Source organism: Arvicola amphibius, chromosome 11, assembly GCF_903992535.2.
Source record: "Arvicola amphibius chromosome 11, mArvAmp1.2, whole genome shotgun sequence".
Classification (NCBI taxonomy): Eukaryota; Metazoa; Chordata; class Mammalia; order Rodentia; family Cricetidae; genus Arvicola; species Arvicola amphibius.
This window is the reverse complement of record NC_052057.2, coordinates 63698972-63829928: the sequence shown is the minus strand read 5'-3', so window position 1 is coordinate 63829928 and position 130957 is coordinate 63698972. Positions and strand designations below refer to the sequence as shown.

The 130957-nt window shown below is 37.5% G+C and overlaps 2 protein-coding genes and 1 long non-coding RNA gene across 9 annotated transcripts in view; 2 read left to right on the top strand and 1 right to left on the bottom strand.

Annotated features, from left to right (window-relative positions):
- Positions 1 to 1468, top strand: part of Zc2hc1a (zinc finger C2HC-type containing 1A) — a 38653-nt gene extending 37185 nt beyond the window's left edge. For both annotated transcript variants that reach the window (XM_038347567.1, XM_038347568.1), the window contains one exon: positions 1 to 1468. This exon is cut by the window's left edge and continues 1021 nt beyond it. The gene's annotated coding sequence lies outside the window, so the exon portion shown is untranslated.
- Positions 1469 to 10173: 8705 nt separating this feature from the next.
- Positions 10174 to 52005, bottom strand: Il7 (interleukin 7). Of its 2 annotated transcripts, none has more exons than XM_038348060.1 (5): positions 51401 to 52005; positions 44932 to 45065; positions 14025 to 14105; positions 12892 to 13023; positions 10174 to 11076 (listed from the first exon to the last, which is right to left on the bottom strand). In XM_038348060.1, exons 1-5 carry the CDS (start codon positions 51408 to 51410, stop codon positions 10969 to 10971), a joined length of 465 nt encoding a protein of 154 aa, XP_038203988.1. In that variant the 5' UTR covers positions 51411 to 52005; the 3' UTR covers positions 10174 to 10968. The 2 variants fall into 2 exon arrangements, with proteins under 2 accessions (XP_038203988.1, XP_038203989.1); XM_038348061.1 differs by having other exon boundaries at positions 44976 to 45065.
- LOC119826637 lies at positions 13167 to 85350 on the top strand. Of its 5 annotated transcripts, none has more exons than XR_005287457.2 (7): positions 13167 to 13360; positions 44172 to 44325; positions 46606 to 46683; positions 78620 to 78755; positions 80185 to 80382; positions 82654 to 82908; positions 83516 to 85350. It is a non-coding gene; the product is annotated as an uncharacterized LOC119826637 (long non-coding RNA). The 5 variants fall into 5 exon arrangements; XR_005287456.2 differs by having other exon boundaries at positions 80185 to 80393; XR_005287460.2 differs by lacking the exon at positions 46606 to 46683 and having other exon boundaries at positions 80185 to 80393.
- The last annotated feature ends 45607 nt before the right edge of the window (positions 85351 to 130957 follow it).

Sequence of the window (130957 nt, the reverse complement as noted above, 5' to 3'; positions counted from 1 at the left end):
CAGTATTACACATAATTATATTACATATAATTATTTAAGGTACAGTTTTTTCTGTAAAATTTTGTTTGAAAATTTTATCTCTGTGTATGTGTGTTTGTAGGAAATTAATACATTTTAAAACAAAGCACCCTGCTCAACCAATAATAATTGTGGTACTCATTAATTCTGAGCATGCAGGCGAAGCTGATTTTTAGTTTTTTAGTCCCTCATGGTTCATATAGTTACAAGTATTAAAAGAATACCTGGTTTTTCCTGTTCACATGTTCTTTAGTGCTTACTTTTGGAATTCCACATATATTACAGAGAAAATGCACTGAAATGTTTTAAAGAGCTGACTTCCACAAGCACAGCTACAGTGTAGACTATAGCAGTACTGACTGGCAGGCCGCTTTGGCAGTGTGTTCCCATAGTCCTGCAGAATGACTCTGCAGTCTGAACTTTGCCCTACAAAGGGACCCGTAATTTTTTGTATTGATGGGCTTCCTACTTTCTTCTTTGTTGTTTCTGATTAAGGATGGATGTAGAAATTCATTGCTTCAAATTTCATTTCTGAAATTTATTTACTTCTTTTTTCTATTTTAATTTCTGAAGGGATTTTAAACTTGTAATGAGTTGTCATTTCATTCACCTTATTCTTTCATGTTATTAGATTTTCCCTCTTGTTTGTTCCTTGGTCATATTGATAAATTCAAAACTAAGTAGCTTGAATTAATAGTAATGAATTTAGAAGTCTAAGACAATCTGGATTTTCATCTTAGTAATTCCTTTTTGTGAAATCGGTTGCAAATATATGAAGAACTTTTAATTCGTTAATTCATCTTTAGGAATGAGCACTATTTCTTTCAGGTGTGTTTTTAATTCTACTTTTATTCTACTTAAGGAATGGGTGTGTTTGTTTGTTTTTGTTTTTAGAGACAGGGTTTCTCTATGTAACAGTCCTGGCTGTCCAGGAATTTTAGGCCAGGCTGGCCTCGAACTCACTGAGATCCACCTGCCTCTGCCTCCGGATGCATAACCACCTCCCAGCAATCATTTTTAAATAAGCAGACAAGTTTGTCATTGATTGCTACAGTAGCAAATGTTAAAAAGCATACTACCTAGAAATAAGCAGTTCCAAAGCCCAGAGATCACTACAGACAGTAAGTTGCTGAAATACGCATTTGAAACACGGTACAATTTTAACAGGTTTCTGTGGTCCATTCTTACTCTCATGTTGATGTGTTGTGCAATAGTTTTTACGGTCTCCCTATGCACCATTCATTTTTATTTATTTGCACAATTATTTGCGAGTATGATAGAATGAAAAGTAATTGTAAGGTTAAATTAAAATGGAATATTGTTTATAGATTATTCTGAAAGTTATTCACTTAAAAAAATAAGACCTTTGTGACTGCTGTTGTCTCTTATTCACAGTTTTTAAAATTATAAGTGATATATTCATTTTGAATCAATAAAGACACAAATAAATTATTCGTTGTTATATTTATTGATATCTTTGAGAATGATAGGAACAAACTAGAGTATAAATAAAATATTAAAAATGCCTTTTGTTTTTTATGTCATAGTTTTTAATTTGCCATTTTTATGGCTTTAAAAAACATGTTACAAGGTTTTTTTTTCCTATCCTTTTATTGATTCTATGTGGATTTCACATGATGCATCCCAATCCCATTCATCTACCTGTCCCCTCGTTTCCACCCTCTTCTCTTGCAACTTCCCCCACAAACAAGAAATAAAAGTAAAAACCAAACACAAAACAAAATCTCAGCATGGAAGCTGTAGTGTGACCCAGTGAGTCACACAGTACACCCTTTAGTCCGTGCATCTGTACTTGTGTTCATTGCAGTGAGTCATTGGTCTGGTTTGAGGCCTCGGGCTTCCGCTACACCCTCAATTCTGGGGCCTCAGTGATATCCTCTGGGATATCTTATTGCTGTCTAGTGTCCCAGAGATCTACACCTTCATTGCTCCAGCATTTATTAGAAGAGTGGGTGTTGCAGTGGGCTGCCCCATCCTGGTCGGGCCTGGGAGGTAGCTGGGTGTCAGTGTACCAGCTGATCTCATTGTCACCACCCAGGTGACCTTTACAGCGCTGCTCCTGCTCGCTGAAGGACTGTAGCAGACAGGAAGGAGCAGGCCAGTCCTGCTCTTCACACCCTCAGATTTCAGGGCCCACTCTCTGGGTTCTCCCTTCTGTTCCAGGTAGCACACGGTACGAGGGAGGGGCGCTCTACTGCTCTTAGGCCAGCAGGCCCTGCTCACCTACGCCTGTCAACAGGGTCAGCTCTGGGTGCTGCCCAGTCAAGGTATCCTACTGTAGCAATGCTTTTCTTTGGTCTTCCAGCTCAGACATAACGACAGGAAGACTTCTTATTAATTATGAAAGCTCAGCATGTAGCTTAGACACGTTCCTAACCAGCTCTTATAACTTAAATTAGCCTGTTTATATTAATCTGCGTCCTATCATGTGGCGTTACCTCTCTTCTGTCCTGTGCCTCCTGTTTCATTTCGGTGTCTCCTAGAATCTCCTGTACATCTAGATTCCTCATTTTCCTTTCCATCCTTGCAAGTTCCGCCTGGCTATTGACGGTTCAGCTTTTTAAAACACCATGATAGCAGTACAACTTCACACAGTGCCCAAATATCCCAGCTGCAGCTGGCGAGGTGCAGGGACATTTCCACTCTGGTGGCCCCAGGGCCAGCTCTCTGACCTGCCGCAGGTGGCAGGGCACGAGGGGAGGGAGAGCATTTTTCTTCTTACACAATTTTAAGGTATAGAAAACCTTTTTATATCCAACAAAACTTTAAAATTGAACACAGTAATATTTATAGATGAATACTATATAATTTAATGGAAAATATTTATAGTGAATACTTTGTTCACATTCTAAATTTTAAGAAAAGTGCCGCATCTAATGAAAATGTGGCTATTAGACACATCTCATTCGTTTTCAGTTTTTTCCTGAGCTAAAGACGGATGCTTTTTTTACTAGGAGTAGAAGCTCAAGCAGTAAAATTCTAATAGAAAAAAAAAATACAGACTTTGTTACGCTTGGGTATTCACTTAGATTGAACGTACATGTTATTTTATATGGTAAATATATTTTTAGGACTGAAGTCAGATGATTTTTGAAATGAATTGTGTTATTGAGTATATCTGAAAAAAAACATTAGTTAGAAGTAGCACCCTCATTTTTACTTAGGAACATTTTGATTAAATATCGAAATGCTCATTATTGAAATACTCTCTCTTCCATGTGAATTGCTCTTGATGCCACTAGAGGGTGCTTTTGTATAATTTACTCTTCTTAGCCCCAGTGATAAAGGTTTCTCAGTTTTGATTTTGAAAGGTGAAATTTAGAGATTTATGAGCTATTTTTTTGGGTGCTTCTGTTAGTTTTAGAGATTCCTAGATTGATATCTTAAAAAGCTAGTGTAAGCCATTTGGAGCACCACCATGGGAGTAAGTTAAAACAATAATTATATCTATTGCCTTTCAATGATTTTTAGCAAAATACCATTCTAGAATATCGCCTGCTGACTGTTGCTTTAACGTTTCACCTTAGTTATATGAACATGATGGCTGAAGGTAGCAAATTTATATTCAGTTGCTAAGAAAAATTCTTTTAAATTGTGCACAAAATACTCCAATTATGTTAAAACTACAAATAAAAGGCGTGAAACTTTTTTTCTATATTTTGCTTGCTTCTACTACAAGACTATTTGGTGAATTCTATTTATATTTCATTTAAATTGTGGACTTTATAAATGAATGTAGTATGTGGATACGCTATGAAGCAAATAAAAAGGATTACAGTTTTGACAATATCTTATCTAAAACTCCTATTGAATTCAAGCGTCGGTAGGGATAAGTGATACCTTTATGATCTGGTTAAGCTACTTAATTTTTGCAGTGACTTACTGTGAAAAATGCAACTAAACCTAAGTCAGATTTTAATGGAATGAAGAAATTTTTCTGAATTTGATTCAGACTGCTAAGCAATCTGTTTCGTTTTGGTGCACCCTTTTTTTCCAGTGACTTTTACTCTACTTGAAAAAGAATTAAACTTAGCTCCAGCAGGTAGTAGGTGTTGCTCTTGCTTCTTTTGACCAGATTGCTGTGCAGCATTGAAATATTTCTAATATGTTTTGTCTTCCAATTATTTCTGTCAAGAAATGTACTTTAGAAAGTAGGAGGATATTTTGTTTAGTAGTCTCCCCAAATTTACACTGCCTTTAGGGAAATATCATGTCGACTTCACAAGAAAGGAGATTTAAATTTCATTTTAAATGCTAATTTCTCAAGTCTTAGTAATGATGCCATTTAATTAGTTTTTCAAAATAATGAAGCAATTTTAGGATACATTGTGCCTCTTAAGTGAGCGTGACACTTTTGCCATTCTGACACTCCAGTGCATTCTGTAAACCCTGCCATAGTTCTCTGTGTCTGTAGAATAACGGACTCTCCCTGATACTGTTGCCAGCGAGCTCTTTACCATATATAAAAACTTAGACTCGCTTCGCCAGTGTTCAGTAGAAGATGAAGCAATAGAAGAAATTAGGCACTGCCTAAGTGATATTTAAAGGTGAAAAAGTTAGAGCCAGGCTCAAAAGTTTGAGTGGTGGCACATGCTTTTAATCTCAGCACTTGGGAGGCAGAGGCAAGCGGATCACTGTGAGTTCGAGGTCAGCCTGGTCTACAAGAGTTAGTTTCAGGACAGGCTCCATGGGACCACCTACGCCAACTAGTCTAGTCAGCATGAAAAATACTGTGACACCTAAATTTGCTGTTTCTGAATGGACAACTTCCAAACATGTCTGTCTGGCTTTCCTAAAGATTCTTTTAATTTATTAATGTCTTTTAGTAAATGATTGTGTTTAACAAAACTGGTGTCTGCTTTTTTGTGTGTGAAAACTTTAGCCAATGGGGTCTTAGTTCACAGTTAGCTTCTGCAATGTGTGTGGCTCTGAAACTACTACTTAAGTCCATACTGTTTAGTAGGAACTCTAAAATACACTGAATTTAGATACCTTCCCCAACTTAAGGCTTGTGTTAGATAATCACAAATTGAATTTTAAAAACTGCACCTTGACTATACTTCTATTGTTAGCATAGGAATAATTTATAGATGAATATTAGTATTACATATAAAAATGTTGCCAAGATGTATGATGCTAAACAAGCTCTTTGGTGTAGGAGGTTCTTCTGTCTATGTGTCGCTTTCATTGGTTGAATAAAGAAACTGCCTTGGCCTTTTGATAGGGCAGCACTTAGGTAGGCAGAGAAGACAGAACTGAATGCTGGGAAGAAGGGCAGACGGAGAGCCGCTATGGAGCTGACAGGTCAGACATGCTGAATCTTTCCCGGTAAGCCATGACCTCGTGGTGAAACACAGATTAATAAAAATGGGTTAAATCAAGATGTGAGAGTTAGCCAATAAGAGGCTAGAGATAATGGGCCAGGCAGTGTTTAAATGAATACAGTTTCTGTGGGATTATTTTGGGTATAAGCTAGCTGGGCAGGAGGGAACAAGGGGCCCCCCTCCTCTCTCAACACTCTTAGTACATTATATAATTGATTATATGTGAACATTATATAGTGACCTGTTTAAATACCTTAGGTACAATGAACAAGGAAGTAAATTGTGAACTTTGGAAATTCTAATGGAGGAAGATTGAAAATACAGATGAATATATAGTTTATAATAGGTTTTGAAGCTGCTGTGGAGAAAACCCAGGTATGGGAGTGATTAAGACAGAAGACAGAAAGGGAAGTGAAGGTGAGTTGCATTTTGGTAGGACATTTAGGGATGATTTCATTGAGAAAGCAATATTTGAACACAAGCCTTAAAACAGACAGGGTGACCTAGTTTTTTATGCACTTGTTTATTTAGCTTAATTTATAATTGCTTCTATTGATGATTATTCAATATGCTTGAAGCCTGTGGAAAATGGTACTTCCATAATGAGATGAACATTGGCAGAAAAGAGATAATTGGTCATAGGAATGTAGCTTAGTCATAGAGTGCTCACCTAGTCCACAGAAAGCCTTGGGTCCATTCCTCCCAACAGCATGAAATGAGCTTCAGTGACACATTCCTGTATTCCTAGCACTTGGGAGGTAAAGTCAGTAGGATCAAGAACCCAAGGTTATATTTAAGCTTGTCTAAAGAGGAAATAAACAGAATGGAAAGCCAGACTGAGTGACGTCAGGTATGCTGGGAATAAAGATGGCATGATCTGAGCGAGACGTGTGCTTGGGTATCTAGGTGATGAGAAGCCGAAATCGTCCTCTTCGCTGACAGCTGGCTGTGCCACTCTGTAGTGCTCGATTTTAGACAAGTAAAGCTTTCCTTACCACACAGTGCTTCCCTCGGCCCACTAATCTCTCATCCTCTAAGCACTGTCATTAAAATAAAACACTATTTACTCGTGGTTCAAATATTTTCTCTAATTGTGGAGGCAAAGTTTAGTCATTGATTATGCTTCTATGTTCTAAATGTCCACAAATGAGCACTCCTTTCTTGTCTCATTAACTCTAAGGCAGTTTTAAAGGACTTTCACATGGAATAGACAGAGAGCCCTCCAATCTGTTATCTTGAGAAAAGAGTTTACAACAATTACATATGGGTTAGAAATACTGTGATCCTCTTAGTTCCAGTGTCTGTCCTTCAGCAATATTTTTGCTTCCCAATGTCCAGGGTAACTTTATAACTATTTCATATTCATTAGTGCAAGTTCCTGTTGGAGCTGGACTCAGATTGGCATGCAGCAGGTCCATCAGTATGCTCTCTACACAGTAGCATAAACTACAAATAATTAGACTTACCATATTGTTCATAATAACTTCAAAATCCAGGACTCAAGTAATCCTCCTGCCTCAGCCTCCTACAAATGTACATCACTATTCCCAGCTGTTTTTATGTATGGGTACTGGATGGCAGTTGTCAGTGATTAGTGCACCTACCTGTTTTGTTGTCTTGTGATACAGTAGCTTCATAGGTTCTATTATTGGCTGAAAATCGTCACAGAAGTAATAGTTAGACCTCAAAATACCATGGAGATTTTTATGAGCAGAAAACTCTGGATCTAGTCATGTTATCTTACTTTTGTTACAGAATCATAGCATATCCATCTTTAGCAAATTGTGTTTCATTATAGAATATTTTACATAATTACTTAAATGAATTTTAGTAAGATATTGGCAGAATGCATTTCAACTGTTTATCCATTAAACTCATTTTTTTTGTTTTTGTTTTGTTTTTTTTTTTTTTGTTTTTTCGAGACAGGGTTTCTCTGTAGGTTTGGTGCCTGTCTTGGAACTAGCACTTGTAGACCAGGCTGGACTCGAACTCACAGAGATCTGCCCACCTCTGCTGGGATTAAAGGCCTGCATACCATTGCCCAGCTGTTAGCCTCCTTTGCCCATAAGGTGCTTAATTGACAGCAGAGATGATACATTCTTTCAGGGGTTATAAAACATTTTAAGCAATTAGGTGATAATTGTTTTTAAAATAAAGTACTAAGATTGATTTTGTCAACTCATAATGTATATTCCTTAAAATAAAGTCCTAAGAGCAACTAAAGGAACGTTTAGTTAGGACTAACAGAGCCAGTAGCAGTTAAGGATACAGGAAGTCAGTGCTGCTTACAATTTCAGAAGGGTCTGTGTAGAAAATTTCAATGTAAGAATTTAAACTCATAAAGGCTCCACTAGTACAAAGTATGATAAAGCCAACTGGATTTAAAGAGAGGTGTGTTTTCGGGAAATCCTTAGGGTCAGAACTACCTGTACGTGAAAGTAGGGCCTAGGAGAAAGATTTCCAGTTCAGGGTTACCATAACTGAGCTTTACAGGGATTATCAGGATGAAGAAAGGTTGGTCATCGAGGACTAAGGAACAGTTAGGAAGGAGAGACGTTAAGTACTAAGGTACAGTTAGGAAGGACAAACTGGTGTTTGTTACTCAGCATGGTGACTAGACAGTACTTTGCATCTCAAAAAAACTAGCAGAATTTTGAATTTTTTTCACATAAAAAAATAGGAATAATTATCTGAGGAACTAGGCATGCCTTCCTTGATTTGAACATTGCACAATGTATATACACATTAAAACAGCACGTGGTGTTGTGATTGTGGTATTGTACAATCGTTTGTGTCCTCTAAAATATAATTGTCCCGTGCCAGAGTGATGGCTTGGCCAGTGGAAGTGCTTGGCGCACAAGCATGACATGGATGCCTGGAGCGCACCTGAAAACCCAGAGGTACACATCTGTAAACTGCTGGTCTCCTGAGGAGAGATGGGAGGCAGAAACAGGAACACTTCAAAAACTCACCGACCAGCTGTCCTGAAGTAAGCACACAGACAAGAGAGAGCCTCCCTCAGGAACACGGTAGGAGAGGATTCACCCCTTAAAGTTGGCTTCTGACATCCACATCATGTGTACACATTTGAGCACAAAAAAATCATTTCAAGATTAAAGAAAACAATCGCCTTAATTCTAAGGAATATGTCATTTATATATTCCTTGAAGACTTTTAAAAAATATTTACTTGCAAAATTTTATAATATAGTGCTATTATTTTGATCTTTTATCAGTCGTGTTGACCTTATATTGTGCTAGTGGCTTTTATTTAAAAAATGGCATTCGATAATCAAATAGCTTTTTGAAAATGATGAATTAATGTAAAACTTTAAAGTTGTATCAAGAGAGTATTTAAATACATTTTTATAAATTGTAAACCTCCAGTTTATCACAGAAAAAGTTTATCCAGCACATAGAATCTTATTTGTTTTATTTACTTTATTTATTTAAAATAAAATTTTCATTGATGTTATTTTGCTTTTTTCCCTCTGTAGCAGAAAATGCTCATTTAAAACATTTACATTCATATTTGATTAAAACATTCATAGAGACAATCCTATAATTGTGGACTTAGAATAAAAATATACTCACAATGCTCAGTGGCCAAACTCCTTTCCCAATCTCTACTTTGCTAGTAGCTGGGAAACACTGAGGGAAACACAACATAAAAGTGTGGATTCCTTCTAAAGCACTTAGCACACACATTGAATGAACTGTTGGGGCAAAAGTTTTGCCCACAGTTCAAGTCATTTATGAATAAATAGTAAAAACCAAGGAAGAAATTTGAATGACTTTTAAGTATTTAAAATATTGTCCTTTATTTTGCCATAATTCAGAATATTTTTAGTACTGTTAGGGATCATTACAGACATCTTGCAGGTTTAGAGTTTGCCTTTAGATGCAAATGTCCTCAGTTCCTTAGCTAATGGCTTACTCATTCTACCACTTCTTCAAGGTAGAGGACAGCCACTTAGTAGATCCTATTTTATCATGGAAACAACCCACTTAGCCAAGTCCAATAAAGAAATTAAATTTCTTAAAGTATCATTTGTTCCTGACAACTTGTGAGAACTGTTTTTTGGGCAAACAGTGATTATGAAACAAACTTTAAACAATCAGTTCTTCTCTCAAAACTGTGTTAATGCCAGCTACCTGTACCATGGAGGATGAACTCCATGTGGGTTGGAGGAAGAGGAAGAGCAAGAAGGCATGGCCACCACATGGAACGTCAATGGAACATGTGTAGATCATATACAAACATCCAGCACATGGTTACATGCTGCAGTTGCTGGACAGAGCAAAACAAACTGAGTTCAGCACAAGCAGACTGCCCTCTCTTTCAGAGATGAGACCTCTGCAGTGTGGTGCTCCTCACCCTACAACTGAAGAGAGACTGCAGGCCATCAAAAGATGGAAACAGGTATATACATAGGATATACACGGATGTCCTGTAAAAGACAGAAATTTATGTAACAAAAGTAGTGTTCCTAGCTGGGCATATTGGCTCATGTCTGCAATCCTAGCACTTGGGAAACTGAGGCAGGAGCATCATAAATTCAAAGTCAGCCTGAGGTACAAATGAGACACTATTACAAAACAAGAAATTGGTATTTCTTCTGTTAGCATAATTGTAGATTCTTAGTTTCAGGCTATTCTTAGTACTGGTGTGTTAAAAGATAAGTGTTGAATGAAAGTAGCATCAAGTGGCAATGCAGCAGTGAAAAACTCCTTTGGGATTAAGTGAGCCTGACAGTGTTAACATGGGTTATTTATTTTAAAAGGAGAAACTATTCAAAATAGGCAATTGGTAGTATTGTATGAAAATATTTTATATAGAGATGTCAAAATTAAATATATACATTCATTAAACGTCTAACATATATTATTATCTTGAAAATATACTTCCCAAGTTGAAAACTCAGTATATAAGCTTTGGTATACATAAAGGACAAAAGTGACTGAATACTAAGGTTCAGTATCTTTGGAATAAGTGCATTTCTATCTTTAAAAGTTCTTTTATTTAAAAAAGATGTGCTATGTTCTTTACTGAAGGCATGTGTTATACATTCATGTTTAACTACAATTTTTGATATCTGTCTTAAGTGCCTTAAGCTTTTTTTTTTTTGCCGCTGCTGTTTTATGCTGTGACTGTCTTGTTTCCATGAGCAGTATTCATCACTGTGAGCCCTCCAGCATCTCCAGCTTACAAGGCAACAGTTCCACTCTTCAGATGGGTTCTGATGCGCAGTGGGCCATCACATCATTCTGATGAGAAAACAGTGGGGACTTTGAATCCTTGTAGGCTTTATTTTTGTAGATAGGATGTCTTCAGAAATATTTGGGAAACTTTAAAAAGTATTGCAGATGACATGATTGCTTTACGACATCAGCCCAGCTGATCTCTGTCCATATGTATATTCTGACTGCAGCAACTGCTTGTATTGTTTGTGTCTTCTAGTACCTTACTGTGGATTTCCCAGGTGTTCTGGTCGTTTGGCCAGGAGACATTCAGCAACTTCTGGGGGGGGGGGGAACTCCAGCTCTTCCAAATGTATAAACTGGTAGATTCTTGGAGGTTGCAGCTCCATCTCCATGTCTGATGTTTATATGCTGCCTTTCAAGATTTTATTCCAGCAAGTCTTTATCTCTCTCAGCAGTCTCTTCAGGAAACATGGGTCATTCTTTTTCTGCTCCTTTGGATTCTTTTCTTCCTAAAGAAATAAATCCATAAAATTTAATTTACTACTTTAATAAAATGTTTCTCAAAATATTTGCTTTTCATTTTTCATCATATTAGAGTATCCCTAACATTTCGTATATTAGGATGACAACTCTTGCCTGACATCTTAAAACTATGACCTATGATGGCTACGATTTCTGACGAACAGGAAAGGCCAGTCTACTCGTGCTCAGCATTTCATTTGTCGCTTTCACCCTGGGTCAGTGTACACAAGAGTCGAAACATTCATAAAAGATAGTTTTTACATGATTTAATTGAACATGTAAAAAATTTTAGTGAAAGGATTCAACACCAAAAATAATTAGATTAATAAAAATTTGTCTGATTCAACTGGTACCTGAGAGACTGCTACAAAATCGTAGTGCTTCCTGAAGTAGGACTGCCATCTGCCTCACAAGTCGGTTTTCTCACCTCATTAAGAAGTTTTAAATGCTGTTGGTACAGTGTAGAGAAGAGGGGTCCGCATACAGCAGATTCTGGAGGGCTGTGGCCATACTTCCTCTGAGCCGTGTGGCATGGTATAATGAATGATTCCTCATTTAGTGAAGAACCAGCTATTGAATATTTTCTAGGGCAGATATCACTCTCAGCACTCCACGTATTTTACTTTATTCTCTTTACTTGATAACCCTACGACCTTGATGATTTCACCTCTGTCCAGAAGTGAGGCTACTAAGTCACAAAGAGGGAAGAGCCAGTGGTGACGCAGTAGAAATGGCTACATCTTGAACTCATCTCTTTTTAATTTAGTCACAATTTCATATCTCTACTAGTTATGCTAAAGTAACACCAGCATGTAGCTTTTAAGTAACTCAAAGAGTAGATGACAGATTTTGAAGATAGATAGGGGGAAACTTTTCATTAATTTTCTCAGTGGGGACAACAGAACATTCTTAAAGTACCGATGGAAGTACACTTAACTAACTGGCTATACTTGGATAGGAGAAATTCAATTGGTAGTTCATGGTATTAGTGTTGGTATAGTACACAACCATAGGTTTTCCATCCTGGAAAACACTGCAATTTAAATATGCTTGAAGACTGTAAGGGGACGGCACTGAACATGAGTGCACTCTTTCTTGTCATTGTTCTTCAAACTGCATGCAAATCATAACTAAATATTCTAAATACTTATTATTTACTTTCCTGTCGGCATTTTAAGAAGTCTGCATGCAATTTAGAACATATAGGAGAATATGTGTAGGTTATATACAGAAATTCCATCATTTTCTAAAAGGAATGTAAGCATTGGCTGAATATTGTGTGTGAGATTTCCCCATCATTCACCATGAATGGTCGTGTACAATACATAACAAGGGAAAAGTTAGCAGAAAAAAAAAACAAAAAAACTTGCTTTTATCTCTGAGATTATGCAGATTAAAATATTCTAAACTGGTGTAGGAGGTTCTTTTTCAAATTCTTAGTCCAAGGCTCTTTGCATATTTATCTTGCTTCTGTCTCACATATTTGTGTACTTTAAATTTTACAATTCAAGTTGAAATACCTAGGACTTCCTAATGCCCAGTGTATGCAAACTCACCTACTGTCAATGCTCCCATGTGTGTGTTGATCAAAACAACAGTAATGGAAATGTAAGAAAGAATCCATCACCCACAAGCCAGCATGCTCATTGTTCAATGTCCCAGACTGGTTAGGCTTTTCAAGCAGATTCAAATGGGCTTTCTGACTTTGTAGCCAGGGCAAGAGAGCTTCCCTATGAAAGGAAATGACATCATCCTAACAGGGATGGTGGATATTTGGCTCACAGTAAACAATCCACGCTTACCTTGCTTGTACAGTTCACTAGTGTCTGTGTGCCTTGGGAAACTGTTAGTAAGTGGATATTGAATTCTTCACTGATATTCATTTTAAGAAACTGATTCAACTTGCGAGCAGCACGATTTAGAAAAGCAGCTTCCTATCAGAAAAGAAATCAAAAGGGCTGTGTAAGAATTTTAGTTTGTCAGTTAACATAAAGCTAGAGCCCTGTCCCTTAGTAAAACCCCACCTCCACCCCAGCTTTCTATTCTGGTTAATCACGTGACTGCCAAGTAACAGGAATGAAACTGCTTGGCTCTGTGGAATCAGAACATGAAGTGCCTACACTTCGGTTTAATGATTATCTGGCTTTTAAATAGTCGTTTCTCCACTACGTACATGTGTCTTTATCGTTTGTGGGTGAGCACATTGCAAGACTATATACTTTTAACAGGATAACCAAAGAAGAAGGCTGCTGGAGACATGAGCGAGGAAAGGTATGTGTGGGTTGTCTTGCTACCATTTTAGAGTTCTGGAAGAATGGCTGGTAGTAATATACAAAAAAGAAAGAAAAAGAAAAGCCATGTAGCCTAAGCCATAGGCTTTTCGGATAAATTAGTTTAAAAAAAAAAGAATTGATGGTTTTGTGATACTGTGGTGTTAATAGCTATGTTTGTAGGAAGAATATTAAAAAGCATCTCTTTTTCTTTGGGGGAAAATTACAAACTTAAAAGGTTTTTTCCCATTGTAATTGACCAACTAGAGTTGATTTGGGCATAAACTTCCGCAAATACTAAAACAAAATTTCAAGTTGTCTAATACTAGTGACTTGGTGTGTGTGTGTTTGTGTGTGTCAATGTGTGCATTGCAATCACTTTAACAAGACGTTCATACATTTTTTTTTGGGAGGGGAGACATTTGTGCCTTAATATTCAGAGTTTTTAGTATTTTCAAGGTAAAAAACAGGAAAGTAGAAGAACAAATTATCTACTTTTTAATCTATCATGGACAGAATATTGGTAAAATTAACATACAATAGACCACAGTATAATATTACAGATGAATAATAATCCTGTCATTAAGATAAAAGATTATGGCATTTATTATCTAACAAGTTTGTATAAAATCAAGCTCATATGATAAATTCCAAATTATCATTACCTTTGCATCATCACATGGATGTTTTTTAAAAAAGTTTGGTTCTTTATTTGGGCAATTGTTACCATTTCCTGTCATTTTGTCCTGTAATAAATAATATAAAACAATATGGTTAACACTGAGGATGTCCCTAGAATAGTTGCAAAATGACATTTTAATATCTGGTATTAATATGAATGCTTTATGGAAGGTAAATTTGCCTGATTCTACTAACAAGGCATCAAGAATAGTGTTCTTTACATGAAAAATAAGAAAACATGTACAGGATCACCTCAAATAAGATTCAGAAACTTTTAAGAACAAGTTGAACTAGCTCTGTCCAACAAACTAGCAATACCAGGCTCTTGTACTTCTCCAAGACTCCAGACGGTTTTAGTTGGGTTGATATTGTGGGAACAGTAAACAGAGCAAGGGTGAGATTAGTAAAGGGCTTGCGATGTTCGTCTGCCACTCAGGAAAGTGTAGATTGTTCTTATGGCTCACACAAAAGATGAGAGCTTTGCTGGCTTCAAAATATGTTTTACTGTTTTACCCATAAAAAGTTGTGCCTGAACACATAATTGTTTAAAGATTCCACACTTACTGATAGCCTTTGTTCAAAGTTTTCTGCACACTCTGAATTGAAGCTAATTAGGGAATAGTGACCTTGTTTCCTGTGGTATTTGGTGCATGGGTCACTGCCTTCTTCGAGCATGGAAATGTCTCACCGTTAGAAAAGCATGCTTTGAAGATGTGTCTGTGCCAGCCATGCAGTATGTAGTTCATGCTCTAAACATGACAGTTGCAAGACATGTAATTCCTAAAACTATCCTCGAATTATAGATAAACAAAGTAAGAAATTATTTGTCTAAGTCATTTTTCTATCACCTTTTATTTAATCACAAGAATAACATCAAATTAAATATACAGTTTTCTTTGGTTACACATACAAAATCTCATATGAAATATGTCACCCAGTTAAATTCTTGAAACATTCTAGCAAATTTCGTAACAGTATTTTAAAACCTTTTTGGTTAGGCCAATGCTCTGAAAACTAATACAGTTCAGCTTTGTATGTCTGCAAAAGAGGGTGCTGTACTGACTGACTTGCTAGCCACAAGTTTGACCAAGAACTGTGATGGCACTATACAGAACTATGATGGCACTATACAGAACTATGATGGCACTATACAGAACTATGATGGCACTATACAGAACTATGATGGCACTATACTTTTAACATGGGCATATAAGACGTCAGAGCTGCCTTCTAAAGCTGTTATTCAAGGCCATCAAGAGTTTTAGTATTCAGGCATCTGTACTGGCCTGCCCTTGGGGTCCTGCAGGTCACATCCTCAGCTGTAGCCACTAAGAGTACCTCCTGTGTACATTCGTTATGTTTCTTTTGTTGTTGTTTTGTTTTGTTTTGTTTTGATTTTTTTGGTTTCTTTTTTTTTCTTGTGTATCCTTTGCTGTCCTGGAACTAGCTCTTGTAGACCAGGCCTCGAACTCACAGAGATCCGCCTGCCTCTGCCTCCCAAGTTCTGGGTTTAAAGGTGGGCCACCACTGCCTGGCTCATTATGTTCCCTTTTCAAAGGTAGACCTTAATCCTGTCTGGAAAAAAATGGGGGGATGGACCTTGCCCAAATCTCTCTTCTCTCTCTCTCTGTCCACCCCCACCTCCGTCTCTTCCCTTATCTCGTATCCACAGAGGTTGGTCTCCCCTCTCCCCTTCCCCCTTTTCCCATTCACTTTCCCCCATTAAAAAAATCCTTCCAGGTGAGCTCTGTCCTGTGACATCTTTCTCTATCCCACCGCGTTTTTAAATAAACAACAAATAGCAGTTCTGAGTATGAATCCATAGCAAAAGAAAACAGTTCCTTTCTCGTGATTTAGCAAGTACCAACATAATAGATTCTTGTAGGCATTTTGGTTCATTTCAACATTATTCCAAGTTTATTTTAAATTTGGAAAACCCATAACAGAAGTGCCAAAACATTGTGAGCTATCGTTTGAATTTATTCTTAGAAAAGGTCTTTGATTTCATTAGGTTGTACCTTTCAGTTTTATTTCTATTACTTGTTTAACCCTCTTGTCTTAATTACTCTTTGTTGTTGTGACGAGACACCAGGATCAATGCAGCTGATTTAAAAGACAGTATTTAAGTGAGGGGCTTGGTACAGTTTCAGAGATTTAGTCTATGACTGTTATGGCAGGAAGCAGACAGACAGGGCACTGGAGTAGTGACTGGGAGCCTTACATCCTCATCCGCAGGCAGCAGGAAGAGACTAGGCCTGGCATGGTACTTGAAACCTCAAAGCCCTCCCTCACCTTTCCAACAAAGCCACAGCTTCTAATTTTTCCAAAATTATTCCACCAACTGGGAACTAAATATTCAAAAATAAGCCCATGGGCTGGTCTCATTTAAACCACCATATTCCACTCCCCAGTCCCCATAGGCTTGCAGCCACCTCATAATGTTAAGTGCATCCAATCCAACTTCAAAAGTCTCCATCGTCTATGAGCCTCAGGACTTTTAACATTCAAAGTCCTGAGTCTCTTTGAGACTTAAGGCAATTTCTTAATTGTAAAACCCTGTAAAGGCAAAAATCAAAATACTGATCACATACTTCCAACATATAGCAGCACAAAATATACATAACCAGAGCACAAGGGAGGAACAGGAACATATTAATGAACCACTGGACCAAAGAAGGTCTGAAACCCACGGGGCAAACTCCAAATTCTGTATCTCTCTGCCCAATGTCAAAGGGCTGAACAGATAGCTCTTCCTATCTCCAACTTCCAGCTCTGCTGACTGAAAACACCCTTATCTTTCCTGGGCTGGTTCCACAGACTGTGTTGCTTCTCCTCATGACACGTACCCCAGGCCATAGCTGCTCCAGCATTTCCTGGGCTGGTTCCACAGACTGTGTTGCTTCTCCTCATGACACGTACCCCAGGCCATAGATGCTCCAGCATTTTGGCATCTCATCACAACCCAAGCTTCACCTCCACGGCTTTATGCAATGACTTCCCTGGACCTCTGTGCAAGGACGCCCTTGCCACATGCCTCACCTGAATGGCTTTTCTAAACCACGGAGGCAGATTCCACAACCCCTTTCCTGTATTTTTCTTGACTCTAAAGCCAGAAGAACTACTGTTTGCTGGGGTTGGAATCTGACTGTAAAGCCAGAATTTCTCCTACTTGCTGGCGTTGGAACCTGGCTCCTCCTCGAATTATATTTGCATAAACCTTCCATTATTGTTCAGCCACGGAAATCCTTCAGACCTTTCCTTTCAAGTGTTTGCAGGATTAGCTGGGAGGGGTCTTGCCTGGAGGTTACCACTCTCTTTATTCCTTTCAGCATCAGGCCTTTAAGCTTCTCATCTGCTTGAGCCCCAATACTAAATTTCTTGGATCCTTTTTCCTTCTCAAACTGTGCATTTTGTATTTCTCTTTGCAGTGTTTTATTCTCTTTGCTGTAGATATGCGTGAGTGATCACTTGGCAGTGTCGGTGCTACGCCATCTTGAAATCTCCTCTGCCAATGCTATTAATTCAAAATTCTTCAGTTTAGCCTCCGGTGGATTTTTTTGACAAGGGCAGAAAGCATCTACAGTCTTTGCCAAAATATCACAAGAATGGTCTTTAGTGCAGCTGGTGTTCACTGAAATTCCTTGAGCAATGCCCGCATAGTTCAAATTGTCTCAGTACTACTGTCTTCCATGTTTTTACTACAATGGCATATTAAACCCCACTCAAACATTTAACTGATATTTTTTTGGTCCAAAGTGTCACTGTTATTGATATTCTTCCGAACAACAGCATGGTCAGGCCTGGTATACCTTTATTTACAAACACTGATCATAGAATATACCCTCTATATAATTTTTAAAGTATATTTATTCTTTAATTACTTTGCTTTATGTGCGCTTTTCTACAAAATATTACATATGATTATTTAATGAGGCTCTAATTTCCAATTTATGTTTTAGTCTTTATTTTCCCCTGAAAATCTAAGGAGCTCAACATTCTTCCGATTTTTGCTTCTCTAATAAATATTGTATTTATCTGGGCTCCTTTTATGTTAGTTTCTTAAAGAATGTTAAGAACAACTTTAGCATTTTCTACTGCTTTTCTGGGTAATATATTTGTTCAATGTGTGCATGTAAGAGAGTACATTTGTGTGCTCAGAACAGCATGCATCTGGAAGATAGAGGAGCACTCTTGGGAGTTCTTTCCTATCACCCGTGAGACCCAGAGACTGAACTCATGTCTGTAGGCCTACACAGAAGTACCTTCACATACTAAGACATCTCATTGGCCCTAATCTTTTTACTTAAATTCTTCCAGTCTACTTTGCTTATGTATTGTATTTGTTCTTCATTTTTGGAAGAATCAATAAATAGTACTTCTGACTTTCTATGTGGAAGCTAAAGCTGATTAGATCATTTTTTCAGCTAATACTTAGAAGTGCCTCCCACTTCATGGGGGAATGGGCCCACTTCCTGTGGCTGCTCTAGCAAATTACCAGAAGCATGTTGGTTCAAAAAAATAGAAATGCATGCTGTCACATTCCTAGAAATAAGAAATTTAAAATCAAAGTATTGGCTGAAGGTTCTAAGGGAGGATCCATACTCTGGCTCTTCTATCTACTGCTGGCTACCAGCATCCCTCGTATTCCTGCCTTATATTTGTGTCTGTCTTTGGTGTCTCAGGTTTCTGTTTTATAAGGACATGTATTATAAGAACATAGCAGAGTTCCTCTGATTTGTCCAGTATAATTTCTCCATGTCAAATCTTTGATTTAATTATATTTTCAAGGACTCCTTTACCATAAATTTCCAGGGACTAGAATTTGATATGTTTGAGTGACATAATTTATTGCAGAGAAATAAATTTTTTTGCTCATAAATATTGGATTTGACCTAAAGACTGAATCTTCAGTTGTAGACATAAACAGATTAGACCAGAGAACACTTCATTCTTGAAATTGGCCTCTTCCAATTTTTCTGTATGGGGACAAGCAACAGGAAGCAGCTGGTTCATGATCTATCACTTCATAATAAATTTTAGTATAGGTAGTATAAATAATAAAAGTTTTGTGATTTCTGAAGGTTAGAATTTGGGAGAGCCTTCTGGATCTACATCTGCCTTGAGACAGTTAAGATGTTGGCCTTACCTGTAATCATCAGGTTTTGATTAAAACTTGAGTATTTATTCTCAAGGTGCCTCGCTAGTTTATTTATAATAGGAGCTCTCAGGGTTTTACCACAGGAGCCTTTCTTCAGGCCTTCTTGAGTGCTTAACATGGTGTCTGGCTTTCCTTTAGTGTTCAACATCCAAAAGAAAGATGTTTTTACCCTTTCTGATTCAGTTTTAGAAATTACACACTGTCTTTTTCCACCTTATTTCATTGGCTCAAATGGAATCATTAATTCTATTCTACATTCAGGAGGAAGGAATTGAACTCTATTTCAAAGATTTTGTAGCCATGTGTGAAGACAACCATATTCTTCTATGTCATGACTCAGAATGAATTATTTGAAAATAATGGATCACAGAGTATATCTCTGAGTCTCAGCAATGATTGGTATGTGTCTTTGTTAAGTAGTAAAAGCTACTGTTAGACATCAGTTAACTGACCAAAACCAAAGGGAGTGAAGAGAAAGGTTGTCAGCAGGCCAGATGCTTTGTTAGCCAATTGTATTTTCTAGCGCAGACTAGTTCTTTTGTTTCTTCTTTCTAGGAGAGAATTGCAGTAGTGATTCCACCGATTCCTCATGGCCACATGCACTCTGAACACATTTGTATGCATCTGTTGCCTTCGTTGCTTCTAGTCAGTACTTAAGGGCCTGTTTGCTGCTTCCTTGTGTTCGCTTTCTAAGACTGGTCTTCGGGATACAATGTATTTACAAAGAAATGGAAGACTCAATATTAAGCTTGTTTCTAGTTTTTGGAAATTTGTTTTCTATACAAATATTCTTAATTTCTGATTACCATCATCACAACCTAACCATGGAAAAATCTTAGTCCATCAAAAGTCTTATGGGAAGGAACCTATAAAATGTTGAGCTTCTGTTCCCTGTGTGAAATTTGTAAAGTTGAATGTTGTTTGCAGAATCCTGTTCCAGTTGGTACAAAATTTTTAGCTTAGCAGACTATATTTTGAATTGGCACCTAGTTGATAATTTAAAGGAAAAGTCACTTGTCCCTAATCAAATACTTGTTGTGCACCTACCATGCGCCATTTAGTAATAGAAATACAACTATAATAAAAATTATGTTTTCTCCTTTCAATGTATTATTGTGTGGTGGTAGAAACAGACATGAATCTGATAGCCACCAATAATTTCCAACTTTGTAATTATAAAGATATGAAAAATGGTATTGCCCTAGTTGGTTTTGTCATTGCTAACATGACACAAAATAGAGTTAGCTGAGACGTGAAACCTAAATAGAGAATTGAGAAATGTCTCCTTTATATTGTCTACAGGACTTGTATCTAGGGCATTTTAACGATTAATGTTTGATGTGGAACGGCCTAGCTCAATCTGGGTGGTTCCATCCGTGGGCAGGAGATCTTTGCATTTATAGAAAAGCAAACTGAACAAGTCACAGGCAGAAAGCCAGAAAGAAGCATTTCTCTATGGTCTCTGCTTCAGTTCCTGTTTTCAAGTTCCTATCTTGAGTTCCTGCCCTAATTTCCTTTTCTTGATAAACTAAAACTGTAAACTGAAACAATTTTTTCTGCCCCAAGTTGCTTTTAGTCATGGAATTTATCATAGCAATAGACAAGTGCCATGAGCACCTACAGACCAGTTGTACTTAGGAACCCCATTGAGGCTTGTCTAGGACTGAGCACTCAACCAAGTGCCATAACACAAGTAGCCTAGGGGCAGAGGGATGCAAAACCTAGAAAACAATTATTACAATCAGCTCCCTCTGGAGTGAAAGTGACATAGCAATAGATGGCTGAATAAAAACAAATCAAAAGAAGGGAACATATCTGGTAGATAAGAGATACAGCATTCTAAAATGAATAGTTGTAGAAAAAGTCAAATTGTTCGATCTGAAGAACATGTTCAATCCAAAGGTTTCTTAAGAAACCTTTTCTAAGTCCTACAAGTAAAAGTCAACTGTCGACTATATATATATATATATATATATATATATATACATATATATATATATATGTATATATATTATACACACACACACCGATTTGGATTGAAGAGGTCAAGTATGTATTTGAGTGAGTACAGATTTTATTTGTCATCTGTTATTGAATAATGTCTTACAGGTATCTTTGCTACAGTTTTAATTGCTGTAATTAAACACTATGACCAAAACCAACTTGGGATAATGTCAAACAGAAGAACAGTTGTCAAACAGATAGGTACATATTAAAGATAGTGAGTTAAAAGTAAAGCTAAGGAAATAGGTTGTTCTGATGATGCATCCCATAATGTAAATGCCAAATGAAAGGTCATGTAGGCTTGTACATATTTATCCACAGAAGGAAAACTAAGCTAATAGGGGGAGGAGAATGCTAAAAATAATCATGGAATAAATAAAAATATAATGTGCATTATAATCAACCTCAGATTTAGAATGAGAAAACTGACCATAAAGTAAATTAAACCCAAAGTATCTAAGGAAACAAATTTTAGAGAACCAAAAGAATAAAATCAACTAAAGAAGCAAAGGCAATATAATACAATATAATATTTCAACAAATCATTTGGTGACAAGTAGATACCCTTCTCTCTAAAACAAAAGCTCAATCAACAAACCGCTAGCCATATTAAGAAATAAAAAGAATATGCAAATTATTAATAACAGATTGAAAAGGCTACATTCCTTAGAGCCAATTGGCATTAAAACTGTCATGAACAATTCTATGTCTACATATTAACAGTTTAAATGAGATAAACAAGTAATTTGGATAAAATAATTTTGCAACACATATACAAAAGAGAGATTTGAATAAACTTTAGTTAATCTAAATATTATATAATTAAATAATATTCTATAATATACTATGCTCAAGTTTTACTGACTATTCTTCCAAATCTTAAAGGAAAAAATTCCATTAGTGGCCAGCCATGTCTCCTACGTGAAAGAAGGAGTGGAATCTTTTCTAGCTCATCAAACGATTAGCATTACCATGCAAATGGAGACTGCTTTCATTTTCTGGCTGCCCAGATCTGAATAATTACACAAAATCTTTATTAATTACAACACTGTTTTGCCAAAGGTACAGGCATATTTCTAGCTAGATCTTACATCTTAAATTAATGCATTTCTGTTAATCTCTGAATTGCCATGAGGCTGTGGCTTACCGGTAAGGTTCTAGTGTCTTTCTCCTGCAGTAGCTACAAGGCATCTCCGTGATTCGTCCTACTCTATCTCTCTGTCTTTGCTCCGATTCCCCACCTGACTTTACTCTGCTAAGCTGTTGACCAAAACAGCTTTATTCATTAACCAATATAAGCAACACATACATAGAAGGACATCCCACATCATTACCATGATACAAAAATTAGACAAAGACACTACAAGAAAACTATAGACTAGAATGTCTCATGAATCTAGATGCATACTTCTCAAAAAACGCTGACATACTAAATCCTATCATGTACAAAAATATATGCCTATTCAAGTAATATTTATCCTAACCAAGCAAAGATGATTTAGCATTCAAATACCAATTAATGTAATTGATCATATCAACAGATTAATGAAAAATTTCATGATTGCGTTAACATATACAAAATAAGTTTTTGTTTATATAAAGTCCATTAAAAACTAAAAAACTAGGGCTGGGAGAAATTTTCTCATTTTATGTGAGAGACATGAATATCTATGACTTTTGGTATCTGAACTATTCTAACACCAACACCCTATGTGACAAATGACTGTACTAGCAAAAACCAGTCAAATATGACATAAATATATTCATCATTTTATTGTAACATCCCTCAAATGAGATATTATGGCCTATATCTTAAAAAGAAAATTTATATCTAGAAAATTGTTTTTAAAACTCAGAAGATATGAAAAGAATAGTGAAGAGAAAGACATCTCATGTTCATAATGGAAAGACTGCTCAAAGTTCAAACTACTTTACAAAGCCAATATAATCTAAGTTAAAATGCCAATGAATCCTTTTGAGAATTAAAAAAAACCTGATTCTAATGTTTATGTTGAGAAGAAGGACTCTTCATAGCAAACAATATTGAAGAACAAAGTTCAAGAGCAGACACTGCCTCATCTGGAGACACACTAGAAAAATAATCATCATAATTCTGTGGCACAGATGAAAGAGTAACAAGAAGGTCAATGGGACACTCAACACTTTTTAAGTAGACCTATTTGAAAATAGTGAGCTGATCTGTGGTAGTAAAGCAAAGGTAATAAACACAACATCACATTCCAACAAGTGGTTTGGGGTGACATTCTTACATCAAAAGAAGGGAGACACAAATATACCTTTTATAAAATCAAGTGAACCATAATGTGATAGAAAACACTAAAGTCCTTCTAGACTATGAATAGGGGAAACCTAGATGACCATTTCCATGCTGATATTTTAAGATGCAATAATTTAAAAATATGATCCTTTAAGAGTATGAAAGAAATAGTTGAAAGTGAAAACTCACTCAACTTTGTAATTTTGTGTTGCAAAAAATGAAGTGTCATGAGAATGTGAAGATATACTGCAGACTAGGGAAAAGTTTCACAAGAATCAGCAAATAAAGTATATTTTTAAATTTTTAAATAGAAGTCTTAAAACAACAGTAAGATAAAGAAAAACCATTCAAAAAGGTAAGAAACTTGAGTCCTGAGCACACACCTCACTACGGAAGATAGCAGATGACAACGTATAGGAAGAGATGTTCAGCATCGCATGTCACCAGGGAAAGGAAAAGAAAACAATGGAATACCACATCCCTCTCATGACTTTTGCAATACCTAAAATCTAAAACAGACCACACCAAACACTGGACAGGGTATGGAGCAATAAGAATTCTCAATTATTGCCTGTGGGAATCCAAAATGGCACTTCCATTTGGAAGGCAGTTTTGTTGTTTATCTTATAAAATGAAGCAAACTTTTCTTTAACTCAGCAATCCTTAATATTTACCCAAAGGATTTGAAAGCATGCTCACACAAATACTGCAAACAGAGATTTAAAGTGGCTTTGTTATTTTCTCAGTTGTGAAGCAATAAAAACATCTCTCAGCAGGTAAACGAATAACCTATGGCACTTCCAGATAATGAGGTATTTTTTACTGAAGAAAAATGGTGTCAAACTGTAAGAAGACCTGAGAGAAATTTTACATCCATTTTGCTAGTGAAAGAAGCATTTAAGAAAATTATAGATACAATAAACTATCCATGGTTAGGGCAAGGGTTAGAATTAGGGTTAGGGTTAGGATAATAAGCTGCTCAGAATCCTAGATTTTAGCAAATACATCACTATAATAATGTGTGTTGTCTTCAACAATTGGGCCTTACCTATTAGTCTGTGGTGAGCACACAATAAATAACTTTGGTAATAACCAGTGATGTTTTGGAGTTTTCATGGTCCCCTTTGTCCCATGACTCAACAAGATATTACCTATTCCTGACACTGGAAATTTCACCTGGTGGTGTAAGACATCTGGCTGGGACACTGTCTCTCTATTATTTGGTGATTCCAATTAGATTTCTTTCATATTTGCATACATTTTAGAAAGCCTCCACAGTAGTTTTCTACATGGTTATTCAAGTGACCTTTAGTTAGTTGTCCCTACCCATTATTGCTCCTTTATCATTTTCTTCCACTCCTCCCTATTTAATCCTAGTTTAGTTTCAGCCTTTCTCTCTGTAACAATATATTCCATTTCTACTTTCTTAAAAGATTCACTCCTACTCCCTAATCTCTTACTAAATACCTGACCTCAGTGGTTATTGCTATTGTAGCATGCATAGCTATGTCTTTTTTGTTTGTTTGTTTCTTTGTTTTTCTAGACAGGGTTCCTGTCTTGCTTTGGAGCCTGTCCTGGAAGTAGCTCTTGTAGACCAAAATGGCCCTAAACTCAAAGAGATCCACCTGCCTCTGCTGCCCAAGTGCTGGGATTAAAGGTGTGTGTGACCACCACCCGACACACAGATATGTCTTAATAGCTAACATCCACACATAAGGTAGCTTACAATGCTTATATGTTATTCACTATGCTGTCTTTGTATACATGAACTTGATTCAAAAGTTTTAGCTAAATTAATGGAGTTGTAAAGATAAATTTTATCAAAAATGCATATAAATCTTAACCCTCTTCCATATATTGATGATGCTTTTTATTTATTTAACAATGCATACATTTACTTTAAAATATTTTATGTAATGTAAATTAATAATTTGCAGTAAGACATGTCTTCATAGTAATCAAGGTAAATAGTTTTTAAAAAGATTAAATTTTGACAAATTTTTGAAAGCGCTTAAGCCTAGATGTTTCCTACATTTCAATATATGACTAATAGGGAAAGAGAACAGTGGAGAAGGAACTCCAGAATGAGAAAACGGAGGGAAGGCAATATGGGTCCAAAAATGCATAGCTTGTTTGGGAAATAGTAAGCAATCCTATTTAATTATACTGTTAGAAAGGTAACTGTCTATATAGGGTGAAAATTAGGGTAAGCAAACTGCAAAGAATAGTTTCCAGATAAGGAATTAGTCTTGTGTTCTGGAACAACTAGTGGGAAGTTACTGCACCAGGCTGTGACATGGTCTCAGCCCTGCTTTGTAATGATAAGCACTTGTTTAGGAAATACTCAGAAAGACTTATTTTGCCTGAGAAGCAGGTTCAGTGATGGGTAGACATGAATCATGAGAGGAATAGAGTAAGAGGCAGGACAAATGCAGAATGAGGAGAAAGCTTGCTTGCAATAATTCTGCCTTGCTGGAAGCTTGTACCTGGGATGGTTGACTGAAGGCTCTGGCTGCAACCTGGCAATGTCTTACTAAATAGAGAGGCACGGTTCAGTGTAAATTAAATTACAATCACTCCCAAATTGTTTTGTTTTCTGCCAAAAGGATATGGGGAAAATTGTGGGCTGAACCATGTTTAATATATTAATATTTCGGATAACTCTTTACAAGTTCTCATCAATAAACAACTTTTGCTAAGGTAACAAATAACAGGCATTTGTAACAGCTCAGACAATTCCTATAAAATTCTATGACACAAGTCTCTTCTTTAGTTACCCTATGCTTCTAAGGTAATGAAGACAGCTGTCTGAGAACATAAACTGCAATCTTCCTGTTTATTATATCATTATTATGAACATGAATAGTATTTTTCTGACATTCAAGAAACAAAATAGACTTAATACACTGATTAAATATCCAGAAAATGTATTCTACTAAAATATGTAGAAATTTTAATGTGTATTACACTGTAGTAAATAACAAAATATTTAATTAAACCAAAGTGTAATATTGTTAATCTCCCACTCTTGTGGCCAAGAGTAAGTAGGTCAAGGGAAGCTCAAGACACCTGTAGTTGCTATTCTGCTTATTTAGTTTATTCTCCTAAGTCAACACGTTTTATTCTCTGTGTGTTTATTGTAGTTAAAACAGTAGCAGAAATAGAAAAATAAATGTTTTAACAATTAGATTATATGGACATTTATTGTGGAGAATTTCAAAGGGAAAAATACAAAGACCTCTCCTCCAAAAAGAACCTTTACAATGTTGTTTCTCAAAGTAGTGTTTCAGAATATCATCTTGAAGCTGTCCCACCAAATACTTAAATAACAAACATTAATATAGCTAAATTTTTGCTTATGACAATACTTGTATACAACTTGTTTTATGGTAGAGTATAAAAAGTCAGTTGGTAAAACTGACTAGGAATATTAACATTAAATGCAAAATAAAGGAAGATCTCAAAAAAGCAACTCATAAAACTGGTTATTAAGCTATTTTACAAAATTGTATCTATACTAGATCCCTTTTTCAGTAGGTGAATATGTATTCTATACTGGGGGGCGGGGTGCCTTCACAGTCCTACTACTGAGTCAACTTCAATATACAATGTGTTGTTTTATTACTTTGTGCTTGTTAAGTTGTAGTTATGTAAGACTGATGATAAGAAAGGCTGTTGCAGGAATGCTATGAGTCAACATTTGGCAGGTTTCCTTGGATAACAGTGTTCATGTCAAATGCAGACACACTGCATAGTTGTTGGAAACCTGGCAACACAGCCACCTGAACTTGATGCCGTGCCACAGACCGTAAAGTGTGTATACACTGCTCTGAGTATGTAGATTGGAATTGTAAGGTTTTTCTCCTTTGATAGCTCTCTCAAGAACTTCAGAGTAGACTGTCATTCTACATCAATGAAGCAGAAATGCCTGTAGACCTATGATGGTATTGAAATTAAATAATGTTATAATAAGAATAGACAGCAGACTTTATGCAAATCAAAAGTCTAATTATGAATGAATAATCAAAGTCGAATGGACAATGACAAAGCAGGGTCTCTGATTCAAATGTTTTTACCTCCAGTCCGGTGTTCCTCTACTAAGGTTGGGGTGATGAGAGGGAGCTTAAGTTTGAACATCTTGTGCAAAATGAAGAGGCTTGCTTAGAGCAATGGCTTTCCCCCACCCTAGTCCATGAAGTTTGGGGTTCCACATGTTAACTCAAGGCTCACCTAGAAGTGGACATTCCACAATGGAGGCCAGCTATAGCTTAGAACCTCACTGGAGTTCTGGGTAGTATTTTATTAAAGGAAATAGGTGACTAATAAAAATTTGAAGACAGAAGTTAATAAAGACAAGTTTGTGGATTTGCATCTATAAAATGCAAAATCATTTTATATGTTTGTTAATAGAAATTTATTTGCTTGGACCAAGCAAATTAGAGCCATTTTGAATGCGACAGGATTTTTATTCTCATCTCTTCTTAGGGATGGATGTAGGACAACAAATTTGGAAAGCATTGTTGCATGCATTTTCTTTCTATACTGAGTATATGCTATGACTGATAAACTCTTACCAAACTCAAGGCATTGTTCCATCAGTCTTTGTCTATTAAATCATTTAATACTTATACCAATTCAATGAAGTATAGATGCTGATTTTATCTTCATTTTAGAAATAAAGAAATTTGTCAGGAAAGATTAACTTATTTGTTCATTATGACATGACTAGCAAGTGTTCTGTATGTTGATGTGGTATCCATTGTACCATGACATATGATATACATGGCATTTCTCTCTGTAATCACCATGGTGTACAGAAAGTTTTCTTCTCTGTAAATTTTGTTTCTCTGTCACAGCCCATAATACCAGTGATGACCACTGAATTAGTTGACTGGCACAAATAACATGTATTGATAGAAAAACAATTAGAGCACAGATATTATCAGTATGTGGTTAAAATGTTATGTAATAACCAGTTTTCTGGCTGAGATTCAACTTTCTAATCATATAGAAAAAAGACTGAAACAGCAAACAATGTTTAAGGTGGGTTTAAAACTAGTAAAATTAATATAAATTTGATAAAGTCGCTCTTAAAGCACAAGTATATTAGCTATGTCAGACTCATCAAAGGACTGGCAGTGGGACACCTACAGGCCAAGAATAAAGCAAATGAGTCTTGCCAATAAAGGAGACTGAGGCAAAAGATGTTAGAGGAGACCTCTCTTGTGAGCTAGACTTGGTCAATGCTGGGATGTCCTTTCTGTAGGTTCAAATGTCAATGCTGGCACATCCTTTCTATAGGTTCTCCCTGGGCGTGTCCTCTCAAGTGCACAGCTAACTCTGCAGTTAAAATGCTCAACTCTGCATCACTTGGTCTTACAAAATCCAGTTCACTTCCTCAGTCTGGAACATTTCTGTGTCTACATTTTCTGATCTTACTCAGATTTCCATCTGAGTTCTTGCCACAGGAGCCATTCACGTTTAGGTATAAGTACTAAGCAGCCAGGTCAAATTAGCTGGTTCCTTCAACATTTTAAGCCATAATCATCCCATCATTTTGTAATTATTTCTTCAAGAGTCAGAGTCTTATCTCTCCTTCAAAATTGTTTACTTCACAGGTCTCAGACTGAGGATGACAGACAGTTCTTTTGCATAGTTGCACACATTATTTAAGAGTTTATGTACAATCCATAAGTATTTTATAAAAACATAACAAAAACTTCATTGCATGTCTGGGATTTCAGCCTTGACTGGAGTAGTCCTATCTGATATAAGAAAACAGCCTCTTTACTATCTATTCATTCTTCAGTGTCCTATTAAAATTGAAATACCCTCTTTAGTTACTAAAGTCCATTAAATGTAGAATGCATCATTCATCTTTCCACTGGCAGATTACAATTAGTAAATGCTGTTTTATGAAATATTTAATTAAATGAACCATTAAGGAACATAAGATTTTCAAGAGGTCTGGAAAACCTGATTGAGACCCTGTTTTTTGCACTGTAGGAGATGATAATCACTGATCAGCCTTAAGGTTAACATGCTGTAATAGCTGCATACTACATTAAAGTGGCAACCAAATCAGAAACACAGAATATGTAAACTGTGAATTTTTAATCATTACTGCTTATATGCTTTACTTTATGACTGTTTATAACCTACATGGGCTTTTATATTGATTTCAACTCTATCCCATTGCGTGTGTGTCTGTGTCTCTGTCGTGCAAGCTTGTGTGTGTGTTTTGCAAAGTGATAAGTTTAAGATCTTTTATACCTTAGCACTATGCTCTACCAATGGTCTTTTTTCCTTGTGGCATCCTGGGTTTATTTTAGGGACACAAAGTGTACCAGTACCAGGTTCAATATATTCAAAGACTCTGGAAAGCAGAAGTGAGGTGGTCACCAGAAGATCAAATATTTCTACAAAGAGTTGCCAAGTGGAGCAACACAATCAAGTTCTGCAGACTAAGCTGTCACTCAGAAGGAGAAAGGAGTGCTTAATGCTAAAGCTCAGTCCAGCTACAGTAAGCAGCCTACTAGTCAGACCGCAAGGGCAGGCACAAGTCCACAGTTATGCTAATTATTATATTCAATTCATATAAAGAACATGTGAAGCCGGGCGGTGGTGGCACACGCCTTTAATCCCAGCACTCGGGAGGCAGAGGCAGGCGGATCTCTGAGTTCGAGGCCAGCCTGGTCTACAAGAGCTAGTTCCGGGACAGGCTCTAGAAACTACAGGGAAACCCTGTCTCGAAAAAAAAAAAAAAAAAAAAAAGAACATGTGAAGAGTGTTAGTTGTATAATTATTAGTATTATTTTGGTTTATTTTACATTGTTGCTGTTATGGACTAAAGCTTGCATAAACCCAGACTCAGTTGTTGAAATCTTAATTCTCAGTGTGATGAGGTTGGGCCTCTGGAAGCAATTATGTCTAATGATGGAGATGTCATGAATAGAGTTCGTGTTCTTATGAAAGAGACTGCAGAAAGCTCTCTTGTGCTCCTTCTACACTGTGAGGCTATGCAAAGTGCACAGTGGGCAACCATGCTGCTACCATTGTCTCCTTCCTATTGTTTTGTTACTTTGTTACTTTGATATGATCATGAGAAAAGACAGCCACTTGCCACTCAGGCATGCCAAAATCTTTGCCATGTAATTTTTAAAATTTTATATACATTAGTGTACTATAATAAGGTATATTCAGTGATTAGCTTATTTATATAGTCAATGGCGAAACTGTAGTGACTAACATGGCAGAATCTGCAGTCAGAATAAAGTTATTCTAGACTGTAAAAAAAAGAAGTTAAAAAGTCAATAAAGTAAATAAAATAATATTCATTCATTGGAAGCAGCTCTAAGATTCAACATAGCTCCCTAAACATCCATGTTTGTGAGTGGAAGACTCCTCAGACCACTTTCATCATATTAAAATTTGCTATTTAGCTTTATCATCCCTAAAAGAAAACATTCTTTGACATGACAGGTACTACATAACTCTCCACAAAAAATATACATGAAATTAATGGTGGGTTTTCACCATAACTCGCTAATAATCTAATTTATTTTTTAATCTCTGTGAAATGTCATATCATTGCCAGGTTCCAAGAAATATCAAACATTTCATTCACTTATCTCAGTAAAAATATTTATATCTGCCGAAGGATTCTTTCACAATTTATGTTACCAGATCTATTTTCAAGCCCCCCCCCCCCAAAATCACTACTTCCTTTGTAACAAACAGGTATCATCTGTGCACAGATCTCAAGGTGCTCTCCATATGTCAATCCATGGGATGTCTTTAATATTTACACACATGAAAACAGGTCAAAATGACTTTGTCACATTTCCTAGTGAAGAAAGCGGTACAAGTTATTCTTTTGCATCATCTGAATAAATGCATAAATAATCATACTTTAAAATGCTTCTGAATACAAATACTTAATTTCTATATATATATATAATTTCTAAATGCAAATATTTAACATATGTCTTTATATATGATTAGGTTCTTTAAGTATCTTACTTCTTAGTAAAGAAATTGTTATAACAAAAAAGAAACAAATTTTACCTTTGTTAGTGACAAATGCTAAAAGATACTATGGAAGTAGCAGAAGAACAATGAGACAGACATTCATCTAGTGCAAGAACTCTGAAAGCTTTGAAGAAGGCACCTGCTCAAAAGCCCTGCCAAAAATGGAGACTCTCAAGGAATGTCTGGGCCACAACCACATTGACACAGAATGCTTTTCACAAATTCTCGACTTTGTGCTAATGTTCTTTTAGTTCTGCCTGGATTTCCTGGCTTAGTTTCCAAACCAGAAGACAGGACATTGTCTTGGAATGTTTAGAGTGTGATTCCTCCAGTGTTTTTCTTATCTTCATTCTCTTCATCTGAGATCATTTGGGTCTTAAATCTGTAAAGGTTTTTTTTTTCTTAAAATTTACATGTATATGTACCCATAAACATAAACAAAGTAAAAAATTAAAATAAGAGTCATGAGAAAAGTAAATTAATTGGCAGCAAAGCAGAGAGGGAAATTTCTGGTAGAAATAAGTGAATCAGACTAGGTGTGCTGGCATACTCCTTTAATATTGGCATTTGTGAGTTGGAGGCTAGCCTGATCTACAAAATGAGTTCCGGAGCAACCAGGAAAAAAACCCTGTCTTCAAAAAAAAATAAAAGAAGGAAGGAAGAAAGGAAGGAAGATAGATTAGAAAGGAAGGAAGGAAGGAAGAAGGAAGGAAGGAAGGAAAGGAAGGAAAGGAAGAAAAAGAAAGAAAGGAAGGAAGGAAGGAAGGAAGGAAGGAAGGAAATAAAGAAGGAAATAAGGAAGGAAAGAAAGGAAGGAAGGAACGAAATAAGGAAGGAAGGAAGGAAATAAGGAAGAAAGGAAGGAAAGAAAGAAAGGGAGGGAGGGAGGGAGGGAGGGAGGGAGGGAGGGAGGGAAAAGAAAAAAGAAAAGAGTGAGCCAAGTGACTGCTACGGCAACCAGATGTGCTGCACTGTACTGTATTTCATTTTCTCTCGTTTTATTGGATTTTGTGAGCACTCTCTTGTGCTGTTTCTCACCTTCTCACTTTTTTTTCACTCTCCTCTCTCAGTTATCTTACAGAAAAATGGAAAGAAAGTGCCCCAGAACAGCTATCCCCATCATCAAGCCTGTGCTCCTGTCTAAGCGAGTCATGAGGTGTGGTGAATGGACTCCCGTGATGAGGTGTGCTGTGGGTGGGCTTTAAGCTCATTCCCAAATGAGAATGTTCTTAAAACCCTCTGCCCATCGTGCTACTCATGGAGTGGAAATTATTTCCTCCCTTGAAATTAGCTGTGTTCCAAAAGAGCTGAGACTTAGAGAACTCGGGTAAATACTGCCAGCTTTTATTTGAAGTATGAAACTGTATTTACTTTAAAATTTTAGACATTAATAAAATATTTTAACTTTCTAGGAAAACTAAGATTCACATATACTCCTTCCCTTTGTCAGCCTAATTTTCCCAATTGTGAATGTCTTACATTAGTGAAGCATCGGCAGTCTAATTCATGAGCCAGTGCTGAGTCATCTATATCCACTTCCTTCACCCTCTGGGCTGTAAAGTTCTGTGAGTTTTCAAATGTGTCTAAAGGTCAAAATTTAATGAAGACCTATTTATCATCCTTTTCTTGAACAGCGTATACTATTTAAAATTGTATCCAAAAACTTATCAAATCCAATAAAGCCCACATATTTTCTCCTTGATTATTTTCTGTGTCTTTTATGGTGTGCTTATGGCATTCCTTGTACAATCTGTCTTTGCTAACTTTAAGGGAGAATGTATGATCTATTTAATTTTGTTCATTGTTTCAGTGAATATTCAGTTTTCAGAATATACTGTTTTCATTCCTTTAGCCTTATACTGAATCTTGAATTTATATAGTGTCAATTTACTGAGTTTATTTTGATTCTGTACTATGCTGGTATTTTGATTCTGTACTATAGAGGAGAGCAGAGAAAAGTGTATAGCTCAATAAAATCAGTTAAAAAAAGAAAATAAAAATTTGGTATTTTATAAACTTTAACTCCAATTACAGGGAATGGAGGTGAGACTCAGCAATTGAGTGCTTACTGCTTCTGCAGATGATCCAAGTTCGGTTCCATCACCCATGTCAGATGGTGCAAAACCAACTGTAACTCCAGGTACAGGGGCCACGACACCCTCTTCTTATTAGACACCAGCATATATGAAGTACACTTTGTCTCACATACACATACACACTCAAATGCACATAAATAAAAATTAATCTTTCTTGATAATTCAATTTCAGGTGTTACAAACTAACCTGACTGATTTCGTTTAGAACTGTTTTAATTTCAGAGGCCAGGAAGAGACTTATCAGTTATGAGTCTTCTTACTCATGATGAGCATTATTTCCTCTTTGCAATTTACACTCCAATTATTAGTAGTATTTCTTTTTCCAAGTAATTTTTGATTTTTTTCTTTCTATTCTTTTAAGCTGGGAACAGATTTTCTATTTTTCATCTTTCTTAATGTATGTAATCAATTATTTAAACACTCACACTGTGACCCACCATTAGTTCAATGAAAATATTCATTTCACTTGGTTCAAAAAATTTTAATTAATACTGAGAGGTCGTGATTGACATACATTATCTGAAGATATGTTGTTTAATCTCCTTTTGTTTGCCATCTGTCTTTCTCATTTTGTTAATTTTCAGCTTTTATGTTTTGATTTCAGAGTATATTTTACATGGCTTTCACTTAAAGAAAAACGTATTTTATCTCCCCAAATATGGTCAGTTTTGATGACTATCCCAACGTGATTTTGTGAAAAAAATGTTTTATGCTCTTGTATTCTGACGTATGTTATAAATGCAATTGGATTAAGGTGATTTTTAATGCCTTTTATCTCAATGATACACTTCTGATATTGATTTTTCTTTTGGCTAATCTATCAATTGACAATAAGAAATTATTAAAGTATTTTAATAGTGAATTTATAAATTTTTTCATTCAATTTATTATTCTTTTACGTTTGTCTTATTACCATTTACTGAAATACAATGGCTTATAAAATTCCCAATTATTTCTGGGGAAAGTACAGGGATATTCTGTTGGGTTATAATTCAAAGTGTCATATGGATGAAATCTAGGGGCTGACAAGTCTAAAATATTATCTGGAGACTGCTTATAAATTAATCCCATTTGTTAGCTCATTCACCTTATTCTGACATGAAGGTTGAGGCTCAGGAAAGGACCCAGAATAATTCTATTGGTTATCTTCCTCACATCATTTTAGCTGGAAGTCAAGGTTGAGGCTTGGGGAAGAATCTACTTTCATGATGTTATACTTGTAATCCTGTCCACTTGCTTAATTCTTTAGACTGGGGTCTCCATTCTCCTGTGATAACAATCAGGAAACTCTCTGGTTCTGGGAATGCCAGCATCCATACTAATGTAGCCTTTTTTAATCTAGCACTGTTTCTTCAAGTCCTTTCTTTGTTCAAAAATCGCTGACCTTCTCTTCTTTCACCAGCTAGACAAAGTGTTCTACTCTTAAGTCCTCAGGTGATTATATCACACCTATGTGAATAATATCTCTATCATAAGACTCAAATGTATAGCTCAAATGATACGGGACTTGCCTTTCATACATGAAGCCGTAAATCCAATACTTAACACAACATATGCTTGAGTTAACAATATCTCTGTATTAAGGTTAAATAATCATGGAGATTATAATGCACCAAATTTATAGGTTATGAGGTCAAATAGAATATATTGAGTTGGCAATTGAAAAATTCTTTATGCCAAATTATTCAACTATTTTTAACCTTTTTTACCATCTGTAATCATTACCACATTGATATCTATGATTATTTAGAATTTTTCCTGTCTTCTTGTGTCCTACTTTTATTTCTAATAAAAGATAGGAAACTCTTTAGTACAAAAATAATATACTTATTAACTGTTGGGCACCAGCTTAGAAGCAATGGACACAGGATGCATAGGCCTATCAAGAAAGAGTCTAATGGAACAGTATTGTAGAATGTAGAACCTTTGAAGGTTGTAAAAGAAGGATCCTGCTAATCTAATGAGATGGACAATGGATTCCAAACTGTATTTAACAAACACTTCTTATTTTAGTGAAGGGGAAAACTAGTTCTTTTAGTTTTGAAGCATTGCAATTTATTATTCTCAACACCAGATTTTGATGTCTTTAAAAGACACGTGCTCATTAAAGATTATTGTTCCTTCCAGAACAATGGACATATTATTATTATATAATGGCAGTTTTTATCCCTGACAATCATCATTTCACCTTTATCATTCTCCATCCCTCTACTTTGACTCTATGAATTTGTTTACTTTAAAAGTAAATTTCTTGTAGGCAACACATTGTTGAATCTTTCAGAAAATATACACAGAATTTTTAAAGGTTTGTGATATTTTTATTCCCCCTGTTTCTCTTTGGGGGCATTGTTTATGCGAGTGCAGGTACCAACAGGCACTGGAAAAGAGCATCACCTTTCATGGAGCTGAAATTGAAGGGATTTGTGAGACACATAGCATTGCTGTTGAAAATCAAGCTTGTGTCCTCTGCAGAAGCAGTATGTGCTTTTAACTACTGGCCATCTCTTCAACATGATTTTGTCTTTTAATTTTTATTTTTGTCTTTTTAAAATAATGAATTATAAAGCAAAAAATATTTAGCCCTTAAAAGACAACTTGCTTCCTTAAATTATACTGCATTCATTCACATTCTTTAAATAAATTTTATTTATGTGTATTAGTGTTTTGCCTGCATGAGGGTGTTGGGTACCATGGAACTGGAGTTACAAACAGCTGTGAGCTTTCATGTGAATTAAACCTAGGTCCTGTGGAAGAAAACCCAGTGTTCTTAACCACTGAGTCATCTCCCCAGCCTCTCATTTATGTTCTTATGTTTACATATAGGAAATATTTTATAGTCCTGCCTAGTTGGATATAATTTAATATCTATTTTGGTCAATTTAATTTTTTTGTTATTTGTAAACATTTAAACAGTATGTTCATAATTGTACTTTTTTCCAAATTTATATTTTTTATGCGTGTAGGTATATAATGGATCAAGGCCAGAGGACACCTTTGTACAATTGGCTTTCTTCAACCTTTATGTGAATCTCAGAAACTGAACTCAAGTCTTTAGGCTACTTTTTAAATTGTTGAATAATTTTATTCATTCCTCTGAGTGTCTTGCCATCCCTATTTAGACATATTTTAAAGTAACAATTTATGATAATTTTATCTTTTTCATTCATCACTTCTGCTAGCAAATCAATCAAATGCAAAGTTGAAGCCCACAACTTGAAAGAGTTGTTAAGTACAATAGAATATCATTCTTATGGTAGAAATTTAAGAAAAATAACTCAAGGGTCAGAAAGAGAATAAATGCACACCTAGAGATTGGGAAATGAGGCGGGGCCATGCTATGGAAGCAGTCTCAGGGAGATCAGGAGATGGCCTGTCTTGACCATTTATATGGGAAGTCAACAGCATGAATAGGACTATACAAATGGTGCAGAAATGTATTAAGTGGTAAGGAATTTAGTGATGAGTGAGATGAAGAAGAGGGGGCTGTTAAGGGTGGTTCAGGAGGTCAGGATTCAATGATAAGTCAAATGCTAATGAATTAAGTAAACAAGCAGAACAGGCTAAAGGTGATACATAATTAGTTCACTAATATATATAGTATAGATGGCTAGATATTTCTATTGATATTTGAATTAAATGCTTTCTGAAGTTCATAGAAAAAGTATGGATCAATAGCCATTTGAAAGCTATAAGTGCAAAGATAGAGATTCAATCTGTGAAGAACCCCAGAAAAGAAATAGACACAAAGATATAAGAAGTTACAAACCTGTTATTCATTAGAACCTAATTTATAACACTATGGCAACTTTTAATTGACAATAATTAGACTGGGCCATTTTCAGACACTGCACATTTCTAGCAATGATGCTGTTTTGAAATATAGAGAGAAATCTGTACTTAAACAGTGCAGCCATACAATTGAGGGTTAAACAACGTGGTTTATAAAACACTTATAAAAGCACTCAAACTTACTCATATCAGAAAGTTCCAGATACTTGTTGAAAATATTATATTCAACAAACTTAAAGTTATTTTTGTATTAAGTAGAGACAGAGCATTTCCTCCAAATTCGAGAATGAGGTGAGGATGCCTACTCTCCCTCTGTTAATTAATACAGTGCTTGGAAACCTAGTGGATGCTATGAGAGCCTATGACTCAATCAGGAACTGTAGTTTCTGTTGCTTGTCACAAGACAAATATCAGGTCCCTTAGCATTTTACAGTTACAGAGTCCTACATGGCCCATATACTACTAATACTTGATTTGAAGGAAACTGGGACAATCTCATCCATATCTTGCTGTTCAAGAACTGTGACAATCCAGTCTACAAACCGTGTCACACTTTTATACAACCTGTAAATGTATCAAAGTTCTTTTCTTCAATAGATGGCCTAAATTAGAAGCTAATATCACCCATGTTATTCAGGTGGAACTGGGCAAGGGTGTGGGTGTGGATGCTGTACTTCAAGAACATCTCAGATGTTCCAGCATCACTGATACCTGCTATGCTAGACCTAAAGAATATCAAATAAATGTCTGGAAGCTCCAGAACTCTAGCCACCAGGATCATACCTTGTAGTAACATTTACACTTGTCCCCATGAAAACTAAAGATGATCCACAGGCCATGGATCTTGACCAAAGCCAATGGTGAAAAAATCACTGGTATCATTGTGCTTGTCTCACATGTTTTATAAAAGGATCTCTTCTTGGCTTGTAACCCAGAAACTGTACTTTTCTGTATGACAGGAACTGGAGAAGACAATTCTCTGTTTTCTTCAAAATAGCTTCAGAATGATGGGTATTTAGCAACTGTCACCACCCATTCCTGTCTTGTGGTACGTGGAGACAGTTTACAGATTGTGTATCAGCATAACCATGACTGCTGCCATCACATATCCAAGTGCCACAAGTGCTTGGTCTGTAGAGCTTAGGGGCATACACATTTAGAAGTCCACATAATCTTAAACAAAGGACTACTACATTTATGAGTCACTTCAATCTAGACCATTAAGGCACTCATAGGCTCTTTGTCATTGGTTACACCTAAAGATATCACATGAACATTAACTTTTTAAGTTATCCGGAATCAGACAAAGGATTGACTGATACCTTACATCTTATTTATATGAAAAATTGTCCTCATATAATAGATACTCAATAAATTAAAAGAAGTGTTTCATTATATGTGCATAAATTTATTTCAGGGAAACTAAGATTCATGAAAAGCCAAGGAACTGTGATACCTCCAGTGAGGTACAGATTGATTCTCCAGGAATAGATCACAATTGGAATGAAATCCATAAAACGCATGAAAAAAAGAATCAAAATAAGGAAGCTAAAGAAACACAAGAGGATGTGGATAGGTGACACAATTAAATGAGAAAAACAAAACCAAAAGCAAACAAGTAAAAAAAAAAAACATGAGCAGGAGAGTAAACATAGAAATTATATCAAGTCATCAGGAATCTTAGAGGTGTGTATTTCCATCTTAAATTTCAAGAAATAGAGACAAGAAACATAAAAACAAATTTCTAAACTTGGAAGATAGAATAAATAAAGGAAACAACAGAAAAATGAAGGAATAGAACAATTAATATATAGAAATGTTAAAATAGTACATAGAAATATTAAAATATTTAAGACACCATTAAGAGAACAGTTATTTGTATTACAGAAATTCTAAAAAAAACACACATACAGAAAGCACTGAGACATTTAATGGAATGAAAGTTAAAGAGTCCCCACATCTTCAAATTTGGGCACAGATAACCAGATCCAAGGAGCTCCCAGGATCCTGACTGCACTCATTCAAACAAGACCTTCTCCAGAATAATTTCATATTCAAAATATGAAAGTACAAGACATATAGAACTCTAGAACCATTGCAAGAAAAATGTCACATATAAATGAAACTTCATTAGAATGACAGCAGATTTATCCACAAAATTCATATATGCCAGAAAGGAATGGAATGATACATTAAAACTCTGATTTAAAAAATAAACTGCCAATGGTGTAGGAGGGTCTTCTTTTTATGTTGTTTTTATTGCTTAAATAAAGAGACTATCTTGTGTTGGAGGACTCTCATTGGTTAATAAAGAAACTGCCTTAGCTTTTTGATAGGGCAGAATTTAGATAGGTGGAGTAGACAGAACAGAATGCTGGGAAGAAGGGAAGTTAGTCAATCGTCATGCCTCTCCTCTCTGAGACAGTCGCCATGAAGCCAGCTACCAGACATGCTGAATCCTTCCCGGAAAGACACCTTATGGTGCTACACAGATTATTAGAAATGGGTTAATCAGGATGTGAAAGTTAGCCAATAATAGACTGAAACTAATGGGCCAGGCAGTGTTTAAATGAATACAGTTTGTGTGTTGTTATTTCGGGGCATAAGCTAGTCAGGTGACCAGGAGCCAGGCAGGAATGCAGCCTGCCACTCCCTTCACTACAGTCTTGGCCTTTTGATAGAACAGCAGCTTAGATAGGCGGAGTATACAAAACAGAATGCTGGAAGAAAGAAAGCAGAGTCAGGTAGACACCATGACTCTCCTCTCCGAGACAGATGCTGGTTAAACTCATGCCGGTAAGCCACAGTCAAGTGGCAATACAGATTATTAGAAATGGGTTGAATCAATATGTGAGCGTTAGCCAATAAGAGGCTAGAACTAATGGGCCAGGCAGTGTTTAAGTGGATACAGTTTCCATGTAATTATTTTGGGTAAAGCTAGCCGGGCGGCCAGAAGCCAGGCGGGATGAAAAGCAGCCCTCTCCTTTTTACTACATGCCAATCAGACTAATATAAATGAAGAAGAAATAAGTCTTTTCTAGAAAAGCAAAAACTGACAGAATTCACCACCACAGGACCAGAGTCCTTCACTGGAAATAAGGATGCTAACTATTATTCTGAATATACTACTGTACAAATTCATAGACAAAAAAGTCACAAAAGAAAAAGGAATTAAGTCTTGAAGAAATGGAGAAGCACTAAACTACAAGATAATTATTTGGTATGGAAAGAAATATTGAACAAACAAGACAATAATGCAACAGTAAACTGGTTTGGCATGATAGCTCACACCTATAATCTCAGTACTTGAAAAGCAGTATCTAAAGGATTATCCATTTACTGCCAACCTGGGCTATATAGAGATATATCTTATAAAACAGAAAAAGAAAACAACAAAATGACTAAAGGAAGCTTACATTTATAGATGATAACCTTGAATATACATGCATGTAGGTTATCAATCAAAAGACACAGACAGATTCAATGAATGCATAACAACAGAATAAGTGAGACCTAATTATACAGCTATATATTGGAAACCCTAATTATACAGCTATATATTGGAAACCCATTCTACTGGCAAAGACGAGCACAAGTTTAAAGTGTTGAAGATAGACAATGCAAAGAAAAATAAAGTGATATGGGTTATAATATGCTAATAAAGAAATAAATGAGCAGAATATGTATTAATTATAAATACCTAAGCACCCAACACTAGACTACCCAATACATAAAGCAGATACTCATAGAACTAAGAGTAGAGATTCACTGCAATGCTAGTTAGTTGGATACTTTAGCATCTGATTTTCACAGTAAGAAAATAGTTCAAACAGAAAACCAGCAAGTAAGAATTAGGGTTGAATCATACTATAGAATAAAAGGACCTAATAGGTATTTAGAAAACATTTCAACCAACAACACTAGAATATACATTTTCTTTCTTGAGACACAGAATATTCTCCAGAATAGATCATATGTTAGGTTACAAATAAATACCAATAGTTTTTTTTTTAAAGAAAAGTCATATCATGTGTTTTTGCAGGCACAGTAAAATCAATGAAAAGTGAGAAACCACAACAGGAGCCACGTTGTGATTAAGGATCCATATTATCTTATATCACTATTCAGTCTCCACATCTTACAAGAATAACTTTCAGTTTCCTGAACCTAATGTATGCTGTAAACCACACTTTTTACCCTGTGCTGAACTTGTGACCCCATGTACACATGATGTCCAGCTACCACTTTGCCTGATACACTCCTAAACCTGTGATAGATGACTGCCCTTTTGCCTTATGAAAACGTGTCTTCCCAGACACCTTGATGACCCTCCATCCACAGGATGCATTCTTGCACTTATTTTTGTTACCTCCTTTCTAACAGTCAATTAAATCCACAGCTGTTTCCTATCAACCCTTCCCTTTCCTCATAAAAGGAACCCCAAAAGCCAGTGAAGGTTGCTCTCGAAGACTTCAGTGTAAGGTGAAGCAGCTGTCAGGCCAGTCTCTTGTGTGCCTCTGCATGAAGTTTGCTTAATGAAGCAGTCATGGAAATGTTCTTTCCCCCCTTGGGTCTAACATAGATCATATGTTAGGTTACAAAATAAATATCAATAAAACTTTTAAAAAAGGAATCATATCATTTGTCTTTGCAGAGCACAATGAATTAAACTAGAAATTATTAAAAGAACAGCAATAGGTATCATAATCTATAAAATACATCTTGCTTATTGTTTATTATGATAAATGAATACATTAAAAGTAAATAGAAAAATTCCAAATAAACACACTAACAATACACTTCCAAGATTCTAAACTACAAAATAAAGATAAAATTCATAGAAAATAAACTTCAGAGAAAAATAAATGAAATCATAAACCAAAATAGATCAAGTAAATGTATTAATATTTTGAAAATATGAACAAAATTGGCAAATGTTTAGTTAGAGAAAAAGGGGGAACTAAACCAGTAAAACCAGAAATATAAAAGGAGACCCTAACTGATGCACAGAACTGTGAAGAATATACTGTGAACAACTGTTACAAATAACTGGCACAGCTAAAGAAATGTTCTGAAAGGGAACAATCTATCATCTATATCATCTATCTATCTATTTGTCTGGCTATCTATCTATCTATCTATCTATCTATCATCTATTTATCATCTATCTGTCTATTTATCTATCTATTCTATCTTCTATCTATACCTATCTGTCTGTCTGTCTGTCTGTCCGTCCGTCCGTCCGTCCGTCTATCTATCTGTCTATCTGTCTGTCTATCTATCTATCATCTATCTATCAATCATCTATCTATCATCTATCTATCTATCTATCTGTCTGTCTGTCTGTCTGTCTATCTGTTATCTATCCATCATCTATCTATCTATCTATCTATCTATCTATCTATCTATCTATCTATCATCTATCTATCTCTATCTGTCTATTTATCTATCTATCATCTGTCTATCTACTATCTATCTATCTATCTATCTATCTATCTATCTAATCATCTATCTAATTTTGAGAAAGTTTTCTCTGTGTAGCTCTGGCTATCCTGGAATATACTCTATAGATAAGGCTAGGCTCAAACTCAGAGATTCACCTGCCTCTGCCTCCTGAATGCTACAATCCTGGAGAACTAGAATTACAGATAGTTGCTAGCCTTGTGAGTGCTGGGAATCAAACCAGAGGCCTTCTGGAAGAGCAGCCAGTGTTCTGAACCCTTAAGTCATCTCTCTACACTCCCTCACCAATAATAATTTAAACATACAAAAATTTTTTTGTAACTAGCAATTGAAGAAATGTGAAGTAAAATAAATAGCTCAACAGTGAAGAATACTGCCTGATCTTTAGAGGACTGAAATTTGTGTGTCTTACGGTCACCTCTAACTCCAGCTTCAGGAGACAAAATGCCCCATCTGATCTCTGTAGGCACTCAGAGGCACTTACTCCATTCTCATACAGACACATACAGATAAATATTACCAAAAAGAAATGGGATAAGAGCATCTTTCTTTTTTGAGCATTCTAAACATTAAGTGATTTTGCTGAGGAAGAACACCAGATCACAGCAAGCATTTTATATACTCTAGCACTGTTGAGGTCTCCCTCAGAAGAAAATCTACTAAGGTCTGTCAAGCCTTTAGCATGCTCTCAGTGACTAAATCTGCTCTGCAGTCTGTTCTGTTGGTAGTAGCAATTCGTGGTGACTTTCTCTTCTCTTTTCCTCATATGAACAAAAACATCTTCAGGACCACACCGCCATGCCATTACTTAGTTGGACTACTGAGATTTCCCCCATGCCTTTCAGTCCATCTTCATAAGAGTAGCCATGCCTTGCCACCAGGAGTAACATCATTGCTGTTGCTCTGGTTTCTGGCTGAATGTGTTGAGATAACCTACTCTAAATTTTCAGGAAAAGGTGTGCCATGCCTTGGTTAAATAAACCTCCTCTGTTAAATTTACAACAATCTTTTCCCTCATTCCCCTCTCTCTACATTTTTTGCATATACACCTTTACTTGTTGACTGCTATTGAAATAATACTATTTATTTCTGTGCACAGGTAATACAATTGAATCAGACGTATATTATCTTAGTGAAAAAGATCAATTTAGAAGCAACATTTAAAGTACTCAATTTCCCAATATCACGAAATAGAAAACGTAGAAAGTACTGTGTGGTGGGTGTGCTTTCACTTCCTGTCAGTTGGCAAACAACATAGAATTTTATGTCCCAGTTTTCATTAACCACTTTGCATTTTCTCTGCCTCTTCCAGAGGCAAAACACTTTTACCAGGTACCAGTGCACTTCAGCGTATGCAGCAGGGATATTGAAGAAGAAGAAAAGAAGACCTTCAACAATGTCTTCTGTCTTATGAACATTAGGGAAGGCTTTTGCTTGCCACATAGGACTTCAGTCTGACTAAAAAGGTAAGTCTACTGATTAAATCAACCTTACATGATAACTTTTACTTTGTTGTCTATGTGAAAACCACAAAGAAATGCCATCAGCAACAAACTCCTGCAAAAGAGTAGTAATTTTAAAAAGATTTCAAGACACAAGGTTAACTTACAAAAACCAAAAGTCTGTATATATACCAGCAATAAATACATGCAATTTGAAATGAAAGCCAGCATTATTTAGAATCCTGCTATAGTATGGAATATATCCATATAAGTTTACTAATTATGGATATGATTTGTATGGAGAAGAGTACAAACTCTGATAAAAGAAACCAAAGAAATACACAGTCGGGTGGTGTGACATCTTATGTTAATGTATAAAAGATTCTGTCTTAGCGATGGGAATTCATAAGCCTCGCCAAATAAAATATGTAGATGACACTAGGCTTCTTATACATTACAAGGAAGAATTTGACTCACACTTCTAAGAAAAACAATCAAGTTTGAAAGGCTGAAATATGGGCATGATTGTGTCAAGAATCACAGGAGATCTCTGATTATAGGACTAAATACCAAAAGCATATTCACATTTCCCAGAAGGTGAGAATGCAAGGAAACAAAACAAGCACGTACCAATTCATCGATGCTGACCATCAGCACACTCTCATATGCTTTACCTTCTTTATCTTGAATGTGGCAGTCAGATGATGTGACAGGCAACAGAACAAGGATCAGGGGAGGAATTCCAAAGATATATCTAAAAGAAACTGCACCCAACAGTTAATGAGCCCAAGGTAGATGCTACAACATGTTACACGAGGTTGTGTTTTATAGTTGTAATGAACACCTATATCTAATAATTTTAAATATACATCTCAATTCTGGCATAGCACAGAAAGATCTATAAAAATGAAACAGAGACAGCTAACCTGAGCTAGCAGAAGCTCACGGACCCTGTACCAACAGCTGGGGATCCTGCATGGGACCATACTAGGCCCTATTAATGCGGGTGACAGTTATATGGCTTGGTTTGTTGTAGGGCCGGAGGGGGGGACCCTGATTGTGGGACCAGGACTTATCCCAGGTTCATGAACTGCCTTTTTGGAGCCTATTCCCTGTGGTGAGATACCTTGCTCAGCCTTGATGCAGGAGGGAGGAACTTGGGTCTGCCCCAACTTGGTATGACAGACTTTGTTGAGTCCCCAAGGGAAGCCTTATCCCCTCTGAGGAGGGGATGTAGGGTGGGATGGTGAGAAAGTACGGGCAGAAGAAGCAAAGGGATGGGAAAATGGGGTTGGTATGTAAAATGAAAAATTTTTTACATAAATATCTCCCCTCTCCCTCCTTCCCTCCCTTCCTCCTTCCCTCCCTCCCCCCTCTCTCTCTATATATATATGAAATGAAATTTTCAGACAAGGGAAATCAAAGACTTCTGAAAGATATTCAGTAGGGGAGAGTGTGACAGTTTTGTCAGTTGGATTTGTAGCAAACATTGCTGAAAGAAAACATATTTATAAGAAAAGAGGTACTCTACAATTTCTTAAAGTCACACATTATTTAAAATATATGAAAGATGTCATATGAGTGCTTATTTATACAGAACTATAGCCCTCATGAAGGCAAATCCAGTTCTTTTCTGGAGGAAGTGATGTGGGGAGTACCTCTTTGGTTCTGCACTACGGTGGTTCATTATTTGTAATGATGAATCTTAGAGAGTTATACCTTTCCCAAACTCTGATCTTCTCCATATTTTATAATTTTACACATATATTTTTACAAAGACTTAGATTCTGTTCAATAATGCTCTCTCTTAATTCTTTTCATGGTAGGAATATCTCAAGCAATAAAGTCATGCCTTCTCAGCTGATGGTTTATGATTGCTTTTTGTAAGACTTGACAATTACAGTCAATTGTCCAATCAAAAGGAATGAAATTTTAAATCACCTGTGGTAAATAATTAAGATGCAAACCAAGTAGTACTTAGAAACATTAAAACCAACCTATTTATTCACGAGTCTGCACATCTTGCTTTCATATTTCCATGAATTTCGTTTTGTTAATGACATAGTTACCATGCAAAATCAAATTATCATTATAGTATGTAGTGCTCAGCATTTTATGTGTATCTTCTCTGTCTAAACAGTGTTTCTCTAAGCCCAAGGAACTAACATTGACAGCAGCCTAAACACTGTAAAGTATACCATAAATATGTCATAAATTATACTATTAAAAGTCAGAAGTGTTTACCATAAATTACAATCTAAGTGACTCTTTTTTTTTTTTTTTTTTTTTTTTTTTTTTTTAAAGATCGAGAAAATGGGCTTGGTAGAAGTTCTGGTAACTCATAGAACCTCAAACATAGACAAAGAACTACAGGCAACTAAAGTATGCTAAGTACAGTCAGGAGCCCACACCCCTGAATTGGTTATCCATTACAAAGTCATTCGCCCTGAAAGCTTATATATACAAGTGACATTATACAGAATGAGCAGGTTGTATTTACATATTTATAAATATCTCTCTCCTCCATCTCCCTGTCTCTCCTCCTTCCCCCCATATGTGTGTATGTGAATTAAATAACAAAGAAAATAAGGCCATGAATTTGAAGTAGCATAATGAGGGTAAATAGGAGAGATTGAAGGGTGGAAAGGGAAGAAGGGAAATGATGTAATCATATTTTAATTTCAAAACCCTATAACTCATAGCTTCCCATATTTCTATAAAACTAATACTTGATATGCTCAAAAAATAATCCAGGAATGAGCCGGGCGGTGTTGCCGCACGCCTTTAATCCCAGCACTCGGGAGGCAGAGGCAGGCGGGTCTCTGAGTTTGAGACCAGCCTGGTCTACAAGAGCTAGATCCAGGACAGGCTCTAGAAACTACAGGGAAACCCTGTCTCGAAAAACCAAAAAAAAAAAAAAAAAATAATAATAATCCAGGAATAGACATGAAATCTATTTAAAATTCTCCACTAAATAATTCATTTCAGATCAAAGAGTATGATCCTAGGTGCTTTTTATTGGACTACTGAGCCAGGGGCTGTTAGGTAAATCTATTATCTGTCTGTCTATCTATTTATCATCTACCTTCTTATGTATCTATCACAGATGATAATCTATTTATATATCTATAGATATAAGTATATGCTACATATTTTATTATCTATAACAAAAGAGAGACCTTCAAGTTAGCCTACTTTTTGTAGCACACAAACAACAGTTACTAAGATTAGATGTTAACCTGAGTCTTCCACTTCATGGGGATTTGATTTTAAAATGCCCACAGTCACTTGATAGCATATTATCACACTGGTATTCTGATTGAAAGCCACTTCCCCACAGTATCAAACATCTACTCTTCTCCTATTACCTTTTGCCAGCCAGAATACACACTGATCAATTATTAACACATTTTATCATATCTATGTAAGTTTTTGGAGCAACATGCTGTTTATTTTATCCTTGGCCTTATAAGCTTCCAATACTTAAGCTTTGGGAGGAATAGATAGAGGAAAGGGATGGGGATCTCACTTAAACTCAAAGAAGAGTGTGATGATGTTATTAATAAAGAAATTAATTTGCATCTATACTTAAATCTTATTTCAAAGGTCCATTTTCTGTGCTTTAGTAAGTTACTTTGTTTTACTTTATAAGATTACAGGTTTTCTTCTTCATGCCAGTTTTCAATAGTACTGTACTTCATATGAACTTACAGTTTACTTGAGAGCATTTTTGTCAATGCTCTACAGTGTTGGTTTGGTGAAATACTTTTTGCACATGTGTGCTACATGAAAATTTCAATTATAAAGCTATTCTTAAAATACAATTCATCTCCTGTAGATTCTAACAATTAAACAAGATAGCTATTCACAGACCATGGAGATTTTAAAATATAGGTAATTGGGGGTTTTGTCTTGATTTGACAATGGACTAAATGACTGACTAAATAGCTGAAATGCATTTAAACATCCTATACATAATCTCAAACTTTCAATGATCTCTTAATGTATCTTCTCTCTCATCTCTCAAACACTTTAACTTTTCAGATTCTATTTTATAATCCAAATAGAGAAACCCTTCACGTTTAAATTGCCCCAGGCATAATTCCATAAACAAAAGGGCCTAAGATGCCTATCTCATAGGTTCCTGGCCCTATCATCAATAGTGTGCACTTTCTTCTGGAATTCCAGTTGTTTCTTCCAAATACATGCACAATCACAAATTAAGATTTTTCTGAGTGGAGGGTGTTTCTAACATGGTTGTCTTAATGGGAAAGGAATTCAATATTTGCCATATCTTGTTTCTTTTTGTTTCATAGCACACTTCTAAGCCTGAACTTCTCATTAGGTCACAGATAAGACAAACTGGAGCAACAAGACAAGACATGCATTGGCTTGTAGGATTGTCTTTACATCTCCCAAAGGGTTTGAAACTGGAGAATTTGTTTTCAGTAGGGAATTTGGTTAAACCAGAATGATAGCTGTCGAAAAATTCTTGTTGGTTTTTAATGTAAGCCAAATAATACATTCGATCTCCAGCTGCTTAAGTTATGAGGTCAAAGTGAACATAAATAAATTGGCTTCTTCAGTCCATCATAGCCAGTCATTTATCAGTTTCCTTAATTGTTACTTTTATTTTTTGAGATTGCAAAATAATTTTATTTCTCCCATCCATTTCCTACCCCAAACCTTTCTATATACCCTTCCTTACTCTATTTCAAATTCACGACTTCTTTCCTTATTGTTGGTATCTATGTTTCTATACATATATATGTATACATATATATTCCTAAAAACATAAACACTACCTGCTCTGTCTCTATAATCTTACTTGTGCGTATGTTTTCCAGGCTGACCATTGGGATAAACTGTTGGCATGTTTTTCCCTGGGGAAGACAATTTCACCCACACTCAGCATATTCTGGATGCCTGCAATCCTTTGTCTAGGGTTGAGGCCTTGGGGGCTTTTCCCATCCACTTTAAGGATTGTCCATTGAATGTTCTTTTGTAAGTCTATTTAAACAGAGAATTCAGTTCTACAGCCACTTTGTGGTGTTCATGCATTCAGATCATTCACATTTTACAGTGGAGAATCTGTAGCCCAGAGATCAATTCTCCAAGATAGTGTTCCTAGGAGAAACCAGGATTCACATTTGACATGCTCAGGTTGACTTGTCTGGGAATCCAGCTTTCAGCTACTCAGTGAACTTCCTATAATGGTAACTGCATGTACAGATAGTCAAAAGAAGTAAAAAAAAGTATTCTCTTCTGAATGAACATCACCAAGGTACTTCCCGATGAAGCTCTGAAACTATAGCATCTGGTCCCATTTCAAGGAAAACAGTAATTATTTGGACATAGAATAAAGTTATTTGCCAAGAGTCACGATAAAAACACTTCATACCTGTGGGCCATGCACATCGGTTCTATGAAATAACTTTCCATTTTTATTTTAGATGTATACACAGTGATGTGAAATTTCTAATTCTCCTTTAGAGCTCTTGAAGCTTCCTAATCATTCTGTGTTTCTCATGATTGTACTTTATTAGCAAATAATATGTGTAATAAAATTTTTAAGTGAGGCAGCAAAACTGCTGGTCAAATAGTGAATCTTCATTTACTTACTGCCCCCAAAAGCAGGGTAGAAACAAAGAACAGCACAGCACACAGCCTAAATGAAGCCTCAGCTCCTTCCTAGTGGATGCATTTTGAAACAAAAATGAAGAAAGCCACTCACTTTAACTCAAGAATTAAATATTTTTAGATCCTGTTTACTCACACCTTATGATGCTTTACTAATGCGGACAGGAAATTAAGCCTCCACATTTAAATTATACACCTTTGCTTTCTTTTGTCCTTTTATCTCCCCATGTCATACGTTAGTCAAGGGTTAAAGTCAGGAGTGAAAAGAAGCAATTTCAGAACCACGGGCATTGTAAAGGAAACAGGGACCTCTTTCTGATTGTAATTAAGCTCCTGGAGGGCACGCTCACAAAAAGTACTTCCCTGCTTCCTTGCTCTCCGGTCTCCACACCTTTACTTGGTTTCTGACAACTACTCCATTATGCCCAGTTCCTGGTTCTCTAATACCTAAAGGATGGAAAAAAATAGGACCCAAAGGAGTGGCCTGGAAAGAAACAACCAGAGCTTCGGAAGGAAGAGCACTGGGCAGGCTCCCTGCTCCGGCACCCTAGCAGGTTCTAGGAAGTATTTACTGGAAAACATTTCCTTGAGTAGATCCTCTCTCCTCACATTCCCTTCTGTTCTCATCTATGCTTTCCCCCCCATTTGTTTGTTTATTTTAGTTCTTGCTACAAATGGATTCCAGCCACTGTCAATTCTTCTTTTCTCCTTTTTAAATCCTTACTTATTTCAAGCAAATGCAAACCTGTTAGGCTGATCAAGGTGCTAAGAACTTGTACTCATAGATACTTATAGTCCTAGCTCCCTTTTGTAGCAAATATGTGGAAGGGGGGAAATCTGGCTTTTTACAATTCCCAGCCGCAGGACTTGTGTTCCCAGCAAAGAACGCAACATAAAGCCTGGGTCGGAAACTCCCAGAATTACTGAGGGGAGAAGAGGGGGTTTTCCAGTGATCTGTCCTTTAGGGTTTAAAAGCGCATCCTCGGGAGCGACTCTTTCATTCTGCATGAAGTTGTGAGCTACCAGAGCCCAGCGACTCCCTGAACATAGGCAGCCCGTGAGTAACTTTGTGCTGTCAGGAAACGGGGAAGGGTTGCTTGGGCATGTCTCTGACTAGGGACAGAGTGTGACTGTTAGCCACTGATTACTGAGACCTGATGCAGGCGGCCACCGCGGGGCGACTCCTGCTCTGAGTCTCTGGGTCCGGGGATCGAAAGCCGGCGTCAGGAAGGGCTCCTCCCCGCCTGCGCCGGGCTGTACGCCCAGGTGCCAATGTCTCTGGGCCACCGAGCTCAGCGCGGGTAGTAGTTGACCATGGGAGAGGCCGTGCTCCCAGCCGGTCCAAAGTGCAAGGCCGGGCTATTCCCGGACGTGCGGGGGCGGGTTGCGCGTCCCGGAGTGTCCCAGAGTCCCCGGCGCGCGAGGCGCACCTACGTGCGCACCGGAGAGCAGCGCTTACCATGGAACATGGTCTGCGGGAGGTGGGTGTAGTCATGATGACTGGGACTGCAGCAGGAGCGAGCTCTCAACACCCATAATCACGCCCTGGACCCCGGTCATCCGCCGAGTGGCCGCACGCCGGTACTGGGCAGGACAGTCTCGGCAGCTGGCTCCTCTCACCCACGCCGCGCCTAGTCCATCCATCCCAGGAGAGGCCGCATGCATCACCCGCTGGCCAGGCGCTCTGACTTTGCCATAACTTCCGTAGGCACTGCCGGCAGAGTAGGCAGGGTACTTTCAGTTTCTACTTTGCGCTGGGTCTTCAGGTTCAATGTTTGGGTTTTATACCCTTAGCGTCTTCCCCATGCACCTGGACCAGGATCAGTGGTCGCTGCGAATTTCGAAAGTACCTCAGGAGAAGCCAGCTGGCCTTCTGGATCAGAGAGATTCGGCTAACAGGCTTTCCAAATGACTTCTAACCGCTTTGGCAAGCCTGGGAGACTGGGAGCTAAAACCACCGGTTGATAATATGTCCACAGAAGCCGCAAGTGTGCAGCAGTGTGAAGGCTCGCAATTGCAAGTCAGTTCCACTGAGGAGGCGTCGCTGCTTCTGCCGCTGATGTGGCTGACGTTGCCAAGTCATCTTAAAAAAAAAAAAAAGGAAGTGAAGAACGATTAAGAGGGTCACGCCCTCTGCCCCTCCAAGCTCTCTAACTAGTTTCTTTCCTTCTTGTCTTCTGTGCAATGCACCTGCTCAGGTGGGACTTTAAGGAAAAATAATTCTTGTGAGCTCACCTAGTATAGTTGGTCAGTGGTATTTTAGAAAATTAAAACTTGTTAGGTAGGGGACGTAGAAGTTACTCATAGTGATTGCTAACTAACCCCACAGGTGCGTTTACCTGACATGACTAATGAACTATCTATCTTGATTACTTTATTGAAAAAAAAAATTTGTAGTAGGTGTGAGTCACCGAAGTGAATCCTAACTTACGGCTGTTTCTCATAAGCAGCAGGGACCTTGCTCAGGTGAAGGTGGGTAGAGCAAACCAACAGCAGATAAGACCAGAGATCGCGCTGATGGTTCCCATTTATCTAGCATCTGCTCTAGGCCACTACTGTGGTGAGCATTTTACATGTGCTGTGGCATCAGAAGCTTTCTGTGAGGCATACCATTTTCTTATCTGCAGTTCAAAGACAGATGTGGGAACAGAGGCTTTCTTGAACAGAGCTAAGTTAACACAATTGGCCTGATTAGGACAAAAATCCTCCTGCAGACTGGCTTCAAAGTCTGCTTCCATCCTCCCCTGTGTAAGAAAATTTTATGAATCCTGCAGTGTAGACACTAGGATACTTAGAAGGAAGGTGACTTTGGAGTGGTGGGTATGCCCTTGAGTCTCTAAGGAGTCTTGGGAAGGTTTCTGGAGTTTGTGGTTCCTAAACTGACATCTATCTGAACAAGATCAGACTCGGAGCTGGTACAGAAAGAGCTTCAAAACTCTCTGTGGTGTAACAGTAAAAAGAAGCAAAGGGGAAGGAGTGAGAAGGGACCGGCTCTGTGCTCGAGTGTGAAATGAAGAGTTTCAAACCTAGCTCTTGGCTGTGCATTCTGCTGGTACTATTATTGTTCACATTCAATCTGTAAACCCGTGCTGTTAGTGCTCTTCCCGAATAAATTTACCAGGTGACTACAGAGGCTGATTAAGGAGGTTTCCACAGTCTCTCTTGCCTACAACAACCCTTTCATCCTTCTCATAGCATCGGGGAATTTGAGTGCAGGTATCATTTGATTACTTGGAAATTTCACATAATAAACCCTGATCACTCTTCCTTGTCGCTGCTCCCTGTTTCTGTGTTCCTTCATGAGTTGGGCCCTGTTCTCTTGGGTCCTGACTCATCTTCACTGCAGCCACTGGCCTTTCCCCCCTGTTCCCCAGACAGCTCCCCTCCACTGAGAGGGATATGACTAGAATCCAGTATTGCCGTGGGACAAGAACTATGGCGGTGAGAAAATGATTCAAGGAAGGACAATAAAGATATGCACAAAAGCAGGCAGAGAAATCAAGGAAAACAGGGGAGAGGCGGCAAATGAAGTCAGGAAACCAGGCCGAGTGGGAAAACCCACGCACTTCCAAAAATGTCACCGAAATTTAGGAAGTAGAAAAAGAAGAGGTTGCAGCGACTGTTAAAAATTAATTCCATAAACATGCCTAGGTCTGTGATAAAAATACGAAACTCCCTGGCCTTGGGGTTGAAGCAGTAACAAGCTGCTCTTGTTCTGAGCTTTCTTTTCCCCCTTTATACTGTCGGGCTTTTGGGGGTAGAGTCAAAGAATGTCTATCAACAAAGAACCAAAGGGGAAATTGTTTCCTTCCTGGTGCAGTCACCATAAAGACGGACAGAACGAGACTGGTGCATAGGCAAACCCTGAGAAGCAGGGGAAAACAGAGGGCTGGAAGAGGAAAATCACTTTTTTTATAGGACTCTGTCTGTTCCTAAGTATTAAGAGTGTCTTCTAAAGAAAATATTTTGAAAGCATTTGGAATTTTAAAGGTCATTTTTAAATGAACACTATTGAACCATATCATATTATGGGAGGATTCTGAGAAAATTAGTGTCATTTCAAAAGAATCAATAGAGATTCCTAAGTCTGTTGTTTGCTTTGTAGTATAGACTGAACATACTGGTGGACAAGGATAAGTGTTTTATGAAATTTTAGAATGCTGATGGTGGAGTAAGTGAAGTAAGAAGCCAGGCCTGGTGATGCAGACCTGCAATTCCAGCTATTCAAGAGTCAAAGACAGAAGTAAATTTTCAGTTCCTGCTTTGTAAAATTAGTGAGACCATGTCTTTAAAATAACAGAGTAAAAAGATATAGCTCCAATATTGAGAGCTTGTTTAATTTGCATGAACCCATAGGCTCCATCCCCAGTATCATAAGAAGAAGAAGGAGAAGAAGAAAAGAAATAAGACAGTTATAAAAAATGATTAACACTGAATAATAGGAAATACTAAAATAAATGATAGGATGCTGATTTAAGAGAGAAAATTATTAAGGTTAGCAAATGTCTTTTTAACTTTTACACTTTACAATCATTAATCAAATAGTCAATTATTAATCTCTTTGTTGCCCAGGCCTGCCTTGAACGGGCACTCTGTATTTAAGCCTCCTGACTATTGAGATTCTATGCATATACCAACTTCCACAATGAAAATTTACTTTTTGACTAATTATCTATACTCATTTTATTATTTTATTTTTCCTGACCAAATAGGACATCTATCTATCTATCTATCTATCTATCTATCTATCTATCTATCTATCTATCTATCTATCGATCGATCGATCTATCTACATATCTGTGCTCTCTGAGATCTAAACTTTTATGTTGTTCAAGGGCATTTGCTGAAGTTTCTATGACTTAATATTTGAGGTAAAAAGATTAAAATAGTAAATATTTCAAACACACAGAGATGCATAGCTTCTGGGACCTATGGTTTTTTTGGTTGTTGTTTGTTTGTTTGTTTTTTCGAGACAGGATTTCTCTGTGTAGCTTTGGTGCCTGTCCTGGAACTAGGTCTTGTAGATCAGGCTGGCCTCAAACTCAGTGAGATCCACATGGCTGTTCTGCTTCCTGATTGCTGGGAATAAAGGTCGGCATCACCACTGCTTAACTGGACCTATGTTTTGAGAGATCCATTCTTGGCCTACTGTTATGGCCATAGATAATTCAAACTATATTTGGACAAGGAGACTCTTCACTTTTTCTTGAGCTTCATGAATTTAAAGGTTGAGTTGACGATGCATGCTCACACGAATAGTAATACATGTATTTAAGGTGGCTTTATATGGGAAAAATGATTTCAAATGTGTCATTTAAAAACTCAGTGTGTTATGAGAAAGAAAATGTGAGACACTATTTTAACCAGGGAGTAAAAGGATTCTAAGACCATTTTATTAAGAAATGAGTATACAAGGGTATTAATCTACCCTTTCAAGAGGAAAACTGCAATAATTTCCTGACCTATAATTTCAAATAAGATATGAGTTTTATTTATTTTCACAGAATTAATTTTGGACATTAGTAAATGATATTTGAGCCTCTATTTATGTGTCATAATTTTTTTCTTGTTACATTCCTGAATAAATCATAAATTGACAATGCTACTACATTTATATTTGATAATATTCAGCTTGGAATTTCTAATTATACTCATAACCAGGACATATTTTTCTTTACATCACTTGTGAGATTCAGCTAATTTTGTCAGATTTTACCAGTTTCACAAAAGGAGCTGAAAACTATGTTTTCTAAAACTCTGTAAAAATGTCCCATGAAACTATTCATTTTTTGGAAGACATGCTGGAGTTCGAGAATAAACATATTCAGTTAAATGGAATGAAGTCCAAGGATAGGGCCAAATCCACAGAGTGTGAGAAAGAGGGGGGCTGGAGCACATGTCCCCTTGTTCTGCTTTGTCCTGAAGACAGCCACACAAATGGAGCAGGTAGGTCTACCTGGAGGGCATGGAAGTGAGGGAATAGAGTGGGGAAATTTTCAGAGATGTTTGGTTATGATGAAAACAGTGGCCCCAGATTTCAGAAACGGACACATAGGAAGTTTTCAGTTTTGAGACGTGTCGAAGCATATCTGCATTTTAAATGGCAAAATTAGGTTCTGCAATAGTGGGAAGAATAGACTCAAGAAACTGAACTTACCCAATACTTTTCCTACCCTCCAGCTTAATTTCAGGCTTTTATAATTTTCAGCAACCAGAGTCTGCTATGTAACAGTAGTTTTACAACACTTTGAGATATCCCCTGAAGACTCAGACACTGTAGGCACAGGTATTGCTTGGTCAAGTATTGCTTATGTTACCTTTTAGAAGGCGCAGCTGCAGAGTAAGAAGTTTGCTTTACTTAGTTCGTTTGTGTGCTAATGAATATGTGGTTGAGAGCTGGGGCTTTTACAATAACTTTAGATCTGGGAAGGGATTGTGCCTTAAATCTCTGCCTTTATAAAAGGCTAGTCAATGAAATTGTACCTAAAACATTTTTTCCTTGGAAGGAGTTTGGAGAATATAGAAAATGTTTTGCTGAAAGCACTCAGTGATGTCCTTCTGCGCTGCCCAGCTACTGTTTGAAGATATGGTGCTGTTGTGCACTCTCGGACAGCCGCTGCGATACCATTCAGTCTAGAGCCTTTTGAGTCAGTAGATTGCTTCCAGAATCACATGCTATACCCACTTATGTCTGTGGGTAGATGGAGACCTCAGGTGAACAAGTCTTGACCTGCTTTGATCACAGAGATCAGAACTCTGAGTGAAGTTATGCTAATATCTAGGAATGTTAGAATCCCAACTACTGACTGGCAATTATATGCCTAAGATTCTGGTGCAAGTCAGTCCTCACACTTAGCAGAAATTTAAATATTCTCTGTTATGGAAAGCTATCTCATTTAAATACTTCTATTGTCACATTAGAGAGAGGTCAGCTTGATTTTCTTCTCTCTTCATTAAACCAGGTTTATTCCAAAAAGTGTGTCATTACTTTAGATTCTTGGGATAATCACAACCTCTTATATATGATGTGGATGACAATAATGACATTAGTAAAGCAGTCTAGAGAGATATTGTACCTCCATGAGTTCTTAGGTACTGCCATCACACCATGATATGTGTCAGTTATCTGGCACCCTAACTGCCATGAATGTAAGAACCCAAAACAAACTAAATTTTCAAGAGACAGAAATACTAAGTGACTGAACCTTTGGTGACAGAAAATGATTTCTATATACAGAGAGTGGGGCATGACATAATGCTGGAATATTATGTCCTCTGAAGAGGTAGTTGTTTACTTTGATTTCCTGTGTCTTCAATTAAATTAGTTATTATCTTGATATTTAACTAGAAGTTTTCTAGTCATGTCTCTCCCATTATATTTGTTGTGGTGTGTGTGTGTGTGTGTGTGTGTGTGTGATTTGCTTCCTTTAAAGTGTTAACATGTATACCTTTCATTCTCTAAACCCTTAATTGAAATCTAGGGCTGCAGGAATGGCCATTAGGTAAATTCTTGATGTGAAAGTATGAGACCCTGAGCTAGGGTTCATAGACAATGGTGGTGGCCTGTGTCCAGTGCTTCTGTCATGAGAAGGGAAACAGAGACAGGAGAATCCCTTGGAAGCTTATGAGCCAGCTAGCCTGGCTGTGTACATAAGGAGACAGCAAGAGAGTGTCTCAGAAAAGGAGGGAGCCAGGTACTGACTGCTCAGGGCCTCTGGTCTGCACAAGCGCTGTCACATAGCATACCCTCAGACACACACACATACACACACCAACACTTACACACACACAAACATACATAGACACAAACACACACACACAAAGGTAAATTTTAAATAATTTGTTTGTTAAAAGTGAGGTCTCAACTTGGTTGGGCAGTCTGGGCACAGGATGCAGGTTGGGGGCAGGACTAAAAAGAAGAAAAGAAATTAATATTATTATTAAAAAAGAAGAAAAAACATCTTTTTGATGATAATTGTAAGCTAAACCAGATTACTAAATTTCTAAAACAAATTTTATGAAAATTTGAAGCCATTTACCAAAAACAAATTTTTGCTTTCTTCATAATCATCTACTTGATTTATGTGAGCTTTTATATATTTATCTTCTGCTTTATTTACATGCCTGTATGTACTAAAATTAGACTAAAACACTTAAAGGCCCAATAAATCAAACATTATTGTATGCACTGGTTTATTGAACAGGCAAGAATAAAGCAATGCCCACAACTATAGGGATTTGCCAGCATTTGCTAGTGCTAGCGCTTTTTTAAACCAATGATTCTGAAAATAAAGCCTAAATGTAACCAAACCAAATAAAAAAAAAAAAACAAAATAGAGGATTATTAAGAACTTAAAAAGAAAAAAAGCTAAAAAAATAGTTCTTAGTATCTACGAAACAGTTGAATTCTGGTTAAATTCTCAGTTTTGAAGCTGGTATTTCAATCTGGGCAGGAGCTACAGCGTTCTTTTATGACTTTATTATTCCCATGATTATTTTAAAAATCTTTTGTCTTACTGGCCTGGATTAGATTTGGTACAATTATTTCTTTATTATTATTATTTTAAAATGAGATCGTCGTTGAATTTCAACTTGCCAAAAAAGATAAACTCCATCTTACTTAGAATAACATCTTTTACCTCTAAACCCCTTCATTAGCAGTATATTTTTTTTCATTTTTTTTTATCCTAGGCCTGACTCTTTTTTTTTTTATTTTTACTTTTTTTTTCCACTTCACATTTTTCTCGCCCCATCCCCCCTCCCCCCTCCCCCCATCCCACCCCACCCCTATGTTCCCATTTTTTGTCCGGCAAAATTTTACAAACCATGCTGGATATGATGCTGTTAATCTAAACCAGTCTTTTGTTTTCAGTGTCTGGAAACAAAATTAGTGATGTCATGACAGTGAAGACAGTTCAAGGTCTCTCTCTCTTTGTATGGAAGAGACCAAAAACTTCAACTCTGTATATATATAAAAAATATATTCTAAGTCTTCATGTTGGTATTTCCTCTTCAGGATATTATAAATGGAGAGCCCTTGGGGAGATATATAATTCATAAGCAATAAAGAGAAAAGGAAAACAGCAAAAAAAAAAAAAAAAAAGATAAACTCCATGACGAACCCGTTCTTGAAAGCAAACCTTTTCAGTGTCTGTCTTCTAGTTATTTCCCTTCTTGGGGCACAGCTAATTCAATGCAGCCTATCAGCAGATGGAATTAACTGGAACTTTGCTCCCCTGTGGAATTAAACAGCAACTTAAACACTAATGCATTTCTGAGGGACCCTCTTGCCCAGGCTCTGGTCTCTCCTACTTCCACTGAGATGCAGAAACAACCTCTCTGGACTCTTCTTGTGCAGATAGTGCATAGCAATAAAGACCATACAGCAAAGACACACACTGTCGATGTGACACCTTTCATTGGCCTGTGAATTCCTTGACAACTCTAAATATACCGTAACTATACAAGGGACTTCCATCATCTTGTGTTTCATTTATCAGGTTCATTTCTCTCTTTGGGAATAAAGATGGACTATCATTTGCCTGTCCGTTCTGGCCCTTTGAATTCAGCACAGCTAACCGAATAACACTATGTGCCATGCAATATTCCAGTTGAGCAACTACTTCAGTGTACAATAAAGAAAAACAAATTCTGCTTGATTATATTCATTTAAGGGTTAAATATGGCAACAAAATTTAACCACAGAATCAAAATGTAGTTCCCGTTTAGCTATAATTTATAGATTAAGTAATATTAAAGGCCCAAAATGTCAAAGTGCTCACAAAATTTCTGTGAATTCCCTATGATTTAGATTTTCAGGTTGCACTTTTTAAATTTTCACTATTTAAAACGTAAAACTATTACCTTGATTGTAACAAACATTCTGATACCATATTGCACATCACCCCCATAAAAATATATATTAACCCAAAAAAGATCACATTCCATATAATGGTTTCACAGTCTGCTGTGTTTGGCCATCAGTCTCCAGATTGCTGCTTCATGTTGTTTTATAGTCTTATTTGAAGGAATCCACATAATAAAAGTGGATCTCAGGATGCTCATTACATTAGACTTCAGTTTTTGTTACTAGACTCTTCTGTCATATACTGTTTTTTTTTCACTTAATTTTTATGAAGTCATAACTTTCTTCCTCTGAAAATATTGACTTTATCTCAATTATATTCTGTTGTACATAATCACTTATTTTAACTCTTGATCCTTATGCAGCTCTTATAGATTATAAATACAAATAGTATTTCAAACTATAACTTCTAAGGGAAGTTGAAATTATGTTTAACGTTTTTATTTTTTTCTTGTAGCATCCTCCAAAAGACATATGTAATATGAAAATGCTTTATTCTAAAGTGACTTAAATGACAATATTTCCTCTGATGGTTATTTAATCAGTTGCATGATTGGGCTCATTTGTTTTAAAAATACTTATTTAAAATGGGAGTTACACAGAAATGCAGGCAGCAGAATTTTTGTGTGGAAAGTTCCTTCTGTTTTGCATTTTTGAGCCCAATTTGCAAATACTTTCCCATATGTGAAAATGTCTTTTTTGTGACTTGTAGAGAACCAATAATTTTTAAACTAAAACTTTATTACAGATCAGTTAGTTTGGATACAGTCTTTTAAATTGTCTTTGATGCTTTTTTTACATGATTTTACTCAACATGAATGAAGCATGTTATACCCTTCATTTCCATTAATGTCACATTCCTAAACTATTCCAATTTTATACTTCTATTTTTTTATTTCTTTATGTTTTTCTGTCTGCCTATGCACTATGATGTTTCCATTCGGCAGGGCTGCTTTTAACACCATACTTGAATGATGCTCTTTCTATGTCACATGATCCACCCTGATGTCTTTAACCACAGCCTTAGATGTAAGCTACCTTCTGCATTTCCAGATTAGTCATCCATGGGTGGTTCCAACAAGCTAGGGTGTGCTATGCCTAGACATCCCAGAGAGTTCCGAAGCTCAACATATACAAACATGCACTCTGCTGACCTCCTTCTCCAGACTCTACGCCCTCCCCTAGTATGTAGTTCAGCTCCAGTTATCACCCTGGTTCTAAGCATGGAAACAGTGAAAGGAACTCCTCTAGCCTCTGATAGCCGCTGTTTGGTGGTATCATCCTTTCTCATTAACTGTTGCTGCTTTGGGCTAGGCTTTCATCTAGCTATCTAAATATAAAACTTATAATTTTCTGAGAAATCACCATACAGATATCCAAAGGGGCTTTATCAGTTTGCACTCTCACCAGCAATGCAGGAGTGTTCCCTTTACCCCACATCTTCTCCAGCATAAGTTTTCATCAATGCTTTTGATTTTAGCCATTATGACAAGTGTAAGATGGAATCTCAGAGGTGTTTTGATTTGGATTTTTTCTGATGGCTAAGGATGTTGAGCATTTCCTTAGGTGTCTTTCAACCTTTTGAGATTCGTCTGTTGAGAGCTCTCTGTTTAGGTCTGTACTTAATTTTTTCCTGGATTATTTGTTCTTGTTATTGATGTCAAGTTTCTTGAGTTCTTTGCATATTTTGGATCAATCCTCTGCCTTATATGGGGTTGGTGAAGATATTTTCCCATTCTTTAGGCTACTGTGCTACCTCAAGAGCCAGCAATACCACTTTGGGTTACATACCCAAATGAAGCTCATTCATACCACAAGGACATGTGCTCAACTATGTTCATAGCAACATTACATGTAATAGCCACAACCTGGAAACAACCTACATGTAACCAGAGACCGCTCTTTCATTCCTGGCCACTCAGACCTGAATAATCATACAGAAATTATATTAATTACAATGCTGCTGGTGTGGGAGGTCCTTCTGTCTATGTGTTGCTTTTATTGGTTAATCAATAAAGAACTGACTTGGCCTATAGCATGGAAAGAGGAGAACAGAGTCAGAGAGACACCATGGAGCTGCCAGAGTCAGACATGCTGAAAGCTGGTAGGCCACTGCCATGTGGTGATACACAGATTAATAGAGATGGGTTAAATTAAATTGTAAGAGCAAAGGACATTGGCGCTGGGCTCTGATTCTTCTGCATGGACGGGCTCTGTGGGAGCCTTCTCAGCTTGGTCGATCACCTTCCTGGACCTGGGGGGAGTTGGGAGGACCTTGGACTTAGCATAGAGTGGGGAACCCTGATGGCTCCTTGGCCTTGAGAGGGAGGGAGGGGAGGTATGGGTGGAGGGAAGGGGAGGGAAGGGGGAGAAGGAGGGGAGGGAAGGGGGAGGAGGAGCGGAGGGAGGGGGTAGGAGGAGGGAAGGAGATGGAAATTTTTAAATATAAAAAAAATAAACCATGAGAAAAAAAAAAGGAAAAAAAAATAAAAAAAATAAAAAAAAATAAAAATGGAAAAAAAAAGAGTTAGCCAATAAAAAGTTAGAGCTAAGGGGCCAAGCAGTGTTTTAATCAATATAGTTTCTCTGTGGTTACTTTGGTTCTGGGCAGAGGAAGAACAAGTGGCCCCTCCTCCAACACACTGCTTTGCCAATAGCATAGGCATACTCCTGGCTAACTCTTATATTTTAAATTAACTCATTTCTATTAATCTATGTATTTCCGTGAGCCTGTGGCCTAATTTTAAGGTTTTCTGGCATCTTTCTCCTTTAGCAGCCACATGGCATCTCCTTGACTCTGCTTATTTCTCTTTCTATCTCTGTTTGGATTTCTCACTTAGCTACTAAGCCATTGGCTGAAACAGCTTTATGCATTATCCAATAAAAGCAACACATATGCAGAAGGACATACCACATCACCTAGATACTCCTCAAGCAAAGAATGGATAAATAAAATGTGGTACATTTACACAATGCAGTACTACACAGCAGAAAAAATTAATGACATCTTGAAATTTGCGAGAAAATGGATAGATCTAGAAAACATCATGTTGAGTGAGGTAACCCAGACCCAGAAAGACAAATATCAAATATACTCACCCATAAGTGGCTTTTGGACATAAAGCAAAGGAAAACCAGCTTACAATTCACAATCCCAGAGAACCTAGACAACAATGAAAACCCTAAGAGACACATACATGGATTTAAATAGAAAGGAGAAAAAGACAAAAATCTCTTGAGTAAATTGGGAGTATGGGGGTCACGGGAGATGGTAGAAAGGGCGGGGTAAGGAAGTGAGGGGAGCAAAGAAAAATGTGTAACATTAAAAACAATAGAAAAGAAAAGAAAAATAGCAACACACACACAAACCTTTCTAACTAAATTGTTTAAGAAAACACTGTTGTCACTTTTACAGGGCTTCCAGGTTCTAGTTTGTGCTTCTTGAACTGCATGGCACACAATATGTTTCATGGCTTATGACCTCTCCTGTCACTGGGATACTAAATCTTCATAAAAGTCTTTTAGTCAACAGGTCTATTCCATTTATCCTTAAAATTAAACTTAAGTTTTGCTCCCTTGGGTGCAATCTGTTTATGGTCATCCATATGTAACAGGTCATTTTTTCCTATCAAGTTCTTATCAGTTATATTCTGATTGTTTTGACAATTTTCCACACTGTAATATACTCAGAGAACTAGCCCTCTCATTTGCTTGTGATATATATATTGAGTGTTTGTCTTGCATTATGTATTTAATACATATCTGTTGACTAGATAGATGATTTTTGTTGCTGTGCAAGCCATATTATTAGACTTTCACAGTTCTCAAAATAAGACAGCCATCTTGTCTGTGGTTGTACACTCAATGTTTAGCATAGTACTTGAATACCCTAGGGCTCAATAAGAGTATCACATATCACATGAGAGGTGGATGCAATCATTCACTCTGGCATTATCACCTGGAAAGTAGAGTATAAATTAGGTGGACCATCCCACTTCTTGTTAATCTAAAATGTGAATTGACTCCACCTTTAAAAGACATTGAATTTGTCATATATTTGAAAGACAAATTCACTATTATATCATATTTATCTGATACCAAAGTGTTAACTAACATATAAAACTATGTTCAAAACATAGCTCTTAGGCAAGGGAAAATTGGTACCTTGTCTTTAATAACTATAAATATTTAAAAACTGTAATATATAATGATAAGACTTTCTTATAAACATTGTGTGCAGGTAGTCCTAAAATCAACTCTCTCTCTGCATGCGCGTGTGTATATAAGTTGTGTGTTCTGTAATAAAAAGATGAACTACTATAAGCCTAATAATAGAAAGACAATTAAACATGAAAAAGCTTCCTACACATAACATTCAAATGTTGCCTTTCAATACTACTACCACTACTACTACTACTACTACTACTAGTACAACTACTACTACTAGTATTACCATTAGACCATTAACTAGAATGTTTTCATTTTCACTGTAAGGGTAGCTTTGCCTTTCATGTCCCCACTCTTTCTGAAGAATAAAGAAGTCATGTCTTGGGGAGGCGATCACATCTAGAAAGCACTTCAGCTTGGCCCGGTTTTATTTGGAACACTGATTTATGGCAGCTCTTTGGTTTCAGCAGTATTTATGGTGACTGCCAGTGGTTTCTAGGTGGCCCTGTAAATACAATTTTGTAACTGCCTTGGCAGATGGAAGGTTGTATTGCAAAAACTGTGTCTATAAAACATGCTTTATAAACTATTTTAAGTGTTGTTTTGATGGTGGTTTGGAGTTTGTGTTGGAAATTATAAATTAAAATATTCCCTCAACTTGAATCACATGCATGTTAAGTTGATCACTGTCAAGATACATTCATTGATTAATAGACATTTGTATTTAGTTCTAATAATCTTCTTAAATAGCCGCATATTTTAAATACTTTGAAAGTATCTCATGCCACTCATATTTCAGTCAGGCTGTCAGGATAGAATGACCACAGGAAAAACCTTCTCTAAAACTGACCATTTATATTGTGACACAATGAATGGACAATGATGAGTCTCTGTGCGTCTCAGCCATTAATGTAGATGCTAAAATATGTTGCCACATGCATTTGAAGAAAATGAATTTTCTACAAAATTTCCTCCTGAATGTGTATACCTATTTAATACTCAAGATGTTTTTTGATGCTCAGTAAGATAGGACTGTGAATGAAGGTGCTTGCTGTCCAATCTGGCAACGTGATTTCAATACCTGTGACCCCCATAGTAAAAAGAGAGAATCAACTCTTCCAAACTGTTCTCTGACCCACACATGTGTGCTAGTTATGGCATTCACACACATACAGATTAATAAACAGATAAATATAATACAATTAGAACTAAGTATTTGAAAACAGCTCATAAAGTAGGTTTCAGATGTCAATATGTTGTTATTTTTTAGATTCTTTTTATTTAATAATGGGCACATTCTTCTCTGTTTGGAAGACTCACAGTTCAAAAGAGCACAGCAGTCAGGCAGGTGAGCTGAAGTGAGGCTCCAGCCTCCTGGGGACCATCGTGGCCACAGGGCTTGGATTTGGGCTGAGGTGGGCTGGGATGCAAACTGGCATCACTGGGTTTTCTTGTCTTGCAGGTTAGGCTGATGGTTTGCATTGCTTACTAGAACTTGCCAGTGTTTAAATGCTGTCTCAGTTTTTCTGAGGACTTGGTTTTATAGTCTTGGTTTTATAGGTTATAGCAATAGCCTTCTTTAGCATTTTTACTCCTTGGAAGCTCCACTCCAGCCTTTCATAAACTGAAATTCCTTTATCTCAAGGATTTCCCTCACCAATTTATTTACACTGTGACACAAAGAGTGAACATGATGGAGAATATCATGTGCTTTACACACAGTCTCCTCCCTACACAGCAGATCACTCATTTATGGGTATTTTCATTTTCTTATCAGTATAGCACAAACGGTATGAGATTTTTATTTTCCGCAGATGGAGCCTCACCTTCTAGAAAAAGAAATAAGAATAAGCTCTTGAAATTTAGTCAAACAAATAGATGCTCCACAGATGACCAACGATGGAGTGAATGGCTGAAGAATTACACATATTTAACCTTGAAAAGAAAAGGCTTAAGAATAATGAATTGTTGTGTAACAGTTTGTTCTTCCCAACAAGACATGAGTGTGTGCATATGTTCTTAAAATTTTGTTCTCAAAAATGTCACATTGTTTTCTTAAAGCCAGCCACTGTGTGATTAATTCCACTCTCCCAAACCAGCAAAATGATACAAATATCCTATAACTTATGAGCACATCCCTGTGTGGAAGGTGTGAGACACTGGCCAAGGGAAGAAACCTGTAGGTTTTGAAATAGCCAGTCACACAGAATGCATTTACTCTACATTAGAGTTCCTATTCTGAGATTATGCACTGTAAAATCTTACAGGCAGAATTATTTTAGTCCCATAATATAGTGAGTCTTTGAAAATGATTTGTTCTGTTCCTGTGGCTGCTTTCTGAGATTCTTTCTAATACCATTGGTTTCCGAAGTGTTTCATTAGTGTGCTGTGGCACAAATTTATTTTTTAATTTACTGTTTCGTATTTATAAATCTTGAGCCTACAGTTCAGTGTGTTTTAGAGTTTATAAATTTAGCTACCACTTCTTCAGTTTCATTCTCCACTATATGCTGACACCTATTTCTGATATGTTATGTTTTATCACTGTTCTCGCAGAGTCTCCGATGTTCTTCACCATATTTTCCATTTTTTTGTTTTTTCATGCTTCATACTGGTGTCCTTTAGTCACTTTACTAATTGTTTTTAGTGTGTATTTGTTCATGTGTGTACATTTTATTGACTAGGCATTCTTCATATAAATGTAAACTCTATTTGTAGTGAGATATAAAGTATTTGTGGGTGTATTTATTTTTGGTTAATTTCTCATGGTTGTTTGTTTATTTATGGTCTGGTAGTAAATATAATCACAATGTGAGATAGATAGAGACCTTAAACCTAGTTTTTAAGAATAATTGGAGTTATACTATGATAAATACTTTTTGAAATGTATAGTGATTACAGACTTTCATGTTGATAATATTTTTCCTTTAGGTTTTGTTAAGGTATTCTCCGCCATTTTCTAGCATGCATTCAATATTACAGAGAAGTCAGTCCCACAGCAGGATTCGAAAGAGAATAAGCAGGAGCACTCAGGCTATGGCTTATGTGTTTAACTGGACAAAGTGATTCACAGCACAAGTTCAAGTTTGAGTAGGTAGTGATTTGACTCAGAATAGAAGTAAAGAAATAATACTGCTTCCACAGCTTTTCGCACTGATGTATGTTATTGTTATTCTTATTTCAGAAGAAACAGAGATATGGAGACACTAAGTAATATATTAACGACAGGTCTGTCTCAGTGGGGAAACTCAGGTAATTTGCTTTTAGGCTGAGCTCTAAACTACTACCTACACTTATTCATGGAGGATGCTGAATCAACTGAATAAATGAAAGAAGAAAGACAAAAGATAATAAAAGGGGTTTGAAGCAACTATAAAAGACAGAGAGGGGAGGGAGGGAGGAAAAAAGAAAAGAAAGGGAGAGTTTACTCTGTGATAATGCTGATAGTCCTTTTGCAAAATCAGACAAAGTTGATATGAACCCTGTAGATATTTGAAAAAGAGGGATATACTTCTGAAGATGCTTGGTTTATAGCCAACTTCAGCTGTTAGAACCCACTTCTCAAAGTAAACTGGAAGAGACACACAATATCAAATAAAATAACATTATAAAGGGCTACAGAATTTATCTGTTTGTTTAATATGAGAGACAATTAAGAATAATTGGTGTTAACAATATTGGACCTTGCTTTGTGAATTCTCTAGTGCTTTAACAACTGGAAGAGGGTAAAAATAACTCCACATGTGCAAATAATGTTCTTGTTTGAAAAATGAGTGTTCCAGATATCATCAGGGTCACAGATCTAAATTTCTGAAGTCAAAATGTCAAGTATGGTTATAGATCTCTAATCTTCAGCTATATTGTATGTATCTATAAATGTCTTCAAATATTTTCTATAAATCTTCTATATATCTCTGTATCTCCAAAGGTTATGTATTGCCTAACTATTATATGCTATGTATAATTTTAGACAGTGGGAACATGGTATTGGGGGAAAAGAAAATCTCTGCATATTTATGAAGCTTTTATTCTGGTATGGGATAAATAAAAAAATAAAAAGGCTAATAATTAAGTTGCATGATGACAACAAATGCCATATGTACAAATAGCAAAATATATGGTTGGTAAATGCCTTGACAGTTGAAGCCTTCAGTTGTGGTTTGTTCCTTTATACAGTGACTTGTGAGCTAAGTGTGAGCCTTAGTTCTATTTTGACAAAAAATGAAGTTTGGAACAAATGGGAGGTACTGTCACTTGTTTGCAGAATTGATGAAGGATAGAGAATAACTACTGCAGACCCAAGGTAGAGAGTTTGCTTGCTACTGGAACTGTGAGGCCAGATGCACAGGGCTTTGTAAATAACCCAGAGAATCTAATGTTAATAGAAGATGAGGATCTTTTTGTTTCAAGTCTACGCATCTTAAAAAGCTACCTTTTTTGCCTTGTTGAGAGCAGACTGGGTTGGGTTAGGTTCAAAGTAGAGAAACCAGTTTGCAGAATGTTGTAATCATCCAAGTGGAAGAAGTTAGTCTTAGGCTAGGAAGGTAACAAGGCAGGTCTTAGGGAGAGGTGAGAACCTGTATAAAGTTGGGAGACAGAGTCATCAAAATATGTTAGAAGATCTGATATAGGTTATGGAGAGAAATGCCAGGGGAAACTGGAAGGTTCTTTTTTGAGCACCTGAGTGGAACCTTAAATCCTTAAGTGGCATGGAGAAGAGACTAACATTTGGAAAGATGGAAAGCCCCACCCATGACATGTTAATCAAAATGTGTCATGTCAGCCGGGCGGTGATGGCGCACGCCTTTAATCCCAGCACTCAGGAGGCAGAGGCAGGCGGATCTCTGAGTTCGAGGCCAGCCTGGTCTACAAGAGCTAGTTCCAGGACAGGCTCTAAAGCTGCAGGGAAACCCTGTCTCGAAAAACCAAAAAAAAAAAAAAAAATGTGTCATGTCTAGCCTTCACATATATGGCATTGGAATTCAAATGATAATAGTGAGCAACAAATAGGTTTGAAAGTAGACCAAGATTTTTAAAGTAGACCAAGATTTTTAAGTAGACCGTGATATTTAAAGTCACGTTCTATAGCAATCTTTCCATTGAATGTAAAAGGAGTTTTGGAGGATTGGGCAATGAAGAACTTGAGCACTGAAAGATGTTGGAGAGCAGAATACACAGTTCTTGTAATCCTAGGACTTGGAAGGAGGGTAGCAAATTTAAGAGTGACATTGGCAACAGAACAAGACCTTGTGTGAAGAAACCAAATTATTTTTTATAAAAGAAAAACAAAACAAACAACTGGTAAAAAAAAAATAGACTGTCAAAAGAAACTATAATTGAAGAATTGATTACTGAGTAGAGTAATCAATGAAGAAATCAGGAGTGCACGTTAAGGCCAAGTGAATAATCAGTCAAGCTTCTCATTGATGAAATGAGATTAAAAGGCCAGCAGGAAAGGGCTTGACAAGATGGAGGTCACTGGAGACATCTGTTTAAGACCTAAGCATGACTCAGGAAAAGCAAAGTCAAGAGAAGAAAAGGAACCAGGGTGGGCAAAGGCAGATTTGAAGAGAGAGATGGGTCAAAGAGTTTGGATGTGTGTGCTCTTTAAGAAAGAAATAGGGGAGGCAGAGGGAGGGAGGGATGGAGGGAGGAAGGAGGAAGGAAGGAAGGGAGGAAGGCAAAAAAGGAAGGAAAAAAAGGAAGGAAAAAAGGAAGGAAGAGAGAAAGGAAGGGAGGGAAGAAGGGAGGAAGGAAACAATATAAGTGAGATAGCATCATATTTATGAACTAATTAAAACCGTGAAGGACAGAGGGAAAAGGGCAACTGTAGGGGGAAGGCAGAGCTAGATAGGTTGAAAGCAACCTAGCACAATGGTTGGCTGCAGATAAGATTGTAGGGAAATTAACAAGGTAGGAACCACAGAAGAAACAGAGAGAGGAAGATGGGGAGGGGTTAGAGACATGAGGAGAAAGAGAGGTGTTTCTGAAAAGTGCCATCTAGGAGGATGGACAAATTATTCATCATGCAGAAGGAATGCTGAGTGGGCGTAAATGCAGGTGTCTTTCTAGCAATGTCAAGTCCAGGGTACTCAGCAATCTAGGACTAGTGAAAACTCACTATATCTCTAAGGTCTTTGCTTTCCTCCTCTCTGCCTCTGTTTCTTGAAAACTCCAAGTTGAATTATTGCCCCTTTCACCAGCTAAACTGCACTGCTTGCACTTTTGTGATTTCTGCACTATTTACTTTGTTTGCACGTCATAAATTAGTTCCTCATTGCATCAATAGTTAATGTTGATGGTGGAAACCATGTTGAGCTAAGCTTGGATTTATAAATAAACTAAGTTTTTTATTTTTATTTTAAGGATCTATTGTTTCTGAATCGAATTTGTGGACTGGGTTATAGAAACATGGTTATGATTTAGTGTAACTTTTGCATTAATGAAGTAATATTTAGGAGGTAAAATCTTTTATTCAGAGCAGTTTTATGAATGAATAAAAACATGCATGTTTAAGGCTTTAGAAGGAATGTCCTTTTTTAGTAGTTTTTGATTTTATATGGACAGAAAGGAAAAACCAAAACTAGAGGGAGGAATTATTTTACTCTTGGTATATCAAGTTAGCAGAACTATTTGTTTGTGTCAGGACTTTCTGTATTGTATGAGAACAATACATATGAGGATTTCCCAGCCACAGCATAGGGAGTCTGGATATCTCCACTGACAGATGTTTCTCCAAGTTTAAAGTGTTAGAATGAGGTTGAATGCTTTATTGATACTCTAAGATAAACCTAGCAAAGCCCAGAAATAGCTAAGGTTATTATTAGTGTGATGAAGAATAAAATGGATAAGAAAGTTTAGAGAGAAATGAAAGAAATGTAGATTCAAAACTAGAAATCTAAAACAAAATAGAAAATAAAAAAGAAGTAAGCAGTCCTGAGTCTTGGTCCTGACAACTTTATCATTGACTGGAAACCTTGCACAAATCCTTGCACTTGTGAGACTAGCCTTCACATCGGAAATTAGCCAAGTCTTATATAGACTCCTTTAGTACTAAAGAATGAATGGTTCTACAAATTATTTAAACCATGTCATCTATTAAAATTTAATGGCAAAATTTATTGATTCTCATTTCCCAACAGCTAACGACAATGAGCCTCCAGTTTCGTAGCTTCTTTGAAAATAAGATAGTAACAGAAACATGGAAATCAGTACATTTAGCCTCATTTCTCACTAATAATATTTGCTGTTTATGAGGTTGTTGGGCAAATTGCTTTACTGTATTTGTTTTATAATGATATAGGAAAGCTCTCTTTTTACTTTATGAATTTGCTGAGTGTTTTGTTTTTAAAATATATTGAATTAATGCCTTATTTTATCAATGGAGAAAATGTTTATCTACAAATAAATATTTGATAGATTCTCAATCTCTGTTAATATGACAGCTTCTTCCACCAAACTATCCCTCCTATTCTTAGGAAACATTTTTCAATGACTTCTTCAATATTTATTGAGCAATTTAGTGTTATTGCTGAGTTAAGTTTTTCTGGCTTCATAATCATGGATTTAAAATCTCATGGATCTTTTTTGGAAGGCATCTTAACCAACTTTCTAGCATCAAGACATTGTTTCATCCTAAGAGTTGGTTATGTTACAGAATTTCAGTACAGTCATGGATGGCAAATCTTCACATTTTATTCCTTGTTTTTGATATTAAAGGTATGATCAGGTGAACTTAGGGCTCTGAATTTTTTCTATGTTGTTTTGGTTATGTTTTGCTTTGGACTTACACTGACTTAATCAAATATGTGCTCCTTGCCTCCATGCTTAATGAAACAATTTGAAGTCTGAAAGAATTCTTCTCTAACAGTATTGTTAAATAGCAGCTTTGTCCATAGTTTTCTTTATTGTTGATTTGTTTTGTGACAGTTTAAAACATATTAAATAAATTTTCAAACATATAAGCATGGAAAGGGAAAATGCCTTATAGGAAGAAAATAACCTTACTAGCAAACAAAGATGAGTGGATTTCATGCTCATCGCCGTTGTCCTTGGTTTCTCAGTCCTCCTCCACCGTCAGCCACATTCAGAGAGTCCGGTTTGGTCCCCTGTTCCATCAGTCCCATTCCAACTGGACTTGGTGGTCTCCCGTTAGATCTGTCCCACCGTCTCAATGGGTACACGCACTCCTCACGGTCCTGACTTCCTTGCTCATGATCTCCCTCCTTTTGCTCCTTGTTCAGGACCTTGGGAGCTCAATCCGGTGCTTCGGTGATGAGCATGAAATCTACAGCATGGACGGGCTCACTGTGAGCCTTGTCAATTTGGTTGCTCACCTTCCTGGACTTAGGGGGAGCTGGGAGGACCTTGGACTTAACATAGTGAAGGGAACCCTGATGGCTCTTTGGCTTGGATAGGGGCAGAGTGGGGGTATGGGTGGAAGAGAGGGGAGGGAAAGGGGAGGAGGAGGGGAGGAGATGGAAATTTTTAATAAAAAATGAGAAAAAAAAGATGAGTGGAATTCCTGGTAAATAATAGTTTATAGCTTGTATTTATACTTCTCTTAGCACTATGGTTTTTCTTAATTTTCTTCCTTTCCCTGCAGATTTTTTTCATAAAATATGTTAAATATGTTTTCTATATTGTGGTTTCTGACATGAAAAGTTTTTAAATGAACTTTTACTCCTCTTAGAATAAAGACTGTGGAAAAGTACATTTTATTCCCTAGTAGCATAAATAGGTTGTTTATGAATTCCTCAAAAATAAATATAAATTCAATTATGGTGTACCTGAGGAAAGTATGGAGGAGGGGAGCTGTAGCCATGACAAGCTTTAGTTTTGCCTCTTTCTTCTCCCGTATGTGTATGTGAGAAAGAAAATGCAGCATTTGTCAGTTCTAATGTGTTGTGTGAGTTCTAAGATGAGTAAGTTGGCAGGGTGTGGGAAGATTGTTTGTTTGTCTTGGATTGATCCTGGATTATTCACCTACATCAGCTGAAGAGCTGAAAAGCCGGACTGAACTAATGCCTGGGAACTAGGTCTCTTGGTCTGGTGACCAGGGTTCTCTCCTACTGGAACTTGTGCATCAAGGGTGTGTGCATTTGTGAGATTTTCTCAGCCTAGACTATGACAATACCTTTGCCTCTGTCATGTGAGAGAAAATCTGTAGCTTTAAAGAAATATGGATCTATGTGTGTTGATAGAGACTAGTCATCCTAGCACTGAGGCAGGAGGATCCACAGCTCTAGGCCAAATTGGGTTATATAGAGTGTCCCTGTTTTATCGACAAAAGACCTTGTCTCAGAAAAGACAGAGATAGAGGGGAAAGGAGAGAGAGGGAGAGAGACAGAAATAGGGAGAGTCATAGACACAGAGAGAAGAAACGGTGAGGGGCAAAGGAAAAAAGAAGGGAGAAGCTCTGTAGAGAAATATATCAGTTTGATATATAAAATTAATATGCATTAATAATTATATTTAAAAAGAAGATCTATTGAACGAAAACTGACAACAAACTAAAGAGTTCCAAAGAAAGTCTTCCACATCTTCGTGTTTACTTACCCTGGGGCAGAGATAGTCCATCACAGAGTTCCATTTTTCTCAAGGCTGCCTTTCTACCCTGTTCCCCAGTGACCTACCTGTTTTGAGAACTGGAAGACCTTTTTTCACCTCCTTGGTAACTGAGTATTTTTAGGAAAGGAAGTTATACATTTTTAAAAAAATATTTCACAATTTTCTCTATTTATTATATTTGATAATAACTCATACCAAAATTTGCAATATATTGTTGGCAGTGTTTATTAGCTTCAGAACTGACAAACATTTTCTTTCTCAATTGCATTTCTTCTGGGTTTTATCTATCACCCTTGTCTTAGTCTCTGAGAAGACATGATAGGTGGTTTTCACAAGAAGTCACTGCTTTTTTCTTTCATATGAACCCCAATGATTGAAACATCTGTGACCACTTGTTGTCTGAATGACAAGTTGACCTCTCTCTCATGAAGAATTTCTCAAAGTAAGTCACCCAGAGCAGAGTTACATCAGGATTATTTACTGGAGGACTTTCAACATCACTAACGTACAAAAAAAAACATTGCATTGGGATCCTTGAGAAGATAATAAGAAGAACCTCCACCTGACGATAGATGAAGAAAATGACAGAGCCCCACCTTGGAGCACCGGACTGAGCTCCCAAGGTCCTGATGAGGAGCAGAAGGAGAGAGAACATGAGAAAGAAAGTCAGGACCGTGAGGGAACCTCCAGCTGGCGACAGATGGGGAAGGTGACTGAGCCCCACATTGGAGCACTGGACTGAGCTCCCAAGGTCCCGATGAGGAGCAGAAGGAGCGAGAACATGAGGGAGAAAGTCAGGAACGAGAGGGGTGCGTTCACTCATGGAGACGGTGGGACAGAACTAATGGGAGATCACCAACTCCAGTTGGAATGGGACTGATGGATCATGCGACCAAACCCGTCTCTCTGAGTGTGGCCAACAGCGGGGGCTGACTGAGAAGCAAAGGACAATGGCTCTGGGCTCTGATTGTTCTTCATGGACGGGCTCTGTGGGAGCCTTCTCAGCTTGGTCGATCACCTTCCTGGACCTGGGGGGAGTTGGGAGGACCTTGGTCTTAGCATAGAGTGGGGAACCCTGATGGCTCCTTGGCCTTGAGAGGGAGGGAGGGGAGGTATGGGTGGAGGGGAGGGGAGGGAAGGGGGAGAAGGAGGGGAGAGAAAGGGGAGAAGGAGGGGAGAGAAAGGGGAGAAGGAGGGGAGGGAGGGGGGAGGAGGAGGGAAGGAGATGGAAATTTTTAAATATAAAAAAAATAAACCATGAGAAAAAAAAATAAAAAAAATAAAAAAATAAAAAGACAGTATAATCATGATGTGTAATATTTCGTGGGTCATTTTGAATCCAATACCTTTAGTGCTTTCTATGAAGCACTAAAGCAGGTGAAAAATAAGTTATCAGAATAGACTTTTAAAAATATTGATTTGACAGCATCCTTTTGCCTAACTATAGGTAAGGCAATTAGAAGGAATGAATAGGTCTTTTGCACATTAATTAGCCTTGTAGAAGTAATCATGAAAGCAATCCCTCCCCATTTTCCTTCTCCTTTTTTTCTTTGTTCCCTAGCAAACACTTATGCCTCGCATGGTGTATGGAAGGATTTGTTTGATTCATCATCCTCCCCTCGTACAGAAGGAACACTGAGTGGAAGAAACACATTTACCTGTATTTTACAAAAACCATGAGATAACTGCATGAATGCATTAAGGGATTGGGAGTGCAGACATGAGCCCAGTAATTGGGAAGCAGAAGCATACAGATCTCTCTGAGTTTGAGTCCAGCCTAGTATATATAGTGAGTTCCAGGTCAGCCAGGGCTACATAGTGAGACCCTGTTTCAAAACAAAGCAAAATAAAACAAAACAAACAACAAAACAAAACAAAAAAATGAATTAAAAGCACTGTTAAAAATATCTCATTGTCCTACAAGCAAACTCCTAGACCAGCAGTTTTGAAGGATGCTCTTGTAACATAAAGATCCATTGAGAATCATGGTATGATGCTGTAATTTCCTAAGATTGCCAAATTTACTGTCAGTTGCTTATTTATTTAGATATTAAAGACTTATTTTATTTTTACACCCCAGCTGCAGTTTCCCCTCTCTTCTCTCCTTCCAGTCCCTCCACACCCACCTCTGCTCTGTTCACAACCACCAATCCACTCCTCCTCAATCTCTGTTTAGAAAAGGACATGTCTCCAATGAGTCTCAACAAAACATGGGATGTCAAGTTGCAGTAAGACTAAGCACCTCACCATATATTAAGGCTTGGCAGGGCTATCCGGTATGTGTAGTAGGGTCTCAAAAGCCAGTAAAAGAATCAGAGACAGCCTCTGCTTCCAATGATAGGTGTCCCAGAAGAGGATCAAGCATCATAGCTATAACATACATGCAGAGGGCCTAGGTCAGTCTCATGCAGACTTCCTGGTTGTCGGATTAGTCTCTGTGAGCCAACTAAGAGCACAGGTTAATTAATTCTGTCAGTTTTCTTGTGGTATATCCTGGACCCATCTGGCTCCTACAATCCTTTCTTCCCCTCTTCTTCATGATTCCCTAAGCTCTGCCTAATGTTTGTCTGTGGATCTGCATGTGTTTCTGTTTCCATCAGTCTCTGATGACAATTGGGCTAAGTACCCATCTGGTCACAGAAGATGGTCAATTGAGGCTACTTATCTGCTATTGCTAGGAGTCTTAGCTGGGGTCATCCTTGGTGCCTGTGAGATTCCCTTGCATCAGGTTTTTACCTGACTCTGAGTTGCCACCCCCCATTTCTAGTAGTCTCTTCCATTACTTTTCTCTAACTGCCCCCCAACCTGAGTGCTCATTGTCCCATCGTAGTGCACCTTCAGTTCACTCACAAAATCTCTTCCCCTTCCCCTTCCCAGGGAGATCCAGGCATTTGCTCCTGAACCTTCCTTGTCGCCTAGTCTCCCTGGGTCTGTGGATTGTGGCATTATTACCCTTTACTTTACAACTAATATCCACTTAAGAGTGAGTACATACCATGTGTGTCTTTATTGGTCTGGGTTACGTCATTGAGGATTTCTTTTCCTAGTTCCATCTATTTGCCTGCAAATGTCCCTGCATCCTCGTTTTTAACAGTTGAGTTAATGTACCACATTTTCTTTTTCCATTTCTCAGCTGAGGAACTTCAGGTTACTTACAGTTTCTGGCTATTACAACTAAAGCTTCTATGAACAGAATTGAGCAAGTGTCCTTGTGATGTGATTGAGAATCCTTCAGGTCTATGCCCAGAGGGATAGAGCTGAGTCTTGTGGTAGATTGAGTCCCAGTTTTCTAGTAGCCACACTGACTTCCGAAGTGGCTGTGCAAGCTTGCCCTCCCACCAGTAGTGGAACAGTGTTCCCCTGGCTCCACATCCTCTCCAGCTGAGCTGTCACTTGTGTTTTTTATTTTAGCCATTCTGACATGTGTAAAATGGAATCTCAGAGTTGTTTTATTTTGCATTTCCTTGATGTCTAAGGATGTTGAACATCTCCTTAAGTGTTTCTGGGTCATTTAAAATTCTCTTTTAAAAGGACTTATTTTGTGTGTGTGCAAGTTGGTGAGTTTATATCAACCACAAGCATACATATGCCTGCAGAATCCAGAAGAAAATGCCACATTCCATAGAAGTGGTGTTAAAGGTAGTTATAAGCCACTAGGCATGTATGATTGGGACTGAATAAAAGTCCTCTGCAAGACCTGAAGGGATAAATGTCCTCTTATGTAAAAACCATAAAATTTTTAATATTGTTGTGAACTATCTCTTTAATTGTGTAAAAATGTGTTGCTGTTACAAATGCCTGCCTACATTTTCTGACTGCTCTAATAAAGAAGGGAATGGTCAACAGCTAGTATGAGAAAGGATAGATGGGGCTGGCAGGCAGAGAGATACATAGGAGAAGAGAAAAAAATGAGAAAAAAAGAAAGAAAAGAATGAGGGAGTAAGGCCAGAAATCAGGCATCTGCTATCCAGCTAAACACTGGAGAAAAGAGAAAAAAAAAGACATACAGAAAGAAAAGTAAAAAGCCCTAAGGCAAAAGGTAGATAAAGAGAAACAGGTTGATTTAAGTTAAAGAAAAACGCTAGGCAGAAATGAAACTATGGTAGCCAGAACATTCATAAGCAATAAAAAAATCTCCATATCATGACTTGGGAATTAGTTGGTGGACCAAAAAAGAAAGCCTGGTACAAAATCTTAGCTCCTAATTCAATAATGTTGAAAGATAATTAGACCATGAGGGCTTTGTACTCATGAACAAGTTCATTGAATCATCCCAAGAGTAGGTTTGTCGTCATAGGTAGGTTTCCTAGAACAGTATATGCTCAGCTCCTTTTCTTACCTAAAAGTACAGTCTTTTGCCCTGATCACTTACTTCTATCACAGAATATCCTGGAAGAGGGGACAGAATAATTGAAAAGCCAGATGACCAGGATGTTTGCTGCTAGATAGTGTCATATAGACAAGACAGGGAAGCAGCACCCATAAAATCGTAACATCATGGCTGACCAAATAAGACTTGCATAATGGCAGTATCAATCCACAAAGCCAACAAGGTTAGGGGGAATTTCACAAGGCTTTGCACCCTGATGAGGATATAAAAACAATCAATGACTGCTTAAAGAGGAAGAATTGGTTTTCCTGTGGATGAACTTCCTGGTAGTTATCCAGTTTCAAGTGATCAGCCATGAACACAAGTATATAAGAATGACTCTAACTGAGCTAAGTTGTATGTGTGTAACAGTTATAATTATAGAAAAAGATGTCATAATTTGAGGAGTTAAAGCAGACATTGTAGGAATTAAAAGTCGAGGGGGTGAAATGATGTAAATATAGTAGTCATGCACAAAATGATTAAAATTATTTTTTAAAAGAAAAGGTCTATACTGCCAGAAAGGCACATTAAAGGGAATGATGGCAATGTCTTAGAAAAGGAGAAGAACCATAGGGAAAAGCTAAATTTTCTTAGGCATTATGTAATTCTGGGAGAAATATAAACAATGATACGAATTTTGATGCTGCTAGCCAGAAATGAGGGAATGGTATTGGAAACTTCCATAAAAGCCATCTTTTTTATAGAGTAGCAGAGAACTTGGCTGAATTATGCCCATGCCCGAAGGCTTTGTAGAAGGAGAAGTTTAAGATGAGTGAGCTGGGACATTTGGTGGAAGAAACTTTTAAGCAGAATATTCAAGGATTCACAGCCTTCTTGTAGGTGAGTACAGTAAAATTAGAGAGGCCAAAATAATTAGATATGAAATTTATAATTAAAAGGAACCAAAAGAAGAGGAGATGGTGTGGTCACGCTGCCCTTTGATAAATGAATGGGCATGAATAAAAAAAAGCTAGGTGCTCTTTGTCAAGATAATAGAAATAAATTCTGCATGTAGTTCAGAGATTTTGAAGGTTGCCTTAAACTGTCAGAGACCCAAGGACATAGAAGGGCAGAATGAATCTAGAATAAAGGACTAAATGTTCTCTATGGATTTGTTGTCTAGTGTCATGGTGTCAGGACTGTTCCACCTACAGTCTTATGTGGTTCCTATCATAGGGTACTAGGCCTCAAGAAGCCTTAGGGTCAACTTGGGTTAACATGTCTAGAGGACACACATGGTAAAACCTGGAAGGGATCCAGTGGCACTAATTCAGCAAGCATGCAGGACACCAGCACTGTGGGGCATAGTTTCTGGCACCTACAACTCAAAGGAATTCATTAGCAGTCTAGAGGCCCAGGCACAGACTTGTTGCAGGAGATATGAGGGCTCATAGTGTATAGGATATTTTTCTCATGTTTGATTTCAAAGGTTTTGTTTTATAGTTTCCTTGCTGCTGTGGAAGGACCTCGGAGTTATATTCTTGTGTATAAACATTTCAGCTATTGCTTTTGAGTTGGGCCTGCTGAGACTGTGACAAAAGATAGAACGTGAGTCATAACTAAATCTAGGGACACTGACCTTGCTGTCAAGGCTGGCTTATTAGAAGGCCGCCATAGGGTAATAAGAGTAACTGCTCTATTGTGTCTCATCCTTGTTCTGGATGTATGAATACCAAACAATGCTGCCTACAACCTTCCAGATGGTTCCTAGATGGTTTGATTAAACTGTCATTGGAAAGTTCAGACCTAGATCATCAGCGATCCCTGGATAGACAAGGCTTGGAATAGGTTTTCTTTATAAGGACGAGATATACAAAGGAAGAGATGGACAAGAGCTACATATTTTCTTTAGAGCCAGACACATGAAATGAGAGTCCAGAAAGCCCTTAAGTCCTACTGGACAGCTAGTAATTCAGTAGAAGAATTGGGTAGGATGAAGAGTGGGAATCAGCTTTTAAACAAAAATCAAGTCCTCTGTAGAGAGAAGTCAATCTAGAGCTTGGGCTGTCAGCATATTATTATGTGCATATATAATGCTAACATATAGTAGCCCTGAAAGGATCACAAAGAAGACAAGACTTTAGCTTGAAAAATATAGACATTTTACTTGATTAACTGGATTTCGCCACAGCAGACTTTAAGCATTCTGCTCATCGTCTCACCACCAGTGAGGGGAATCTTTAGAGTCCTTTGGCCTGGGTCTGATATTGCGTATGCCTGTCTCTTTATGCTTGTTTTTGCTACCATTCCTCTTACTCCATTACTCCAGGTGCTAGTAAATGAGAATAATGGCAAGGTTGCCTCCACTGCAAATGGAGGAACACCAGAAGAAAACAAGCTGATGACACCAAGGGAGACACCCTCTGGCTACTTGCCTTGAGTTCCCAATTTCTGATTGCTTGGGTCCCTTTAAATATTGGGAGTTGGAGTTGGCCTCACTCTAAAGTATTGCCCTCAGAATCTCTGAGTGAGCCTTGGGTATTTTTTAAAGATATATTTATTATTTTGTTTAATATGTCTGTGTGTGTCTGCATGTAAGTGTCTCTCTCTGTGTTTCTTTCTTTGTGTTTCTGTGTCTCTGTCTCTCTCTCACACACACATACTCACTTCCTCTCTCTACCCCATTCTGTGTGTGTGTGTGTGTGTGTGTGTGTGTGTGTGTGTGTGTGTGTGTAGGAGACCCTGGAAACCGAGTTCCTCTGCATGAAGTGCAAGTGCTCTTAACTACTGAGCAATCTCTCCACCTTGGGAAAATTTTATGCTTCTTGGATGACTAATATATGCAGACAGAAATGAGGTCTAGTGAATATATATCAATAAGCCATTATACAAACACAAAAGAATGGTCAATTGTGCAAAATCAATTATTTATATATGAATCTGACATATACATGTCATAACCCATATTAATATATACACATTTATAATACACACATTGAAAAGCACACAAAGGCACTCCTTTTAATTATTCTTTTAACTGCTCCATTTATACAAATTCTATTAAGATGTTTTACCCAAAATATGCCATGTTAAATGTCAGTTCCTGAGTATTTATAGGCAGTGGGATAAGGAAGATGAATTTTATTGTGAGATGAGTTGGAGAACCACATAAAACAGTTACTCTGGTTGCTTCCTTTCATTCCCATTTCTTCTGTGTTCTCGTTTCCACCCTTGTTATTACCATTTTTCCATCTTCCCCTTACTTCCTTTCCCTCCTCTTTCTTCATTCTTATTTGCGATGGTCTAACATGAGCCATGTCCTAAAGGTAGTTGATCAGAGACTGCTTCTTTCTGTTGGGAACATTGTTCTAAAGGTGTCCTACAGAAGCATTCTTCTGTATAGGAGGACAGAAATACGAAGGTAGATTCTTGGAGGGTAGATTCGTGTTATCTGATGGCTGACTCTGTAGAAGTCGGCAACTTTTGGTATTTGGGGTATTTCTCAATACCATTACTCCTTGATTATGTAATAAATAGTTCAATGAGTTTTTCTGCAGAATTTATCACGCCATTCAGCTAATAGCTAGAGGAGCATTCCAAAGAAGGAGCCCAATTTATATGATTTGACTTTTAAGACAGTCTCCTTTTACCCCATGTTTGTCTTTAAAATAGTCCTGGATCCATAAGAATGAGTATGTAGGCAGTATCCTTGTATAAATATATATGACAGTAGAAGTCTGGTTTAATTGTCTTTTCTATTTACCACTGTTTGATAGTTTCTGAGAATACTCAAATTCTGAAAGTTTATCCTAGAAATCTGAGATAATAATTTGTCATGGTCTGGGACCAGCCCAGACCATAAATTATTTCTCTGACCAGCGGAGAGGCATGGGAATAAAGACAAAACTCACATGACTTTATCGGGAGGGAGTTTTCAGTGATCCCTCATGAAATCCTGAGTTCCACATCCTGAAAATTCACCCATGTTTATTCTCCAAACAGCTTTAACTGAGGGGGAAATTCATTAGTATTCTGTTTCCTAGGTAACGTCCACACCTTTCTATGCCCATTTTGTCATGTCTTCCTATCTATGCCTGCTCTGTCATGTAAACTGAGTTAACACCTCTTTCCCAGGTAGACCTCCCAAATTACAAAGGAGCAGGGCGGCATTAGCATATCCTGTCCCTTTGTTTAGGATGGGGTCAGTTTGTCTCAAAAGGCTAGGTGGCCACCCTCTGTATGACCAGGTGCAAACTGTGGCCTGCAAGTCTGGTCGCCATACCATGTAGAAATATAGGCCTGTATAATATGGCCCTACAATCCACTCCCTCTTATTAATTTTAATAAAACCTGTGCTTCTACAACAATAATTTAGTTTTTCTAAAGAGAAGAAAATTCCCCTTTGAAAAAAATAATGACTAAATGGTAAATGAATTGATTTCGATGAAGAAGTAGAGATGAGTGTAGCTCATATTTTTATGGTGTCCCTGAGTTCAATGTAAAAGAATCATGAAACATTTGATGGATATTTGGCAGAAGTACTAGACTCTACTCTTTTGAAGACTGTCTGGAAATAAGATCCAGTGTCTCACCAGCTCTGCCCTGGGGACACTGGCTATTACAGTGTGCTCTCAGTGTCTCAGCAACTCTGCCCTGGGGACACTGGCTATTACAGTGTGCTCTCAGTGTCTCACCAGCTCTGCCCTGGGGACACTGGCTATTACAGTGTGCTCTCAGTTGCTGGGATAAAACACTGACAGAAACAAACTGGCAAAGAAAGGATTTAATTTGCTTACAGGTTCCAGTCTACCATTGAGAGAATCCAGGCATGAACTCAAAGCAGGAGCCTGAAGCAGGAACTGAATAAGAGACCATGGAGGAATGGTACTTACTGACTGACTTGCTACTGTGAATTGCACAGCTGTGCTTCTTATACAGCCAGTAGCCACTGGCTGTTTACAGCTGGCTTGGCCATTCTACATCATTAGCAACATATCCACAGACTCATCTGATGGATGGACATAATCCTTAACCTGATAATCCTTCTTCCCAGGTATGTCTAGTTTTCTGTCAAGGGGATAAAAACCAGCCAGCATATTGTCTACACTACATTTAATACTGCTTAGCACATTTAAATACCAATAGAGAAAACAGACTTGGAAAAGGGCCCTGGAAGTGTTAGGAATTTATGATGTTCCTTCATTTCATTGTTTGAAACCGTTCAGAGCCTCTCAGTGTTTTGGAGCAAAGGACTCTTGCCTCACTTGTCTAACAAATCTGAACATATGAATCCATCATAATTCAGTGGGAATGAGCCAAAGCAAAGCTATTCTTTTATAGGAAAGAATTCTTTTAATTTAGAGAGAATGATTGATATATAAATATTCCCATTCAGGAAACCCTCATGGAATGACTTCTCTTTTAAATAAATTCTGTCCTTTCTCTGTGGTAACATAAAGTAGTGATCTAAATAATAAACACATGGATACAACAAATTGAATACAGTAATAAGAATTTCACTGCCTCTTTATTAATGTTGAGGCCATGGCTTTCATCTTCTATGTGAGCCTCAGAAAGTTATTTAATTTAATTTTCTAGAATTTTGTTCACTTAAAAATATTTATTTTAACTAATTATATATTCTTTGTTTATTTTGCCAGGTTGTTTTCAGTTACCAAATCAGCTGAGTCAGAGTTGAATATGCTCCCACATGCCAGTGTCACCATCATTGCCATCCTCATGTCATAGTGGACATCACTTCCTGAGAAAGAAAAGGCCATACTGGGGGAATTTATTTCAATAGCCTTTTATTTTACTTAAAACTGTATATGTCTAACATAAAATTGTATTTTATTCAACCACCAGAGGGAGCCTCCAAATCTATGGTTTCTGAAAAGGAAATATGACTGAAATGTCAACTTTATAAATATTATGCTTGACAACTAAAAACCCAATACATTCCATTTCATTCCATTGGCTTCCATGAGGGTTTTCATATAGAAGATGTCAGGCTCTTTTCCTGTTCCATATGCCATATCATTTTGGTTAACAGTTTTTATATAATACTCTATTTTTGCATGATTTTGTTTCTTTCAGTGTTTGAGTAATTCTGATATTTTAATTATACAGTTGATTGAGACTCACCAATATCTTGTTTCAAAATGATTTTCCTTCAATACTTCTTTTAAGTCCTAGCTTTTTTCAGGTGTATTTTTGTCTTCACATTGATGATCTTTATCCATATATTTTTTCTATAACCCCAAACCAAGGGTTTGCCACATCTATTCCTTTCCATATTTATTAATTTTGATACATTGCTTGTCTGACCAGGATTTATTATTAAATATTTAAGAAGTGTCTTGGGATTTTAGAATTATGAGTCTTTTTTATATTTGGAAATGTTAACCTAATGCATGTTTGACAAATAGGGTGACCATGATATTTTCAGGTGTTTCCTTCCATCATCTGCAAGCTCATTTTCTCCCATGGAGAATCAAGTGATTCAAATGTTTCCACCAATATTATTTACACATGGGATGAGGAAGGATGTTATCCAACTTTTTCCTCTTGGCAGAGCTGGCTATTTCCCATAAGGGAGAGCCCTGGACCTCCCAGAACTAACCTCCTTCGATTGCTGATACCTTGTCAGTAAACTTGAGTTTCCATGTCCATTTAGGTCTCTCTCTCACCTTCCCTCCCTCTGTCTCTCTCCATCCCTCCTACATAGACTTAGGCACGCATCATGCTGCTGTCACTACAGCAGCTGAGCTAGTCAAGATACCCATTATCTCCAAGCATTTCCTCCTGTCTGCTATCTATCGTGATAAGAATACTTACTTACCACAGTAGCACATCTTTAGGGAAGGGTAGCTCTTGAAAGAATTTGTTTTGTCTACTGTTTGTGCATCACACTGTCAAGTGACCCTGTTTTTTTTTTTTTCTTTCACACACTAATGTCATCAATCTTGTTTTGTGACTGTGAAAAATTGTTGTGCACGGAGGTTAAGAAAATTACCCAGGGTCACGGAGCAGATGAGTGAAACCTAGGCCCAGAGCCAGGACTCTGGACCGCTGCGTTGACATATGGTCGTCCAATGCTCCACAGCTGCAGGCTACTCTGCTCCTTCCCAGTGCACTTGATAAACGTCAGCTATTTTAACTCTCCATCTGAGTCAAAGTCAATGGAATTTCACTAAAGTTAGTAGAATGTTGTCTCAGTAGAAAAATAAATTATGAATAATGAATAGAGGTGAAACAGATTCATCCCTAGTCAGTATTGACAGAATCATTCTTCTTTTTCTTTAACTTCTGACTCTCCAGAAAGTGCTTATAGATGTGTAATATTTCCACAAAAAGTTTCTATGACAACACCACCTGAATACTAACATTTTAGACAAAGTATTCCTTTGATATTTGTATAATTGATAGTTATATGTAGATCTTTATTGGATAAATAAAGACTATTTTCAAATAAAGTAAAAACGCAATATATAAACTTGCTGGGTTTGAATTTTACTGCACAAAGAAAAGGTATTCAACAAGGTGTTTAATAACTCAGTTGATAATGCTCTTTTAGAAGGCAAATGAGCTCATTCACTTTCTAACTTAGAAGTCCAAGGAAGCTGTCAGGTAAGATAAGCTGTCAGTGACAAACAAAGTCAGTTGGCATCTTACTTCACTGAGACTGTTCCCTGGACCAGCTGTTTTGCAATCAAACATACCCATGGGCATGTAAGTCTGGCCTTGCAGTACATGGTTGGTATGAGGTCTCTTCAGCACTGGCTTATCCTCCCTTACCTCTGTACTACCTTCAGAAGCAGCAGAATGTCTCGTTGTATGCATTTTGGGAAATGGATGCACACTCTGCTCTAATGCAGACCCATGAATGCTGCCTCCTCAGCCTACAATGGGTGGAGGGAGGCAGCCCATGACTAATACAGGGTTTAAAGGAAGAGTACTAAGGAAAAGCAAGGATATGCAATAAAAAATGTTAAAACAGATTTCTCATGTCATTTTTAACAGCACATTGCATCAATAGGGTTTATTTCACTTGTTTAAAAATAACTCTTAATTAACACTGAGGATGTATGAAAGCAGACAGTATTAAAACTAGGGATTAAAAGTGTTTTACAGAAAGCAATTTCTTGATTATGTGTTTATGCTTTTTATTTCAAATTTAATAATTCTATGAATACGTTTCACTCAGGTGCTCCAGCTTTGTCACAATCTTACAAATAAATAATGCATTTCTTAGCAGCATCCTCCCCAAAGGAGAAGTGCTGTAAACATTCATTTTGACTTGTCATGGAGGCAGTGGTTCTCTTCTTTTGTAATACATTTTTAAAGCCTGAAAAAATAGCATAAAGCATAGTTCCTCTTAATGAGATGAGCCACATGAAAATTTCAGAGCTCTCAAGGCTGCGAGGGCCTGTGAGAAGATATCACCCCCGCTGACAGCTGAGCAAAGGCATGCCTGTGCTCTGCTAGTTCCATCTTCAGAATGATGACAGCAATATGTATCCTGGAACTTAGCTGCTGGAAGTTAAAGTTCAACTCCTCTACTAAAGAAATTATATTAGACATGCTACTTAGTTTCTATGCCTCAATTTACTTATTAAAACAAGAAATATAATTTGGAATGGGGATTGCAGGGGCTAAATTTTTTATTCTGTATAATATTTAAACTAGTGTACAAACCAATTTATTTAAACAAAAACACTTTTTGTAGCACAATTTCCCACTATAATTCAACATTTCCGTAACCATGACTAAGTTTTGCCATCACAAATCTAGAATGCTTACATAAGAAATCTGCTTGTCCCAGGCATTACTAAACTGAATTTGAGTTTTTTCTCATCCATTAGAAGGTCTAACATAAAATGGAGTGAGGTAGGAAAAGCAGAAGGCTTAGAAAAAGTCTTGGCTATAATTAATCATTAAATAAATGTCTACTGATTTGGAACTTTGTGGAAAAAATCATTATAGATGCCAAACAAACAATGTTAAAATCAAGTGGCTAAAGAAAGCATTATAGGAGCAAAACAGATTGTTTTTTAAAGTGGACAAAAGTGTTTTGACCATATTAGAATCATAACACTTTCAAACCATACTCTTGGAAGTAAATATTTAGAGGGTGTTTCCAAAAAATTCTTTTATCCTTCCTGGATTTTATAGGTACTTTATGGGTTAGAATAAAGAACAATATTGTAAGAATAAATTCATATCAACTAGGAAATTATTTTAGAAACACTGCTAAAACTCACTTAAATTCATAAAAGAAAAACCACATGCTTCAGTTTCTCTTGTAGCTCATTGCTGAAGTATATTACCTTTTATTTTATTTTATTATTTATTTTTTCATTTATATATTTGTTTGTTTGTTTTGTTTTGTTTTTTGAGACAAGGTTTCTCAGTAGCTATGGATCCAGTCCTGGAACTCTGTAGACCAGGCTGACTTTGAACTCACAGAAATCCACCTGCCTCTGTCTTCTGAGTGCTGGGATTAAAGACACGAGCCACTTCTGCCTGACTATATAACCTTTTTTTTTTTTTCTGATTATGAGTAGCAGAAAAATCTAAAGTGCATGCCAAATGGTGAGCAAATTACTGAGGGTTTGAGCATGGCGCTACCCATCATTCATTATAGTGCTAGGAATGAGGAGCCTGTATTGAGACCAGCCAGGTTACATAGATAGAGTGGGTGCCAAAAGAGACAAGTCAGCTATTATCTGACCATGTAAAAAGCAGCCAACATTGGGCCATCTTAATTTTAAGCTATGGATATTTTCTATCAGATAATTGAACACAAAAGTCCCCGCTTTGGGCCACCAAGATGGCTTAGTGGGTCAAGGTGCTTGCAGGCAAGCTTGATGAACTGAGTTCTGTCCTCAGGATCTGTATGGTAGCAGGAAAGAAGCAACTCCTGCAAGCTGTTCTGGTACCTTCACATATGTAATGCAGCACATGACCCCACTCCACGTAAATGAATACATGTAAGAATGTTAATAAAGAACTTCACAAATAAGATTCTTGTAGTCTCAAAAACTTATCCAGACATAAGTAATTCTAGTTGACTGAATATTATTTAAGTTTTGATAAAAATAAGTCTGAGATAATTTCGTGGATAGTAGGAACAGTTTGAATTTAGGAAGGTTGGTTCTTGGGAACACAGATGACTAATGAAGATTGTCAGATATCTGGGAAAACTCTAGAGTAGGAAATTGGGAGGAAGTGTGTGGCCTTCCGTGGTGCTGGATGAAGCCAATGAGCAAGGGATGCATGGAAACCAGAAAGCTAGAATGCCTCTGGTGAAGAAGCACTGTTGAAAAGCAGGACCACCAGTACTGGATGTAGGTTGTGTCATCCCTGGACCTTGAGTTGTAGCATCAAATGTCTAGGAGAACTTGTGGGAACAGGGTGCTACCTGTAGGGAAAGATGTAGTCATGCTAGAGCAGAATTTAGCCACTGATTATACTAAGCTATAATACCATAATCTAACTTAGGGCATGAGGACACAAATGAGAACAAGATCTAACGACCCCTTTCTTCCTGAAACTCTTGGTGTTAAAAACTCTGTCAAGATGAAACAAATAGGAGACAGGCTTATGGTTCAGCGTAAGGAATACTATCATCACAGGTATCTTAAATTTATTGCTTTCTCAGGAAGGCTTTACTCAATACCCTTCATGAAAACAGATGGCTGCAAAAGCAACAATGCAAGTCAGCAACTCCAGGAAGAGCTTTGTGTCCTGTGTAGCCTGTGTTTATGGGAATAACTTTTATGCTAAGTGGTGTTTCTTTAGTGCTGTTGGTATTAAAACTCAAGAGTGGAGCCACATAACTTCCCCTTTGAAGAGATTCAAAAACACAGATACATTTGCAAGCCTATAGAGGACTTAGAGACTATGTTTCATTATGAAAGGTGAGGATACTTGCTGTCTTTCTCAATACACACACTTTGATTCTTTGTGTACTTGTTGAACAAACTGTTTTGGGCTCTGTTGGAAAATTAGAGTTTCATGATTAGTTCTAGCTTGGTTAGTCAAGACGTAAAAAGAAGGGCAAGATGGAGTTGACTCCTATGACATGAGAGGACCCTGTGTGTTGTAGGAGACCACTTGCTCATTTTCTGGCCACCCAGACTTCCAAAATAATCACATAGAAACCATATTATTTAAATCACTGCTTGGCCAATCACTTAAGGATATTGCTAGCTAGCTCTTTTATCTTTAGTTAATCTATTTCTATTATTTTATATATTATCACAGGTTGTGGCCTACTGGCAGGTTTCCAGCTAGTGGCTTGTGTCTTCCTCCTCTGGGGGCTCCATAGTGTCTCACCACTCTGCCTTCATTCTTCCCGCATTCAGTGTAGTTTTCCCAGTCTACCTCTATTCTGCTCTGTGCAGGCACAAGACAGTTTCTTTATTAACCAATGATATTCACAGAATACAGAGGGGAATCCCATATCACCTCTTCTTTTCTGTTTAAATGAAAAGGAAGGTTTTAACTTTAACATAATAAAAGTATATATAACAAAACAGGTATCAAGCAAGAATTACAGTTGCAATATTTATATATACTTATTTATATCTACAATAATTACAAATATATACAATATTTATATCTACTATTATATCTCTTATCATAACTAAGGAAAACTATAATTATAACTAACTGTTCTTCAACTTCATAAAAGAACCCAGAAGGATATAATATTACCTAAGTAAACATGAAATTCATTGTAAGCAACTTTCAGAACTCTAGAATTGACAGAGACATCTCGCTGCCTGGACAGTCACCCAAAGTTCTTCTGTAACATTCTTCTAGGCATCCATCTTCAGCCTATAGGCCTGTAGTATCTGGCAGACTTTTCCATGAAGCAGAAATCGAAAGACAGTTCTGCCTATATTGACAGTTTGTCAGTCATTTTTTTCTGTGTCCTGTAGAATGTCTGTCAGACTCTTTCATGAAGCAGGAACCCTGAAGGACTGTCTCACCATTAGGTGAATTTAGCAATCATTTGCTATATGTCCTGTATGTCTAGTTCAAACTATATAACATAAAGCAGTCCAGGAAAGAGCAGTTTTTTGCACAAATGGCTAGCAAACTCCATAAGGAGTCTCTTCAAGTGTCCATCTTCCTCTTGAAGTGATTGGTGCTGCAAGGAACAGAACTGTCTCATGTCATGAAAAGCCCTAAGTTATTAAAACATTTTACATAGCATATTCTGTAGTCTTTGAAAGATTTGAAGAGCACCCATCTAACTGAAATATATCTATATATCTAGAAAACCTAACATGACTACAAGCTTGACTATTATAGATGATTATCTATCAACCTATATTTCTTAATTATATATTACATATTTAAATGAGCTGCACAAAAAATACCTTAATCAAGAGCAGAAATATACATATAACAAAATTGACCTTAAATTTGTATCATTAAACCGAGATCCATGCAAATGCAAAGTATTGATCTCTATATCATAACCACCTTTAAATGTAAAAAAAAAAACATTTATAAAGAGTATTTGGGAATTTGGGTGTAGTTCTCTCCAAACTGCTTCCTGATTCTTGTTGAGTGAAATATTGTTTATGGCAAACTTTTGGGGGGGTCTTGGTCCATCAAACCACATTAATCTGGAATTAATCTACAGGTTCTCATTCTCTGTGGAAACAAAAGAAGAACCCCTTTTCTAAAGCAACAAATCCTTAGGCCCAAATTTGGAAGTCATGATACCTATAAAATATCTATGCTGGTTTGGCTTAGCAGCCCATACAATGAAATGTCTCTCTGTCCTTAGCTTCTTCACAGTCAAAAAATTCAAAGAAAGCACAATAGTATACATAATCCAGATTCTCTGTGTATATTCCATCTTTATGTAACTCATTAATCTTATTTTTCTACAAGTTTAATATCTTATTATCTTTATTCCTTTAATCTATGACAGTCTGTACTCTTTTATATTACTTTTACTGTCTTTTTACACCTTTTCTTCTCTCTTCCAAGCCTATGTACATTTTTTAAACACACTGTGGCTTGTTTAGAGGTCTTTTATGTCTGAATCTGTCCTATTGTGTATCTGAAATTCTTTTCTGATCAGGACTGCTTCTTAAAATATTAAACTGCTTGACTGGTATTAAGACTGCTTTGTCTTTTGGCTCCACCCAGTCCGACATGATGGAGGTCTGTTTACTACCTCTGAGACTGCCAGATGGGAGCCACGTTCATCACTTAAACTCTGGTAACCAGTTGACCCATGCTGCCACCAAGTAACTTGAAGCACATTGCCCATAAACCTCATTCAAGTACTCAGCATCCTGAAAGAGCCAGAGTTCATGCTGTCAGCACAGCCCAGGAAGCTTCTGTTTTTAAATCACACAGTTTTTTTTTTCCAATGAATCAGGAAAACCTCTCTTAAAGGAACTGCAGCATGCCACCAGCAAGTAGAGCCCATCTGGAACACTTTGTTTTTTAGTGTCTAGAATTCCTTTCCAAGCCCTCTCAGGTTTTATGTAGCTATAGTTGACCCCACATTGGGCTTCAATTTGTTGTCAGAGTTCGCTTGTTTGTTCCCAGCTGCCCAGAACTGATATAATCACACAGAAACTATATTAATTACAACACTGCATGGCCTATTAGTTTTTGCATATTTCTGGCTCACTTTTATCTCTTAAATTAACCCATTTCTATTATTTAATATTTTACCATGAGGTTCGTGGCCTACAGCAAGGTTCAGGCTGGCAGCTTGCATCTTTCTCCTCAGGCCACTCCATGGCATCTCTTTGACTCTCTCTCCCATCATTCAGTTTATTTTTCCCCCTCGTGTAGCTCTACTCTATCCTATCACAGGCCAAGGCAGAGTCTTTTTTCATTAACCAGTAAAAGCAACACATATACAGAAGGACTTCCACACCACCTGTGGAACCTGCATTCACTCTTCTATGGGCTTGCTTCTTTTGTGGAGGATAATGTGGGAGAAATGCAAAGAAGGCAAAGTTCTGTTTAAAGTGTGTAAAATTCTATCTACTACTCTCATTTACTTAGGGACAATGCAATGCCACATAATACTTTTTTCTAATAACTGTAATTATTTAAATGTTTACCACCTTAGTGTTCCTCTATGACTAAACATCTGAGAAGAAATAGTTTTGTCTTGTTTTGAGAAAACATGTTACTCATTGGAAAGTTCTGTACACCCCAAAATTTTGATAATTTCTTCATGGAAGGGCTTTTTCTTATATACAAAAATTCAGAAAACTACATTATCTATATACACTCCCAAAGGATACAATTTGCCAATTGAGTAAGCAATTAAATTAGAACCACATTACAAAAAGGAGGAAGTTATGGGGGGAAAAGGGGAAGACAGTAAGATTGAAACTATCTGAACTATTTGTTTTAGTTAATAAATATCTGTTTTTTTTCTTATAAACATTAAACATAATCTTATAAAGGGAACATGTAGAATGTATTAGGGCTAGACTAGACCTAGGAATCCAGATTAGTTCAGTCAGCTATGCATTTTTTTTAATGTACAGCCAGTGTGCAGCCAGGTTGGTTTGGAATACACTATGTAGCCCAGAGTAGCCACAGAATAATGGTCATCCTTCTAAACACGTTGTCTTCTTAAATATATTATTTTAGTTAGTCTATGAGAATTCTGTATATGTATACATTTCAATTTTATTCACATCCTAGTGCCTACCTCCTATTCCTCCTAGAGCCTCCTCCTTATTCATGTTTTTTCTTTTTTAATCTATAACTGGATCTCTACATTCTCCTCCTAACTTTATGTTCTTGTTCATTTTATATAAAATTCACAGAGTCCAATCAATGTTGACCATCTACACAATCTGCCAGGGTTGCTACACTAACAGAAAACTGACTCCCCCACCCTCTCAGAAGTCAACTACTGCCAGCAGTTCCTCAGTAGAGGAGGAAACTCATCAGCCCCTCCTCCACCCATCCTGGAATGATTACTGGCTCTGTCTTGTGCAAAAAAACAGCAGATATTGTGAACTCATAAGTTCACCAGTATCTTCAAGTACAGAAGACACACTTTATCCCCAGCCCTCCCAATCCACAAGTGCTGAGATGTGAGGTGGGGTTGGTGGCCAGGAGAAAGGAAGTAAATACTTCTTCTTGCTCAGTTTTTATAAGGAAAGCCAATGAATATCATTTGTGAACTGATGGTGAATACTTCAGATGAAGTTTGCACTGCAATAAATCTGTCATGAACCCATAGCTTCTGTGTCTACTGACCCTGGGTTTGACCCACCTAACAGACAGTTATGGATGGGAAATGGCTTATGGGATCTTCTCTCCTGCTGCTGATCTATTGGCAACTGACAGATTCTGGGAGAAGGAGAGATGTAAGTACCCAGTTATGTATCGAATGGTGAGACCACAAGGCTCCAGTGGATGATTCCAAGCCCAGGGTCATACATAGAGATCCAGTGAAACTCCATAGGACACAGCACAAAACAAAAAGCAATGAATATGGAAGAGTAACTTGCAAGGAAGAGACAGAACTCATAGGGGTGGAAAGGAGGTTAGGGCTGCAAAAGTAACCAGAACTCATTGTACCTGAAATTGTCAGAGAATAACATTTATTAACAAAAGAATGCTAATGTTTATGTAACCAATGTAGATATAAAAATTCGTGTAGCTTATAAATTATTACAGAAACCAAACAAAGGAGATGCCCATAGAGAGAACCAGTGATAGAAAAAAATTAAAGAACAAAGAGAGAACAAAACACCATGCTAAGTGGATGATTTAACATTTTACTTACATCCTGAAACCTAAAAAAACTTAAGCCCACTGTAACACACAAATAGTAAAATTGCACTGTTTTAAATATTCGTGACACAGAAACAAAATAACAGAAAGATAAAATATGAAAGATAAACTCAGCAAAACAGCAGCTATATAAAAAAAACAAGACTATCAGTATATGTTGAAATATAATTCAACACTGAGTTAGTAATTGAATGAGGAAGCCGTCACTCACAGTCACGACACACAGAAGCAATCTCTAGCATGTAAACACAGTAGAGTTAATACTAAGAAAAACAAGTAGAGAAGGGTTGGGAAGAAATAAGGTCAAGAGACCCTTGATATACATTGCCACTACTTTCAATTTTCCAGGAATGTTTATTTATATAGAATACATAAGACCAACTATGATATGTTTACTTGGTGAGGATATAATTCCTTGACACCCTAACCAGACAAGTGTACAACAGGCCACATAAGAACTTCCAATAAGGGCTAGAGAGATGGGTCAGCTATTAAAGGTTAAGCTCACAACCCAAAATATAAGAATAAATTTTCCAATTGGAGAAATGCGCAGGTTGTATCTTATTTTAAAACATTATTTAAATGTTTAAATAGAACATTACAGAAACATTCACAGCTTTTTGCAAATTAAAATTATTCTCCGAGGGACTCTTGTCAACAATAATTTTGGAGTTAAATTTTAGAGCTTCTGTTTCTGACAATAATGCAGAATATTCTTCCCAAGTGCCCACTGCACAAAGTCCTTTTTTATGCATAAAATGTAATGAATGACTTAAAATGTGCTAACAATGTAAGGAGTTCCCTGACTGTTAGAAACCAGAGAGTTAGAATACAGATTGGGAAATAATAGCACTGAAATCCAGTCTTCCTTACAGAACTAATCAAAACAGAAAGCTTTCTGAAGAGACTAGTTTGGGGCTCAGGCAAGGACAAGCGGAGTGTGAATGAATCTCCTGAGCACCGTGAAAACTGAAAAACAGCTATAAGTTAAGGTATAACTCACCGAGAGCATCAGAACCATGTCCTGTGGATGAAAGTAAAAGGAAAGAAACTTTGTGTGTGTTGGCTGGTGCACACAGTGAGCAAACAGATAATAAAAACATTTCCAGCAAGAAAGTGTATCTGCATTGCTTGGGTTCAGATTTACACTACCTGTGTTGATTCAGCAAACAAAGTATGACATGCAAAAGATTTTTCAGTAAAACGAAACAGAAAGGGCAAATTGAAAACAAGGGCATAAAATGACATGATAAACTATGTAGGCAGAAAACCAGACTTGCCCTGAAGTAGTTTAGGTGAAAATTCCACAGAAAAGTTTTATGGATCTAAGTTAACAATCAAAACTAAAATGCACGAAGAGATAAACCATGGTGAGTAAAAAAGATTTAGGTATAGAATATATCAGAAATTAGCATGGCCAATACAGATAACAGATTTTTAAGGTTTAAGATTGTTTTTATTATTTTGTGCTTATACAAAGAACATAAAACAAAATTAGAGAGTAAATAAGAAAATAAACATTACAAAAATTGATTTGAAAAATAAAATATTGTACTAATAAAGAAATATTGATTGTGAAGATTTTTGGTTCCACCTCTGCAGAGTCATTCATTGGTTCCACAAAAATAAGATGGTATAGATGCTACACTCATCACAGTACTAGAAGGTACAAGACATGGCAGTAATGGGTTTGGTCCGGATGATCCTTTTGCATGAATCAATACAGCTTTCAATATCTGTCTCCTTTGCAGTTCTTAAGAAAACACACACACAAAACGAGCTTAGAATTTTCCTTTCCAGTGAGCTTCTACAATCATGAGGGCTGTATGGGAAAGTCCAAGTCTGAAGCCTATCATACGTGACACCAGCCTTGGGGTAAAACTCTCTGCTTCTTTCCCATCTTTTCCTCTCCTACAGTTGCTATGCATGTGAACCCAGGTTGCCTCTTCAAGCAAGGGAGAATGTATTGCACCCCAGTGTCTGCTACAGGCCAATGAGATGTGGAAATGATGAAGAAGGTGCTAGAGTTGACTGTGCTCAGCTCTGGTCTCCACCATCTGCTGCTCATACTTAAGGCTTCTCTCCCAATCTTCAAACATCCCTTGTCTGACTTCCATCCCTGTCAGCTGTCCTCCATGGAGTCTCTGTTCTCTTGATGCACTTCACTTTTCCCACAGCCATTGAGAATGAATCAGAGACATGTGAGCTCCCGAGTGAATGGGAAGAGGTCGTTATGACCATACTCTGTGTGAGTAGAAGACAACTCATCCCCAAGGCATCCTCTGTAGAGTCCCTGGTCTACAGTGCCAGAGAGGGAAAGGGTTCTCAGCCAGGAGCCAGGCTCCTGTTGAACACACTCCCTGAGGCCAAGTGACAGAGAGCAATGCACACACACACACACACACACACACACAGAGAGAGAGAGAGAGAGAGAGAGAGAGAGAGAGAGAGAGAGAGAGAGAGAGAGAGAGAAAGAGAGAGAGAGAGAGAGTCAGAGTCAGTCCAGACCGAGAGCACTGGACTTGTAAGCTATCTCAGGGTTAAAAAGATGCTGAAGGTGTCCAGCAAACCCCTTGCTGAGAATGAAACAGGCTTGCTCAGACCAAGAACCAGCTTTCTCAGAAGTTTCTCGTGCCTCATTCTGTCTTCTAGCAGACTATGTGTCTCCCTGCTAAACACTTAATCCTCCCACCAAGTCCCCCTTTTCTGGACTTAGTCTAATATCTGAAACTGGGGAGCAGCAAACCTACAGACAACAGAAAACAATCTGACTACAAAGCATACTTACCAAAGTCAAGCTGTCTAGCACTGAATTAAGGACAATGATTTAAAGCACGTGCAAACACATGCATGCACACACACATGCACACACACCTCAAATAGAAGAAAGAAGGATGTAGAGGATATAATGTATGGGCAGTTGAGTGTAAGATGCGGCCGTGTCTCTTTCTAGGAGTTTTTTAAAATAAGTTTTCTATTTCATAGAATTTGCAACCAGACATTTGTTTTTAGTAATGTGACAGGACAGATAGAATTTAACGCATCACTGAAATGGGTTTGTGAAAAACAAAGTTGGTATTAAAGTGATCAATGCTGTCATCTTTGAGAATACCTGAGAGCCTCTGTAGCTTTCATTTTCATGGTTTAGCTGTTCCCGTGTTCCAGCACTTTAGTGTGCTGTCTTATATAATCTCAAACATTTCAGGTACTTAAAAATTACATTTTATATTATTTTCACAATTTTCATACACATATTTATAACACATACCCCCAAGCCCAAGCAATGGCTGTCTCAGAAGGAAAAGGCTGAGAATCCAGGAGCTATTCAGTCCATGTGGTTCTGGATGTCTAGGAGTCCCAGTCTGACATTGGAGCCCAAAAAGATTCCTGAAGAACTGCTGGTTTGCAGTCAGTATGGGAAGCCTGAAGAAGTTGGATACAACAGGCTGAATGACCTTGACAGTGAGAGTAAAGACAGGCAAGAAGCAAATCTTCTTTTTTTCCATGTCCTTCTATTTGGGTTACCACCAGAAAGTGTGGTCCAGATGAAGGTTCAAGTAACCCTATTAAAAAAAACAAAAACTCTAATTTTCTCAGTAGGTACAACGTATCAAAGTTAAATCAAGATAAGCAATTTAAGCAGAACTGTAACACTTAGTGGAATAGAAGCTGTCATTAAATGTTTCCCAACCAAAAAGAAAAAAAAATCCTAGGGCCAGATGGCTTTAACACAGAATTATAAAAATTCTGGAGAGATTAGGGGTAGAAGGGACATACTTTAATATAATAAAGATAGTTTACAACAAGCCCCTAGCCAATATCAATTTAAATTGAGAGAAACTCAGAGAAATTCCACTAAAATCAGGAACAAGACAATATTTTTCATTCTCCCCATATCTATTCAATAAAATATTTGAAGGTCTAGCAAGAGCAATAAGGCAATGGAAGGAGATCAAGGGGACACAGATTGGAAAAGAAGAAGTCTAAGTATCAATATTTGCAGAAGATATGATAGTGTAAATAAGTAACCCTAAAAATTCCACCAGGGAAGTTTTACATTTGATAAACACTTTCAGCAATATGACTGTATACAAGATTAGCTAAAAAAAAAAATCAGAGGTCCTTCTGTATGTATACAAATGACAAAGAAACTGAGAAAGAAATAAGGGGAATGACTTCTGTCACAATAGCTTCAAATAATATAAAATATCTCGGGGTAAAACTAACCAAGCAAGTGAAAGACTTATATGATAAAAACTTCAAGTCCTTGAATAAAAAATTTTTAGGAGATATCAGAAGCTGGAATGGTCTCTCGTGCTCACGATGGGTAGGATTAATACAGTAAAAAGTGGCCATCCTACCAGAAGCAATCTAGAGATTTAATCCTTATCAAAATTTTCCTAGATCTTATAAGAAAAGTTCTCAGATACATATAGAAAAACAGATAAACCCAGGATAATGAAAACAATCCAGAACAGTAAAAGAAATTCCAGAGGCCTCCATGTTCCAGATTTCCAGCTGTGCTACAAAGCTATAGCAAAATAACAGCATGATTTTGGAATGAAAACAGACATGTTCATCAATGCAATTGAATTGAAGACTCAGACATGAATGCACTCACCTATAGACACCTGATTTTTGATGAAGAAGCCAGAAATACACAATGGAAAAAATGACATTATCTTTAACAAATCATGCTGGTCACACTGGGTATTGGCATGTAGAAGAATGCAAATAGATCCATGTGTTTCCTCCTGCATGAAGGTCAAATCCAAATAGATCAAAGACCTGAACATAAAACTATGTACACTGTACCTGACAGAAGAGAAAGTGGGAATAACCCTGAACTTGTTGGTACAGCAGAGAAATTTGATAACACAGCAGTAATATTTCAGGCACCAAGATCAACAATTAATAAACTCATGACACTGAGAATCTTTCTGTGAGGCAAATGACATTGTCATTTATAAAAGTAGCAGACTATAGAACGAGAAAATATTTTTATCAGCTCTATATCTGATAGAGGACTAGTACTTGAAACATTCATAATTAGAGGAAACCCAAATGGCTGAGAAACACAAAGATATTCAAAATCACTAGCTATCAATGAAATGTAAATCAAAACTACTTTTAGAGTCTATGAGAATGGTTAAGATCAATAACAAAAGTGACAGCTCATGCTGTCAAGGATGTAGAATGAGGGAAACACTCATTCATTGCTGTTAGGAGTACAAACTTGTACAGCTATTATGAAACCCTTAGGGTTAGTCCCTGCAGATAGCATTGTTTTGTTATACATAGTGCAATTAGGACATCTCTTTATAATCTCCTTTGCTTGTTGCCAAGTAATAGAAAATTCTTTCTTTAAACCTTTTCTATTGATACGATTTTTTTTATGAAATTCTGAGGCCTGCAACATGCTTCCAATCAATAATTGATTAATTTCTGCATTACCTTGTGCTTGAGGACCTGGCAGACCCATATGGGATTGGAAGTGTGTTATGTATGTAGGACAAAGCCTATTCCTGATTATGTCTTGCACTTGGATAAATAATAAAGTCAATTCTGTATCTTCTGGTAGAAATTCATCAGTTTTGATATGCAAGATAACTCTTTCTGCATATTGTGAATCAGTAACTATATTAAGAGGTTCTTTAAGATCCCTTAGCACCATGGGAATAGCATATAATTCTGACTTCAGGACAGAATTATAAGGGCTTTGTTCCACTTTACTTAATTCTTCTGATTTGTATCCTGCCTTCACTGGTTTTTTTGCATCCGTATAAAAGGTGTGGGCTACATTTACTGGAGCATCACATACAATTTGGGGAAGAATCCAAGAAGTTCTCTTTATAAGGTTAAGTCTATCACTTTTGGGATAATTGCTATTAATTTCTCCCCCAAAATTAGCACAAGCTCTTTGCCATGGTTCATTGTCTTCCCATAACTTTTTTATTTCATCAGTAGTAAAAGGTACTACAATCCCTGCTGGATCTATACCTGCTAAGAATGAAGTATCAATTTACCTTTTATAATTAATTCAGAGACTTTTTCCACATAGGTTTTTAATTTGTTACTTGGTTTATGTGGTAAAAAGATCCATTCTAAGATAATATCATTCTTCTTCATTAAAATTCATATAGGAGAAATTCTGCAATACAATATTACTAGAATACAATTAAGATTTGATTTACCCTATCCACTTGTGCCTCCTGTAATTTCTCCTTAACCACTGTCAATTCCTTTTCTGATACAGCTGTTAATTTTCTTGGACAATTCAAGTCTTTATCAGTATCTAAGGTTTTGTTTAAATGAATTATTAGATCAGGTGTTTGCCCAACAGCTGGTCATAGACAGGAAATGTTTCCAAACAATCTTTGAAAGTTATTAAGAGTATGCATCTGGTCTCTCCTAATATGTGCCTTTTGTTTTATAATTTTCTGTAAATCTATTTTATAACATAGGTATTTGATAGAATCTCCTCCCTGTATTTTTTCAGGAGCAATTTGTAATCCCCATTTTGACAAAACATTCTTTACTTCTTCAAACATCCTTTCTAAAGTATCTATGTTTGAATTAGATAGCAAAATGTCATTCATGTAATCTAAATTATAGACTTAGGAAATTATTTATTCCCAATGGCTGACTTACAAAGTGTTGGCACAAAGTGAGGCTACTGAGCATTCCTTGTGGGATGATAGTCCATTGATATCTTCTAGTAGGCTGAAAATTATTTTAAGTAGGCACCATAAAGGCAATTTTTTCCTCTGTCCTTTTCTTGTAAAGGTATAGTGAAGAAACAATCATTCAAATCAATAACTATAAGAGGCCATCTTTTGGTAATAGAGTAAACAGAATAATTCCAGATTATAGAGGACCCATAGGTTGAATTACCTTGTTGACAGCTCTTAAATCTGTTACCATTCTCCATTTACCATATATTTTTTACAACAAATACAGGAGAATTCCAAGGGCTGTTTATTCTTCAATATGGTGAGCATCTAGTTGTTCCTGTACCAACAGTTCTAAAGCCTGCAACTTTTTTCTTCAGCTAGAGGCCACTGTTTAACCCATATTGGTTTTTCAGTTAACCATTTTCAAGGTAGGGCTGTTGGTACCTCTAAAGGTTTGATAGTCGCTTTATGTTCTTGTATAGCCTGAATGGCTGGTGATGTTTGTGTATAGTACCTTATAATATCCTTCCCAGAATTATGAATTCCTGGGACTACAAGATTGTTAATCTGGGTATTTAATTCCTGAAGCAGGTCACAACCTTATAAATTTACTGCAATATTAGCAACATATGGCCTCAACTTCCCTCTTTGACCTTCTGACCCAATGCAGTCAACCCATCTCATGTTTTGTGTAACTTGAGATACAGTTCCAATTCCTAGTAATTGAACATCTGCCTCTTGAAGAGGCCAATTTGGATGCCAAGATTTTGAAGTAATGATACTCACATCCGCACCTGTGTCTATCAAACCAACAATTACAATGACATTTATACACACTCCTAGCTTTGGTTTTTGATCATTTATAGAAGTCTGCAAGAATATACATTTCCTATTTCCTATATGAATTTTTGACTTATCCTTCATGTTTATGCCATCACCTAGAACAGTATGGTCTTTTACAGAAGGCTCTGGATTTTTTAATTTTCCTGGTGAGACATGTCCTCAACAGTGACTAGAAATGACTAGGACACTTTTGGCTAGGAGGCCTTCAAGAGGTCCCTTAAGGAGTTTCCTAATGGTACCAATTTGCCTTGTCTGTCTTTTGTTGATCTGCATTCATTGGTCCAATGTTGGCCCTTGCCACACCTCCTACACACACCTGAAGGCTGAGTCCTCCTAATTTTGTCATTCCCAAAGGAGACATTATTCCTAGGAATTCTTTGTCTACAATCCTTTCTCAAATGTCCTATTCTACCACAATTAAAATATTTGGCACTTTGATGTCTACTCATTACTTTGGAAATTGCTTCTCCTACCCAAGGTTCAGTATTATAGTCAAATGTCTCAATGCTCATTTTATGCAGGATTCATTCATCCATAGGTGCTTATCTAACCTTTAAAGGTCCAAATATCTTTTTTCATTCTAACTTGGCATTTTCAAATGCCAGAGATTCAATAAGTACTCATCTAGCATCTGAGTCTGTTACTCCTATTTGTACAACCTTAGTTAATCTTTGTAAAAAGTCACTAAAAGGTTCTCTCTGACCCTGTTTAACCCTGGTATACAATTCAATTCATTTTCTTGGTTCTTGAATTCTTTTTCAAACCTTTAAGACTGTTTTGTGGCATTGGGACAAGATTTGTTCATCGTAAAGAGTTTGAATCTGTGGGTCAGCACAAGTGCCCTCACAAAGAATTTGATCTTGGGAAGTCTCAAGGCCTTTTGTTTTCCCTGTTGTTCTCAAATTTTTGCCTCTTCCCTGAAGTAACATTTAAACATCAATTGGGGCCCATCATCCAGGACTGCTGAAACTAACTGAGTTCAGTCATGTGCTGTTGCATTGATGCCAGAAGACCATGTCTTTATCATCTCCCTAACAAATGTGGAATTCAAGCCATAAGTTACAACAGCTTGCTTAATTTCTTTTAGATCATTCATTCCTATAGGTATCCATCTACCTTCCTTGGATCATTTTGGGCCTTTAGAACTTGATGCTTTGTCAGAATAGATTACAGGGTTGGAAGCTAAAACCCTGGGTAAATCATCTCTGACAGCTAATGGCGATATTGAATCCTGTCCTTGTGCCTTCTTTCCATGTTCATCAGCTCCAATAATTTCCTCAATCATTTCAAATATTTTTACTATTGTCTTTTGTGAAGCCTGAATCTTATGGCCTGTTTATATTTCTAGCAATTACATTGAGGCACCTAGCCTCTGATCCTCATTCTGCACATATGATTCTTAGGTCTGAAGTTTCTCCTCATCCTTGGACATTACTTGGATAATGTGCAGATTGCCATCTGGAGAGATGCTCCATCTGCTAACCTATCATAACTTTTTAACAAATTTTGATTATCAAATTTAACAGTAGGAATTCTTTCAGATAATTTCTTAGTACCTTTATATATGGATTTAATTTTGTCTGTCAAGTTAATATTACCCTTTTTAATAGCATTAATTTTTTCAGGTAACTTTTGATTTTCAATGGTATTAATCCTGTCAGCTAGCTGTTTATTATTAGTCTGTAAAGACTGTATCATTCCCAAAAGTGCCACATTCTTTCTTAATGATGTAATATGAACAAAAAACTGAGTCTCAATATCCAATAAATTGAAGTATCACAATAACCATATAAGTCTTGCAGAATACAATCCATAGCATTAGCAAAAAGTTACTAAAATTTCAATATTAATTTAGTCTGCCATATTTATCTATTACCTGTTATGAGATCCAGTAAATTATTTTAGGGATAATAATCTTTATTGTCTAGCAGATGTCGTGATTACAGAGTCATGAATAGCATCAGTACAACTGGTGGCAATGGAACGTTCCTGAGCCACTTTAGTTTCCCACCTTGGTACTGGTTAAATACTGAGAAATATGCTTTGCTTGACAAATTAAAAGCAATTAAATCAATTCCATATGTGGAACAAGAAACCCAGAACTCATGGGTCTGGAGCAGAAACCGGAAGCTGCACAAATCGCCACATAGCAAGGTATTGTGCTAGGGAACTGTGTTGGGAACGCGGCTTGGGAAATTTCCAAGTTGTCGCTCGCAGTAAGCTCCGCTGTGGTGGGGAGTTCTACAAAAAACAACTTAGGTAAAAGCAAGGCAGGTTGGTCAGGGTTGGGAGACTTTCTGGGACATACACGGGCTAGGCCTTTAGGCCATCCACAGGATAAGTTGGAGTAGGATGAAGAAGGCACCAGATGAAAAAGAACATTAAAAAAATCCCACACTAGCTCAAAATTGAGAATAATAGATGGTTATTTATTTAGGGTTAGACTCACAAATCAATATCCTCTGCTGGAACGGAGAACAGCAACTGAATCCAGCAGCTGGAAAAGAGAGGCTTGGATGCACATTTTGCACTGGCATAAATAGTATAAGAGGCCATGCTCCAGTAGGCATGTAACTTAAAGGCTACTGGCTGTAGGATTTTCTACAGCAGTTTTAGTCTTTAAGTTATACAGGTATTAAATATTATAGGTCAATAGTTGTTCATGTTTGTTATACATATAGTCAGATTAATTAGTTTCTTTAGATTCATAGAGATGGTATTCTGCCTAGACATGTAATCTTCAACTACTTCAAGGATCTGTAAAATATGGCATTTATATAACATTTTGTTCTGTTGACATACGACATTATGGCTCCTGATAGCACCGAACTATCCTCCAGAGAATGTTGAGCACCAAAGAAACTCCACTGGGAGTTTGTTTTCTTCTTGGCATAATTGGCCTTTGGGCAAGGAACTGCCTATGCCTCGACCACTGACAAAGTACATGGTATCCAGACTGGATAAGCAGGACACAGGGAAAAGGATTGCCAAACCTTGCCAAGACAGGGAGAGATGATTCTGAAAAGTTTCCAGCCTCTGAAAATGGTATGTCAGATACGCTACACCTTAGCCAAAGTTGGTTGTTTCAATGTTGCAAATGAGACTTTGGGTGAATGCTCAGGTAGCCAATTGTCTCTGTCTTATTCTGCTTGCTTTGGAAGCTGCTTGATTGCAATTCCTGCCTACTTAAGTAATATTATCTCCCTTCTCAGGCCTTCAATGGGGTTGAAGATTAGACAGTTGTAGTTACCTTTCTCTTATAATTTAGCCAAGTTTATTTCTGATGTAAGACGTAGACTCTTTAAAGTAAAATGTTTATTAAAACATTTATCATGTGTTCCTTGCTTAATATTGTTTATGTTGTTTGTAATTTTATACTTGGCATATGTTCCTATTGGATATTGCTTTGTATTGGATTGTTCTTGTTTAGACAAAAGGTGACGGTGATGGAGAAGATTTGTTAGCCAATTATCTTTAAGAGGTGTGTTCTAGTTAAGACATGGCTTCCTGGAGCCTGGGAAAAAGCTGGGGCACAGACAAGGTGCTCTCTCTCTCTGTGTAGTTCCCCTGTGGCAGAGCTGAGCTTGGACTTCTTGTTCCTGTTTCATGAGTTTTTCCCTTATAATAAATAAAAATATAATTGTTTTAGCTTTTAGTTATCCTGGTTATTTCCCAAATTGAGCTAATTTTTACAATGTTCCTTTTGCATTTATAAGTTTTTAATAAAACATACATTATAAAAAGATTTTAAAAATAAATAACATTATTCTCCTTTATTACATTTTGTGTACTATTTGCTAAAAATCCCCTATTTTAATTATATACATTGTTGTTGAAAATAGTGAAAAAAATAATCATTTTATTTAATGAGCATAGCATTGTTCTTACTTGTTCTTACTAGAACACACAATGTCCCTCGTGCTCAGTTCTGGTCACACAAGGTCACTGAAATCAAGTATTAGTTGTTAATGCTTTTTCTTCCAAATAATTTATGAAAAAATGAAAATTAATAATTATTTTATCTTTTAGTATATAGGTTTATTTTCTCTTTCAGTTGTTACTATTTAAGCATCTTAAGTTTAAAGCTACATTCCTTCAGAAGTAAGAATACCTTAAAACACACTGATAGAAATAAATATGGCTTTCATTTGGTATGAGCTTGACAGTTATATATCTCTGCTGATATAAAAAAATGACCTGCTGATGAAGAGGGGACATTCTGGCAGGAAACAGGGAATCAGACACATGATTCACCAAGTAGATAGTGAACATGAAGCTCCTAAATAAAGGTAAACAAGGACACATGTGTGGAGGGCAGAGGGTGTGGGAAGGGGCTCATGCTGCTGAGGAGCTCAGTGGGTTCAAGCATAGCCCAGCTATAGACACTGGAAAGCAGCATGAAGCTGAGAGAATATTCATGCCTGAGAAGAGCAGAGAATGTTTCAAGGAAAAACAGCTGTAATGGGCTGTGAAGTAATCAAATCTTTACATGGGTTGGCATTCATCATAATTAAACTCCAGAGAATTCATCTCAACAATCTGTACATGTGTATCACTGGACATATAAGGAAATCAAAACCAGAAGAAGCTAAATGGCTTTCTGGAGATGATGTGAACAGCTTTTAAATGTCAAAACAGGCCATCTTGTTAATAAGTTTATACTAATATTCCAACCCAATTTTTAGTACATGTTAGAAATTTACTGTTTAAGATATAGATTTAAAATATTTCCTCTATTTTTATAAAATATTTAATGCAGCTCAATTCCAAACACTTATTGATTGTCCACTGTGCGCAGTTGATGTGTTAGGAAACATAGAATGGAAAGAATCTGTGTACCTTGACTGAGCAGGGGCTTGTATGGACACTTCTCTTTCACCAAGACAAAGTACTTGAGGAGCAACTTAGAAGGAAGGTTTATTTTGGCCTGTGGTTTTGGAGTTACCAGTCCATGGTCTGTTGGTTCTCTTCATTTTGTGCCTGTGGTGAGGCAGCTCCTCATGACAGGAACATGTCAGAGAGGAAACTAAGGGGAGGAGTTCTCATCTCTGATTACAAGAAATACCCCAATGACCTAACTTCTTCCTTCTAGGTCCCACCACTTAGAAAAGTCCACCACCTTCTAGTGGGGGAGGAGCTGCCCAGTGACTCAGCTTTGAACACAGGCTTTTGGGGGGAGCTGAACCGACTATAGCAAACCCTGAAAATCATTAGAAGTGTCCAATATACACGTGCATCTAAAGTGCTGCGAGCATGTTTTTAAATCTGCCTGACTGTAAGGTTTATCAATGACACATTGAACATCTAAATTCATGGGCTTTATTCTTGGATAAAGATTCACAGATTTGAGGGTAGGGACTTAGTTATGTAGTAAGTATTCTAGGTGACTTTTTAAATCTAGGAGTTCAGGGAGATTATTGTTCCTTTAATCCCCAAATTTCTCCAATCTGAAATTACCTGGAGGGCTGTAGAAAATCACCAGTGTCTCTGATCCACCTTTGTCAAACTTCATTGCAGATATGGTGCTGACTAACTTCCTTGGGGTGTTCCTTTGCATTTGGATTCACTTGAATTCATGTAATTCAGAGAGCAAAGAAAGTTTGGGGAGTACTTTCTATGCTGTGATTTGTGGTGCCCAAGAAGATATGAGGAAGTAAATACCAGCCAAGAAAATTTACATTGATATATATATTGAAAATCTGCCATATCACAAGTGTTCCTTTACTTTATCAGACTAATTAGGTTATTATTTGTTTTTTACAGATAAAACTTTAGAAATTTAAGAATCAGGCTTATGAAATTTGAAATTGGTAAATAAATAATAAAAAGGTACTTAAGCCAAATATAATAATATAATATAATATACCTATAATCCCAGTATTTGGAGATGGAGGCTAGACGATTGGAAGTTTAAAGTTATCTTCAGTAACACAGCAAGTTTTAAGCCAATCAGCCTGGACTTCATAAGACCTGGCCTTGGGGAAAAAAATCATAAGCAAACAAGCAAGCAAAAAACCTAGATTGGCTTGCATGTGAAATTTGAGCCTTTCTTATTTTGCTTGACTCACTTTGGACCAGTCACATGCTTGGTAGGGCTTGTACACATCATACACACCATCATGAAGGGGACAAGTGTTTCTAGAAAATTCTGTTCACATTTAAAACGTAATGGTAAGAGATAGAATCTAGGCTAGGAGTTTGACAGTATGAGCAAAAATGCAAGCAGTGTTGTTTGAGTCTGTGAAGAAGGCTTTGGATCCTCAGTTTGCTAGCCCCGAGATGAGTGGCTCATGCTGTCCAGTGTGGTTTTAGAATGGCAAACCTTGCACATGGACAACTCAAAAGAATTCCACGTTGGACTGAAGAATCAGAGCTTAAATATTTACCTGAGCTTTAGAGGTTAAAATTTTTCCAATTTTCATTTTGCTTGTTCCTGTTAATATATTACCCTAAATTATACAGGGCGTATTGAGGCCCATGCCATAATTCCCAAGGAGTCCTGAAATTGCTGCTCAGTTGTGCTGGGACTTTAAAAGTACAGGGTAATGTTTGTCTTTCCCAGCGAGTGGCATTCCAAAGACTTGCAGCCCAGACAAACAGTGCAAACATCTCCAAAGAAAATGATTCAACACACAGTCACATTTAGACCTGGAATCTTCTTTCACCAAAACAGTGTCAGTGTTCTTTGAACAACCAGAGAATGTAGGTGGGTGTTGGTTACCTAAAAATAGCTAATCTCTCTTATCACACGAAGGAGCTATTATCACAGGTTTTCTAAACTGTCAGCCATTGGCAAAGAAAGAATATTTGAGAATAGAAAGAGAATGTCATAAAAACTTGAACTCTCAAAACATTGATTGAGTTTCCTGAACACAGATTCTGAGACATAACTGACACTTATGTCATGTGCTTACAGGGTATATTTTATTGTGGTCACAATCACTAAACTGTGTCAAATAGCAAGGGGACGCTATAGAATTACTTGTTTCTGTCATTGAATGAACTACTCATAATACAATTTTAATGTTTATCAATATATTGTGAAGTTTACATATCAAACGTGTGTTCAATATCTGTAGTGTTTCCAGAAGTACATTGTATGCTGATGACATACAGGGAGTAAAGATAAACATTCCATCCACTCAACTATTGATTATTGCATGTGTGTATGCATACACTAAATAGTTAGTGTGTATCTGTACCTTCTTAGATCCCTGATAAAAAAAATGGCATAAACACAGGATTGGAGGCCTCAGAGTTCACTTCGAGACAACGGTGATCCATCTGAAGTAGCAGAATTAGAGGAAGTTTGAATTATACTCACAGGCCTTACAGATAAATGAAAGCAGCTAGAATGGAGAGGGCCTAGGATACAATGCCAAGAATTCTGTAATTTGTCCAGTCTAGACACTGTCAATTCATGCATTATTTTGGGGTAGAGAATGCCAAGATTAAATCTCAGTTGTAAAGCCCGCTCTTGTGAGTAAGCAGAGGTAAGATGAAAACCAGTTGGAAACGTGTGAGTGAACAACACAGCTAAGCCACCAGGTTAGTGACTGTAGTGAGAGACCAGAACGACTATGAGAACAGAAAGGACCTACACTTCTAACACCACACATTACACGTAGGAACAGGAACATAGTGAAAGAAAAGTAGCCACATAAGTTTGCTCTAGTCTTAGGAATCAAGGGAAAGATTCTCGTGATTTTCAGATGTCTGGAAGTTGAACATGAAGCTGTGGTTTGAATGAACTATTGGTCCTACAGCTGCCAGAAAGGAGGCAGAGGTGTGATTCTGTCTGTGCTTCGTACAAAACCTGAAGTATAAATAATCTCCATTTGGAAATCGCATATAAAATACTAGTATATTTAAAGATTTACATGTGGAATCAGACAGATACCGACCTGTATAGATAAGTAAAGTTACACTTGTATCCCAGTGTCTGGAAAAAGTGCAGTAGGTCAGCAGAGAAGCTAGAGCTGGGACACTGACAACAGAAATAGCGCTTTGCCAAGACTTCATCAGTTTTGCTGTCCATTAGAGATGGTTCAATTGTTGAAAGATGAATTTGAACAAAATCAAGACATTTTATAATTTATAAAATCAAACTTATATATATTTGATAAATGACACTGAGTCAGTTAATTTTAAATAGACTTGCTATCTGCAAAACAATGGAAATGGTTTCATTATTCTAAGAATAAATGCACAATTATTTCTTTCTTTAAGTACCAATTAAAAAGAAGATTTTCTCTTTAACCTAACAAATACAGTTGGGGTAGTTATCATAAAAAACTTCCTTGGAAAAGACAATATGTATTTATTACTCAGAACCTGAATAAATTCAACCTAGTAACCCACAAAACTACATTTTATTTATCTAAGATTCTGTAAAGTCAAAGTAGAATGCTCTTTTCTGAGATCAGGCTATGCTCTGGTTTCCAAGGGAGTTTCCACAAAGCAGTCTCCCACATAAATCTAAGGCAAGTTCCATAATGTCAAGTATAACATACTCAATAATTAAATCTTTATCCAGCATGGAGATGAGACTGTTTCTCATCTAGTATTACACCAGCCAAAACATGTCACAGACCAGTAAGGGTAGTTAAATCAGAGCAAGTACATGCACACCAGAGTGTCTGTGTGTGTGCATGTGTAGCTTTATGACGCTGAAATCTAATCTATACACTCATCAGGTTCTTATAAATAGAGCCCAGCTGGAGATGAAGGGCAGTGATATTTCTACTTCAAATGTGTTCTAGAATAATGTTAAAGTGTGATGCTTTGGCACAATTAAACATAATGGTATATTTCCAAGTTTTTTAGATGCCAAAAAGGTTCTTACAATTACCGAGTCATTGAGATGACTACATGTAAATAAGTTTTAAGAACTGGTAGGGAAGCAGTAGCAGTACTGCTGGAAACAGCTGAGCTTTGAAGCAGTGGTAACACCCAGTTCAGGTTGTCAAGACATGCTGAATGAGGATCTCCTATTTCCGTCCACCATTTAATGACCGTTTGATTTAGATGGATTGGTTATAAATTTCCTCATTATGAAATTAATGTAATCTAATTAAGTGCAAAAAGTAAAGGGGATGAAATCTTTTCTTGGTTTTTCATAGCAAAACTTTGCTGAGTTCTGGGTTCCTGTTCTTTAGAGAACTCTCAGATCCAAGGGCAGGATTAACTATTGAAAATACCCCAACTACAGCTAAACAAGGTGAATCCCAGGACTAGGGTGGCCGAGGCCTTAAAACAAGCTGCCATTAGACATCGGAAACATTTCTTTCTCAGAGCAGTTCTGAGTCAGAGACAATTCATACTTCTGACTGCTCCCTGTTCACACATTTAGGAGTCACGCTTTCACTAATGTAGAGTTTCGCAACAGAGAATAAACTCATTATGATACTTGGTTGCCATTAGAAGAGTTTTGAAGTGTGTCGATGGAAGTGCTATGAAGTGAACAAGATGCACTGTGATCAGTTTATCACATGGTAGTGTACAGTGAACAAGATACACTGTGATCAGTATATCACATGGTAGTGTATAGTGAACAAGATGCACTGTGATCAGTATATCACATGGTAGTGTACAGTGAACAAGATGCACTGTGATCAGTATATCACATGGCAGTGTACAGTGAACAAGATACACTATTATCAGTTTATCACATGGCAGTGTACAGTGAACAGATACACTTTGATCAGTATATCACATGGCAGTGTACAGTGAACAAGATACACTATTATCAGTATATCACATGATAGTATACAGTGAACAAGATATACTGTTATCAGTATATCACATCATAGTGTACAGTGCAGAAGGGTCTGGTAGCCCTGCTGAGACCGAATATCCAGAAGACGAGAGAAAGGCTGAAAAGATTCACTTGTGTGCTCTAGATTTAATCTTCAATTTCAAGCATTAGAATTAAATAAGGGGCTAGCCCTCCTCCTGGATAAGGCACGTGTGAGGACTCGGTGTGAATTTGACTTAGGACGCTCTTCTGCTGGCATGCCCTCAGCAGTTCAGAGGAATCCAGCGTCCTGCTGGAGGTCCTGACTTGACTGGATTTTTATTTCCAAAGTAATGTGCTCTTTAGCTTGTGATTCTTAGTTTTAAAAAGTCACTAAGAGGAAATCAGAGGCCGGTGATTCCTTTGGCATCTTAGGCAACCCTGCTAAGACTTAGATTCCGTGTGTGAAATGAGTCAAACCTCTAGCATTTTGTCTTGTCCTAATTTTGAGAAGTGTGTGCTACAAGAGCTTAGGATCTGGAACACCAGGCTGCGGGATTCCGGGTGGTGGCGCAGCTCTGAGGAGCAGCCGTGTAAGCAACTGTGCTTTACTCTCCTTGCAGTCAATTAGCGCCACAGACAGATTTGACTAAGCGTATCGTGTTTAATTTACAGACACATAAATCACTGACGTGTTTGTTTGGCGTTTCAACATGAGAGGAGCAAGGTCTTCTCAGAGACTTTTTGGGATATCATTTCCATTTGGAGAATGAACTAGCCAGGGACCAAACTAAATTTAAAAGCAAAGCTGGGGTGGGGAAGAAGAGAATTTTATAACAACGCATCTTCTAGACTAGGGTATGTTGGATGCTATATTTGGTTCTGTGTTTACTGAGTCTTCCTTTTTCCATCTGAGGATGTACAGTGAAGAACAGTACACATTGGGGAAAAGCCCTCCCTTCAGAGCTCTTCAGAGAGGGACACTGCTTTGCTTTAAATGGTCTTATTGTGACTTGTCCCCAACAGCCACCTAAACTTTTAATCACATTACTCTGTTTTCTTGTGTAGTACTGGCTGTTCTGAAAGGTCTAGAGATGCCTATTGCAAAAAGTTGACAAAGAACAACGAGAGACATCCTTGCTAGGTGTATTTGTATGAAGCGTCAAGTAATCTTCAATAATACAAGCTCAGGCTTGGAATGTATTCACATAGTTTGATATTATTTTGATTTCTATTACTAAAACACAAGAATAAATTTATCCATATTTTATTTCCATAACTCCTCTTTTTAATCCAAATTGCCAACAGTTGACTAAAATTTTGGGAACAATCATATTCCTTGTACGAAGATAAATACATACATCTGTTTGGTTCAAGATGACACAATAAATGCCAACCAGGAGCTGTGAGTAAACTATCCGGGCAAGGGAAGGGAAATACACAGAAAAGAATTAAAGTAACTGAGGATTTTTGTGGTGGACGGGTCTATTGTAGAGAAGGCACAGTGAACAGAAGCAGTCCAGAGGCTTGGCACTCAGTCTGCTGTGGGAAACGACACGCCGTCTCAGCAGAAGGCTGAAGGTCCTGAGGAAAGCAAGGGCTGTTCCCTGTCATTGTTTGGTAAACTCTAGCTGCTATACTGCATTAAAATTTTGCAGCTGGTGGGTGATTTCGAGGAGGCACCTGTGAGCGCAGCAGAAGGAGGAACAGGGCAGCCTTCTCATCTTGTTGGACTGACACTCTGGTCAAGTGGAGCTTTCATGGAGGGGCATGTGGAACACTTCCAACACCTCATCTAGGTATCTGTAATGGCATAGGCTCAACTACTTCAGACACTGGTTTTTGGTCATGTTTGAGGGCAATACATTTAAAAAATCAGGTAAGGAACGAAACAGAATAAATGAAGAGGGAACTAGGAGATAGATTAAAAATATTGAATTATTTTCTTCTTTCTTACTTGATGTTCGCTGAAGCAGGGAATTTGTCACACATTTCTCTTTATTTGCATTGGAAGCAACATTTCTGAGGTTGATTGTATCGCAGCACATAATTAATGCAGTCCCAGCCTAGTAAAAGCATTAAAACAGGGTAAAAATCTTTTAGCCTGGCAAGCCGCACTAAATTACAAAACCCACTGAGGTACATTGCAGTCTGCAGCATTCCACTGTCTCTTCAAACATGCACGTTCTCCACCCTGTGCCTCATTCACAAAGCAGAGGAGCAGGTCAAATGTTGTCTTGTATTTCTAATTGAAACCCAACAAATGTTGCTGCTTGATAGGTTTCATCATGTGTATCCATCTGGACCAGAGGATAAAGCTTTCCTTGAAACACAGAAGGATATGCGTGGGTTCCAGCCCAGAGTCATTACTAAAAGGCTTCAAACATTGCAGATGCTCACTGTCATCCAAGGGGTGTCACTAACCTGTGCCTCCCTTGAGAATTCCCTTACAGTCTGAGAATCACAATGAGCTGGTGTTGAATTAGCACCTTTGTTTGCTTTTCTTCAGGCTTGTCAGAAGGAAGATTAATGTGCAGGTTTCTTGCACTCAGTATAGCTTTTCTTAGAGGAAAGTGGTGTCTACATCAAAATCCCATTTAGATGCAGAAAGACTCACTGGCGTGCAAAGACGATCTTCTCACCTTTTCTCTAGTTTCCTAGTATTATTTTTTTCCCAACAAGCAAACATTTACTCCTGTTTAAGTCTCCTTCCACAACCTTTGCCACCCTCAGATTCCAAATATTATCACCCTAATCTCACTGCATAAGTTGGGAAAAACGAGAGTTCAGCAAAGGTGGAAACAATGAGAAAAACACCTGTGGGGTCATTTTACAAATGGAATCGCTAAAAGCCGTGCTTCTTGCTGGGTAATAGCACAGAACCTTTAAATCACAGAGATTAGAGGCGGGAGGCCTGCCAGGTCACCTTGTCCACCTCTGTAGCAGCTTTCTGCATTTCATCTGAAATGACATAAGTGTTGGAGCATTTACAGCAGCCCTGGGGAGACTTGCTCCTAGGTAATGCATCTCCCTGTTGAGCACATGTCCCAGGTAGCTAGCCACCTTTTCTTCTATTTAATTTCACATTGTTCTACATCTCTGCAGTCTTTGAAAATGCAGCCATACCTTTTGTGGTTCCTCCATCTTGAAAACCAGCAATCTTGCAATTACTATGACATTATTATTGTCTCCTTGTCTAACTATTATAGCCCATCTGTACAAATGCATGCTTAAAATACTGCCCTTACAAATTAGAGCCTATTGCTGAACCAGAAGCCACCTAAAGAGTTATTCACTGTATTCCCATCCATTCTGTATGGGAGCTTGGGGCCTATGTATTCATTTGTGTGTGTATGTGTACTCAATTCTATAGAAAATGAAGGTGGTATTAAACCTACTGACCAGACATCACAATTTCTTTATGATGTAGATAGTTCCTGCAGCCATGATTTATTTTACTAATGCCACAATTTACTGAGACATCCTTAGCTTCATTGTCCCACAGATCTATGCTTGGTGGTGTGTCTATTTGTATGAGGAAACACCGACTCTGCCTGTTCAGAGCCTGAGCATGGTCAGGAAAAGTAGCTGCCCCTTAATAGTAAGTTATTCTATCTATAGGCTTTTCAAAATGCCTTGCACTACAGCACCTTCAGATTATTAGCCTTAAAGTTTGGAATTAAACACACATTTCCTCTGGGTTAGAAATAAAGGTGGAAACCATTTAGGCAACCCACTGGGAAAAGCCAGATGGATTTCAGAGACTGGACATCATTTCACTGTGCTCTGCCTTGTTGTATGGAAAGGCTTTTGCAATCAGCACCTTCACATGGCCTATGGTGATGTACTCTTCGCCACTTAACATCCTCACTAAGCATTGGCATGGAGTCTTTCCCATAAAACACCAAGGCTAATAAAACACTTACAGTATTTTAGCATTTAGAAAACACTGTAAGGAAGTTTCATGCATACATAATTTCACATGTAAATCATAGTTTGAATTCTTGGAATTCTAACTCATCCAATTTTAGTTTTTGTTGTTTTAGTGTGTGTGTGTGTGTGTGTGTGTGTGTGTGTGTGTGTGTGTGTGTGAGCATGTCATGCGCTGGTGCATTTGTGAGTGGGGATGCACATGTTGAGCTCAGAGGACAACTGCGGGTCTAGTCTAAAGTACCATCTCCCTCCTTTGAGACAGGGTCTCCCACTCATTGGGAACATATAAATTACATTAAACTGACTGGCCAGTAAGACCCAGGGATCCTGTTCCCAGCTATGGTATTCCAAACGCAGGCCACCAAGCAGGCTTCTTATGCTCGTGCTGGTGTTGAATGGAAGTCCTTAGGCCTGAAAGACAACCACTTGACAGCTAAGCTACCTCCATGTATCCACTCCCATTAGATTTTCCCCCTAGTCCACTCATTGAATTTTTTCTTCACCCAATAGCTCACAACACAGACATTGTGGTGTTCCAACGTTGAAACTTCTCCAACTCCAGGAAGATACTGAGAGAGACGAGTTTCTTGCTGTTACCTCTCAGCCTTTGGTAAATAAGGGAGATATTCATATTCCTGTAAACCAACTTAACAATGGGAGAAATCCTTTATGAATTTTTTTTCAAGAAAATCAGAATAGTTTGGGGTAAAAACAGAAATACCTTCTCTCAGACTTTACTACTCTAGAAAGAAGGTTTGGGGAATCAGTAAAGGGGTGAAAGTCAGAGAGAAAGCTTGGACATAGGTTGGAAGCAGCGAGCAGAGGGCACACACTGCTTTCCACACATGATCTTGTTACTTTCCACCTAATGATTTTAAAGTAGGTCTGCCTGCCTCCCCCAGCCCACACTCGTTCTTCCACCCGCTGCTCTATTTTTCAAAGACATGTGGATTAATGAGACAATAATGTTGGTAAAGTGTTCTAATTTCCTCTGAGAAAAAAGCTATAAAATTTTATTGTTATTGTTGCTCTTATTATCGAAGCTCAATGGATGCTTTAGTGCCATTGATGTAACTAATATTACTCCCATTTATTTCATTTAGGGAAATGAAGTCTAAAAATACAAAGGATCAGATTTATTGAGCTTCGGATTCAGCAACTCTGCACATGGGGATATCAACAAGGAGTTATACAACTAAGACCTGGGAGCAGTAGTGGGAGCTGGAACCCAGGCATTGCTCTTTGTAATGCTTGGGGGCCTGAGGAATGAAGGAGGAAGGACCTGATACACTATTCTTCTCTGGTTTCTCATTATTAAGCATAGATTGTAGCAATGATTCCCCCAGTTGCTTATTGGAAATAACAGTGGACTCAATACAGATTATTTGCTACCTGGAAGAACAGGCTTTTCTGACTTCCACTTGTAAAAAGCAGGGATAACTACAGAAAGAACATGGAACCCTGGCATGCATGCTTCTAGTACTATCATTTTGGAAAGCTGCAGTTATTTTTATATAATCCCCTTTGAAAAATGGTAGAGCAAAGGAGTCCAACCTGGAATTTTATGTGGCAATTACATGCTTAATTATCATTTGACTGAGCTGGGAATTTGTTGTACTTTGATTGTTTTCAATATGTTCTAGATTGTTCTCAATTGAGGGAGTTGTGCACTTTGTTCAGTCTTGGTCTGTGATTGAACTAAAAAGGAACATCTATACAACATTGGTAGTGAAATCCTTGTTGCCTACTGAAAATACACATCAATACTGTGTCAATAGTTTGGGGTATTGGGAACTTAGTCTAGGGCCAATTGTACTAAAATATTATTTCATGTTGCTTATTACAAATTTTCATAGATAAATCCTTCTGATAATTGATTCTGTCTTGGTTTTCTCCAACATTTTTTATTGAAAAAATTAATCCTTCCAGCATGGGAGAAGTGAAAGCATCAGGAGATTTTGGGACTCTTTTTGTCAACATGGGTCTGCTGTTAATGTGCAATATCAAAACTAAGCTGCTACCTTGCCCTACGGTACATATATGTTTAGTAGAAAATTTTTGTTGACTGATGCAAAATATGCCAGAAGAAATCATTTGCTCATTGGAGTCTGGAAAGTATTCCCCTAACCCACAATACAAATTCTTTCCCATTTCTGCCCTGGCTTTCCTGCTGACTGTCCATCACAGAGGGCTGATGAGAAAGGAGAGGGAAGCAGAAAGTGGCCATGATCAGGGAATACAAAGTACTTATGGGAAAAGTATCTCCACCTCGGAATAACATCATCACTTCAGCCTTGCAGCAGGGAATACAAAATGCTTATGGGAAAAGTATCTTCACCTAGGAATAACATCACCTCAGCCTTGCAGCAGGGAATACAAAATGCTTATGGGAAAAGTATCTCCGCCTAGGAATGATTTCATCATCTCAGCCTCATGGCACTTGTTTCATTGATCTCTGCTTCTTCAGTACAAAGCAAAGTCCTCATTATCACCTCCTCTTCATACTCCTAGACAACTCTGCAGGAATCTTATTTGCTTTAACCAAACTATTTTTATAATTGAGAGAAAAAAAGGAAAATATGCTTTTGTAGTTTGGCATCTTATATTAAATCTAAACAGGAGAACATTTATTTTGGTTAAAGGCCTAGTACAATATTTAACAGACAGTAGGTGCTAAGTGGATCCACAGGACTAAAGATGGGCTTAGTAATAATTTCTTGGTAGTTGGTCTTTGAGGGAATAGGAGTCAAGCCCTGTGACAAAATAATTCCCTGCAGTGTAGTGGAGGGAATAAACAGGTCAGCACCCCAGTAGGACATGTGCAGAATGTCAGTAGGAGGCAAACAGAGAACTGTGGAATCATTGATGGGAAACAGCAGTTTACCAAGGAAGGGGCGAAGAAAGGCTTAATGCAGTGGGCCCTTAAAGGAGAGTGAAACCAATCCAGGCTCATAACAGACAGTTTTCAAGTTCCTATGACGACAGAAGGTAGGGAAGCTTGGTAGATAAGCTGAACAATATATGTTCAGTGTGTTAAAAATGGAAAGAAATGGCACAATCTGGATCTTGAGTCTGGAAACTCTTGTCTATAGATCCCTGGAGGATACATGGGGTGCTACTCCGCGGTTATCAACACCAACAGAAGGTTTTGACCTGGGAAACAACTTGTTGTTTGTTTGTGTTTTTTAATGAGAAGAAGCTATAATTTTATCAGAGAACTAGTGTCTGTTATCCCAAAGTAGGTATCATGTTGGGCTTGGCATTGACTTATGGCTTTATTAAGAAAATCAGAAAAGTGTTTCTTACAAATCTAGCAGTTGAGAACACGGCACTGGAGAGTCAGAACGGTATGGTCTCGTAGGGTCCTTTCCAACATTGCATGCCTTATGGTCATGGGAGGGACAGAAGAACGATAGCTCTCTGATATCTACTCATGGGAAACCTAAGTATAAAGCATGCTGATGTGGGATTCTCTTCTGTATGCTGCGATTAATATTAATGAATAAAGAAACTGCTTTAAACCTATAGCAAGGCAGAACAGAGCTAGGTGGGGAAAACTAAATTGAATGCTGGAAGAAAGAAGGCAGAGTCAGGAGAAGCCATGTAGCCCCACCAGAGACAGACACAGGATGGAACCTTACTGGTAAGACACAGCCATGTGGCAATACACAGATTAATAGAAATGGGTTAAATTCACATGTAAGAGATAACCTATAAGAAGCTGGCGCTAATAGGCTAAGCAGTGATTTAATTAGGACAGTTTTTGTGTAATTATTTTGAGGGTGAGCAGCCGGAACAAACAAGCATCCTCCCACTACAGTAAACCATGTGTCCATGAAGGTCTCACTCTTTTTGACCCCGTTATCGCTCAGTGTCTACACCTTTACCTTGAGAGTATCATTTCACAGGGATTTTGAGAGCGTGGTTTCCAGGCTACTGTGGAAATTTCCTAACTATTACAAGGAGGGTTCTCAGTGGCAGTGAAACAAGGAGACAGATTCTTAACATAGACTCAATTGTAATGTCTAATGGGATGGGGAGTTGACATAGAATTGAGGTTCTTATAATGTTATATCATTAAAAGAAATTTCAGGTAAGGTTTTCATTTGTTCAACACTCCTTTCCTTAAGTGTTATTAATATATCAAGAATTGTGGCAGTATGTGAGGAAATAGAAGCACGACTCAGAGGATAAAAGCACCTACTGCCCTTACATAGGACTAGAGTTTAGTTCCCAGAACTCAGGGCTATCCGAAACTCCAGTTCCAGAGGATCCAATACCTCCTTCTGGCTTCTGGAGTTCCCAGGCACACAAATGGTGCACATACGTATGTTAAAAAATACATGCAAAAATAAAAATATAAATAAGAAAAATCTTAAAAACATTAAGAAAAAAGAAATGTGTGATACAACAAAAGTTAAATATACCTGCCTTCAAGTTGGTGCTATGCAATGGTAAGGTGTATTTTCCTAATGGACAATAAAATCTTTTTGACATAGTGGCTGAGAAATAAAGGAAAAATATAAACACAGTTGAAATCTGCACGTAATTAAAGTAGTGCATATGCATCTTAGAACAAGATTGTTAGGTCCAAAAGTATTAGGCAGTTCTAATTGACAGCCCTGTCATATTAGGAATGTGGAAAGGATATGAAGGAGTTGATATGGCCACAAGATATGCAGACAACAGAGCATGGAACACGAATAATGAGATGAGGGCAAAGTTACCAGATAGAGGGAAATACAGTGAACCAAGTTATGTGCTACATAGAATTCATATAGGACTGGAATAAATGATTGCATTTAGCATTGGAAGGCTACTGTTGACTTCAATGAGAAAAAAACTATTTATTGCTGGTTACATACAAAAGACTAAGAATGAAAGAACTAACATGCAAATGTTGATTGAAAAATTACATTTGAATATGAATATAACAAAGAGGGTTAAAGGGTGTTAACATCAGATTATGAAGAAAAGTTTGGAAAAATCCTGTTGGGGAAGATAGAATCAGATCAGGTCACTGCAGCTACCAGTCTCAGAAATCAACCACAAGACCCTGGTGGACCCCCATGTGGCAGGGATGTCAGTTCAAGAGCCTGTTACTGATTCTGCACCTGCATTGCGTAACAATTTAGCAAGATTAGCATAGCTAATTTTGATTCATCCACTCACGTTTTTCTCTATTTTTTTCATTGAATCTTTGAAGTTATATTGTGAATGTGGTGCATACAGACAGTGTAGATTTATTCTGGGTAGCCCACAAGAGACGATGACTCAGACATAGTTTAAAGCCAATGGGAATCCTTTATTTCAGCCAGCTGGGACCACACCCAGGTATTTGGGGACATAGGTGTGGCCTTGAGTGTCCAGAATACAAGGCATTTGAAGGCAGAAACCACGTTCTGGCATCTCACTCAGCAGCTTCAGGATGGGCTGATTTGGAGAAGCAAGCGTCTAACAGAAGCTAAGGTAATCAAGTGACTGCAAAGAGTTGTACACAAATAGGCTAAGTTAGCTAGGTCATCTTGACCTTAGGGTTCTTAGAACAGATTTGGATAATTTTCCTTGGATTCTCCACCAATGTGGCCAAATGCTAGTTAAAGCTGAAATGGCCTCAGCAAGAGTACAAAATTTAGGAAATTTTGAACTGTATTGTCTTGTCACATGTATATGAGAGATGAGAAGATTATGGAATGAAGGTAGAAGGTGTGGTTTGCCATACAAACATAAATATCTATATTGCAAAGCCAGAAGGGACAAAATGAAATACTTCACTAAATTATGTGAATAACAATGGGGCATAGCATGTAAAGGGGTGATAAGCCTGGGTTTTCATTGCAAAAATCAGACAGATCACAATCAGGAGCTGAGGAAAAAGAAATAGTTTCAATAAATTGTAGTTTTAAAATGTACACACTCTATATATGCTAAAATGTACAACATTTGTACTAGAAATAGTAAACTGTTATGTACTATTTTATGATATAGCTTATAGTTAATTTCCCCTCTAAAATATGCCTGCTTCTCATTTTTGTACATAAGTGTTATGTGGTGCATGATCCAAAGAAAAATCACTTTTAAAAATGATATATTTAATTGTTATTTGTCTGTGTGTCTGCATGTGGTGTGTCTGCTCATGGAGGCCAAAGGGCATCTGAACCCTGGAGACTGGAATTACAGGCATCTGTGAGCTGCCTGACACGGGTCCTGAGAACTGAGCTCTGGTGTTCCATGAAAAAGCAAGTGCTGTGAGCCCAGGCATCTCTGTAGTCTAGAGAATTCACATTGCTAGGAAGCTAACACTTTGAAACTAATATTTTAATATTTATGTCTTTTAAAATTATTTTTTTGGATAATAGTTTTTAATATGGATGAAGATGATGTTGACTGAGTGTTGCTTCTTAATCTAGATATCTTATTTAGATGGTTTAAGAGGTAGCAAGTTTTTCACTGAGTCTTTGTTTGGCTTGTGTGATGTAACCACCTTTGAAACCAATTTACTGCCCTGTGATGGGAAAATGACACAGGCTGCAATGAAACACCTCTACTTACATTCCACAGTAATCATTTTCAGGGAGGCAAACTGGGAAAAAATGGGGTAAGTGTCATGAATGGCAAATGGATGAACAGGAAGAGTTAGGGAAGAAGGAAAAGAAAGGAAGAAAACAGGAAATGGTGGGGGAAGTGCAGACCAAGCCCTTGTTATAGTTGGCTGCAGGACCACAGGTTTGGATAAACACTACTTACTTTGATTTTCCTATTGTAAATTACAGTATATGAAGTGATAATTTATTAAAGAGTAAAATTCAGGACACAAAATTCATGTATTTTTATTTTCCAGGGACATCTTTTGTCCATACAGATAGAGGGCTTAGGTTCTCACTAGTTGCCTTAGGACAATCAATAAAAACATCAAACATTAGGAAATCTGTACCAAAGTATATGTATATATGTGGTTGTGAAATAAAAGATTTCCCTGAGAAAAATGGCAAAGAACAGAAAAATATATTTTATCACTTTTTTTTAATTTAAAAGTTTGGTTTTCATTTTACATACCAACCACAGTTCCTCCTCCCTCTTCCCCACTTTTCTCCCCTCCCAAACTCATCTCTCATCCACTCCTCAGAAGGAGTAAGGCCTCCCTTCCATGGGGAGTCAACAAAATCTGGCATATCAAGTTAAGACAGAACCCCTTATCTAGGCTGAGCAAGGTATCTCTGCATAAGAAATGGACTCCAAAAAGCCAGTCCACACACTAGAAATAAATCCTGGTCCCACTGCCAGTGTCCCCACAGACTTCCCAAGTCACAGAACTGTCACCCACATTCAGAGGACACAGTTTGGTTTTATGTAGGTTCTTCCAGCTGTCAGTCTAGAGGCAGTCTAGAGGCAGTCTAGAGGCAGTCTAGAGGCTCCCACTAGCTCAGGTCAACTCTCTCTGTTTTCCCATCATGATCTTGACCTCCCCACACATATACATCTTACTCACATATTGCTCCTCCCTCTCTTCTACTGTACTCTGAGATCTGAGATCAGTGCTTGGCGGTGAGTCTCCGAATCTGCTTCCATCAGTTACTAGATGAAGGTTCTATGTTGACAATTAGGATGATCATCAATCTGATTACAGGGAAATGTCAGTTCAGGCATCCTCTCCACTATTGCTTCGGGTCTTAGCTGAGGTCATCCTTGTGGATTCCTGAAAATTTCCCTAGTGCCAGGTTTCTTGTTAGCCCCATTATGGCTCCCTCATTCCCTCTTTCCTTGCTCTCCCTCTCTGTCCCTCCCCCAACTCAACCATCCCTTTCCCTCCCTCCCTTCACTCTTGCTGCCCCCCAAATTTACTCAAGAGATCTTATTTCATGAGTGCGGTAACCTAGACCCAGAAGGACAAAGATGGTATGTAGTCACTTATAAGTGGATATTAGACTTAAAGAAAAGGATAACCAGTCTACAATCCGCAACCCTTGAGAAGCTAGATAACAAGGAAGATCCTAAGAGAGACATGCATGGGTGCCCCTGGGAGGAGAAAATGTAGAAGATCTCCTGTTTTCTTTTTTTTTTAATGGGAATCCACTTGGACCTTGTCAATCATATTCCTGAGCTCTATTTGCAGATGGGTTGTGTTAAGTTGGGAACTTAGGCCCCAGCCCCTTGCATCTATCCTAGCCCCTGACCCTGAGAGTTAACACTCTGGACTCCATATCCCAGCAGGCCAGGCCCTGACCCCTCCCTGTGGGGGGAGGTCAGGACCACTCCCAAGAGTATTTAAGTGAACTTCCCAAAGAGGAACTCTTTTTCTTCCTCCTGGTGGTTGGTGGTCGCCTTTGCACTGTTTCCTGGTTCCCTCCTCGGGTCCACCCGAGAGGGCAAAACTCCCATTAAACCTGGATATCTCTTAATTTGGCTTGTTTTGATTTGGCTTGATTGGGAATTTTGTGTCGGTGGAGCACTCGTGTTAGGAAAATATTCCTAACAGGCTGGATGGTGTCTCGAGGTATATGAAAACCTCATGAGAGCTTCTTGTAAAGTCAGTTCACATGATGTGAGGCAGGCAGGAACTGGTATCCATCTGCTAGACTGACTGGCTTATTGGTGACTGCAGAGAGCCTACTATGAGCCAGTGTGGACTGAATTGATGGTGTGGAGAGTAAAGGGTGTCGTCAGTCAAGAGAGATAGAAAAACCTTCAATGAACCTAAACACGGACTTCTCATTGTAGAAGAATGGAGGCGGCAGAGCTGTTGTAAGTCCGCAGGATGAGACACTCCCAGCTCCAAAGAAGGTGTAGTCTTCAGAAAAGCTTAGAAATTCTTGAAAGAGCTAGAGGGCAGAATAAAAGTCTGCTGAACTCTTAGAACATTTTCTGCCCATAACTGCCCTGTGGCACCCCAATTTTCTCATTCTGATAGGGTCAGACAGAGGAACAAGTAGGAGAAAGAATAAGCCAACACCTTCCACCTAGCTGAGGAGGGAAAGTTACCTGAATTTAAAGAAAAATAAGTTTTCTGTTGGAATTTGATGGTTATGTTAATAATTTGTCTTATTCCACAGCTTATATGAATTAGAGAAGAGAAATTTAATCACTGGTATAGGACACTGAGTAAGTACTCACTTATTCATCATTTTCACTTAAAAAGTGAAACGTGAACATTAAATATCTTTGAAGGCATGTTTCTCTGAGAATTTTATTAACAATAAATGTATTTATGTTTGCTAATTACATTACTTCATTGTATCCTGTTTCTACAAGCATACACCGTCTATTTCTTTTAGTTCTCTTTCCCCTCTTTTGCAATGTGTATGGGTGTGCACATGTTTTGTGATTCTGTGTTTGTATGTGTACTCATGTGTGCATGCATGTGGAGCTTGACATGTTTTCAGTTACTATTCATATTATTTTTGAGACAGGGTCTCTCACTGAATCTGGAGCTCAAGACCCGGCTGGATTTACATGCCAGAAAGCCCCAAAGATCATCCTGTCTGTCTCCCCAGTGTTGTAGTGACAATGTAACATTACACCCAGAATTTTTTGTGGGTGGGAGAACATGAATCCAGGTCCTCTTGCTTGTATTGCAAATACTTCATGGACTGAACCATTTCCCTAGCCCCAAGTTCTTAATTTTTAACTGTGCAAAGTCCATATTTCAAGAGATCTATCACATAGCTTTTAATCTATTGCCTGTATGTATACGTTAAAGCATATTAACATTTAAACTACTCTCATTAATACCTACTTCTCCCCTCTCTAGCCTTGCCATCTCTTCTATCCATACCCTTTCTTTCTCTGTCTCCGAAGACTCTTAACCTTTTCAATACTCAATAATACTTCCAAAAAACAAGAGAAAGCAGTCATTCTTTAGTCTTACATGCGTTCTAGTCCATCTCTTCTCGGTCTACTCCTTTTCACAAATGTTCTTTTGTCTCTTTCAGTAATTTATATCTTGCCTATCCTCTTTTCTCACTGTGTCAGGTCCTTTTTATTACTCACATCCTATCCCAAATCCTTGTGTCCATTCTCCAGACTTTCACTTAAAATCTTTATGTTCTTCTATAAGGTAGAGAAATAATTTATAACCTCAAAAATAGGGTGGATTTTAATCTACATACACTGTGGCTGTGCTTTGTCTTACTCATTTCATCCATTATTCCCCATATTCTGGACAGATTGTTCTGTTTTCCTTTTTTTCCAATAACAAGTTGTATAGCTTCACATCTCTATCATGTACTGCGCTGTTCCTTCAACTCCAAAGGCCATTTCCTTTCTTATCTTGTCACATCCCATTCCTTACCTTCTTTCACCTATCAAGTATGGATGCTCATCTCTGTGCAGCTTTTTTTTTTTTTTGATCACTGACCAGAATCAAACACCCACATTGCATACTTATCTACTTCCTTTATTCTTATTTACCCCCTTTGGTTTACAATTTCTTAACTTTCCCAGAAATAACTGACATTCCTCATCCTGCTATACTCTTATGGGTAAAAAAATCAATTCTCTGGGTTGGTCACTAAAATAGCTAATGGACTTTTAAAACTAAAGCTTTGTTCTGTGTTTGCATGTACTGGGCATTTATATACACTCACCCAATTTAATTCCTACATTACACTGAGAATTTTATTTCTGAAGAAGATACTTAATTTGCTCATCATAGCTTCCAGGAGCCCGTGAGCATGTCTAGCCCTGGAAAAGTATAAGAACTCTGTGTTGCAGCATGGAATGAATTAACAAATGACAAATATCTCTATGAAGAATGGGCTATCATAATTTTTACAGGAGAAAAAGAAACATGGAAGTAGTGAAGTGATTTGACTAATAATAATCAAATATATACATACATAAAATGTGTAGTACTTGAAATAAAATCAAGTCTCACCTTACACAATTCCCTTAAAAAATTAGATAGTGTTCAATGCATTTGGGCTGGGAAATCACTGCTATTCTAAAACTGGGAGTACAGAAACCAGCCTCCACAAAGCCCACAACAAACAAACATCTGTGAGAATAATAAATAACACCACCACCAAGAATTCTGTAGCGTGAAATGAAATGTAAGCCCTACAAGAAATTTCAAATGCATTTAATTAATGCCTCTAAGAAACTGAAATTTAGGCATTGGAGAGCTAGCTTAACAATTAAGAACACTGGCCATTTTTTCCAGAGGACCTGGATTCAATTTCTAACACCCACAATGTAGTCCACAACCATCTGTAACTTCAGTTCTCTGCCACCACAACATACGAAGGGAGCATAGACATGAAGACAAAACACTCATAAACATAAAAAGAAAATGAAATCTAGAACAGTGAGTGAGATTTCACACAGGGTCATACTCATAGCCATGATCAAGTCAACAGTGAATGGAGTCTGTCAGCTGGGAGCTGGGTTTCATCAAGGAAGCAGCTTTCACTATGTCTGTTGTATTGAATATTCTACTCTATTATCTTTGTCCTGTAACAGGATGACCATAAGGTAGAAAAACTGAGTAAAAGGTTATATATTTTATATAAGTGTAAAAAATAGAACCCATCTTGATTACTAAGGATCTTTAAGTCTCACAACTGAGTGCTATTATAAAAATATTTTTTTGAATTTGTATAAAAGTGCTGTTAAAATTCAGGTTGATTATCCATGAACTGCTGCTCTCTGTGTAAAGCTCTAGAAAATTCTGCATAAGTGTTGGAACTGCTGAATGTTTTGAGAGTAACCAGTTTTGTTTGTTTCCAGTCTCCGGCTGTTCCCTTGATGCAACAGAAGCATGAATAAGAGCACAGCTCCATGGATAGCACCTTAGGAGTTGTTGGTCAGAGAGGTCCCAAAGGCTCCTGAAGCGTCACAGCCCACTTTCATTTCTTTTGGGTGCCCACTAGCACAAGATGGTAAGACGTACTGCTGTAGACACTATCTACTTTGGATGCATGATACAGAAAAGTCAAGCTGAAGTTTCCTCTTTGCTGGCTATCATTCATAGTACCAGAAGAGTCTATGCGGGCTACTGGAAGAGCAGCGTCATCACTGAATCTTACTGTGTGCTATATTACAGACCTATCAGGCAAGATACCTACTGGTTCAGTAGTATCAAGACTATCTGGAGGATAGCCAAGTGCTTTTAAATTGTATTTCAGGCCTCTTCCATGGGAGAGACTATATACTTGGCACCATGAACTTGCTTAAAAGTCTATGGCTGGGGATGTTACAGGTACCAGGAGGAACAGAGTACTAATATTTTCCTAAGTGGACATGTACTTAAGCTGCAACTTGAAAATTTGTGTTTCTTTTTACAAACTAGTGCTGCTCTCAGCCTGCGTCAGTGGAGATTCTTCATGCAGTGGGCAACAGTTAATGCAGAAACTTCACAGTGCTGAGAAGAAGTGAATATTGAATGCCCAGTCCTAAAAATAGCATCCGAATCACCATGCCCAAGGCCCAGAGAATTTTGTGAAAGACGAAGTAGAAAGAATGTAAGAATCAAGGATAAAGAAGAGCCTGTGAGATGCTGTTTTCTGCTTATGACATGGCCACTGCCATTGTGATCACATAGCAGGTACAGTTATATGTGCAAGATTTGCACACACACACATATACACACACCTACATACTGACAAATACAGCAACATCAACAGAAAAAAATTAAAAAAGGAGAAAAATTGTAATAAAGGTGATGGTGATTTTCTTTGTGGAAGCTATAAAATTGTCAAAAATAGAAATATAAAACAGCTCCAGCTCAACATTATTTTGGCTCAAATCTTCGCTCAGCTGCTTAGCTGCATGCACCTTGGGTGACTCACAGAATACCCTGTGCCTCAGTTTACTCAGTGGTGTAGAAACACAAACAGAACCTCAGGCTGTTATGAAGACACAATATGTTTGAATGCAAAGGCCTTAGGAGAGTGCCTGTCACACGAAATCAGTTAATAAAGTTTGCTTTTATTGTGTGTAAAGTCAAGCTAGCTCAAAAAGTAAAAGGAATTGTTAAGACTATCCAAATTTCAGTGTCTGATCTCGCTGATTGATAATTGTTTAAATACTAATTATGGAGATAACTGTACAAGAAAAGTGCCATGGGAGATGAGGGGCATGCAAAATGAATAAAGAATGAGCCTGCTCCTCAAGTGACGAGCCATATAGACAAGCCGCACCTGTGATGTATGAGCACGCACAGCAACTGGGTTTGCAATTATTCATAAAAATCCCGTGAAATTCTGTCTGCTGACATGAAAATAGCAGTCCATTAGTTCTGATAGATTTGAAATGCCCTCTCCCATGCACAGCAGGCAGCTGGAGGGAGAGAATGCACACTTACCCTACTACATGTATCCCTCCTTATTTAATCATCATGGCTAGCAAGAAGGGCACTTACCCAACATTCTGGATAATAAACATGATAGTGCTTAAAACAGTCTTAAACGGAAATCAGAGCTATTCAAATCTCACCAAACTGCCAGAGAAACGGGGCGGTGAGAAAAATGTATGCTCCATTCAGTTCTCTCGGTCTTGATATTTAATTTCAGAAGTCTCAATGTGTGCCGTGTACTGCCACTTGGGAATTTTTCAACCTTCTGCTGCTCAGTGTGACAAGATTCCAAAAGCACCACTTTTATGATCGCCTGCAGAATGAGGCTGGGCTTCCGAGGTGGCACTATGTCTGTCAGGACGAGCACTGTCTTGCTTGATAACTCAGGAAAATATGGAGCATCTGGTGCAGGTCTTGGTGTGTGTTCTCTGGCAGGCCAACTTGGACACTTTTTAAAAACTGTGGATTGAACTTGATTGAACCTTTATGTTGCTCCAAGATATTTAAAAAAAAAATTATACTGTCTGATGTGGGAGTTTCCTCTCTGTGCTGTGGTTACCCTTAATGAATAAAGAAACTGCTTGGCCTGTTAATAGGGCAGAACATAGGTAGGCGGGGAATATGGAATTGTATTCTGGGAGAAAGAAGGCAGAGTCAGAGAGACACTATAGATCTGCCATCAGAGACAAGCTGAAACTTTGTTGGTAGGCCACGACCTTATGGTGATACACAGATTAATGGAGATGGGTTAAATTAAGATGTAAGAGTTAGCCAATAAGAAATTAGAGTTAATGGACCAAGCAGTGTTTTAAATAACACAGTTTTTGTGTGATTATTTCAGGGCTAAGCGGCCGGGAACAACAAGTGGCCCATCTCTCCAACAACTGTCTATATTTCCCACATACTTAGGTTATTAGATGTTTAGATATCTGTTGTCTAGGTGCTATTTTCTACTCTCTCACTCACTAACCCCACAGCTTCTCCAGAACTGGATGTGTTATGTGTACAGGATCAGAATTGTGTATTTCCTTGAATGGGTAACTTGGTTTCTTGCTGAAAAAAGACACAAGCAACATTAAAATTAAATATACTAAGAGGCTCCTAACTCTTCAAACTCAAAATTAATATAATCATCATTTGTTCTCCATGAGCCTTCTTCATTCAGCAGAGAAAAAGAAGTCTCATATTTCACATTAGCCACCACTGAGAATATGCTAAAAGCTTTTTCTCAGACAGTCATTTCTACAAATGTCAGGCTTGTAGACATGACATGCTCCAGAAACTTACTTTCATTTGGATTACAACTAAGAGCTTGTCACATGCTAAGCCTACAGAACTATTTACAACTCAGTTCTGCAGTATGGAAACCAGCAAGCTGTCCCCAAGTCTCTTTAGCTTTCCTCCTTACCTCCCACCGGCAGTATGCTCCATTTCCTATCACAAAAGAGGTCTGAGCATACTGAAGGTCTCCTATTATACATCGTTATGCATCACTTTATTCCTGGAATGAGGGGCTTCTGCTGTTGCTTTGTGCAGCTTCTTATTAGAAACATAATTCTGTGCCTCTTTGCTGAGAATGTTGGAAATTACTGCAGTAAAATTTGCTCTGCAAAGAAAACAAGATACCATGATGCTGTGGCAATCATCACATGTGGATCATGGGGAGAAGCTCATGCGCATGTCCCACACTTTTGTGAAGGTCTTCGATTTCTTTTGATGTATTTGGGGAATTGCTCTGAAGAGTAGGTGTTTCTGCTTTGTTCTTGGAGATGAAAAACATTTACACCTTAAATTTGTGTGGTTGAATGTAGTGGCATTTCAATTGTATTTTAATAAATAAAGACTGTCTAAAGATCTGAGAGTAAAACAGTCTCATTGGTCAGCCTTACAGACAAGGTTATGGTAACAGACACCTTTAATCCCAGTAGCCACAATGGCAAGCACCTTAAGTCCCAGTAGCCACACTAGTTGCCATAAAAATTAGGTGGTGCATGCCTTTAATGACAGCTATGCATGCCTTTAATCCCAGCTCTAGAGAAGAATATAAAATGGGGGAAGGCAGGTCTCAGACACAGTCTCATTCTAAGATTTCTAGAGACAGGACTTCCATTTCAGTCTGAGGTTGAGGTAAGAGCCAGTGACTGTCTGTTTTGCTTTTAAGATCTTCAGGCTGAACCCCAATTTTTCTCTCTGAGTTGTTATTAATCGTGCTTCATTTAATTGTGCTTCAGTTGAGCAATGTGATTTGTTATTAAGCATGGTCAATGTAACAACACGTCTATCCCAGGGACAGAGATATTTTATATATGTTAGGGAATATAAGTTTGCCACTGAGTCTGCACTGTGGCTAAAGTTCCTTGAATGTAGTCTGTGAGCGCCCAAGGAGCATCTGTTACTCCACCCAATACAGGAACTTTGGGAAATGTAAGTGACATACATGAGTACACATTGATGACAGAAGCGTATTCAGAGAGGTTGAGGAAGGAGGAATCTGTACTTGGGAAACTGGTATGATAAAGCAGCATCCTGGCTCAACTGCAACAGTGCCCATGGATTCTTACTGGTGCAATGCCAAGTTGATGCCGACAGAGGTGTCATTGGCTATGCTAGTGCTACTCAGATTTGGGTAGTGTTTAGAGTCTTTAAGTGTGCTTTACTGCTTAACACTTAAATTTGGAAGTTTATTCATCTTATGAATTCTGACAGCCAGTGAAATGCTTACAACACATTCATCTTTCATCTTCGGTTAAGAAAATTTAATAGTAAGTTCAAACAGATCTCCTCAAGTCAAGGTAGTTCTTAAAACTTAAGTCTT

Bases quoted from the DNA above. Each gene is read 5' to 3' on its own strand.
- Il7 (XM_038348060.1), bottom strand. The intron at 14,106-44,931 runs GTACGTGCTTGT...TATTTATTACAG, and splicing joins TGGTCAGCATCGATGAATTG to GACAAAATGACAGGAAATGG. The intron at 13,024-14,024 runs GTAATGATAATT...CTTTTCTGATAG, and splicing joins ATCCATGTGATGATGCAAAG to GAAGCTGCTTTTCTAAATCG.